We start from the raw sequence: 144,179 nt of genomic DNA, 5'->3' as shown, positions 1-144,179 counted from the left end.
ATATAATGTTTTTTATATGTTTTATATGTTTATATGAAAAATTTGTATGTTTTGGTGATGTTTTATGTCTTACAGCCCGAGGACGTGCTGTGATTTACCAGGGGGGAATGTAGCACCCTGAGGATCCGGCTGCTACAGGGGTATTGCACCTCACTCCAGAGGTGTGATATTCCACTCCCGGGTAAGGATGGAGTGTGGAACTGAGCTCGGTAGGCTGCATGCACTACACACATCCCATTTCCGAGGAGCAGACCGACGGTACTCCCACTTAGAAATGTGCAGGTACGACCGAGTCTGTTCCTGGCTGGAGTGGGAGGGGGGTGGTACATCCCAAGTAGTGTAGGGGCAGATAGGGGGAGCAGCCTGGGTAAAGTTAGGAGCTCATTGGGTGCTGGTCACCTGAGCTCACACATAGAGGGTGTATATAAGGTGGGCACCAACTAAGAACAGGGTCAGATGCAGAGAACAAGTCAGGAGCAGAGGAGAAGGAAAGACCCAGAGTGAGAGAGGAGGAGAGAGAGAGACCCAGAGGCACAGAAGAACAGGACTCTAAGATCCCAAATTAAAACCCCGGGTGAAGAGTCGGCACAGGGTACCGGAACCCAAGCTGGTGGGGGTAAAAACATTCCCCAGCCAGAGACCGGAGACCGTGGGCAGCGTTTGCCACGGTCACCCACCACATCCACCCCGAAGGCACACCACATGAAGGGTCAGGGAACCCAAGGCCAAGGGTGTCCCAACAGAAGGCCCGAGGGAGCTGGACCTAGGTGGATCACTGGTGGGGACGGCCAGAGAACGGGACAGAAGGAGAGCTCAGGGCCACGCTCCGGACTTGTTTGGGGGTTGGCTGGATCCAGGACCTGGTGGACGCAGCACGGCTCGGGTGGTCACTCGGAGCTGGAGTGACCAGTACAACATCTGCAGTAAGTAAACACCCTTAACTGCACAACCCGACTCTGTCTTCTCTGCCGTCTGCACTGCACCACCACAACCCCCATCCTCTGCACCTGTTCCCCCTGAGGCTATACCCCACCCGTTGGGGGTTATACCATCTCAAGCTGCACCTGCACCAACAGCCTCAGCGGACCCTGCTGCAGCGGCGGCCACAGTGACCGCATCACAACGGGTGGCGTAGTCGACACAAAAGAACTCTTAATAACATCTGTAGGACTGCCACATAACACTGAGCTTGACGCCCTGGGCACGGGGCCGGGTCACAGCCGCTCGGAGACTACAACCCCCCATCTGATCCGGTGCCGGGTATTCCCCTCAAAAAGGAATATGTCCCAGGGGGCGCGTCAGATATTATACACCAGGGGCGAGGGGATGGATATTATACACCAGGGGCGAGGGGACGGATATTATACACCAGGGGCGAGGGGACGGATATTATACACCAGGGGCGAGGGGACGGATATTATACACCGGGGCGAGGGGACGGATATTATACACCGGGGCGAGGGGACGGATATTATACACCAGGGGCGAGGGGACGGATATTATACACCGGGGCGAGGGGACGGATATTATACACCGGGGTGAGGGGACGGATATTATACACCAGGGGCGAGGGGACGGATATTATACACCAGGGGCGAGGGGACGGATATTATACACCGGGGCGAGGGGACGGATATTATACACCGGGGCGAGGGGACGGATATTATACACCGGGGCGAGGGGACGGATATTATACACCGGGGTGAGGGGACGGATATTATACACCAGGGGCGAGGGGACGGATATTATACACCGGGGTGAGGGGACGGATATTATACACCAGGGGCGAGGGGACGGATATTATACACCAGGGGCGAGGGGACGGATATTATACACCAGGGGCGAGGGGACGGATATTATACACCAGGGGCGAGGGGACGGATATTATACACCGGGGCGAGGGGACGGATATTATACACTGGGGCGAGGGGATGGATATTATACACCGGGGCGAGGGGACGGATATTATACACCAGGGGCGAGGGGACGGATATTATACACCGTGGGCGAGGGGATGGTTGTTATACACTGGAAGTGAGGGGACGGATATTATACACCGGGGGAGGCGAGAGGCCAGATGTTATACACCAGGGGGAGGGAGCCAGGGGACAGATGTTATACACCGGGGCTGGGGGCCAGATGTTATACCCTGGGGGCCGGATGTTATGCAATGGAGGGCTTGGGGTTGGATGTTATACAGTGGGGTTGAGGGGATGGATTTTATACACTGGCGGGGGGGGCGAGGGGACGGATGTTATACTAAACTAGGGGCGAGGGTCGGATGTTATACACCGGGGGAGGCGAGAGGCCGGATTTTATAAACTGGGGGCTGAGAGTCCGGATGTTATACACCGTGGGCAATGAGACTAAATGAAAAAAGCAGAATTCGGTGACTAGGAGTTTTGTCCTATAATGTATGTGCATTTGCCTTCCCTTTAGAAACTCTCCCTCGTGATTCTGCAGTGTCTTAGAGGTTGACTATCTTTTCCTACATTGCTCAGGAGTTTCTCATGAAACAGACTTCCAGTGGCTTGCCCAACTCCGCTATTACTGGGAGAATGAGAATGCGAGAGTGCGAATCATTAACTGCAATGTGAAGTCCGCCTATGAGTACCTGGGCAACTCCCCACGCCTGGTCATCACTCCGCTCACTGACAGATGCTAGCGGACTCTGCTATGATGTGATGGGTTATGCTCAGAAATCTTTTTGACTTTTGTATGATGCATGAAACTTATTAGAAAGTTTATTGATATTTCATACCAGTTCTTTCATGTTTCATTGGTAGATCGGTGCTTTTTATCTAAATCTTGGTGGAGCTCCAGAAGGTCCGGCCGGCACAGGAAAAACTGAGACCACCAAAGATTTGGCCAAGGCGCTGGCCGTGCAGTGTGTGGTCTTTAACTGCTCTGATGGTTTGGACTACATAGCAATGTCAAAGGTACATACAATGTTAAGCTGCTCCATTGCAGATAATAAACTGACTCCAACCGATGTTCTGCTGACATCTTTTGATTATATAGTACAGACCAAAAGTTTGGACACACCTTCTCATTTAAAGATTTTTCTGTATTTTCATGACAATGAAAATTGTACATTCACACTGAAGGCATCAAAACTATGAATTAACACATGTGGAATTATATACTTAACAAAAAAGTGTGAAACAACAGAAAATATGTCTTATATTCTTGGTTCTTAAAAGTCGCAGGTTAACAGCAGCTCAGATTAGAGACCAGGTCAATGCCACACAGAGTTCTAGCAGCAGACACATCTCTACAACAACTGTTAAGAGGAGACTTTGTGCAGCAGGCCTTCATGGTAAAATAGCTGCTAGGAAACCACTGCTAAGGACAGGCAACAAGCAGAAGAGACTTGTTTGGGCTAAAGAACACAAGGAATGGACATTCGACCAGTGGAAATCTGTGCTTTGGTCTGATGAGTCCAAATTTGAGATCTTTGGTTCCAACCACCGTGTCTTTGTGCGATGCAGAAAAGGTGAACGGATGGACTCTACATGCCTGGTTCCCACCGTGAAGCATGGAGGAGGAGGTGTAATGGTGTGGGGGTGCTTTGCTGGTGACACTGTTGGGGATTTATTCAAAATTGAACCAGCATGGCTACCACAGCATCTTGCAGCGGCATGCTATTCCATCCGGTTTGCGTTTAGTTGGACCATCATTTATTTTTCAAAAGGACAATGACCCCAACACACCTCCAGGCTGTGTAAGGGCTATTTGACCAAGAAGGAGAGTGATGGGGGGCTACGCCAGATGACCTGGCCTCCACAGTCACCAGACCTGAACCCAATCGAGATGGTTTGGGGTGAGCTGGACCGCAGAGTGAAGGCAAAAGGGCCAACAAGTGCTAAGCATCTGTGGGAACCCCTTCAAGATTGTTGGAAGACCATTTCCGGTGACTACCTCTTGAAGGTCATCAAGAGAATGCCAAGAGTGTGAAAAGCAGTCATCAAAGCAAAATGTGGCTACTTTGAAGAACCTAGAATATAAGACATATTTTCAGTTGTTTCACACTTTTTTGTTACGTATATATTTTTCCACATGTGTTAATTAATAATTTGATGCCCTCAGTGTGAATGTACAGTTCTCATAGTCATGAAAATACAGAAAATCTTTAAATGATAATGTAGCACCCTGAGGATTCGGCTGCTACAGGGGTATTGCACCTCAACCCAGAGGTGTGATATTCCACTCCCGGGTAAGGAAGGAGTGTGGAACTGAGCTCGGTAGGCTGCATGCACTACACACATCCCATTTCCGAGGAGCAGACCGACGGTACTCCCACTTAGAAATGTGCAGGTACGACCGAGTCTGTTCCTGGCTGGAGTGGGAGGGGGGTGGTACATCCCAAGTAGTGTAGGGGCAGATAGGGGGAGCAGCCTGGGTAAAGTTAGGAGCTCATTGGGTGCTGGTCACCTGAGCTCACACATAGAGGGTGTATATAAGGTGGGCACCAACTAAGAACAGGGTCAGATGCAGAGAACAAGTCAGGAGCAGAGGAGAAGAAAGACCCAGAGTGAGAGAGGAGAGAGAGAGAGACCCAGAGGCACAGAAGAACAGGACTCTAAGATCCCAAATTAAAACCCCGGGTGAAGAGTCGGCATCAGGGTACCGGAACCCAAGCTGGTGGGGGTAAAAACATTCCCCAGCCAGAGACCGGAGACCGTGGGCAGCGTTTGCCACGGTCACCCACCACATCCACCCCGAAGGCACACCACATGAAGGGTCAGGGAACCCAAGGCCAAGGGTGTCCCAACAGAAGGCCCGAGGGAGCTGGACCTAGGTGGATCACTGGTGGGGACGGCCAGTGAACGGGACAGAAGGAGAGCTCAGGGCCACGCTCCGGACTTGTTTGGGGGTTGGCTGGAGCCAGGACCTGGTGGACGCAGCACGGCTCGGGTGGTCACTCGGAGCTGGAGTGACCAGTACAACATCTGCAGTAAGTAAACACCCTTAACTGCACAACCCGACTCTGTCTTCACTGCCGTCTGCACTGCACCACCACAACCCCCATCCTCTGCACCTGTTCCCCCTGAGGCTATACCCCTCCCGTTGGGGGTTATCCCACCAAGCTGCGCACCCACCATCAGCCTCAGCGGACCCTGCTGCAGCGGCGGCCACAGTGACCGCATCACAACGGGTGGCGTAGTCGACACAAAAGAACTCTTAATAACATCTGTAGGACTGCCACATAACACTGAGCTTGACGCCCTGGGCACGGGCCGGGTCACAGCCGCTCGGAGACTACAACCCCCCATCTGATCCGGTGCCGGGTATTCCCCTCAAAAAGGAATATGTCCCAGGGGGCGCGTCAACTTTGGCGTAGTCGGCAGGATTACGTGCCCACAACAACCGGGTACTGCGTGCCTGAAGAAAAGTGCAAGTTTACCTCAGAAAGAAGTCTCCCGCCGGTTCCGGAGGGTCCACGCCATCGGACCCCATCACAGGTCGTTTCCCGCCGATTGTCCGCCATTTCCAGCTTGTTCCCGCCATCTGCAGAGTTTCCCGCCACTGGGCGACGCTTCCCGCCAAATCCGAAGATTTCCCGCCTTGGAAGAGCAGCGGACGCCATTATGGGCGTGCCAAAGGAGGGCAAGAGGCCGCCTCCCATCGTGGGCCGGGACAGAAAATGGCGCCAAAAGTGGAAACCGCCCCCACCAACAGAGACTGTGATGCTGGAGGTGTCTGTCAGCGTGAAAGAACTACCCCTGGAGCTGACAGTCACAGTCACCGAGTGGCCCCGGGACCGCCCTCGAAGTGGGAGGAGACGAAAGAAAAGAACGAAGATGGGTGCCGCCTGGAGCAGTCTGGAGCGAGCGCACCCGGAGGCAGGAAGCCTGGAGAGGAGCAGCAGAAAAGCTCACCCGGAGATGTCCAGAGAGCAGAGCAGCACCGGCCCGCTGGCCAGGAGCCCGCTGGAAGAAGAGCAGAGCAGCACCGACCCGTTGGTCAGGAGCCTGCTAGACACCACGACCCCACTAGGCCTAGTGGAGGTCCTTGCACAGCTCCCCCGAGACCGGGAGTGTGCACAGACTGCCCTGGAGGGCCTCGCACGGAGGATGGCTCGGGTACAGCGCGAGATATTGGCGGAATGGAGCCGGGAGATGGCCCAGCAAGCTGAAACCAAGACCCGGAGCACGCCAGCCAAGATGAGGAGACAGACCGCCTCTGAGGATGGCGCGGGAGGACCAAAGGCCGGAGACGGCGCCGAGAAGGGAGCCGAACGCATGGAGGCAGGTAAAGGGGACGTCTATACCCCAAGCCGGGACACCGCTTACCTGCCCCAGCTCCCCGTCGCAGAGCCCGAAAGTCCCCCTGCTGTGCCCGAAAACGCCATGTCACCGACGCAGACTAGGCCCCAACCGGAAGCCGCCGCCGCGACCCCTGTGACGTCACACGCCTCGACCCCGAGCGTGACCAAGCAGGAAGTACCACCAGCCTGGTCGCAAGGCCTAGTACCCCCGGGCGCCGCAATACCAACAGCGCCCCCTACCTCCGCGGAGCCTCCGGCCTGGCCGCAAGGCCAGGTAGCCCAGGGCGCCGCCGTCCTAACGGTGCCCTTCACCTTCCAGGTGCCCCAGGCCTGGCCGCAAGGCCTGGGCAACCCGGGCGCCACCACCACCGCGCCCGCACCCGTAAAACCAAGGGTGCCGCATCTGGGAGAGGACTTGTTTGCCCAGCACACGTGGCCGGACGGGCAGCCCTTCATCTGGCCCCAGAAGTATTACGAACTGGAGCACCAGAGGAGGGTTGGGGCCATGTGTGCACCCCTGATTCCGGCTCCGAAGCCCGTGAAAAGGATCTCGCCTCCTCTGGAAGAAGCCCAATTTGAGTGGGACCCCACCGGAGAAGACCTGATGGGGTTCACTCAGGAAACCAGGGCAGCTGCAGCAGAGCGTGCTGAGTGTTGCCGACAGCAGCTCGAAGAGTTTGCGAGGGAGCGGAGAGAGAGGCGGGTCCGGGAACAACAGGCCCAAGTACGGAGCGCCGAGCAGAAGAGCCGGACCAGGAGGGACCCCCGTGCAGCGCATTGTCCCCGCACCATCGGGACAGTGATCAAGTTCAACCAACAGCATGGGTGGGGCTTCATCAGAGACCACAACACCCCCGGCGACGTTTTTGTAACGCGCAGAGACGTTGAGTCCCATCTGCCGGAGGGGCATAGAGGTCGTGACCTCTACATCGGAGACGAGGTCACCTTCACCCGGCACAAGTGTGCCAAAGGACCTTACGCCCTCCACGTACACCGCCTGACGGAGGAGGAGTTGCGGTGCGAGGAGGAGGAGCAAGAGGACCCGGACGGGTCTGAAGTTACCACCAGCTATAAGCAAAGAGCAGGAGGAAGACGCCGTTGAGTGCGGCAGAGCAGGTGCTGTAAATAGTTACCCGATCGGGGTATAAAGAAACTGAAACTGTTGTTGCTAATATAGTCCCCGTTGGGACCAGCTGAGTGAACTGTTCACCCGTTAACCCCTTAATCCCACAGGCTGAGGACTGTGAGCAGCCACTCCCTTTCCCTCCTTACCTGGCCGAGGACTGAGAGCGGCCAACTTCCCCTGTATATAGTTGCGCGTCCTAAAGCGCCCCCTACCGGTTTTATAGAAAACCTGTTTTTCTAAGAGACTGTCGCACTTTTCCCGGACACACGTTGCACAGTGTCCGGAGGAGGAACCAGAAACAAGAGACGACGAGAAAGTTTTATCTGCTAAGATATGTTATTTATATAATGTTTTATATGTTTTATATGTTTATAAAAATTTGTATGTTTTGGTGATGTTTTATGTCTTACAGCCCGAGGACGTGCTGTGATTTACCAGGGGGGAATGTAGCACCCTGAGGATTCGGCTGCTACAGGGGTATTGCACCTCAACCCAGAGGTGTGATATTCCACTCCCGGGTAAGGAAGGAGTGTGGAACTGAGCTCGGTAGGCTGCATGCACTACACACATCCCATTTCCGAGGAGCAGACCGACGGTACTCCCACTTAGAAATGTGCAGGTACGACCGAGTCTGTTCCTGGCTGGAGTGGGAGGGGGGTGGTACATCCCAAGTAGTGTAGGGGCAGATAGGGGGAGCAGCCTGGGTAAAGTTAGGAGCTCATTGGGTGCTGGTCACCTGAGCTCACACATAGAGGGTGTATATAAGGTGGGCACCAACTAAGAACAGGGTCAGATGCAGAGAACAAGTCAGGAGCAGAGGAGAAGAAAGACCCAGAGTGAGAGAGGAGAGAGAGAGAGACCCAGAGGCACAGAAGAACAGGACTCTAAGATCCCAAATTAAAACCCCGGATGAAGAGTCGGCATCAGGGTACCGGAACCCAAGCTGGTGGGGGTAAAAACATTCCCCAGCCAGAGACCGGAGACCGTGGGCAGCGTTTGCCACGGTCACCCACCACATCCACCCCGAAGGCACACCACATGAAGGGTCAGGGAACCCAAGGCCAAGGGTGTCCCAACAGAAGGCCCGAGGGAGCTGGACCTAGGTGGATCACTGGTGGGGACGGCCAGTGAACGGGACAGAAGGAGAGCTCAGGGCCACGCTCCGGACTTGTTTGGGGGTTGGCTGGAGCCAGGACCTGGTGGACGCAGCACGGCTCGGGTGGTCACTCGGAGCTGGAGTGACCAGTACAACATCTGCAGTAAGTAAACACCCTTAACTGCACAACCCGACTCTGTCTTCACTGCCGTCTGCACTGCACCACCACAACCCCCATCCTCTGCACCTGTTCCCCCTGAGGCTATACCCCTCCCGTTGGGGGTTATCCCACCAAGCTGCGCACCCACCATCAGCCTCAGCGGACCCTGCTGCAGCGGCGGCCACAGTGACCGCATCACAACAGGTGGCGTAGTCGACACAAAAGAACTCTTAATAACATCTGTAGGACTGCCACATAACACTGAGCTTGACGCCCTGGGCACGGGCCGGGTCACAGCCGCTCGGAGACTACAACCCCCCATCTGATCCGGTGCCGGGTATTCCCCTCAAAAAGGAATATGTCCCAGGGGGCGCGTCAATAAGGTGTGTCCAAACTTTTGGTCTGTACTGTATATACTTTTTTTTAGTTTTTCCAAGGGCTGGCATCATCGGGAGCATGGGCGTGTTTTGATGAGTTTAACCGTATTGAGCTGGAGGTGTTGTCCGTGGTGGCCCAACAGATTCTCCGCATCCAGAGAGCCATCCAGACGAAGATGGACATGTTCAACTTCAAAGGAACAGAACTGAAGCTTAACCCAAATTACTTCGTAGCCATTACCATGAATCCTGGCTCCGCGGGACGTTCTGAGCTGCCGGATAACCTCAAGGTAAATAGTCCCAGTGCCTTGCATCGGGTCCTTCCACAACATTTCTATAGGATTAAGCTCAGGACTATGACTCGGCCATTCCAAAACTTTGTTTATTCAACCATTCTTTTGTAGAACGACTTGTGTCTTTGGGCCATTGTCTTGCTGCATGACCCACGTTTTCTTGAGATTCAGTACATGAACTTGTAGCGCCCTGAGGGCTCGGCCGCTACAGGGGTATTGCACCTCTGCCAGAGGTGTGGTATTCCACTCCCGGGTAAGGATGGAGTATGGACCAGGGCTCAGTTAGCTGCATACAGCACACTCACCCCTTTTCCGAGGGACAGCTCAACGGTACTCCCATTAGACAGAAATGCAGGTACGACAGACCATGTCCCTGGCTGGAGTGGGGAGGGGGGAGGAATACCCGGTGATGTAGGAGCAGATAGGGGACGGTTCCTGAGCGTAGATAGGAGCTCATAGGTTGCTGGTCACCTGGGCTCATGGCTAGAGGGAGGTATAAAAGGTGGGCACCATCTTAGGTCAGGGTTCAGTCAGTCTGTGCAAAGAGAGGAGACGACTGGGAGTAGAGGCTCTGTAGAAGCTCTGCTCCAGAGTGGGCCTAGGGAGAGGCCGAGGAAGAGAGTGGAGTGGAGAGAGAGAGGAGGTGAAGGGGAGCTGTGGTTTCCTCTCAGCCCAGCTCCACGAGAAAGGGGAAGAAGAAGGAACAGGAAAGAAGAAGAAGAGAGAGAGAGAAACAGAAGGGCTCAGGAACAAGAAGGTGGAAGGGACCCTAAGAACCCACGAGAATACAGGGTGAAGGGTCAGGCAGATTAAGGGTGCCGGATCCCAAGTTGGTGGAGGAGAAACAACCCTCAGCCAAAGACCGGAGGCTGTGACCATTTATTGGTGCAGCACCTCATCAAACCTGCTAGGAAAGCACCATAAAGGACAGCGGACAGCGGGATCCACGTTTAACCGCACAAGTCCGCGGCAGCTGGACAAAAGTGGGTCACTGGTGAGACAGGCCAGAGGAAGGATTGAAGGGGGTGCTGAGCCATGCTTCTGAGCTGCCTGGGAGTTGACTGAGTCCCACACCTGGTGGACGCAGCACAGCTTGGGTGGTCACTACCTGTACAGAAGTGACCCGGAACAAATGAACTGTGAGTAAAGACCCTGGACTGTAACTTGTTGTCTGTGTGCTCCTTTGCGCCTCCAGCACTATTGGTACCGGAACTCTCACCACCATCACTCCCACCATCCACTACACTGCCCTGTGGCCGCACTCTTCCCGTGGGGAGTCACACAATTCCAGCTGCATACATCATCAGCCCCAGCGGTCTGCCTTGCAGTGGCGGTCCCTAATAACCGCAATCCACGGGTGGCGTAGTCGGACATCACTTAAAACTTACAAAGAGACTACCACTGGCCTGACCGCCCTGAGCCACGGACCGAGTCGCCACTACTACCCCCATCGTTCCCCTATTGCCCGGCTCCGAGTGCCCCACGGCCCAGGAGGCGAGTCAAACTGATATCCTGATATTTTCCTTTAGCATTTGCTGATAGATTTTAGAATTCATTGTTCCATCAATGATGGCAGCCGTCCTTGGCCAAGTGCAGCAAAACAGGCCCAAAGCATGTTACGATTACCATCTTTGTGTTTCATAGATGATAGGAGGTTTCTTATGCTGTAATGCAGTATTTTCTTTCTGCAAACATATAGCTTCTCACTTAAAATCTCTATCTTGGCCTCATCCTTCCACAAAGCATTATTCCAGTTACCTATTGATGTGCCCAGGTGAGTTTTAGCAGTGACATTTTAAATCGCATTGCCGTTCTCATTGCAATCCTGCCATGCTCGCCATTGTTGTTCATTGTCCTTCTGATGGTGGACTCATGAACAATTACATTAGCTAATGTGAGGAGAGGCCTTTAGTTGCTTAGAGGTTACCTTGAGTTCCTTTGTGACCTCACAGACTGATGTAGCTTTAAGTCAAATTTAGCAGTAATACAGAAATTTTTGAGGGGTTCACAAACTTTCAAGTAAATACTAGGTTTACAAAAGAAACATAAGATTTCATCAAAGGGATTATTCTCCCCCAAACCTATATGAGATTGTACATTTCCTATGTATAATCACAACACCTGATGCCCTCATTTCTGCAAGCTCCTTAATATTAATGTTCCATTCTCCTATTTTCCAAAATGGACACAGCAGAGGTGTGGAGAGAGATTTGGAAAGTGTTAAAGGAGTATTCCCATCTCCAAGATTCTATCCCAATATGTAATAGATGTAATAATAATATTAATAGCAAATACCTCCAATTGGAAATGTAGTATAGTTCTTCTGATTAGCTATGTCGCTTAACCCATGTGCAGGGCATAGCAGTAGCTTAGGTATCCATGGTTACAACCACTAGCAAGTAACTAACTGTTACTATGAGTGGTCGTAACCATGGATACCTAAGCTACTGCAATGTCCTGCACATGGGGGTAAGCAACATAGCTAATCAGAAGAACTATACTACATTTCTAATTGGAGATATTTGCAAACATTATTATTATTATACCTATTACATATTTGGACAGGATCTTGGAGATGGGAATACCCCTTTAACCACACTTTGACTGACTTTCCTCTGATGTGGAATAGACACATTACTTTTAGGTCTGGGGTGGAGGATAGTGTAAATGGACATAATGGGTTCCCCGGCTCTATGCCTAGTTTACAGTAATTTAGTTTCATTTGTTGACTGACCCATCTGGTTTGCGCATTTCAGGTTCTTTTCCGGACTGTAGCAATGATGGTCCCCAACTATGCTCTGATTGCAGAGATCTGCCTTTATTCTTACGGTTTTCTGCACGCTAAACCTCTCTCGGTGAAGATGGTAATGACTTACCGGCTGTGCTCGGAGCCGCTCTCGTCCCAGTTCCATTATGATTATGGGATGCGTGCAGTAAAGGCTGTGCTGATCGCTGCTGGCAATCTGAAGCTGAAATTCCCCCATGAAAATGAAGATATTCTTGTAAGTTCTGAACTGTTGGTCGCTTTACATCTCGTATAGGACAGCATTACCATCTTACCGAGAAGCATTTGGATCACAAAAATTAGAGCTGTATGATTTTATAGTAGCAGACAGAGACTTGCAAATAATTTCTGTACATTGCTGTTCCTGGCTTGTTAGATCTCATCTGTGCAAAAATGTCAAATCTATAGTTGTTAAAAACGTAGCTTGTTCATCTTATAGGACAGTTTTGATTTTTAACTTAAACACATGTATTTTAGGCTAAAAATCATTTTAACAATTGGGTTTTATTAAAAATTTTGCATCGCTTGGCTTTCACCGGATTTTTGATTCCCTGCACATTCAATTTTGATAAGGTCTGTGGTCATAAATAAACTGAGAGGAGCTCAGAAAAAGACAGATAAAACATTTACAAACTCCCCGTCAGCCAGCAAAAACGAGTTCACTGACAGTATCTCACTTAACTCATTCTGCAGCCGGCAATTAACAGTAACACAGAGGCCACATGTATTCCCTATGGAAAAACAATTCTGCAGCATATTTTAGTGCAACTCAGCAGCGTTCCATTCCTCTTTTATCATTCCTGGAAATGTAGGAATTAATTGAAATCTGTCAATAACGAGTCCCCTACACAGTCTGACAATGTCACCACTGTTTGGGCACAGTCAGATTGTATAGGGTTGTCCCCTATATAGATTATATATACATTATATATGTTACTGTAAAAGTCAGAAGGCCGGTAAAACCTAGGATTTACCGGTCAATCTGGACATTTACTGAGGCTGTCGGTAAAAGCTCAAAATGAAAAGTAAAATTGGACTTTTACCGGTGAAGTCTTGGTAAATCTTAACATTTCTCAACAGCGTTGGTAAAAGTCAGATGTATTCCATATAAACGAACGATTTTGGACTTTTACCTGGGCGAATTGGTAAATCTTTACATTTACCAGCATGTGTTGGTAAAAGTAACTTTGAGTCACAGAATTCTGACTCTTACCAGCAATTTCCGACTCTGATGAAGGCCTTAATCGTTAGAAATATTTTTATTCTTCAAAATGCAAATGAACAAATACAAATAGGAAAATGCAAATAGAAAACATTTATGTAGGAAAATACTTCTCAAAAATGACAAATTACCGCAAATACAAGAATAACGCAACTTCAAAACTATGTAATTCTGTAATTGTGACTAGGGATAAGCGGATAGATCCGTCCAGACCCGTTATCCGAGTGGATAACGGGCTGTACGGATACGGATAATCCCGATATCTGTCGGATATATCCGCGCCTTCCGATAATGCATGTTTCATGCATCATCGGAAGGCATGGATGGTGCGAGTGTGCAGGGCAGACAGGTATAAAGCTAAATTGCTACTTACCGGAGGTTTCCCAGGTCTCGTCGTCCGCGTTCTCCTTCCGGGTCACATGACTGCATACGTCACCACGCAAGTGACGCATGTGTAAGTCATGTGACACTCGTGTCACATGACTTATGCACCTGTCACTTTCGTGGTGACATATGCAGTCATGTGACCCGGAAGAAGGAGGATGCGGCCGGCCGACGAGACCTGGGAAGCCTCTGGTAGCCTCCGGTAAGTAGTGATCTTTAAGTGGCGGAGAAGGGGGGTCCGGCCAGAGGGCGGGATGACCCTAGTGGGCGGGGAGTTCCTACTGCATTTAGGATCCTAGCGGTAGTCCCCACTTGGTAGAAGTCATCTTCTTTTTTTATAATAATCGCAATGATCGACTTAGGGTCCATTTTTGAACGGTCGACGTCTGGAATTCTGATTCTGATGTTCTGTCCAATGTTAGGTTCGGGTAATTTTTGACTGGAACATTTCAACATTTTCTTGGCCTGTGTTTCAAGTCCTTCTCTTGCAGCTTTTCGAACTCTACTGACCGCACCAATTCTTCTATTGATTGTATGCGAAATCAAAACGTCAGGTTGCTGATCATCATGAAGTTCTCCATCTTTCTTAGAAGGCTTTGACTCGACACTTTTTTCTTTTAGGTCTTCATTATTCTTGGATGGCAAAATTGGTGGAGTTTCATAGGCTGTTAAGGTGTGCGGACAGTTGGATAAGTCCAAAGCTTCTCCTTCCGTTGTGAACAGCTGATGACAGTTGGATTCATCCGAAGCTTCTGCTGCTGTTGGTGCTGACGTGTGATGAAAGTTAGATTCATCTGACCCTTCGGCTTCTGTTGGTGATGTCGGATCGCTAGGTTCCTCTTGCAAACCAACAAACATTTTTTCAAGATCTTCTTCTGAAGAGAGATTTCTGATCCCATCACTAGGAATTTTGGAGGTAGCTAGACCCATCTGCATTGGTACTCCGAACATAGCTTCATAGGGCGAGCATTTTATTCCCTCATGGTATGCTCTATTTTTCATTGCTTGTACAAAGCGAAGGCCCTCAGACCACTTGGGTGTCTTATTTGTTTCCATCCACGTTGACGGCATGTTTTCAATGTCTTGATTTGCTCTCTCCACGGAGCCTTGGGACTGGCTGTGTCTTGGGTTACCATGCACTATTTTCATATCAGGCCACATCGCGCACAAACTCTGTATGACCTTGTTACAAAATTCCCTCCCATTATCAGAATGCAGAATACACAGGACACCAAAAGTGGAAAAAATGTCAAGGAGGTGCATAAAGCACGTAGAAGAACAAATTTAGTGACGTGGTCTTGATAGACGAATATGAACTTGAAATCATTATCACAATTGGATTGCATGTCAATGACATCGACTTGAGCACGAGAATTCATTTCACTGTGTAGGATGGGTTTCACAACAAGGCCTTTTTTGGTAATCTTCTGTTTTTTCTGGCATGGCTGGCAGAGTCGCAGATAAATAACTATTGACTCCGTTGTGACATTTTTGAACTTACGGTTCACCTCCTTTAGGATCCTGGTCCGCCCTCCGTGGCCGGTACTGATGTGCGCATTATGAATGACACTAAAGAGTTCTGCACACAGAGCAGACAACCGTATTATCAGTCCTAGTGTGATCCAACAAAACATAGGATCGCACTTAGATCATTATTATTGTATAGGGCAGTGCAAATGTCGGATTTGTTTCTCAGACAGAGCTGGTCCAAGGAAAACAATTGCTGCATGTCCTAGTTTGATCCAAAATTCGGAGCGCACTTGGCAATGCAAATCTATGAGTCGAAAGAAAATATTGGACTGCACTCAGATTACATTTGAGTGCAGTCCGATTTTCATGGACTGACATAATGGAGAAGATGGAGAAATTTTGTTCTCCATCTTCTCATCCAACAGAATCGGAACACACTATGATCATGCTCTGATAAAACTCTAATTAGAGTTTTATCAGAGTGTGATTTGTATAATCGACCCAATTCTCTTGGATGAGACATATATGCTTGTTTGACCCTAGCCTTAGGAAAGGTTATCTGTTTTACTACAGTGTAATACATTTAGGGATATAATGGTTATGTTATATAAATTGTTTCATTATTATTATTATTATTATTTCATAAGTCATCTGTTGATGGAGGAAATAATCATCCTTTGTTCGCATCACTTGTCTGTGCCTTTACTACTCTATACTTTCTATACTGTACCCACAGTTCAGATTGCCATTGCATTATGATAGACACATTCATAAATTCCAATACATCACATAATATAAACAAATTTGGTTCTTCTCACAACTATACCTAAGTGTGCAATACATGTCTGCATTTCTGCTCATTTTGCAATGATTTTGCAATATTCCCCATCCTGGCCGCTTTCTTTAATATTGTCCCCCATCTTGACCACCATCCTGTAATAATGTCCCTCTGTGGCACCCTGCTGTGCACTGGTGCCACAGAAACCAGAAGGGTGCATGGATGGACTTCTCCACAAGAGGCCCTCACACATTCACACACCTCCACCCTACCACCTCAGACCACCAGAGGGAGCCCTTCAGGGATATATAAAGGGAGGGTGGAGCCAGGCAGCTCAGTCTAGTTAGTGAGTCTCTCAGACACAAAGAGGGACAGAGCTCAGAGTTGAGCAGAGAGCGTGCTGACGCTCAGAGAGCAGCGAAGAGGCAGCAAGCTGGCTGCTGTGCTTAGGCCAGCCAAGGCCTACAGCACGTGTGAAGGCCTAGTGAGGGCCCTGAGTGTGGTCGAAGGCAAGAGGAGAAGGAAGAAGTAGCCAAGGGGGCAGAGGAGCTTACCAGGCTCACCCCGAGATATATATCGGACACCGGGTCTGCGCCTACAGGGACCCTCAATACCCAGTAGAAACCACCGGAACCCCTGGAGGACTACAGGTCCCAGGTTCACCAAATGCTGATTGCAGTACCAGGGCTAGGAGTCACGGAGGCACCAGCATCCAGGGAGAGTGATCTCCAAGAGTAGGCCCTACCACCAGGTCAGCAGGTGCAAAAGAGAGACAGCAACCAAGCTAGGCCTAGCTCCAGGCAGGTCAGAAGCTTAGCGAGTAAAGCCACTCATCAGGAGGCCCCATACCCGCTCACTAGGGAGAGTCCAAAAGTGCGCCCTTCGTCCGGAGTACCCTGGACCGTGCCTGCAACATCACCAGTAAAGGTACAGAAGCTTACCCCCGTGTGAGTGTCCTTCTTTCCTCCGGCACCATCCTGCCGTCTCTCCCCTGCACCACCATCCATTACACCCCATGCTGCTCTACCTGTGGAGAGCCACACCATCCCTGCTGCCGTAACACCAGCTCCAGAGGACGGCTCCACAGCGGAGGCACCCCTTAGCCGCATTCCACAGGTGGCATCACGAACTTTCCATATCCCCTATACATATTCCCCCTTTTACTGACCACCCTTGGTCACGGACCGGCCCAGCCACCGTGATATCCTCCATACCGGCATCCATAGGCCCGGCACGTAGTACCCCACGGCCCAGGGGGCGCGTCACCTCCACCTACACCTCTTCCTGGTATAATTTCCTCCATCCTTTGCCTCTTCCTATTACAACCCCTGGAAAAAAATCAAAGATTAAAAATGTGGTACTCAGTAAGGGTAATTTTTTTCAGACCAAGCAGAGGGAAAAAATTATGGAATCGCTCAATTCTGAGGATAAAATTATGGAATCATCCTGTAAATTTTCATTTCCAAACTAATACCTGCATCAAATTAGATCTGCTTGTTAGTCTGCATCTAAAAAGGAGTGATCACACCTTGGAGAGCTGTTGCACTAAAGGAAATGGGATTTACATACAGAAAAACTAAACATAAGCCATCATTAACACCTAAACAGAAAAAAACAAGGTTACAATGGGCTAAGGAAAAGCAATCGTGGACTGTGGATGACTGGATGAAAGTCATATTCAGTGATGAATCGCGAATCTGCATTGGGCAAAGTGATGATGCTGGAACTTTTGTTTGGTGCCGTTCCAATGAGATTTATAAAGATGACTGCATGAAGAGAACATGCAAATTTCCACAGTCATTGATGATATGGGGCTGCATGTCAGGTAAAGGCACTGGGGAGATGGCTGTCATTACATCTTCAATAAATGCCCAAGTTTACATTGATATTTTGGACAGTTTTCTTATCCCATCAATTGAAAGGATGTTTGGGGATGATGACATCATTTTTCAAGATGATAATGCATCCTGCCATAGAGCAAAAACTGTGAAAACATTCCTTGAAAAAAGACACATAAGGTCAATGTCATGGCCTGCAAATAGTCCAGATCTCAATCCAATTGAAAATCTGATCTGGCAACAGCAATCAGAGAAAGTTGGAGCCAGATTGATGAAGAGTACTGTTTGTCACTCATTAAGTCCATGCCTCAGAGACTGCAAGCTGTTATTAACGCCAGAGGTGGTGCAAAAAAATACTAGTGATGTATTGGAGTGTTCTTTTGTGTGTTTGTTTTTCATCATTCCGTAACTTTTTCCTCAGAATTGAGTGATTCCATAATTTTTTCCCTCTGCTTGGTCTGAAAAAAATTACCCTTTCGGAGTTCCACATTTTTAATCTTGATTTCTTTTAGTGTTTCTTAAAGCTCTAAAGTTGCCATTTGAAATGACTTTAGTTTTGTGCCATGTCTGTGATCTGCTTTTTTTCAACAACATTAAACAACTGAATGAACATCCTCCGAGCCCGGTGATTCCATAATTTTTGCCAGGGGTTGTATAATGTCCCCTGTCCTGCACTCTTTCTGGTAAAATGTCCTCCATTCTGAGCCCTTTCCAGTAATAATGTCCCCCATCCTGAACCTCATCCTGGTATAATGTCCCCTGTACTTGACCCCTTATTGTAATAATGTTCCACATTCTGGTACCTTTGTGTAACAATGTCACCCATCCTGGTATAATGTCCCCCATCATGGGGGCTTCCTGGTGTAATGTCTCCTGTACTGGGCCCCTTACTGTAATAATGTACACCATCCTGACACCATCATGGACCCTTTCCTGTTATAATGTCCTCCATTGTATAACCATGTCCCAGAATTCCCAGCCCCTTGCTAGTATAATTTCCCCCATCCTGGTATACTGTGCCCCTTCCTGGTATAATGACCTCCATCTTGGTATAATAATCCCGATCCTTAACCCCTTCCTGGTATAATGTCCCCCATCCTGGGCCCCTTGCTGGTATAATAACCCCCATCCTAGGCCCCTTCCTTGTATAATGTCCCCCATCCTGGGGTCCACTGTTTAATTTTTTTTTACATAGCGTAAACTGACCAGCAGTGCGTGTTTGAAATCCTCAACATGTCAATTTTCTTGTGGACATTCAGAGTTTAAAGTCAGAATTGCATTGCATTGCATAAAATGCTGAAAATCCACAGGTAAATATTAGAGATGAGTGAGCACTAAAATGCTCAGATGCTCGTTACTCGACCTAAACAATTTCTAATGCTTGGATGCTCATTTCAAGTAACGAGTATAATGAGCGTCAATGAGAAATCAAAGCATTTTTCCAGAAGACCCTACAAGGAGGTCTGGGGGGGCACTGAAAATGATGAAATGGATGGTAAAAGTGCTGAATGGAAGGAGAACAGCATGGAGAAGACCCCTGGAAGCATCTCTGACTCCCAGATCGCTACTGAGAACAAATTTCCATGTCTCAATGTTATAAAATTCTGTGAGGCATCCATGAGTTCAAAATCTCACTACACCCCTAGATGAATTCCTTAGGTAGTGGAGTTTCCAATATGGGGTGACCTGGGGGTGGGGGTTCTGCTGTTTTGGCACCTCAGGGGCTCAGCTAATAGAGCCCATAATCTATTCATAAGGAATCTGCGTTCTAAAAGCCAAGTAGCGCTCCTTCCCATCTGATCCGTGCCGGGTGCTCAAACAGTAGTGTATATCCACATATAGAATGCTGCCACATGCGGGAGAAATTGCAGAACAAATTGTTGGGTCCAATTTCTCCCATCAACCCTTATGTAAATTATAAATTTGGTGCTAAAACAGTGTTTTTGTAAAAAAAAAAAAAAATTTTGTTCTCACATCTAAATATGTTATTCCTTGAGGGGGCTAGTTTCCAACATGCTGTCACTTGTGGGGGTTTCTGCTGTTTTTCATGTCAGGGGCTCTCCAAATGTGACATGGCATCCACTCTTGATTCAGTCTTTTTTGCGTTCAAAAAGTCAAAACGGTGCTCCTTCCCATCCAAGCCTTGTTGTGTGCCCAAACAATAGTTTTCCCCCACATATGGGGAATCAACGTGCTCAGTAGAAATTGCACAACAAATTTTGTGTTCCATTTTATCCTGTTACCCTTGTGAAAATAAAAAATTTGGGGCTATAGTAAAATTTTTGTGAAAAAAAGTAAAATGTTCATTTTTGCTTCCACATTGCTTTAGATCCTGTGAAGCACCTGAAGGGTTAATAAACTTCTTGAATGCGGTTTTGAGGACTTGGAGGGGTGCAGTTTTTAGAATGGTGTCACTTTTGGGTATTTTCTGTCATATCGGCCTCCCAAAGTCACTTCAAATGTGATATGGTCCCTATAAAAATAGTTTTGTAAATTTTGTTGCAAAAATTAGAAATCACTGGTCAACATTTAAACCTTCTAACTTCCTAACAAAAAAAAAATATGTTATAAAAATTGTGCTGTTGTAAAGTAAACATATGGGAAATGTTATTTATTAACTATTTTGTGTGACATAACTCTCTGGTTTAAAGGCATAGGAATTAAAAGTTTGAAAATTGCAAAATTTTCTAAATTTTCACCAAATTGTCGTATCAAAATTTTTTACCACTATCATGAAATACAATATGTCACTAAAAACAGTCTCAGAATCAGCGGGATCCATTGAAGCGTTCCAGAGTTATTACCACATGAAGTGACACTGGTCAGAATTCAAAAATTTGGCCTGGTCATTAATGTCCAAATTGTCTCAGTCACTAAGGGGTTAATAGACAATTTACACAGGAATACTGCGCTTCAGATACACTCTGAATGATCTGTATTAGACGATTGTTCATTGGCTGTCATTGTTCTCGGCAGCACAAGTCTTGTGCCAAGAATGATAATGTTGTGTGCATCCCAAAAGATCATTTCACCTGACGATTGAGCAGTTTGTTTATTCGGAGGATTTCTCGCAGCCGATTTAGGCCGGTTTCACATGTCCGTATATTTCGGTATAAACCCGTACCAGAGATATCCGTGTCTCGTGTTTCCCTGTGTGTCACATGTGGCAACCATGTGCCACCCAAGAGCAGCATCAAGATCACACGGAACGGTGCCTGGGAATCACTGTACAGTTAGCACTGTTCCCATGTGCGGGGTGCTGAACACTGCCCTCATCATGGTTCCTACCGGTGCTGAGTTCAGCACCAGCAGGGGACCATGATGAGGGTAGTAGTGTCTGCTCCCGCATTGTCCACCTGTAAAAATAAGAATAAAATAATAAAATCCTTATACTCACATGTCCTATGTGTGCCTAGCTTTAATTCTCTGACCGCTGACGCTGAGGAGCCAGGGATAATGAGCCGCACCAGCGAGCGGGCCCCGGAGCTGAGCTTAGGAGCGGTGTCCTGTCACCCAGTGAGCGCAGCTCCGGGGCCATGTGTCTATAAATTCTTAGTGGGGTTTTTCCTAAAATTGTCAGCCGTTGGACTCACTGCATGCCCTATAACTGTATAGCAGACTCTCTCCTTTCTAATGGGAACATGTCGTACCTTGTTACTGTGGCCCTGCTCTATGTGTCTTTAAATTCTTAATGGTGTTTTTCCCAAATTTTGTCAGCCCTTGCAGTCACAGCATGGGCATTACCACATATAGGAGACCCAATCCTTTATAATGGGAACATTTTTTTACTGAGACCCTCCTCTATGTCTCTTCAAAGGGGTATTGGGTTGCGTCCAAATTTCTGGCAGCCCTTGCAGTCACTGGATACGCTATAACAGTATAGGAGACCCACTTGTTAATAATGGGAACAACAAAGCATAGCCGGCTGATGGCTCTCTAACAATAGCTAGGGCCGACTGCTGGCCTTTTAAGAATAGTAAGGGCCGTCTGATGTCCCTATAAAAATGGGCTTTATGACTTTCAGAGTCCCTCCATCATAAATAAAACAGGAAGTGTCTGATGATGTGTCACACACCACATTGCCAGCTAAGGTTGTAAAATGTTAAAATGACATTTCCCGGTGAATGCATTTGTCTTAAAAAAATACATAAAAAAAACAAAACAATAGGATCTTTCTTTAGTATAAAAAACAGCGTCACCAATTTAACAACAATGTAATCACATTGTTCAGCTCATGCACCGCCTCCTCCATCTCCGAAATGACCACATCAGTCACAAGCTGACAGCACTGCAGCACTGTCTTGACCAAGCGGCAACAGGCTGTGCTGAAGATAACATGCTTAATGCTTAATTGACAAACCGCCCAGCGCTGCAGAGTTGTTGAAAGCTGTAACACAGCAGTCTGATCTGTGGCTCTCACCGCTGAACATACAGCCAGGCATGGTCGTGTGTGTCAATGTCCGGAACCTGGTGACGGAGAAATGACACCCAGAATAGATATGGTATCCCTCTATGCCAGACCTTTCACCGAGCTAAATACAACTCTCAGCAAAAAAAGCTGTGGACTGGCTCCATACCGTCCCTGGCCGCATTCTCCTGTCCACGTGTTTGTGGTTAGGCGGTCCTTCCCAGTAAGTGCACTGGGGAGGGAACTGGTAATGTTGTGGAAGGCGGAGACGACACCGGGAGAAACAGTGGCAGCTGGGGACCGAGTATGTACACCCGGTCGCCGCAGGCATGAGGTTATGAAAAGATTCCGCCTCAACGAGCCTAAAAGGCCACATTTCAAGTGCAAGCAGCTGTCAAAAATTTGGCAGTATAGTATTGCAGCCTGTGGGTGGGTGGGTGGCTGCCTGCATACTTGCGCTTGCATTCCTAGGAATGGGGTAGGGACAACTGAATGTTGCACTGGGACAAGGACGTGGACAGTGATTGTTGCAAGTCTGCAACGACAGGTGCATGGCGGGAGGCATCTTCGCATGCGCCAAGGATCACTTATGATGGGCACACTTTTAGGCAGTAACCTGGGAGTCAGAAATGGTTCCAGAGGTCTTCCCCATGCTGTTCCCATCTCTTTTCAGCACTGTATGCATGTGTCTGATGATGTGTCACACACCACATGGCCAGATAGGGTTGTAAAATGATAAAATGACATTTCCCAGTGAATGCATTTGTCTTTGTTGAAAGCAATGCAGAAGTGCAAAATCGCATCAAAAACTACGTGTGAACATAGCCCAAGATGTGGAGGAGTATTTTTGGTTTTGGTTATTTATTTTGCCATATACACAAGTCATTACCCTGGAAAGGATGTTCCTTAATATATTTCCCAGGAAAATCCATTTTGGTTTTGTTTTTGTATGTTTTATTGTGAGTCCGTAAAAGTGGCATAATACTCTGACAACGTTGTTGACAGCAGTGACCTGGGAGTCAGAAATGCTTCCAGGGGTCTTCCCCATGCTGTTCCCATGTCATTTGAGCACTGTTCTTATCGATTTGGGAAATTTTTAGGCCCTCTGCAGACCGCCGGGGGGAGCCGCCTGAAAAATACTCGAGTTTCCCATAGACTTACATTGGGCTCATTGCTCGGGTCGAGCACCCGAGTATTCCAATGTGCTCGACCCGAGCAATGAGTACCCAAGCATTTTAGTGCTCGCTCATCACTAATAATAATGCCTACACACTGTAGTTCACTCCCAGAAGATTTAGGTCTGAGCCGAAAATACAGCAAACAAGCGTTTTTAAATGAAAAAGAATCCTGTTGTTTCCCCGGGAAACACTCAGGTAATCCTACCTTAGGTTCTTCATAGCATTCTGCAGGGTATTTACTCATGTACTGCTGAAGATCGGCAACCTCCAGAGTCAATCCTTTCAAGCATTGAGCAAGCTCCTGGATGGTACACATACTGAAGAAAACCCAGGAAGAGGAGAGGAGGAAAAGAAAAACAACTTTTTTTTTTTAAAACGGGGCGGGACATACTGTTATGTACTGCAACTTAGAACTAAGGAATAGGAGGGAAAAGCTGTCCCTGCACTGAGACTCAGCTTAACCCTACGCTGGAGTGGGTGCCCTATTATGAATAGCCGCACCTAAACTCCTGCACTGAACTCAAACAAAGACATGAAGGAAGGGGAAAGGGGTCCCTAAAAGATCTAAAGACTGGGAGCAAAACAGGAGACCTCCTAACAGAAAAGTTAGTTGTAGAAACGAAGATAAAAGGGAACAAAACTGGTGGAACAAGAAGTCCCAAGAAATCAATTGTCCAAAGCACAAAGAACTTAGCAAGGCTACTTAACCAGAGCACAAGCGTAACAACACTGATGTCCAGCAGGGAATGGGAGACAGGTGCTAAGTAATAAAGAGTGAAGAGATCACGTGACCAAGACACCCAGCACCAGAGGAAAAGACTAGAAGCCAGCAAACCACAACAAGATGGCCGATAGTAAAACAACATAGATTCTAACAGCCAGACTGCCAACAGCCAAGACTTCCCTGTCCTGACAAAAAGGACGACTGTCCATGCTTTCCTCCTCCTCATCCTCCACCTTTCCACCTCTTCATTCTCCCTCTACTCACGCCATCCACGCTGACCAGGCGGTATGAATGTTGTGTGGGTAGTAACATCTGTAGCGCAGGAAACCAGCTCCTGTTCCTCCTCCTGTTCCTTCTTCTCCTCATTATCACCCAACCTGCATTGAGATGAGATGAGGCTAGGCTGTGTAGCATCAACCTGTATAGTTCCTTGCTCCATATCATGCTTCGCCTGCAATGCCTCCTCTTTAATTGTGAGCAGCAAGCGTTTCATTAGACAGAGAAGAAGGATGGTGACGTCATCGCCGCTCACCATCTTGATGGAGTCCTCAAAGTTTTGGAGGATGGCACAGATGTCAGACATTTATGCCTACTCATCAGCTCTTATGTGTGGAGGCTGACTTGATTACCGACAGGCGTATTGAAGCTGGTACTCAACGACTGCCCTCTGCTGCTCACAAATCCTCCCCAACATATGCAAGGTTGAGTTCTACTGTATGGTGACATCACACACCAGTTGATGAGCTGGAAGCTGCAAGCGCTGCTGAAGCACAGCGAGGGAGGCGGAAGCTGTAGCTGACTTTCCGAAATGGGCAGACTGACGGCGTACTTTGACAATCAGCTCCGGCAGATCCAGGTAAGTTTTGAGAAACCGCTGAATCACTAGGTTGAGCACATGGACCAGGCATGGTACTTGTGCGAGGTTGCTTCAGAGCCGCCACCAGGTTCTGGCCATTGTCACACACCACCATGCCTGGCTGTAGGTTCAGCGGTGACAGCCAGAGATTGGCCTGCTCTGTTACAGCTGTCAACAACGTCGTAGAGGTGTGCGGTTTGTCCCCTAAGCATATCAGCTTCAGCACACCCTGTTGCCACTTGGCCCAGGCAGTACTGCAGTGCTTCCAGCTTCCTATTGATGTGGTAATTTCGGAGATGGAGGCTGAAGAGGAGGAGGAGGTGCAGGAGCTGTAGAATGTAGGGGCAACCCTGATTGACCCAGGGCCCACAATCCTTGGCGTCAGGAGGATGTGTTCCGTCCGACTGGGTCCCGGCTTCCCCTATTAACCCATTGTGCCATCAGTGAGATGTATCGTCCCTGGCCACAAGCACTTGTCCATGTGTCCGTGGGTAGGTGGACCTTCCCTGTAACTGCATTGTTGAGGGCACGGCTAATGTTCTGGGACACGTGCTTGTGTAAGGCAGGGACACCACACAGGGAGAAATAGTGGCAGCTGGAAACCGAGTACTGAGGGATGGCCGCCACCATGAGGTTGAAGAAAGATTCCGTCTCCACGAGCCTAAAAGACAATATTTCAAGTGCAAGCATTTTAGAAATGTGGCAGTTTAGTGCTATGGCCTGTTGGTTGTTGGCTGCATATTTGCACTTGCGTTCAAAGGACTGGGACAGGGACAAATGAACGCAGTGCTGGGACAAGGATGTGGACGTGGTTGCTGATGGTGGTGGTTGTGAGTGTCAAACTACAGGTGCAGGGCGGGAGGCATCTTCGCCTGCACCATGGACAGAGGATTGGCTTGCACGCACAACAGCGGTACAGGCGGTATTGTCACCCTTAGACACTGTTTCTGGACTCTGGCATTCGGGCCAACTAGTCGAGTGCTTTGCTGTCATGTGCCTGAGCTTGCTGGTGGTGGTCAGGCTGGTAGATTTGCTGCTCCTGATGATGCTGGCATGGCAGATTTTGCAAATAGCCTTTTTTTGGGCTAACTGGACAGCCTTTGAAAAAGAGCCAGACTCTGGAAGACCTAACAGTTGGACTGGCAACTTTCCTCGTGTTCATGTTCCGGGGAACAATTTCCCGCCTTGTGTCTGTGGCCACCCCACTGTTTGTTCCTGCCTGTTGTGGTGTTACGCCTCCCTCCCGCTCTGTGCTGCTGTTCTTGCTATGCATGCAACTTGCCAGGCTGGGTCAGTGACTTCATCGTCTACCACCTCGTCTTCCCCGTATGCACCCTGGGCCTCCTTCTGACTCGCTGGCAATTGTGTCTCATCATCATCATCCACCTCTTGCGACAGTAATTGCACTTTTCGACCGTCGCCTTTATGTAACCATGGCTGCTCAAATATTTGGGCATAGCTACATGTGATCTCTTCTTGCCCCACTTGAAACGGGTCAGGAGAGAGGCCCAAATCTATAAATGGGAAAGTAAACAGCTCTTCTGAGCGTTCAAGTGTGGGATCAGTTGTCTCCGGGCACTCGGCATAGTGGGAGTAAGGAGGATCAGGGTGAGGAATATGTGGTACATACTCATGGCTACTGAGACTGGACAGTGTGAAAGACGGTGGTGGTGATGGCAAAGTGACTGGAATCATTATCTGCTATCCAACCAACAACCTTTTCACACTGCTCTGGCTTTAAGAGTGGGGTTCCGCTGCCCCCTACAAAGTGGGACAGGAAGATAGGGTGACCATGATGTGGGTGCTTGTTGTGCTCACTCAGCAGGCATAATTTCAGCTTGCCCACGGCATAGGCCTTTGCGTGCACCATCACCATTACGTCCACTTCACTGTCCCTTGCCAAGCGTTTTGCCCATTTTAAATGGAGTGTAATATTTGGCCCGCTCCAAAAAATGTCACGATTATAACTGCAGTAATATCGGATAACGTCTGATGACCAGGGTTTTAGGCAATGGCCTTATAGATGTGGTATTGGTCAGCGATCAAGTGTGAATAGGATGAACAACACACAACTGGCAGACTTTAAATGGAGGGTAATATGTAGCTTGCTCCAAAAAATGTCACGATTATCTCCTCAGAAATATCGGATAACGTCTGATGACCACGGTTTTAGGCAGTGGCCTTATAGATGTGGTATTGGTCAGCGATCAAGTGTGAATAGGATGAACAACACACAACTGGCAGACTTTAAATGGAGGGTAATATTTGGCACCCTCCAAAAAATGTCATGATTACCGCAGTAATATCAGATAACGTCTGATGACCACTGTTTTAGGCAGTGGCCTTATAGATGTGGTATTGGTCATAGACCAAGTGTGAATATGTTGAACAACACATAACTTGCAGACTTTAAATGGAGGGTAATATTTGGCATGCTCCAAAAAATGTCATGATTATTACCGAAGTAATATCGGATAATGTCTGATGACCATGGTTTTAGGCAGTGGCCTTATAGATGTGGCATTGGTCAGCGACCAAGTGTGAATATGTTGAACAACACATAACTTGCAGACTTTAAATGGAGGGTAATATTTGGCATGCTCCAAAAAATGTCACGATTATTACTGAAGTAATATCATATCACGTCTGACCACGGTTTTAAGCTGCGGCGTTATAGATATAAATAATCAGGATTAAGAGCAAAAAAAAATTTGGATGTGAATGTATTTTAATGCACATCTGAAACACACTTCTTTTTCGTGTAGCATCATGGGAAAGTGTAAAGAAATCAGCCAAGATATCAGGAAGAGAAATGTGGACTTTCACAAGTCGGGCTCATCCTTGGGTACAATTTCAAGATACCTGAAGGTGCCTCACTCATCTGTACAAACAATTATACATAAGTACAAACAAGATGGGAATGTCCAGTTCAGGAAGGTAATGGGTTCTGTGTCCCAGAGATGAACGTGCTTTGGTCCAACATGTGCATATAAATCCAAGGACAAAAGCAAAAGACCTTGTGAAGATGATGGCAGAAGCTGATAAGATTGTGTCAATATCCACAGTGAAACGAGTACTGTATCAACATAGGCTGAAAGTCGACGCTGCCAGGAAGAAGTCATTACTCCAAAAGAAACATAAAGAAACCAGATTAATGTTTGTAAATGTACACAGGAACAAAGTCCTTAATTTTTGGAAACATGTCCTGTGGTCTGAAGAAACTAAAATTGAACTTTTTGGGCATAATGACCATCGTTAAGTTTGGAGGAAAAAGGGAGAAGCTTGGAAGCCTAAGAATACCATCCCAACTGTGAAATACGGGGGTGGCATCATCATGCTGTGAGGTTGTTTTGCTGCAGGAGGGTCTGGTGCCCTTCACAAAATAGATGGCATCATGCGAAAAGAAGATCATGTGACAATACTGAAGCAACATCTCAAGACATCAGCCAGGAAGTTAAAGCTTGGTAAGAAATGGGTCTTCCAAATGGACAATGACCTGAAACATACTGCCAAAATGCTAACAAAGTGGCTTAAGGATAACAAAGTCAATGTTTTGAAGTGGCCATTACAGAGCCCTCATCTCAATCCTATTGAAAATTTATGGGCAAAGCTGAAAAGGGAGGTGTGAGCAAGGCGACCTACAAACCTGGATCAGTTACACCAGTTTTGTCAGGAGGAATGGGCCCGAATTCCGACCAACTATTGTGAGAAGCTTGTGGAAGTCAGACCCAAGTCATTCAGTTTAAGGGCAATGGTACCAAATACTAATGAAATGTATGTAAACTTTTGACTTTGTAGTAAGTAATAAAAATGCCTTAAAACATTCTCTCTCTCTCTCATTATTCTGGCATTATGGCAAATATTAAAAATTATGGTAATCCTAATTGACCTAAAATGGGAAAGGTTTATTCTGATTTCAAGTTATATATTGAGAAAAACATGCATATGTGTCTTTTTATATAGTGTATGTAAACTTCTGGTGTCAACTGTATATACAACTCCAATTTATAAGGAGGTTTTTCTCTAAAATTCTGCAGGAATCAGAGTGGAAAAGATTGCATTAATTCTAGGGGAGAAAATCAACTTAAATACAACACATAACATTCATAGTACAGCAGGTCCTATTTCACAACTTCAAACTTTTACAGTCAACTTTTTACAGACTGATGACGTCATAACAGTCATGACAAATCAAAGGCTGTCCTAGAGACTCCGAATGTAAGAGATCCGCAGGCCTCCCGTCTACCTGCCAGGTGCCACTGCCCTGGAACATGAACCGGAGTCTTGCAAATCGATCCGCTCATCTCAAATTGGGACTTGGACTTATTTTTGTCATTAATTTTTAGTTGTATCTGAAGCGCCCCCTGGGCAGTGGGGCTCTCAGTAGCCGGGTCGGTCGATGCTGGGGATGTCATGGTGGCGGTGGCCCGGTCCGCGACCCAGAGCGGTCAATTAAAGAAAAAGTAAAAGGGGAATAAAGTTTGTGGAGAATAATTTTCGTGACGCCACCTGTGGTATGCGGCTATATAGGGCCACCGCGGCGGTGCAGATCCACTGGAGCTGATGGTGATGCAGCAAAGTTGGTTCAGCTCTCCACAGGCAGAGCTTAGCTCCAGGGCAGTGTAGATGGTGATTTTATGAGGTAGATGTTGTCGGTGCAGTGTAGTGCAGGGCAGTTGATGGCGCAGTAATTATTCAAGGACACAGTGAGTCTTCAGGTTTTACTCACAGTTGTTCAAGACTCCAGGTTACAGTTACCGGTGTGTAACCGCCCACATCGTCCTGTGTCCTCCGGGGTAGGGGTCCAGCAAACCCTCAGGTATCTCAGGAGCACTTACACGGGACCCCATTCTATGTACCTTTCTCGGTCGTCTCACTGCGCTGGCTCTCACCCTCCTGCCCTGCACCTCACAATCAGTGTCCCAAGCTAGTGGCCTCGGGTCTTGTCGGGCGACGTGCTCTCAGTCCCCTGGACCCTATGCGGCCACCTTTTCGGCGATGTAATTGTGGATTTTGGCTGCAACACCTTGAAAATGCTGCTGCCTCCGGTTGGCTAGCTGAGAGTGGTTGTTCTCAACTAGTTTGGGGCCGGTCCCCTTCTGCAGCCTGATCCCTCCACGTCAGCGTGAATTCGGGGTCACGGGTTGCCTCTGCACTCGCCGTGCCTCTGGGATCCCTTCTGTCTTCCTGGAGCCCTCCTCACTGCTCCTCTCTTCTTTCCTCTCTCTCTCTCTCCTCCTTGCTCTCCTGAGCAGGGCTCCTCCTGAGCTCTCACAGACTCCTCTCCACTCAACTCCTTCTCCTGACTCCAAGTCTGTGCTCCACTGAACTTCTTCCTCCATCCACACAAACTACATGGTTCCCCCTCTCTTGGTTCCCCCCCTTCCAGCCAGGGACAGGGCTCCGCAGTGAACAAGTGCATATTGCACCGCCTGCTGGTCTGGCGTGGTGTAGTGTTGGATGTAGATGTGTGGGTCCTGGGTAGTACTCCATCCTTACCTAAGAGTGGGGTACCACACCTCTGGGTGAGATGCAGTACCTCTGTGGCAACTGGACCCGCAGGGACGCCACATTAGTCAGAACTCTTTCATTTTTACATAAGCATCACTATATGACATCTGGCTTTTTTGGTGTCTTTAAGGCCGAGTTCACACAGAGAGTAAATACTCATTATTGCATTTTCGCTGCCTTTTTTATGAATTTTCTCCCTTATTTGATGTGTTTTTGGTGCAGATGTTGAAGCTGTATTTTAAATGTGTTTTTATAATACAGGAAAGCTTTGATTCTGCACGTATTTGGCTGAGTGCAGGCGCCGGGCAGCATAATAACGCTGTTATCCTGCAGATTAACCCCATATGTGCAGGCTAATAGCGTTATTTCTGGTGACGGTTTCCCTTTAAGCTGTGTATCTAATCCTATCATGTGCAGTTCAATCAAATAATACAGTCTGCTGAGCTGTGTATCTCATCCTATCATGTGTAGTCCAATCAAATAATGGAGACTGCGTTCCCCTTCATCTGGTATTAACCAGAATGCCCTGGGCACATTGCCATTAGGGTGGAAAAGCTCCTTGAAAATAATAAAAAAATATGAAAAAGATGACAGCACCGGGGTCTTTGAAAAATTGATACAATGTGGATTTGTGACCACCACAAAGTGCCCATATACAGATATAAATATAGGTCAAGACTACATTGATTATAGTATTTATTAGGAAAAAAGTGAACGAAGAATGAATTAATAAAGATCACAAAAAAATTATCAAACATGATTTATAATAAGGGCTGGTTCGACAGGTAGGCAGGGTAGGCACTAGCCTAGGGCGCTACCCCTTGTCTCCCCGAGGGGGCTCAGTTTAAAAAAAAATAAAAATGACATTGTTTCGGCCCCTTCCTCCAGTCACAGGCGTTCAGTGAGTCACTAACACCGCTCACCGCCTGTCGCTCCCTCTCTGCACTGAATTGTATTTGCCTCTTTAAGACAATCTGAGCGCTGCCCAGGACAGGAGCAAAAGAGCTGTAATCAGCTCCCTCCCCTGCCGGTAACTCCAACAAGACGCAGGCTACTTCCGGTGTGTTCTCTGTTACAGGATGGCGCCACACAGGAATACGGCACTAGAAACGCCATCAGTTTTGTTACAAGTTGCATCTGTCACATGACCTTAATTGAAACCCACGGCCTCCATTATACTAACAGCTATATTAGTTTCCATCAGTATCCTTGGGTAGGACATTTAAAATATAGAATGTCAGGGATGAATAACGCTATTTGTCCCTTGTAATGTGTAAATGGTCCACAAACAATGAACGATTCTATATAGAACTTTGACATTGCGCTCCCTTTTAAGCCTCATCCCTAAAGTACGCCACATTTTTTTTACTTGTGCTGGTATTTTTTGGGTGAGAAAAGTAATAATTTGAGTGGAAGTGGTCGTCAGAGATTATTATCGGACTGATCGGAGGGGGGAGGTGCAGCGTTAGGGGTCCTGTTACCTCAGTTTCTTGCCTATTCCTTTGGTGGGGGTCACCATAGGCTTCATTTGCCTAAGGCACCAAAATACCTTGTCCTTATCATGATATTAATAAAAATAACAAAAAGCAGGTCTGTATATGAGAAGAATTTAACCAAACGCACAAAAGACACTTAGATGTTTTATATATACATATATATATATTTGTGCAATAAAGTTGTTACAAATTTGCAATGATGATAAAAGAAAGTGTGTAGATATAGTCACTTTCTGTGGAAAGGAGCAGATGATTCTGCTCCTCAGGCCTCGGCTTACACTTCTACCGCTTTTGGACATCCAGGTCTGGATCACACATGAGAGAGGAGAAGAGCAGGAATGTGTGACTTGTGATCTGTATAGTTGGAGTTTTCCTGGATTCCTTCAGCATCGCGATTAGCCATATGGCCTTCTGTCTGACCATGGTCAGGAAGGTGAAGGAGCAGCCGCTTCCTTCTGTCTGTACATGGCCAAGTAGGAGAAGGAGCAGCCGCTTCCTTCTTTATGTCCATATCTTGTAGTCGTCTCCTTACCACCACATTGTAGATGAGTCGTCCAGATGGTGACATAACAAGTATGGCTGAAAGAAATCCTTCAATTTCAGCCTTTAATTACTTGCTATGTTGATCCAGAGGAAGGCGAAAAATAACCCTGAGGACTCGTTGTTGGATCATCCTCATATCAAGGGAAAAAAATTCCTTCCTGACCCCAAATATGGCGATCGGAATAAATCCCTGGATGTTTGGTGCTCAAATCTACTTGGATGTTATGTGGTGGAAGCTCGGTAGGTTTGTCACAGTCCGGTAAATAAGAAAGTCCAGTGTAATTGTCTCATCCGATTAATGTAAATCTTCATTCCTGGATGTTGCTGGAATGGGGCTGATTTTTATCAGCCTAATACTCCTGCTGGAAGAAGAGAAATATACACGTCTGAGAATCAGCCCCTCACATACAGTATAAACAGTACTAGGGGGATATAGCGATAAGGTGTATAGTGGGTAAGTGCGTTACTGGGTAGTGATAACACTATGGATGTCTGTATGTGATGTACTTACATAGCAATATGGGAATGGTGGGTCGGCTCTGCCGGACTCCACATCGCTCCAGTCTATAGAATAGAAAAACGGATGCGATCTGATGGATGATGTAATGGCAGATCGGGCAGATGGAGATTTGCAGAGAAGCTAGAAAATGATAGAGACCATTTGTCATTATATTATGTATTATTACTGACAAGTTATTACACAATGTCTATGAACTATCCCCATCTTATCTTCTATCTCTTTTAGTAATCCGCGATCATACTTATCCATCTGATCTTACTCACCCCTTTTATGATGTCCATGGTATGACAGCAGATCCCAGGTGGAAAATAAGGGATGTCATCACGCAGAGACTGGTGGTATTCCTCCATTGTGCCTTTGCAATAGAATGGCTGGTCACCTACACTCATTATATATAAGATGACGCCGAAGGAAAAGGAGTCTGCCAGATGGTTGTAGCCTTTACTGTCCATTATCTGTGGAAACATGAGATTGGAGAGGAGCTTAATATACCGGGAAGGGGATTTACACACAGAGACTATGAGGACCGGTCTGTGATTAGATATCAGCAGAATACATTGGGATGAGATTATCCCTCAATCCTACTATTGGCATCAATCACACAGAGATGTTCCTTACCTCGGGCGCTATGTAACCCTTAGTGCCAACCTTGTTCTTCACTATGCCATCCTCAAATACATTCATGGCTGCTAAGCCAAAGTCGGAGATTTTGATGTGTCCGGTGTCTTGGAGGAGGATATTATCTGGCTTCAGGTCACTGCAGGGAGAAGGAGCAGACACTGATTGTGAGGACAATTTATGGAAAGAACTTTCTACAATAGATATGTAAGGAGACAACAGAGAGTCACAGGTGACAGATTTATGAAGGTGAAATGATTACCGATGTATGATGCCGCGTTCATGCAGGAACTGGAGTCCGCACACCATCTCTGCTGCAAAGAGTCTGTGGAGTAGAAAGGATGGATCAGTGGTTACATGCACAATCATACAGAGAACATGAGGAGATCACACACGTGTCCTTTTCATGTCATTATTTTCTCCTGTTGTCGTTGTCCATTGCTCTCGGACTACAGTGCGAGGGCAACGGATTATTGATATTCAGTATAAGACATTTACCTTGTTGTCCTTGTGTTAAACATCATTGAATCTGCCATGTGGTCAAACAGGTCTCCTCCGGCCATATAGTCCATGGCTATCACATACTCCAATGGTGATTCCATAAACGCCCGCATAGTCATTAGGTAGGGGCATCCGGCAGCCATTCTCAGGACTTCTAGCTCTGTAGAGAATATGTCCTCTCTACAATAACTTCTGTCCATGATTTTAATGGCCTGAAGTCCTTCATTAACCAGATCTAATGCCAAGATGACCTGGAGAAAAATCACAACAGATCAGACCAAACTCCCATCTATTAGTGTGTAGTAGTTCACTAGTTTATCTCATATATCATTACATATGAGAATCCTGTAATGAATATGTACAACCCTCCTGTGCATCTGGTGCAGGATACATTGATGAACATGGTGGAGGATAAATTCACACTTACATTTCCGAAGCCTCCCTTTCCAAGAACTTTCTGGAAGTCAAGGCTGTCAAAGTCAATAGTATTATTAGTGTTGACCACTTCTCTCAGGGGTGAAATACAGATTCTAGCATCACCGGGGTCTTCTTCTGGCATGTCTGCTATGTCAGGGGGTATCATAAGGCCTCCATCTGCTGAGAAAATACAAGATTTATTAAACCCTTTGCGAACACATAATGGAAATGTTTGTCATGTTGTGCATAAAATGTATGAAGCGGGCTCATTAGCTGAGCATGCACCACATCAGGCAGATGCTGGCTGTATTACATAGCTGACACTTGCCTATAACTGCAGCGACTGGAGCACACTCCAATTACTGTAGTTTAACCATTTCAATGCTGACAGTGATATTTAAATGAAGCTATTGCCGATTTGTGTGCACCAGCACCTATTAACCCCCCAGGACACTATTGCAGGGGGTCAATTGTTTAAAATGACTACCTGGGCCTACTGCTGAAAGCCCCAGTCTGTCACTTTTGGCCTAGTGTTAAGACCAGCCTGGCTTAATTTCATACGAGAATGTCAATTTATCTATATACAGTTCTACCACAGTATACAGTACAAGCGATCAGAAAATCACAGGTTTAAGTCCCCCAAGGAAACTAAAAAGTGAAGTAAATAAAAAAAATAGTTTAAAAAAGAGGGAAAATGTAAAAAATATTTGAATCACCAAATTGACATAATTATAATCATATTTATAAGCACATCTTGTATCACGACATCCGCATAAGTCCGATTTACAAAAATATAAAATTAAATATTGCAAACAGTGAACACTAACATGATAAAAAAAATGAAACATTAGAATTGCATTTTTGGGGGGCTCTGTATCCACCTAAAAAATTGCAATAAAAAGATATCACAATGTCCTGTCTACCCAGGAAAGGTATCAATAAAAGCTACAGTTCACCACGCAAAAAATCACCAAGCCCTCACACATCTCCATCCAGCGATCACAATCACACAGTTCCAATGTCTCAGAACATGGCCACACAAAGCATTTGTTTAAATAAAATTCTTAAGTATTTTTTAGAAACCCCTATGCAAGTTCAGCAGTATCATAGCTGTAACTGACATGGAGAATCATTTTGTCAGGTCATTTTTACCACTCAATGAACATGTAGAAAAAAAACAATGTTGGAATCACTTTTTTTCCACAATTTTCCCACAGATTAAATCTTTTTCCCCGTGTTCCAGAACATTGAATGGTAAAATAAATAATGTTCAAAACTACAGCTCGGCCACTAAAAAAACAAGTCCACATACAGCTACATTGCCAGAAAAATTAATAAATAAATAGTTATGGGTTTTCAAAGGAGGGAGAGAAAAAAAAAGGTTGCCTGGTCAATAAGGGGTTAACAAATGTAGCTCCAGAGAAAATATTATAATTTTAAATGGCATTATGTAAATGAGCAGGAAATGTCTAATATTTGGGCTCTCATTTATCAAAACTGTCCAATAGCAAAACTGTCCCTGTTGTCCATAGCAACGAATCACAACATAGATTCCATCTCTTAACATTCTATGGAACAATGAAAGCCGCATTGTGATTGGTTGCTATGGGCAACAAGGACAGTTTTTCTGCACTTTTGATAATTGATGCCAGTACATAATATTAGGAGTATAATCCTCCTCACCCCCAGTCTTATTATACTGAGCAGATCCCATCTTACCTGGTCCATCTGTATCCAGTGATGTGTTTGGTGGAGAAACACTCAGCTGTTTGTTCTCTGGGATGGAGATGTTTTCAGCTGATGACCTCGACCTCCGTAATGCACCATTCCCATTTATATTGGGGTTGGCATAGATGAGACGTCTTCTACATTGGACAACCCAGTCTCTGCTGTTCCTGATCCTCTTCTGGGCTGCCGCTCTTTGTAGTTTCGGTGCCTCCAGACTTTCAGATCTGGAGGATGTCACTTGTCTTGGTGTCTCTTGGAGAACCTCTTCCAGCTCTAACTCTGCGCTGATGTTTCTCCTCTTATTGAGGATGGCTTCTTTGTTCCTCCTCCGTATTTCAGGGACCAGATCTCCGAGTTTTTTCAAGGCGATAAGAATGGCCATCTGAAGCTCAGCGGAGGCTGCAGAGTGAGACTCCGTGAGGGTCTCCATTTTCCTTCTCTCTGTAAGGATCTCATGTCTTTTGGTCTTTCTCATTTTGTCCAGAGTTTGACGTTTGGACGCCATTTCTGAGGCGTCAGTGTCCACGTCCGGTAGTATAAAGTCTTTTCGCCCAATAGCGAACAATGGTACCTGCTCTTCATTTAATCCTCTCCTCTCACTGAGAACCCGATCTCTATGGGCTCTTCTTCTCTCTTTATCCATTTTATAATCAATTTTTGCTTCGTTCGTGACGAAAAACAAAAGGGGCTGCCTCACCCTTGGGAGTCTGTAAGGCAGTGATTTCCCTTAGGCCGGAACACTGGGATATAGAATGCGGTGATGTCATCACATCACTTGTGACATCATTTTTATTCTGATCTCACCTCACAATGAGATAGATAGATAGATAGATAGATAGATAGATAGATAGATAGATAAGATAGATAGATAAGAAATAAGATAAAAAACAGCACAAGCAAAAAGTTTAGGTGAAAAGCCCCCTGTTATATACCAGTCCTCTTATATAATCCAAAAATATGGAGGCAGCACACAGATGAAGTAGAAAAATTTATATTATGTAATAGCCCATGTAGCTTCAGAAAGGTGCACAATACTGGACCGAAACGTCGCCACATGGGCTATTAAATAATAAAAAAAAAAATTTCTTCAACTGTGTGCTGCCTCCATATTTTTGGATTAGATAGATAGATAGATAGATAGATAGATATCAAATTTGGAGGATGCTGAACCAAACTTTTGCTTATAAATAAATAAATATATATATATATGCACTGTGTGCTGAATTTGTATTTTTGATTATTCATTTTAATATTGAACAACTCCAGTGCAGTCGGTCAATTTAAAACGTTAATAAACCTGAACCCTGAATATTTAGGAAAATAAAAGTGAGGTTTTGTCTTTCTTATGAGAATATCTATGTGTGCAGAATTATTATTGTTTTTTTTAAACTCGTTTCTTGAAGAATTCTTTATAATAAATGTTACAAACATACAGCAATAAGATAGAAATCCGAATCCTGTTATAAACATCAGTAAATATCCATTTTAAAACAATGTTGCAGGTATTGTATCACACGTTTAACAATAGGTAACTGCAATACAGTAAAATATCTAATATATATAATCGTCTTATCCTGTCTGTCTCTCTGTCCAGGAAATCCCGCGTCGCTGATTGGTCCGGCCGCGGCCAATCAGCGACGCGGGATTTCAGAAAAAGATGGCGGCCGTTAGCGGCTCATCTGCCGGACGGAAGTCAGCGGCGATGCAGCCGGGAGATGAGCGGCGCTAGCTGCTCATCTCCCCGCTGCTGGCAGCACAAGTACCCCGACGGGCGGCGCCGCTGACCTCCATGCGGCTACTGTCGGGAGATCAGCGGCTTGGGCCGCTGATCTCCCGACGGCAAGTGTGAAGGGAGGGACGGCGCCGCTGCCCGGTCCTCAGTAATACGGTTCGCTGATTTAAACACCGCTCTGCTGATTGGTCGCGGCCGCTACCAATCAGCGAGATTGCCGCCAAATTTAAACAACGCTCTGCTGATTGGTCGCGGCCGCCAGCAGCGAACAATCAGGGAGATTGGCGCCAAATTTAAACACCGCTCTGCTGATTGGTCGCAGTCGCCACCAATCAGCATTATTGGCGCCAAATCTAAACCCCGCTCTGCTGATTGGTCGCGACCGCTGGCCGCGACCAGTCAGCGATATTGGCGCCAAATTTAAACACCGTTTTGCTGATTGGTCGCGGTCGCGACTAATCAGCGATTTTAGCGCCAAATTTAAACAAGCTCTCCGGTCCTCACTAACACAGTTCGCTGAATGGTCGCGGCCGCCACCCGCAACCAATCACCGATATTGCCGCCAAATTTAAACACCGTTTTGCTGATTGGTCGCGGTTGCCAGCCGCGACCAATCAGCGATTTTGGCGCCAAATTTAAACAACGCTCTGCTGAATGCGCCCGGTCGGCCGCGTACATATTGTAGAATACCCGATGCGTTAGAATCGGGCCACCATCTAGTATTAATATATAGGACATTGAAGTATCGGAATTATGTGAATATTACAGAGATCAAAGTATTTATTATTCAAGACAGGAGGACAGTCTTCTTGATCCATTTTATATCAGGAATCTCATCATCCCATGTATTTAGGAACCTGGAGCACATCGGGCTGCTACATATTTTTTAATTTCTTTGATTATTATTATTTATTCTTTCTGAATAAGCTATTATTTTTTATTCCTTATGGTTCATTTTTCATTATTTTTCTTTATTTTTCATCTTTTATCTTTATTTTTCCCCTTTTTTCATCTTTATTTTTTTATTTTATTTTATTTTTTATTAATTTTATTTTTTCCTTTATTTTTTTTCATCTTCATTTTTATTTTATTTTTCTTTCCTCTTATTCAGTCTTTTCCTATGTTTTTTTCCCTTCCTCTACACTTTTTATCTGCTCCTAGCATGGTTTCATTTTCCACCTCTTTCTCTCTTCTGTTTTTTTATGACAATAAAACTACCCCTCCTGCTTTCCCACCCATTCCTCATGTTCTGCTCCATCCGTTAGTGGCCTGACATACAGTACAGACCAAAAGTTTGGACACACCTTCTCATTTAAAGATTTTTCTGTATTTTCATGACTATGAAAATTGTACATTCACACTGAAGGCATCAAAACTTTGAATTAACACATGTGGAATTATATACTTAACAAAAAAGTGTGAAACAACTGAAAATATGTCTTATATTCTAGGTTCTTCAAAGTAGCCACCTTTTGCTTTGATGACTGCTTTGCACACTCTTGGCATTCTCTTGATGAGCTTCAAGAGGTAGTCACCGGAAATGGTTTTCACTTCACAGGTGTGCCCTGTCAGGTTTAATAAGTGGGATTTCTTGCCTTTTAAATGGCGTTGGGACCATCAGTTGTGTTGTGCAGAAGTCTGGTGGATACACAGCTGATAGTCCTACTGAATAGACTGTTAGAATTTGTATTATGGCAAGAAAAAAGCAGCTAAGCAAAGAAAAATGAGTGGCCATCATTGCTTTAAGAAATGAAGGTCAGTCAGTGCGAAAAATTGGGAAAACTTTGAAAGTGTCCCCAAGTGCAGTTGCAAAAACCATCAAACGCTACAAAGAAACTGGCTCACATGAGGACCGCCCCAGGAAAGGAAGACCAAGAGTCACCTCTGCTTCTGAGGATAAGTTTATCCGAGTCACCAGCCTCAGAAATCGCAGGTTAACAGCAGCTCAGATTAGAGACCAGGTCAATGCCACACAGAGTTCTAGCAGCAGACACATCTCTTCAACAACTGTTAAGAGGAGACTTTGTGCAGCAGGCCTTCATGGTAAAATAGCTGCTAGGAAACCACTGCTAAGGACAGGCAACAAGCAGAAGAGACTTGTTTGGGCTAAAGAACACAAGGAATGGACATTAGACCAGTGGAAATCTGTGCTTTGGTCTGATGAGTCCAAATTTGAGATCTTTGGTTCCAACCACCGTGTCTTTGTGCGACGCAGAAAAGGTGAACGGATGGACTCTACATGCCTGGTTCCCACCGTGAAGCATGGAGGAGGAGGTGTGATGGTGTGGGGGTGCTTTGCTGGTGACACTGTTGGGGATTTAATCAAAATTGAAGGCATACTGAACCAGCATGGCTACCACAGCATCTTGCAATGGCATGCTATTCTATCCGGTTTGCGCTTAGTTGGACAATCATTTATTTTTCAACAGGACAATGACCCCAAACACACCTCCAGGCTGTGTAAGGGCTATTTGACCAAGAGGGAGAGTGAAGGGGTGCTACGCCAGATGACCTGGCCTCCACAGTCACCAGACCTGAACCCAATCGAGATGGTTTGGGGTGAGCTGGACCGCAGAGTGAAGGCAAAAGGGCCAACAAGTGCTAAGCATCTCTGGGAACTCCTTCAAGATAGTTCTAAGACCATTTCCGGTGACTACCTCTTGAAGCTCATCAAGAGAATGCCAAGAATGTGCAAAGCAGTCATCAAAGCAAAAGGTGGCTACTTTGAAGAACCTAGAATATAAGACATATTTTCAGTGGTTTCACACTTTTTTGTTAAGTATATAATTCCACATGTGTTAATTCATAGTTTTGATGCCTGCAGTGTGAATGTAAAATTTTCATAGTCATGAAAATACAGAAAAATATTTCAATGAGAAGGTGTGTCCAAACTTTTGGTCTGTACTGTATATGATAAGGTTCCGCTTTGTATCTTATTTTACAGTTTGGGATAAATTAGTTCTAGATCAGGACTCTCCAGTGGACTTTGGACTTGGGGCTTCTTTGTGACCACCATTCAATCCCCCCACCTTCTATGTACCATCTGTTTCATTTTTTATAGTCCCATGTTAAGTATTGCTTATTTCTATTTTGCGTTGTACCCTGCATATTTATTTCCCCATGGAGACATAGTATCTTCTACACTATATATATTTTGGAGTTAGGGACCTGCCTACCTCCAACCCTGGTCTTCATGTATATTGTTTGGTGGCTCTTACAAACTGCAATACATATATATTTTTCACCATTGCTCATAGACTTGGTGTCTGTATCTGCCAGATCTTGTGGTCCTCACTTAAGCATTACGTCATATCTATCTTTATAGTTTCATGTTCTGTATTATATTTCTCATGTTAAGTCTTTTGTTTTTTTATTTGTTGTGTGGCGCCCCTGAGGGTTCAGTCGCCACAGGGGTACTGCACGTCAGATAGAGATGTGGTATCTCCTCTCCCAGGTAAGGATGGAGCATCACTCAGAACCCCACTTCGCACTCAACACTACACCACTCCTGTCCTGTAGGGGGCCTAAATGCACCAGGGTGCTGCCCTGGCCCGGGATAGAGGAGATGGGGGGTAACCAAAGATAGGGGGAACCAAGTAGTGGGTGAGGGTGGAGGAAACACTTACAGGAAGCACTTATAGAACCATATATAATAAATGGCCATCTTTAGTTCAAGGTCTTTTGATTGTGGTCTTCTGTCAGGGTCCAGCAAGAGTCTGCAGCTGGCTGAAGATTCACGGTCCTCGTTCTCTGGCCTTGAGACGAGGAGCGGGTCAGGGTTAACCAGTTTCTCTGCCCGGCCAGGGTCCTGTTCTAAGAAGGCCTTGGAGGGGAGCAGAGGAGATAGGCTCCACAGGCAAAAGGATCCCAGGGGAATACGGACGGAGCGGAGTCGCCACCTGTATTCTTCACTCTGGCTTAGCCAGAGGGATTCCTTCTGCAAGAGGGGTGACCGGCTCCCGATATCTGACTGTATACTTCACGTCACTGTTGGAAAAGCCCGGCGGCTTAGTGGATCCCAGGGAGGAACACAAGCGGGAGGAGAGAAAAAGGAGAGGAACACACCAGCGGGGTCTTGACAGGTGCTCTTGATCTACCTGGGAAGTGCTGAACCCCGTACCCGGTGGCCGCAGTACGCCGTGTGTAGCAGAGAGAAGCTTTGCGGCTGAAAGTACATCTAAAGTGAGTAAAGACCAGGATGACTTCATCCACCGCCTCCGCTTGTTTATTCCTGCGCGGCACTGCACCCACCATCCCTCCACACAGATCGTTCATTGATCACTGCCCTGAGGCCTACTCCGCCTGTGGGGAGTAGTACCAAACCGAGCTGCCATAACATCAGCCTCAGAGGACTGTTGCAGCGCTCGTGGCCTTCACCAGAAACCACAGGTGGCGAAGTCAAACAACCACTCATCCAATTGCCCATATTTTTCATGTTACAGCCCTGGGCACGGAACGGGCCAAGGCCACGACTGCATCCCCGCGACATCTGCAAGGCCCGGCTCCGAGTATCCCCCATAGCCCAGGGAGGGCGATTCAGTTACCTCTACAGTATATGTTTGACAAAGGTCTTTGATGATGGAAACGTTACATGTAATACACACTGTCCATATGGACCACTGCAATAAAAGATTCACGTTTTTCACTCTACTCACCTCAGAGTGACGGATTCTTTCTACTATTTGATTGATACGGATTGGGATCCTATCCGGGGACCTACAATTACCAGGAGTGCTGTATTTTATTTCTACTACTTAATAACATCACTGTTTTATCTGCGGCAGATCTAGCGGTTCTCTGAATGCTGAGCTCTGTATATCACCGCCCACACCACTGATTGGCAGCTTCCTGTGTACACTGTGCATAGGCAGAAAGCTGCCAATCAGTGGTGGGGGCTTTGTTGGATTACCTGGCAACAGGTTTACTAGTCATCTAATGATAATTTCCTGCTGATACTATTGTAAAAAACTGGCAAGTCCTTCGGTCGACAAAATGGACCAAGGAAATAGAGGTAGAAACCACTGTAGCACATTCTATTATTATGATGATGATGATTCAAACGTGAATAACTGCATTTATAATTCTGCTGGTAAGTTTTGGAAACAATCAGAAAGCTGGATGGATTGATGGCTCCCAATCAGATGAGCTCTTGTAACGCAGAAAGGTATTTTGTTATTCCTATATCAGATGAATGTACAGAGGCTGATGACATCTCATTAATGCAAATGATCAGAGTAAGCTCCGCACAGACACTGAAGTAGCAGGGAATGCTGGGGGATTTCAGCTTTACAGAAAGACTTCAGCTTTATCTACTGTCATGTAAAGCCCTTTCCTCATTAGCCTGAACACAAGAGTGAACAGAGTCACAGCCTCCAGTGTCCCTGAGTGCAGTTTTTCTAGTCTAATTTTCTAGTCTGTTTTGCTTCAATTTCCTATAAAATGAAGGGCCTCTATGATCCTAACCCTATAAAAACAACCCCAATAAGGTCATAGGATTAGACCACATCCATTTTGCTGGGATATCCCAGAGTGAATACTCATTGTTGGTCTGATGTATTGACCAAGCTCTCAATATGGCTAATTTCTCCTTCACCCCTGGTGAGCGGGTTCTTCAGACCTGGGTGGTGTCAAGGTGATTTGGAGATCTACGCAGGGTGATGTGGATCCAAGGAGGCGTTTCAACCTATGGGTTTATCCTCTGCTTAGCCAACGGGTCTCTAAAGGCCACTTCTTACTGGCTGTATGGGGAGCTACAGCGCAACCCTGACAAATTGTTCTCATTTTGCCGCATGCACCTTGTAACCAATGATCGCCTGTTGGAGGAGCTTCATCCTGGCCTTTAGTTCCTAAACACAACAATTAGGCGCTGTATTTCAGTAGAGGAACATCTTTTTATCGCCCTCAGGTGAGTTTAAACTGTGCCATTTGATTTGATTCTAGTGGTGCTTAATTTATAAGGAGGTGCTGCCGCCCTTCCTTTGCGGAGTGCTATGGCTCCTCACAAGCTTGCCTCTGTCTTTTGGTAAAACGTTCCTGTAAGCAAACCAAGAGATTTGTCCACAATCAGCTCTGCTAGGCCACATAAATGGAGCCAGTATGGTGGGCCTTCATCTCATTTTATATATGATGGGTTCTGGCGTCCATGTCACTTGTAGATACATAAATGTGTTTTTTACATTTTAATAGCTTGTGCAAATGCAGAATGATTTGACTCACATTATGAGATGTCCTTCCCCTCCTATTAATTATATACTGTGGTTACCAGGCTCCATATAATTGCCATCAGTCCACATAACAATTGTTCCACTAAACCACCCAAAAAGCAATATAATGTTCAAGCACCTTGTGATTTATAGTTGATGCCAGTGTGGCCCTAAACAGTGGTGTGATTGGAGGCAGTTGGGCCCCGGTGCAAGATTTGGATGGCCCACCATCCTGATTTTTAATATAGGTGTATATATATATACAGTATATACTGTACATATATATACAGTATAGTGAAAAGGCAACGTTTCGTTCCAAGTGTGGAACTTTCTCAAGCAGTGCAATGGTATATATTGATATATTAAATAGGTGCAGCAATGATATCAATAAATAAACATTCCAGCACATCATAAAAATTACATATATAAAGTGCTTACATAAGATCCTTCCATTTTTGTCCCAATTCCACAAAATGCTTTCACATAGGTAAATCTAATTTCTTTTTCCTAATTGTATATCGATGGTGGTTTATTCTAGTTTTAAAATCCCAAGTTGTTTTCCCCACATATAACAATTTACATGGGCATTGTAAAACATAGATAACATATTCTGTATCACATGCCATATAGAACTTAGTATTAAATATTGTTTGAGACATGGGATTGTTGGAAATTCTCACCCTTTAACATATACATGTTACACGCACGCCGCTAGGTTCAGGTAGGGGCGAAACAGGTTACATCCTGGGGGAACAGTTACTCAGGGAGACCATAGACCATGTGCTGCAGCTTCTCTCAGGCACACAGGGGTATTGACCCTCAGGCACAAACACGTAGGTTCTTTCACTTGGTGACCAGACACACTTGACAAGAGTCCTTATAAACGGTAGAACAGTAGCTTTTAATAAGAAACCGCACAGCCAGTGCAAGTTAAGTCTTATGAGCAACAGACTCCAGTAACAAACAATACAGTTTCCTTAGCAGCACAGCAGTGCACAGTCTTCCCAGTAGTGCAGAACAGCACAGTTCTAATGCAAAGGCACATTAATGAACACAGCATTCTTTACAGCAGAGGGAGATGGAGGAGGGGGGATGGGTTTGCTGAGGGAGATGATCCCTGTGACACCATTTCTTACAGTCCTTATCTGTCTGCCTGACAATACTCTGCACTGTTAGTTCAGGAACTCTCCCTGACCTGTGCTTAGCTTCACTCCTGACTTGAATCCTTTTTACTTGCAGTGGTGCTTCTGTGAAATACAGAACACACACACCACCTTTCTCTTTGGCTCCAGCCAGACAGTACACAACTTCCCCACAATCCCCCTGGGGCTCTGCTAAAACACTCCCCTTCTCCTGTGACTGTGTTAAACCCTCTAGTTGCTGGATGCTTCTGGAGCACAACACTTCCTGTCTCATGTACCTGTGTTACTTCTAATAGTTGCTGAATGCTTTTAAAGCAACAGCCCTACTTCTGCATGCCACACATTTCCCTCCTTTTTGAATGTCGTCCTCGACATTCGTCTTAATTGATCAATCTAACCAATTCTGAGACAGTGGTGAAAGTTGAATAACTTTATATGCAAATTGGCATTGTGAAATTAGTATAACGTTCATAAACATTGATAACAACCTAATCTTATAACCTTTTTCTTGTAGGATGCCTATAAGAAATAAACAATTAACACAATTAAAACACTCAGCATCTCTTCAGCTGGAGCTTTTCGTACGTCTTCAACCAGCTCTCTCTCTCTATGCTTTAACAGTTCTTTGTTTCTACAAAGTCTTTTAAGGAAAATCAAAGCATGAAAACCATTCTTTCCACCAGGCAACATCTTCAATACTGCCTCACGTTGGTGAATACCACTCAAGTGGGCTTACCTAGTCCACAGGCAGAGATACCTGTTTCCAGTCGACAGTCCTTGGCACTTGACTCGGTTCAGCAAGTGTCTCATACGTCAGCATCATGGGCTTCCTCACTTCTCGCGTCGACATCCTCCTGGTGGGTTGTTCCTCAGAGACCACGGGTTCTTCGGTCACAGAAGTTTCTTCCGCCGCACTCATTTCCCGTGCATCCTCAAATGCTCATGGAGCTGCCTCTGTAAGTTCCTGTACTTCTCCTGAGTCGCTTGTTTCCGCACAGTCTGGTAATTTTGCTCCTCCTGAGTCTCTATCGGTCTCTTCAGGAGCCAGTGTTCGATCATCAGATCTGAATTGGACTTCATCTATACTCTTTGGTACGAACTCTGGAGCCTCAGGGTTTAGTTAACTCTCCTGAGGATGGTACAGCCCTCTCCTTGCTGGTCCGAGAGATACAATGGTGTGTTCTTCTCCATCGGAACTTTCAAGGTCACTATTCACCTCCGGAGCTTCAGTCTGTGGTGGTCTTTTAGTCAATCTCGGACGATGTCAGTCTACTTCTGGGAAGTCTTGTTGTGGTGGGAGATAGTCACAGGGTAGTAGTAAATTCCGATGGACTATTCTGGTTTTCTTGTCTCCCATTTCCAATCGGATTTCATACACTGGGCTGTCATCAGCTTTTCTTCTTACGACCACATACACCTCGTCTTCCCAGTACGAACGTTTTCCTGGACCGCCTTTCTCACGTACTTTCTTGACTAGCACCTGGCTTCCTGGTGCCAATTCTGCTCCATAACATTTTCGATCATAGTACTCATTACTCTTGCTCAGTCCTTGCGTAACTACTTTGGGCGCTATATTGTATGCCCCTGCCATCCGTTCCTTCCATTTCCGAACGTACTCCTGATACAATCTGTAAGTCTCTGACACCGGAGTATGGAACATGATGTCGATTGGCAGTCTTGGCGACCGTCCATACAATAGGAAAAAGGGTGAGCAACCCGTTGGACTTTGCACAGTTATAGGCATGTACCACTTTTGACAGAGAACTCTTCCAGTCTTTCTTCTCATCAGCAGTTAAAGTGCGCAACATTGACAATAATGTTTGGTTAAAACATTCCACTTGTCCATTACCTTCTGAGTGATAGGGCGTTTTGTGGGATCTCTGAATTCTACAGTACTTTCCGAGCTTGGCAAAGAGCTGGTTCTCAAATTCTCTTTCTTGGCCGTGGCGTAACCTTGTAGTGAACCCAAACCTCACAGCAAAATCATTGAAGATCTTCTCTGCCACTGTTCGACCCGATGTATTGGTGGTGGCATATGCTTGAGCAAATCGTGTAAAATGGTCCATCACCACCAAGATGTATTAGTAACCACCCTTGCACGTCTCGAGATGTAGAAAGTCTATTGAGACCATCTCAAACAGATATGTAGTTTGGATATTTCCCATAGGTGCCCGGGTTGATGTGTTGATGTGTTTCAGACACGCACACTCCCTGGTCACGTACCTCTCAATACCTCTCTGTATGTACGGCCAGAAGAAACGTTCATGGATCAAGTTGGTTGTCCTTTCCACTCCCAGGTGTCCCATGTTTTCATGGAGTGCTTTGAAGACCAACCTATGGAATACTCTGGGTAGTACCAACTGCCGTTTTTGTCCTCCTTTACGATACAGGATACCGTCTTCAGTGAGGTAGAGCTTCATCCACTCTTTAATTAAAACAGATACTGCTGATGACTCATTGGCTCTCTCTCGTTTACTTGGAAACCGATTTTGGTCCACATAAAGTAGTATTCTACCAATTATCTAATCTTCCCGTTGTGCTGCCGTTTTGGTAATTGTTGAATAGACCGGGGGTGATCTTGTGCTCTCGTTTTTATGGTGTTTTCCACCATCAACGGATACCATAATTGTGTGTCTTCCTCCTGATAAGCTTGTACTGCTTGGGTACTGATCTCAATTGCTTCCAGACTGACTTCCTCCGAGCATTCTTGCATGAACTCCTCAGGCTCTAGTGGCATTCTTGACAATCCGTCAGCATCCACATTGCATTTTCTTGGCCTGTACTTGATGCTGAAATTGAAGTCAGCTAGTTCAGCAACCCATTTCTGACCCGTTGCAATCAGTTTGGCTGTAGTAAGGACATAGGTCAAAGGGTTTTTGTCAGTGCATACCTCAAACTCTTTCCTCTAGTAGAACTAATCTCTAAATCGTTCTCAGATAGCCCATTTCAATGCCAGGAACTCCAATTTTCTGGAATGTAGATGGTATTTCTTCTCGACATCTGTCAACGTTCTAGAACCGTAACCGATCACTCTCATTTTTCCATCTTGATGCTGATACAGGGCAGCTCCCAGTCCAACTTGAGAAGCGTTACAATGAAGAACAAATGGTAAATTGAAATCAGGATATCCCAAGGTTTTACCAGGTAGTCTACTAGTTTTTCCAATACCTCCTGGTGGTCGGCTGTCCAGAGAATGGGCTGATGGGATGAAACAGCGTTCTTTCTTTTAAGCCCGGTCCTACCCGCGTTCTTCTTTTTCTCCGTGAGTGTTGTTGTCTCTGTTATCCCCCCCAAGAGGAGGTATAGTACGGCGACAATCCTGGAGAAGTTCCGAACGTAAGTACGATAGTAGGAGAGGAATCCTAATATCTGCATCAACTCCCCGACGGTCGAGGGCTGCCTGTCTTTTAAGGTTAGTACAGGAGCAATTTCTGCTGGGTCCATGGTATATCCTTCTCTGGACACAATTTTCCCTAGAAAGCGGACTTGTCTTTTGAACAGTTCACACTTCTTTGGGGTCAACTTAACTCCATGTTGTTGATATCGTTGAAATACGGTCCTCACGTGTTCAACATGCTCCCGGAAGGTTTTGCTGTGTACCACATTGTCATCTAAGTACGGCTGGCAGATATCGTCCCTCAATCCTTCTAAACATGACTCCATGCTCATCTGAAATTATGCTGGAGCTGAACTGAGTCCAAACGGTATGCAGATCCACTCATATAATCTCCACGGTGTGATGAATGCTGTCAAAGGTCTACTGGACTCTTCGACAAACCTTTGGTGGTATGCCTTACTCTGATCGAGGACAGAGAACCAGGTGCTTCTTGATAGGCTATCCAGCATATCTTGGATCTTTGGTATCGGGTGTCGATCAGGTACTGACTTTCGGTTTAGCTCCCAGTAATCACAACAGAGTCTCAACGTACCATCCTTCTTCCTAACACAGAAAATTGGAGAGGAATAAGATGACTTCGACTTTTGGACCCAACCTCTCTTGATGAGATCTTGTGAATATTCTTTCACTTCACAATGTAATGGTTTTAGCACAGACATGTCACTTCTAGTTACTGGGGTCGTGTCTTTCAAATTGATTTTCAAATGCAATGACGGGATACTGCCTATATCAGAGTCATATCAGAGTCATCTTTGGAGAACACATGACACTATTCTCTCAGCATTTGTTTTGCTACCGCTAGATCTTCAGCACACAAGTGTTCCAGGGGTACTGGGGAACCCAGGACCCCGAGGTGGGTTGCACAATTTCCTCCCCTGGGCAATATATGGGGCCATTATACTGTATGGAGCAATATATGGGGCCCATTATATACTATATGAGGCCCTTATACTGTTTTGAGCAATTTATGGTGCCCAGTATATACAGTATGGAGCAAAATATGTGGCACATTATACACTATATGGGGCCATTTTACTGTGCAGCAATATATGGGACCATTATACTGTATGGAGCAATATATGGGGCCTATTATACTGTATGAAGCAATATATGGGACCATTATACTGTATGGAGCAATATATGGGGCCTATTATACTGTATGAAACAATATATGGGACCATTATACTGTATGGAGCAATATATGGGGGCCTATTATACTGTATGAAGTAATATATGGGACCATTATACTGTATGGAGCAATATATGGGGCCTATTATATACTATATGGGGCCATTATACTGTATGGAGCAATATATGGGGCCCAGTATATACTGTATTGAGCAATATATGAGGCCCAGTATATACAGTATTGAGCAAAAAAAATGGCCATTTATATATTATAAGGGGCCATTATACTGTGGAGCAATATCTGGGGCTCAGTATATACTGTATGGAGCAATATATGGGGCCCATAATATACTATATGGGGCCATTATACTGTATGGAGCAATATATGGGGTCCAGTATATACTGTATGGAGCACTATGTGGGGCCTATTATATACTATATGTGGTCCAGTATATACTGTATGGAGCAATATAGGGGGCCCAGTATATACTGTATGGAGCACTATATGGGACCTATTATATACTATATGTGGTCATTATACTGTTTGGAGCACTATATGGGTCCATTATGCTGTATGGAGCAATGTATGGGGCCCATTATATACTGTATGGAGCAATATATGGGGCCCATTATATACTATATGTGGTCATTATACTGTATGGAGCAATATATGGGGCCTATTATATACTATATGTGGTCATTATACCGTATGGAACACTATATGGGGCTATTATGCTGTAAGGAGCAATATATGGGGCCCATTATATAATATATGGGGCCATTATACTGTATTTTACAATTTATGGAGCCCATTAAATACTATATGGGGCCATTATACTGTGCAGCAATATATGGGGACCAGTAAGTACTGTATGGAACAATATATGGGGACCAGTATATACAGTATGGAGCAATATATGGGGCCAAGTATATACTGTATGGAGCAAAATATGGGACCCAGTATATACAGTATGGAGCCAAAAATGTGTCCCTTTATATATTATAAAGGGAAATTATACTGTGCAGCAATAAATGGGGCTCAGTATATACTGTATGGAGCAATATATGGGGCCCATTATATACTATGTGTAGCAATATATGGGGCCTATTATATGCTATATGGGACCATAATACTGTATGGAGCAATATATGTCGGCCATTATATACTATATGGGGCCATTGTACTGTATGAAGCAATATATGGGACACAGTATATACTGTATGGAGCATTATATGAGGCCCATTATATACTCTATGGGGCCATTATACTTTATGGAGCAATAATGTATATGGGGCCCAGTATATACTATATGGAGCCATTATACTGTATGGAGCAATATATGGGGCCCATTATATACTATATGGAGATAATATACTGTATGGAACAATTTATGGGGCCCAGTATATACTATATGGAGCCATTATACTGTATGGAGCAATATATGGGGCCCATTATATACTATATGGAGATAATATACTGTATGGAACAATTTATGGGGCCCAGTATATACTGTATGGACCAATATTTGGGGCCCATTATATACTATATGGGGCAATTATATTGTATGGAACAATTTATTGGGCCCAGTATATACTGTGAGGAGCAATACATTGGGCCCATTATATACTACATGGGGCCTTTATATTGTTTGGAGCTATTTAGAGGACTCAGTATATACTGTGTGGAACAATACATAGGGCCCATTATATACTATATGGGGCCATTATACTGTATGGAGCAATATATGGGGCCATTATACTGTATGGAGCAATACATGGGGCCCATTATATACTATATAGGGCCCATTATATACTATATGGGGCCAATATACTGTATGGACAAGATATAGGGCCAATTATATACTGTATGGAGCAATATAAGGGGCCAATTATATACTATATGGGGCCATTATAGTGTATGGAGCAATAAATGGGGCTCAGTATATACTGTATGGAGCAATATATGGGGCCCATTATATACTGTATGGAGCAATATATGGGGCCCATTATATACTGTATGTAGCAATATATGAGGCCATTATACTGTATGGAGCAATATGTGGGGCCTATTATGTACTATAAGGGGCTATTATACTGTATGGAGAGATATATGTGGCCATTATACTGTATGGAACAATATATGGGGATCATTATATACTATATGGGGCCATTATACTTTATGGAGCAATATATGGATCCAGTATATACTGTATGGAGCACTATATGGGGTCCATTATATACTATATGGCACCATTATACTTTATGGAGCAATATATGAGGTCCAGTGTATGCTGTATGGAGCAATATATGGGGCCCATTATACTGTATGGAGCATTATATGGGGCCTATTATATACTATATGTGGTCATTATACTGTATGGAGCACTATATTGGGCCATTATACTGTATTGAGTAATTTATGGTGCCCAGGATATACAGTATGGAGCAAAATATGTGGCACATTATACACTATATGGGGCCATTACACTGTATGGAGCAATATATGGGGCCATTATTTACTATATGGGGCATTATACTGTGCAGCAATATATAGGGCTCAGTATATAATGTATGGAGCAATATATGGGGTCCATTATATACTATATGGGGCCATTATACTGTATGGAGCAATAAATGGGGCCTATTATATACTATATGTGGCCATTTTACTGTATGGAGCAATATATCGGGCCCATTATATAATATATGGAGCCATTATACTGTATGCATCAATATATGGGGCCCATTATATTCTATATGGGGCCATTATACTGTGGATTAATATCTGGGCCCAGTATATACTGTATGGAGCAATATATGGGGCCCAGTATATACTGTTTGGAGCAATATATGGGGCCTATTATATACTATATGTGGTCATTATACTGTATGGAGCACTATATGTGGCCATTATGCTGTATGGAGCAATATATGGGGCCCATTATATACTGTATGGAGCAATATATGGGGCCCAATATATACTATATGTGGCCATTATACTGTATGGAGCAATATATGGGGCCTATTATATACTATATGTGGTCATTATACTATATGGAGCACTATATGGGGCCATTATGCTGTATGGAGCAATATATGGGGCCCATTATATATTATATGGGGCCATTTTACTGTATTTAGCAATTTATGGAGCCTATTATATACTATATGGGGCCACTATACTGTGCAGCAATATATGGGGCCCAGTATATACTATATGGAGCAATATATGGGGCCCATTATATACTATAAGTGGCCATTATACTATATGGAACAATATATCGGGCTTATTTTATACTATATGGGGCCATAATACTGTGCAGCAATATAAGGGGCACAGTAAGTACTGTATGGAGCAATATATTGGGCCCAGTATATACATTATGGAGCAATATATGGGGCCCAGTATATACTGTATGGAGCAATATATTGGGCCCATTGTATAATATATGGGTCCATTATACTGCATGGAGCAATTTATGGAGCCCATTATATACTATATGGGGCAATTATATTGTGCAGCAGTATATGGGGCCCAGTATATACTGTATTTAGCAATATATTGGGGCCCAGTATATACAGTATTGAGCAAAAAATGTGGCCCTTTATATATTACATGGGGCCATTATACTTTGCAGCAATATATGGGGCCCAGTATATACTGTATGGAGCAATATTTGGGGCCTATTATATACTATATGTGGTCATTACACTGTATGGAGCAATATATGGGGCCTATTATATACTATATATGGCCATTACACTGTATGGAGCAATATATGGGACCTATTATATACTATATGTGACCATTATACTGTATGGAACAGTATCTAGGGCCCAGTATATACTGTATGGAGCAATATATTGGGCCCATTATATAATATATGGGGCCATTATACTGTATGGAGCAATATATGGGCCTAGTATATACTCTATGGAGCAATATATTGGGCCCATTATATAATATATGGGGCCATTATACTGTATGGAGCAATATATGGGGCCCAGTATATACTCTATGGAGCAATATATGGAGCCTATCATATACTATATGAGGGGGTTATACTGTATGGAGAAATATATGTGGCCATTATACTGTATGGAACAATATATGGGGCTCATTATATACTATATGCGGCCTTTATACTTTATAGAGCAATATATGGGGTCCAGTATATACTGTATGGAGCACTATATGGGGCCATTATACTGTATGGAGCAATATGTGGGGCCCAATTATATACTATAAGGGGCTATTATACCGTATGGAGCAATATATGGGGTCCATTATATACTATATGGGGCCATTATGCTTTATGGAGCAATATATGGGGTCCAGTATATACTGTATGGAGCAATATATGGGGCCCATTATACTGTATGGAGCACTATATGGGGCCATTATACTGTATTGAGCAATTTATGGTACCCAGTATATACAGTTTGGAGCAAAATATGTGGCACAGTATACACTATATGGGGCCATTATACTATATGGAGCAATATATGGGGCCATTATACTGTGCAGCAATATATGGGGCCCAGTAAGTACTGTATGGAGCAATATATGGGGCCCAGTATATACAGTATAGAGCAATATATGGGGCCCAGTTTGTACTGTATGGAGCAATATATGGGGCCCAGTATATACTGTATGGAGCCATTATACTGTATGGAGCAATATATGGGGTCCAGTATGTACTGTATGGAGCCATTATACTGTATGGAGCAATATATGGGGCCCATTATATACAGTATGGAGCAAAAAATGTGGCCCTTATATATTATAAGGGGAAATTATACTGTGCAGCAATATATGGGGCTCAGTATATACTGTATGGAGCAATATATGGGGCCCTTTATATACTGTGTGGAGCAATATATGGGGCCTCTTATATGGTATATGGGGCCATGATACTGTATGGAGCAATATATGTAGGCCATTATCTACTATATGGGGCCATTATAATGTATGAAGCAATATATGGGGTCCATTATATACCGTGTGGAAGCAATATATGGGGCCTCTTATATGCTATATGGGGCCATGATACTGTATGGAGCAATATATGTAGGCCATTATATACTATATGAGGCTATTATACTGTATGGATCAATTTATGGGGCCCAGAATATTCCGCATAGAGCAAAACATGGAGCCCATTATATACTATATGGGGCAATTAAATTGTATGGAACAATTTATGGGGCCCAGTATATAATGTGTGGAGCAATACATTGGGCCCATTATATACTACATGGGGCCTTTATATTGTTTGGAGCAATTTAGAGGACCCAGTATATACTGTATAGAACAATATATAGGGCCCATTATATACTATATGGGGCCATTATACTGTATGGAGCAATATATGGGGCCCATTATATACTATATGAGGCCATTATACTGTATGGAGCAATACATGGGGCCAATTATATACTATATGGGGCCATTATACTGTATGGAGCAAGATATGGGGCCCATTATATACTGTATGGAGCAATATAAGGGGCCTATTATATACTATATGGGGCCATTATACTGTATAGAGCAATATATGGTGCGTATTATATACTATATGAGGCCATTATAGTGTATGGATCATTAAATGGGGCTCAGTATATACTTTATGGAGCAATATATGGGGCCCATTATATACTCTATGGAGAAATATATGGGGCCCATCATATACTGTATGTAGCAATATATGGGGCTATTATACTGTATGGAGCAATATGTGGGGCCTATTATATACTATAAGGGGCTATTATACTGTATGGAGAAATATATTTGGCCAGTATACTGTATGGAACAATATATGGGGCTCATTATATACTATATGGGGCCATTATACTTTATGTAGCAATATATGGGGTCCAGTATATACTGTATGGAGCACTATATTGGGCCATTATACTGTATGGAGCAATATGTGGGGCCCATTATATACTATATGGGGCCATTATACTTAATGGAGCATTATATGGGGTCCAGTATATACTGTGTGGAGCAATATATGGGGCCCATTCTACTGTTTGGAGCACTATATGGGGCCTATTATATACTATATGGGGCCATTATATTGTATTGAGCAATTTATGGTGCCTAGTATATACAGTATGGAGCAAAATATGTGGCAAATTATACACTATATGGGGCCATTATACTGTATGGAGCAATATATGGGGCCCATTATATGCTATATGGGGCCATTATACTGTGCAGCAATATATGGGGTTCAGTATATACTGTATGGGAGCAATATATGGGGCCCATTATATACTATATGGGGCCATTATACTGTATGGAGCAATATATGGGGCCTATTATATACTATACGTGGCCATTTTACTGTATGGAGCAATATATGGGGCTCAGTATATACTGTATGGAGCAATATATGGGGCCCATTATATAATATATGGAGCCATTATACTGTATGCATCAATATATGGGGCCCGTTATATTCTATATGGGGCCATTATACTGTGGATCAATATCTGGGGCCCAGTATATACTGTATGGAGCAATATATGGGGCCCAGTATATACTGTATGGAGCAATATATGGGGACCATTATACTGTATGGAACACTATATGGGGCCTATTAGATACTATATGTGGTCATTATACTGTATGGAGCACTATATGGGGCCATTATGCTGTATGGAGCAATATATGGGGCTCATTATATAATGTATGGAGCAATATATGGGGCCCATTATATACTATATGTGTCCATTATACTGTATGGAGCAATATATGGGGCCTATTATATACTATATGTGGTCATTATACTATATGGGGCCATTATGCTGTATGGAGCAATATATGGGGCCCCTTATATATTATATTGGGGCCATTATACTGTTTAGCAATTTATGGAGCCCATTATATACTATATGGGGCCATTATACTGTGCAGCAATATATGGGGCCCAGTATATACTGTATGGAGCAATATATAGGGCCCATTATATACTATATGTGGCCATTATACTATATGGAGCAATATATCGGGCCTATTTTATACTATATGGGGCCATTATACTGTGCAGCAATTTATGGGGCCCAGTAAGTACTGTATGGAGCAATATATGGGGCCCAGTATATACAGTATGGAGCAATATATGGGGCCAAGTGTATACTGTATGAAGCAATATATGGGGCCCAGTATATACAGTATGAAGCAAAAAATGTGGCCCTTTATATATTATAAGGGGAAATTATACTGTGCAGCAATATATGGGGCTCAGTATATACGGTATGGAGCAATATATGGGGTCCAGTATATACTGTATGGAGCAATATATGGGGCCTATTATATACTATATGGGGCCATTATACTGTGCAGCAATTTATGGGGCCCAGTAAGTACTGTATGGAGCAATATATGGGGCCCAGTATGTACTGTATGAAGCAATATATGGGGCCCAGTATATACAGTATGAAGCAAAAAATGTGGCCCTTTATATATTATAAGGGGAAATTATACTGTGCAGCAATATATGGGGCTCAGTATATACTGTGTGGAGCAATATATGGGGCCTATTATATACTGTATGGAGCAATATATGGGTCCCATTATATACTGTGTGGAGCAATATATGGGGCCTATTATACACTGTGTGGAGCAATATATGGGGCCTATTATATACTGTATGGAGCAATATATGGGTCCCATTATATACTGTGTGGAGCAATATATGGGGCCTATTATATACTGTATGGAGCAATATATGGGGCCTATTATATACTATGTGGAGCAATATATGGGGCCTATTATATACTGTATGGAGCAATATATGGGGCCTATTATATACTATATGGGGCCATGATACTGTATGGAGCAATATATGTCTGCCATTATATACTATATGGGGCCATTATACTGTATGAAGCAATATATAGGGCCCAGTATATACTGTATGGAGCTAACGGCCGTCATCTTGTTCTGAAATCCCGCTTCGCTGATTGGTCCGGCCGGCAATTCCTGGACGGACAGACAGACGGGATAAGCCAATTATATAGTAGATGGGGCCATGATACTATATTGAGCAATATATGTCGGCCATTATATACTACAGTGGTGGCCAGAAGTACTGGCACCCCTGTAATTCTGTCAGATAATACTCAGTTTCTTCCTGAAAATGATTGCAATCACAAATTCTTTGGTATTATTATCTTCATTTAATTTGTCTTCAATGAAAAAACACAAAAAGAATTGTCCTAAAGCCAAATTGGATATAATTCCACACCAAACCTAAAAAAGGGGGTGGACAAAAGTATTGGCACTGTTTGAAAAATCATGTGATGCTTCTCTAATTCGTGTAATTAACAGCACCTGTAACTTACCTGTGGCACCTAACAGGTGTTGGCAATAACTAAATCACACTTGCAGCCAGTTAACATGGATTAAAGTTGATTCAACCTCTGTCCTGTGTCCTTGTGTGTACCACATTGAGCATGGAGAAAAGAAAGAAGACCAAAGAACTGTCTGAGGACTTGAGAAACCAAATTGTGAGGAAGCATGAACATTCTCAAGGCTACAAGTCCATCTCCAAAGACCTGAATGTTCCTGTGTCTTCCGTGCGCAGTGTCATCAAGAAGTTTAAAGCCCATGGCACTGTGGCTAACCTCCCTAGATGTGGACGGAAAAGAAAAATTGACGAGAGATTTCAACGCAAGATTGTGCGAATGGTGAATAAAGAACCTCGACTAATATCCAAACAAGTTCAAGCTGCCCTGCAGTCCGAGGGTACAACAGTGTCAACACGTACTATCCGTCGGCGTCTGAATGAAAAGGGACTGTATGGTAGGATACCCAGGAAGACCCCACTTCTTACCCCGAGACATGAAAAAGCCAGGCTGGAGTTTGCCAAAACTTACCTGAGAAAGCCTAAAACGTTTTGGAAGAATGTTCTCTGGTCAGATGAGACAAAAGTAGAGCTTTTTGGCAAAAAGCATCAACATAGAGTGTACAGGAAAAAGAGGCATTCAAAGAAAAGAACACGGTCCCTACAGTCAAACATGGCGGAGGTTCCCTGATGTTTTGGGGTTGCTTTGCTGCCTCTGGCACTGGACTGCTTGACCGTGTGCATGTCATTATGAAGTCTGAAGACTACCAACAAATTTTGCAGCATAATGTAGCGCCCAGTGTGAGAAAGCTGGGTCTCCCTCACAGGTCATGGGTCTTCCAGCAGGACAATGACCCAAAACACACTTCCAAAAGCACTATAAAATGGTTTGAGAGAAAGCACTGGAGACTTCTAAGGTGGCCAGCAATGAGTCCAGACCTGAATCCCATAGAACACCTGTGGAGAGATCTCAAAATGGCAGTTTGGAGAAGGCACCCTTCAAATATCAGGGACCTGCAGCAGTTTGTTAAAGAAGAATGGTCTACAATTCCAGCAGAGCATTGTAAGAAACTCATTGATGGTTACCGGAAGCGGCTGTTCGCAGTTATTTTGGCTGAAGGTTGTGCAACCAAGTATTAGGCTGAGGGTGCCAATACTTTTGTCTGGCCCATTTTTGGAGTTTTGTGTGAAATGATCAATGATTTGATTTTTGCTTCATTCTCTTTTGTGTTTTTTCCTTGCAAGCAAATTAAATGAAGATAATAATACCAAAGAATTTGTGATTGCAATCATTTTCAGGAAGAAACTGAGTATTATCTGACAGAATTGCAGGGGTGCCAATACTTTTGGCCACCACTGTATAACCTGTAATATTATACTTTTCAAGAAAGGCATCCATGCCCTTCTTAAATTTTAATAGTGAATCACTCATTACAACATCATGCGGCAGAGAGTTCCATAGTCTCTCTGCTCTTACAGTAAAGAATCCGCGTCTGTGATTATTATTAAACCTTCTTTCCTCCAGACGTAGAAGATGCCCCCTTGTCCCCGTCTCTGGTCTCAGAGTAAAAAGATCAGTAGAAAGGTCTTTGTACTGTCCCCTCATATACTTGTACATAGTAATAAGATCACCCCTAAGCCTTAGTTTTTCCTCAGTAAATAACCCCAAGTGTAATAACCTGTCTTGGTATAGCAGACCCCCCAGTCCTCTAATAACCTTGGTCGCTCTTCTCTGCACCCGCTCTAGTTCAGCTATGTCTTTCTTATACACCGGAGACCAGAACTGTACACAGTATTCTAAGTGTGGTCGCACTAGTGACTTGTATAGAGGTAAAATTATGTTCTCCTCATGAGCATCTATGCCTCTTTTAATGCATCCCATTATTTTATTTGCCTTTGCAGCAGCTGCCTGACACTGGCCACTAAACGTGAGCTTGTCGTCCACCAATACACCCAGGTCTTTTTCAGTTCCAGTTTTGCACAGTGTTTTTCAATTAAGCATATAATTATACAATTTATTTCCTCTGTCCCAGTGCATTACCTTACATTTATCCCCATTAAAGCTCATTTGCCATTTATCAGCCCAAGGTTCTAGTTTACACAGATCCTCCTGTAATATAAAATTACCCTCCTCTGTATTGATTACCCTGCAGAGTTTAGTGTCATCTGCAAATATTGAAATATTACTCTGTATGCCCTCTAAAAAGTCATTAATAAATATGTTAAAAAGAAGGGGGCCCAATACTGACCCCTGTGGTACCCCACTGTTAACTGAGACCCAGTCTGAGTGCGTTCCATTAATAACCACCCTTTGTTTCCTATCACTGAGCCAATTCTTAACCCACTTACATATATTTTCCCCTATCCCCATTGTTCTCATTTTATGTATCAATCTTTTGTGTGGAACTGTATCAAAAGCTTTTGAAAAGTCCATATACACAACATTCACTTCATTTCCTTGGTCCAGTCCGGAACTTGCCTCCTCATAAAAACTGATCAAATTAGTTTGACAGGAACGGTCCCTCGTAAACCTATGTTGATATTGGGTCATGAAGTTATTCCTCCTCAGATACTCTAGTATAGCATCTCTTAGGAAACCCTCCAGGATTTTACACACAGTAGAGGTTAAGCTTACTGGCCTATAACTTCCAAGTTCAGTTTTTGTCCCCTTTTTGAATATTGGCACCACATTTGCTATACGCCAGTCCTGTGGTACAGACCCTGTTATTATGGAATCTTTAAAGATTAAAAATAATGGTCTATCTATGACGTTACTTAATTCCTGCAGTTCTCGTGGGTGTATCCCATCCGGGCCCGGGGATTTGTCAACTTTAGTGATTTTTAGACGCCGCCGTACTTCCTGCTGGGTTAAGCAAGTGACATTTAATGGAGAATTTTTGTTATCACTGACTTATCATGTTTTCTGTCATGCGATTTTCTTGTGTAAATACGGTTGAAAAAAATCATTTAGCATATTGGCTTTTTCCTCATCCTCATCCACCATTTCACCCAGACTATTTTTAAGGGGACCAACACTATCATTTTTTAGTTTTTTACTATTTGTGTAGTTAAAGAATATTTTGGGATTATTTTTACTTTATCTGGCAATGATTCTCTCTGTCTCAATCTTTGCTGCCTTGATTTGGTTTTTACAGAATTTATTTAATTTTCTATATTTATTTAATGCCTCATCACTACCTACTAGCTTTAGTTCTCTAAATGCTTTCTTTTTGTCACTTATTGCGCCCCTTACAGCTCTATTTAGCCATAGTGGTTTCCTCCTATTTCTAGCATGTTTATTCCCATAGGGTATACATTGTGCAACGGTCCTATTCAGGATGCTAATAAATGTCTCCCATTTGCTTTGTGTAGCTTTATGTCTCAGGATATTGCACTAAGATCATCTCTCAACCGTTGGAAATTTGCCTTCCTGAAGTTTAGTGTCCTTGTAACCCCTCTACTACCCATCTTATTAAAGGTTACATGAAAACTTATTATTTTGTAATCACTATTACCCAAGTGACCCCCAACTCGTATATTTGATATGCGGTCTGGCTTGTTGGTAAATATTAGGTCTAGCAGTGCCCCCCTTCTTGTTTGTTCCTTAACCAGTTGTGAAAGGTAATTGTCTCTCATAGTAGTCAAAAACCTATTACCTTTGCTTGAACTACAGGTTTCTGTCCCCCAATGTATTTCAGGGTAGTTGAAGTCCCCCATAATAATGAGTTCTCCTTGAGTCGCTACTTCATCTATTTGCTTTACAAGGATATTCTCCACTGCTTCCATTATTTTTGGAGATTATAAGAAACCCCTATCAGTAATTTATTATTTTTTCCCCTTCCCCTTATCTCCACCCACAGGGACTCTACATTTTCATTATATTCACATATATTCTCCCGCAAGATGGGTTTTAAGGATGATTTTACATATAAACACACACCCCCCTCGCTTGTTTGTACGGTCATTTCAGAACAGACTATAGCCCTGTAAGTTAACTGCCCAGTCATGGCTCTCGTCCAGCCATGTCTCAGATATCCCCACCATGCCATAATTATTTTCCAAGAAAATTAATTCTAATTCCTCCATTTTGTTGGTGAGGCTTCTGGCATTAGTGTACATGCATTTTATGTATCTCTCTGTACCTCTATTCCTTCTTACTTTATTGACTGTTCTAACCCCACCCCCAATTTCTTTATTTGTGCCCAGGTCATTCTCTGCACTATCTTCCCCAGCTATAAAATGAACACCCTCCCCCCAATCCCTAGTTTAATCACTCCTCCAACCTTCTAGCCATTTTCTCCCCAGCACAGCTGCACCCTCCCCATTGAGGTGCAGCCGTTCCCTAGCGTAGTCAGCCCAGTTCTCCAGGAACCCAAATCCCTCCTTCCTACACCAGTTCTTGAGCCACTTATTTTTCTCCCTAATCTCCCGTTGCCTCTCTGGCGTGGCACATGGTACAGGTAGTATTTCCGAGAATACCACCTTGGAGGTCCTTGCTCTAAGCTTGCAGCCTAATTCCCTGAAATCATCTTTAAGGACCTTCCACCTACCTCTAACTTTGTCATTTGTGCCAATGTGCACCATGACCGCTGGGTCCTCACCAGCCCCTCCCAGTAATCTGTCAACCCGATCAGCGATGTGCCGGACTCGAGCGCCAGGTAGGCAGCACACTGTTCGACGATCCCTGTCTTTGTGACAGATTGCCCTATCTGTTCCCCTAATAATTGAGTCCCCCACTACCAGCACCTGCCTGACTTGCCCTGCTCTCCTATTTGCCCCCTTACTGGAGCTGACACTCCTCCGGCTTTCAGGGGACATGCCTTGCTGCAGCAGTGCTACCCCTGTACCGACACCCCTCTCATCTGCCTTCAGTCTTCTCTTCAATCCTGTTTAGTTGCCTTCTGTCAGATACACACCACCTCTCTCTTCGGCTTGAGCCAGACTACAATAACAAGTTCACCACAGTCCCCCTGGGGCTCTGCTAAAACACTCCCTGTCTCCTGTGACCGTGTTAAGCCCTCTAGTTGCTGGATGCTTCTGAAGCACAACACTTCCTGTCTCCTGTGCTTGTGTTATTTGTAACAGTTGTTGGATGCTTTGGAAGCAACAGCACTGCTTCTGCATGTCACAATTATCTTTCCACCATCTCATTCAACCCCTTCAGCTGACCTATCCATCAAAGTCAATGGCTACCCACTCTCCCCAGTCCTACAAATTTGACTCTGATCTTACATAGTTACATAGTTACATAGTTTATAAGGCCGAAAAAAGACAAGCGTCCATCCAGTTCAGCCTATTTCTTGTGCACTGCAGCTATTCCGCAGCGTTGATCCAGGGGAAGGCAACAAAAAACCATGAGGTATAGGCCAATTTACATCACTGAGGAAAAATTCACTTCCCGACACCAATCTGGCAGTAAGATTAAATCCCTGGATTAATTAACTAAGCATAAGATGTAATTTTATTGTTCTCAAGAAAGGCGTCCAGGCCTCTCTTGAACTTTTTAAGTGAGTTGGACATCACCACTTCCTCTCCCAGAGAGTTCCAGAGTCTCACGGCTCTGACCGTAAAGAATGCCCTTCTATGCTGGTGCAGGAACCTCCTTTCCTCCAGACGCATAGTGTGCCCCCTCGTCTTTGTCACCATCCTTGGTATAAACAGGTCATGGGAGAGATCTCTGTACTGCCCCCTGATGTATTTATACATGTTTATGAGGTCTCCCCTAAGCCTTCTCTTTTCCAATGTAAATAGGCCTAATTTTGACAACCTCTCTGGGTATTCTAGTCCCTCCATTCCCTTTATTACCTTAGTCGCCCTCCTTTGTACCCTCTCTAGCTCCAATATGTCTTTCCTGAGCACCGGAGCCCAGAACTGTGCACAATATTCTAAGTGCGGCCTTACCAGCGCTTTATACAGAGGAAGAACAATGTTCTCATCATATGCCCCTATTCCTCTTCTGATGCATGCCATGACTCTATTTGCCTTCGCAGCTGCTGCCTGACACTGGGCACTCCAATTTAATTTGCTGTTAACCAAGACTCCATGTCAGATTTCCCCAACGGTTTCCCATTTAATATGTATGGGTGACTGCTGTTTTTCTTTCCCATGTGCATGACCTTACATTTATCGGCATTGAACCCCATTTGCCATTTTTTGGCCCAACTCCCCAATTTATCTAAATCCTCCTGTAGCTGTGCCCTGTCCTCATCTGTATTAACTACTTTACAAAGTTTAGTATCATCTGCAAATATTGCTATTTTACTATGCAACCCTTCCACTAGATCATTAATAAATATATTAAATAATATAGGGCCCAAGACAGACCCTTGAGGCACCCCGCTAGTAACCCTGACACACCCTGAGCTTACTCCATTGATAACCACCCTCTGCTTTCTATCACTCAGCCAGCTATTTACCCACTTGCACACATTATCCCCCAGACCAAGCATTCTCATTTTATATACCAACCTTTTGTGTGGCACGGTATCAAACGCTTTGGAGAAGTCAAGGTATACAACATCCACTGACTCTCCCCGGTCCAGCTGTGAGCTCACCTCCTCGTAGAAGGCAATCAGGTTTGTTTGGCAGGAGCGATCCCTCATGAATCCATGTTGATATGGAGTTAGACAGTTATTATCATTAAGATATTCTACAATAGCATCTCTAAGAAATCCTTCAAACAATTTACCCACAACAGACGTTAAGCTGACTGGTCTATAGTTCCCAGGGTCACTTTTAGACCCCTTTTTGAATATTGGTACCACATTTGCTTGGCGCCAGTCTAGTGGGACAGTCCCTGTCCATAAAGAGTGCTTGAATATAAGATACAGCGGTCTGTCTATCACATTACTTAATTCTTTTAGTACCCGGGGGTGTATGTCATCTGGGCCTGGTGACTTGTCTATTTTGATATTATTTAGGCGTTTCTGAACTTCCCCCTGGGTTAGGTGGGTGATATTTAGCGGAGGATTTACTTTATCACTCTGCATTTCCTCCGATAAATTGTTTTCTTTTGTGAAAACAGTGGAGAAGAAGCTATTGAGTAGGTTTGCTTTACCCTCATCGCCCTCTATGATTTTACCCAGGTTATTTTTCAATGGGCCAACGCCATCAGTTTTAATCCTTTTACTGTTTATATAGTTAAAGAACAGTTTGGGATTCGTTTTACTTTCCTTGGCAATTAGTCTCTCTGTCTCCTCTTTTGCTATTCTTATTTGTTTCTTACAGATTTTGTTTTTTTCCCTATAAGATATTAGCGCTTCCTCGCTGCCTTCTTGTTTAAGTTTACCGAAAGCCCTTTTTTTGTTTTTCATTGCCCTCTTGACTTCCTTATTTAGCCACATTGGCTTCCTCCTATTCCTAGCCCTTTTATTCCCATAAGGTATGTACCTTCTACAGTGACTATGTAGGACTGTTTTGAAAATGTCCCATTTTCTATCCGTGCTCCTATTACTAAAGATACTATCCCAGTCTATAAGGTGAAGGGCATCTCTTAGCTGATCAAACTTTGCCCTCCTGAAGTTCAGTGTTTTTGTGACTCCCTTGCTGGGCACCTACTGAAGCACATGTGGAATTGTATAATGTTGTGGTCACTATTTCCCAGGTGCCCCCCGACCTGCACCTCAGTTATTCTGTCTGGCCTGTTAGTTAATATTAAGTCTAAAAGGGCCGTCCCTCTAGTTGGTTCCTGCACAAGTTGTGACAAATAATTGTCTTTGATAATTGACAGAAACCTGTTTCCTTTCTGAGATCTACAGCTTTCGGTTTCCCAGTCTATATCGGGGTAGTTGAAGTCCCCCATAATAAGCACCTCATTATTTTTTGCTACTTCGTCTATTTGTCTCATTAATAGACTTTCCGTGGCTTCTGCTATATTTGGTGGTTTATAACAGACTCCTATGATAATTTTATTATTGTTTTTTGCCCCATGTATCTCCACCCATAAGGACTCGACCTCCTCATTTCCCTCCCATACATCCTCCCGTATTGTAGGCTTTAGACACGTCTTTACATATAGACAGACTCCACCCCCTTTCCGACTTCTTCGATCCCTTCTAAACAGACTGTAACCCTGTAAGTTAACTGCCCAGTCATAGCTTTCATCTAACCATGTCTCGGTTATTCCCACTATGTCATAGTTACCTGTAGATATTTCTGCTTCCAGTTCATCCATCTTGTTTGTCAGGCTCCTGGCATTTGCTAGCACGCAGTTTACACGATTTTGTTTTGTTCCAATCTTCTCCCTGTGGATTGTATTAGAAATTTTCTTACCTCCCTTCCAAGTATCTTGTCTTGGACCTTCTTTGTCGCACTTCATATCTTTCATTAGTATGTTCTCTGGTTGCATGATCGTGTCCGGCGTTTTTCTTCCCATCCCCTCTTCTTCTAGTTTAACCTGAGATCTAGTTTCAAACCTGAGATCCAAGCACTTTCCACTTCCTGCCGACTCCAACTCCAAAATATCTCTCTGATCTGCACATTTCTCAACCATGAATCTGCAAAAGCACTAGTGCACGCCCTCATTATCTCCCGCCTCGACTACTACAAGCTCCTGCTTTGTGGCCTCACTTCTAAAACTCTTGCACCCCTCCAATCTATCCTAAACTCTGCTGGCCGACTTATCCACCTGTCAATCCCTGTACTGGCTCCCTGTTGCCCAAAGACTCCAGTTCAAAACCCTAACTTTGGCTTACAAAGCCATCCAAAATCTGTCTCTTCCATACATCTCTGACCTAGTCTCCCAGTGCTTACCTGCACACAACCTCCGTTCCTCACAGGATCTCCTTCTCTGCTCCCCTCTTATCTCCTCTTCCCACAATCGCATACAAGATTTGTCCTGTGCATCTCCGCTACTCTGCAACTCTCAACCCCAACATACATGAGACTCTCGCCTACCGTGAACACCTTCAAAAGGAACCTGAAGACTTACCTCTTCGGACAAGCGTACAACTTGCAGTAATCCTCGCTCCACCATATCGCTGCACGACCATCTCTACCCTCACCTTCTGTATCCTCACCCATTCCTAGTAGATTGTTTGTGAGCCTTCGCTTGCATGGTCCGCTCTCCTCTTGTACCAGTCGGTGACTCTTTTTTTTGTTCAAGATTATTGTACTTGTTGTTTGCTATGTATAGCCCTTTTCACATGTAAAGCGCCATGGAATAAATGGCGCTGTAATAATAAATAATAATAATTATACTATTTGTACTGTGGGTCAATTGATGCCACTTTTCCTGGTGTCTGCAGCTAATTTGAGCTGTTTTGGCAGCTTTTGGGTCCCTTTGAAGGTGTTGTGTATGCTTTTGGTTTTACCTTTCATTGAATGCAATGGGATTCGGATTTGCTCGGCGAACCGTTCAGCGAACATCGGGAAGTTCGCCAAGCAGAACCGAACTTTGAAAGTTTCCTCATCTCTAGTGTCCATCTGGTGTGTTTCCTGTAGTGCAAGGGGAGTAGGTCCCCATTATACTATTTCTATTTTGGTGAAATTGATGTCACTTTGTTGGTGTCTGCCCCTATTTTTTCAAAACATGGAGACTCCAAGTTGGGTTTCCATCTGCTGGGTTTCCTGTAGTGGAAGAGGTGTCGGTCCCCATTATACTATTTTTACTCTGGTGAAATTGATGCCACTTTGGTGGTGTCTGCCTTTAATTTTTTTAAATCTGGAGACTCCTCTTTGGATCTCCTTCATGTGTGTTGCCTGTAGCGCTAGGGCTCTCAGATCGGAAGGCGTGCACTTACTTTCAGTCAACTACCTGTGTTACTATCCTTACATTTTTCTATCAATAGTAGTCTATGAAACTGATGTTTGTGCCACCTGAGTGTGGCTGACCAGAAAAGCAGGTTGAACTGTTGCATGTGGTATCAGGGCTCCCAGCACAGCAGGCCTACACCGATCCCTCACCCACCTCGTCTTAATTTGAAGTTAAATTCAAAGCTATAAATGCTGGCCCATACCCTGATACCTCATGCATGGCCCATGGCTGACTGCTGCTGTGCCATTATAAAATTTGTACTGTGGGTCAATTGATGCCACTTTTCCTGGTGTCTGCCCATAATTTGAGCTGTTTTGGCAGCTTTTCGGTCCCTTTGAACGTGTTGTGTATGCGTTTGGTTTTGCCTCCCATTGAATGCAATGGGATTCGGATATGTTCGTCGAACCGTTCGATGAACATCGGTAAGTTCGCCGAGCAGAACCAAACCAACCCTTGAAAGGTTCGCTCAATTATGATATTATTAAACATACCAACAAGCAGTTCTGTATATAAGAATAATCTAACCAGAAACACCATAGATGTTCAATATATATATTTGTGCATATAAGTTGTTAATAATATGCAAAGATGAAAAAAGAAAGTCTGTAGATACAGTCACTTTCTATAGAAAGGAGCAGATGATGATTCCGCTCTTCAGGCCTTTGGTTGCACTTGAGCTGTTTTTGGACATTCAGGTCTGGATCACACATGACGGAGAGGAGAAGAGCAGGAATGTGTGATCTATGCAGTTGGAGTTTTCCTGGATTCCTACAGCACTGCGATCAACCATACGGCCTTCTGTTTCACCATGGCTAGGTAGATGAAGGAGCAGCCGCTTCTTCTCTCTGTCCACAGCCAGGTAGTAGAAGAAGCAGCCGCTTCATTCTGTTGCTACATGGCCAAGTATGAGAAGGAGCAGCCGCTTCCATCTCTCTTTACTTGGCCAATTATAAGAAGGAGCAGCCGCTTTCTTCTGTCTGTCCATATCCGGTAGGTGAAGGAGCAGCCGCTACCTTCTTTTTTTCCTGTCTGGTAGGAGAAGGAGCAGCGGCTGCCTTCTGTCTGTCCATATCTGATAGTCGTCTCCTTACCACCACATTGTAGATGAGTCGTCCAGATGGTGACATAGCAAGTATGGCTGAAAGAAATCCTTCAATTTCAGCCTTTAATTACTTGCTATGTTGATCCAGAGGAAGGCGAAAAATAACCCTGAGGACTCGTTGTTGGATCATCCTCATATCAAGGGAAAAAAATTCCTTCCTGACCCCAAATATGGCGATCGGAATGAATCCCTGGATGTTTGGTGCTCGAATCTACGTTGATGTTATGTGGTGGAAGATCGGTAAGTTTGTCACAGTCCGGTAAATAAGAAAGTCCAGTGTAATTGTCTCATCCGATTAATGTAAATCTTCATTCCTAGATGTTACTGGAATGGGGCTGATTTATATCAGCCTAATCCTCCTGTAAGGAGAGAAATATATTCAAAATAAAGAAAGTCTGAGTACAATGTTGCGAGTTGCACAATTAAGAAAGGGTTCGTGGACCACAGTAGTGCTCAGCTAAACACACCCCAGACTGGGGAAACAATTGCTGTCCAAAAATAGAGAAAAGCGTCACTCACCGTATAAAATTACTTTTTCATTAATGTGCTTTAAAACATATTGTCGGGTCTGTCTGACCAGCCACACCTGCTCCTTCTCTCTCTCCCTGCTGATATGTTTTAAAGGACATTAATAAAGAAGTAATTTGATATGGTGTGCGCCGCTATTCTCCATTTTAAGACGAGAAATATACACATCTGAGAATCGTCTCCTCACATATATAATGTATACCGGGGGGATATAATGATAAGGTGTATAGTGGATATGTGTGTTACTGAGCATTGATAACACTATGGATGTCCCTATGTGCTATACTTACATCATCGCCCCATCGGAATGGTGGGTCGGCTTCGCCGGACTCCACGTCGAACCAGTATATAGGGTAGAAGAATGGGCGCTCTCGGATGAAGGATGATATAGCATACCGGGCAGATGGAGATTTGCAAAGAAGCTGGAAAATGAGAGAGACCATTAATCATTATATTACGGATTATTACTGATACGTTATTACACAATGTCCATGGACTCTCCACATCATATCTTATAGCTTTCCTTATAGTCCTTCATCTTCCTTCTTTCTCTGATCCTACTTACGCCTTCTAGGATGTCAAGGGCATCGTTGGGCATCCAGTCTGGAATATCTGGGACGTCCTCCTGCAGAGACCGGTGGTATTCCTCCAGTGTGCCGCTGCCATAGAACGGTTGGCTCCCCACAATCATCATGTACAGGATGACACCAAATGAAAAGGAATCTGCCAGATGATTGAAGGCTTCTCCATCCATTATCTGTGGGAACATAATATAGGAGATGAGGTGAATATACCGGGGAGGGGATTTACACACAGAGGCCATGAGGACCAGTCTGTGATTAGATATGAGCAGGATACTCAGATTAATACTCAGTCCTACTATCGCCATCAATCACACTGGGATGTTTTTTACCTCAGGTGCGATGTAACCCTGAGTGCCAACTTGTTCTTCTAATAGGTCATCCTCGCCCATATTCATGACTGATAAGCCAAAGTCAGAGATTTTTATATGTCCCATGTCATCGATGAGAATGTTCTGTGGCTTCAGGTCACTGAAGGGAGAAGGAGCAGATACTGATTGTGAGGATAATTCATGAAAATAACTTTATACAATAGATATGTAAGGAGACAACAGAGATTTATGAAGATGAACTGATTACCAATGTATCACGCCGTGTTCATGGAGGAACTGGAGTCCGCAAACCATTTCTGCCGCAAAGAGTCTGTGGAGTAGAAAGTAGAGGATGGATCAGTGGTTACATACACTCTAGGACTACAATGTACGGGCAGCAGATTATTAGGATTTGGCTGTTAGAAGTTTACCTTGATGTTTCCATATCAAATGAATTAGATGGAGCCAGGTGGTGAAACAGATCTCCTCCGGCCATATACTCCATGGCTAATATATATTCTAATGGTGTTTCCATAAACCCCCGCAGAGATGTTAGGAAGCGGCAGCCAGTGGCCATACAGAGGATGTCTAATTCTGTAGAGATTGTGTCCTCATCAATACGACTCTTGTCCATCATTTTAATAGCCAGCAGTTCTCCGCTGACCGGATCTGATGCCAAGAGGACCTGGAGAAAAATCAAAGGAGATCAGACCAAACTCCCATCTATTATAGGGATCTGTGTAATGGATCACTGGTTTATCCCAATCACCATTACATATGAACATCCTGTAATGAATATGTATATCCTCCTGTGTATCTGGTGCAGGATACATTGAGGAACACAGAGAAGGAGAAATTCACACTTACCTTTCCAAAGCCTCCCACTCCAAGATCTTTGTGGACTTCAAGGCTGCACAGGTCAACAGGATTTTCCATTTTAACCAGTTCTCTCTGGGGTAAAAGAAGGGATCTGGCATCAGCATGTGCTGGCATGTCTGCTATGTCAGAGGGCATCATAAGGCTTCCACCTGCTGAGATGATACAAGATTTGTTAGTCTCTTTGAGAAGACATAATGGAAATGTTTGTCATGTTGTGTGGTAAGTGTATGGAGCGGGCTCAGTCGCTGAGCCTGCATTTTACCAGGCTGATACCGGCTGTATTACATAGCTGCCACGTGCCAATAAATACAGCAACTGGAGCACACTCTGATTACTGCGGTTTAACCGTTTCAATGCTGACAGTGGTATTTAAATGAAGTGATTGCCAATTTGCTACCAGCACCCATTAGCCCCCACCAGGTCACAATTGCAAGAGGTTAATTAACTGTAATGACTATCTGGACCTACTGAAAACCCATATCTTTCACTTTTGTACTCCTGTTTAGACCAGCCTGGTTTAATTTCTTATGATAACATATAATATAGCCATATACAGCGATACAGTTCCATTACAGCACATACAGGTGCTTCTCACTAAATTAGAATATCATCAAAAAGTTAATTTATTTCAGTTCTTCAATACAAAAATAATACCTGGTTTAAAAACAACACTATCACTGTGCTTGATTGGCCAGCAAACTTGCCTGACCTTAACCCCATAGAGAATCTATAGGGTATTGTCAAGAGGAAGATAAGAGACACCAGACCCAACAATGCAGACGAGCTGAAGGCTGCTATCAAAGCAACCTGGGCTTCCATAACACCACAGCAGTGCCACAGGCTGATCGCCTCCATGCCACGCGGCATTGATGCAGTAATTGATGCAAAAGGCGCCCCGACCAAGTATTGAGTTCATTTACTGAACATACATTTCAGATTTTAAAATCATTTTTCAAACTGGTGTTATAAAATATTCTAATTTACTGAGATAATGACTTTTGTGTTTTCATTGGCTGTAAGCCATAATCATCAACATTAACAGAAATAAACACTTGAAATAGATCACTCTGTTTGTAATGACTCTATATAATATATGAGTTTCACTTTTTGTATTGAAGAACTAAAAATAAATTTACTTTTTGATGATATTCTAATTTAGTGAGAAGCACTTGTAGTACAAGCGATCAAAAAATTGCAGGTTCAAGTCTTCTAAGGAGACTAAAAAATTAAATAAATTAAAAAAAATTAATAAACCCAAAAAATTATTTAAAAATATAATTTGAATGAAACAACTTTCCTAATGAATAATAATAATAATAATAATAATAATAAAAAATGAAAAATAAGCATAACTGGGATCACGGCATTAGTATAAGTCCGTTATACAAAAATATAAAAATAATTTTCCCAAACAGTAAATACTAAAATGAGAAAAAAAAATATCTAACAATAGCAATAAAAAGATATCGTAATGTCCTGTCTACCCAAGAAAGGATCATTAAAAGCTACAGCTTCATACACAATAAAGAAGCCTTTACACTGCGCCATTGAGGTATCACAATCACAAAGTTACAATGTCTCAGAATATGGAGACACAAATCAATGTTTTTTATTACATTTTTAATTTTCTTCCACCACTTATGTAAAAAGGAAACCCATGCATGTTCAGCATTACCACAATTGTCACTGACATGGAGAATTACTTTATGAGGTCATTTTTACCACACAATGACCACAATAGAAAAGAACAATGTCGGAATCCCTCCCCCCGTCCCACAATTTTACCACTCTTTGATTTTTTCCCCTCTTTTCTAAATAAATGAAAGACAAAATAAATAGTGTTCTTCAAAACTGCAGCTCGGTCCACTAAAAAAGCAAGCTCACATGCAAATAAAAGAAAAGTTATGGCTTTTCGAAGAAGGAAGAAAAAAAGCGAAAGTTTTTCCGGTCAAAGGGGGGTTAATAGATATAGCTCCAGCGCATATATTATAATTTTAAACAAAACTATGTAAATGAGCAGGAAATGTCTAATATTTGGTCCTTCATTTTTCAAAACTCTCTAATAGCAAAACTGACCCTGTTGCCCATAGCAACGATTCACAGCACAGATTCTATTTCTCAACATTCTATAGAACACTGAAAGGTGACTGGTTGCTATGGGCAACAAGGACAGTTCTTCCATTAGTCAGCATTTATAATTGAGGCCTGTACATAATATTAGGAGTATAATCCCCCTCACCCCCAGTCTTATTATACTGAGTAAGTTTATTTCTTACCTGGTTCATCTTTATCCATTGATCTGTCTGGTGAAGAAACACTCAGATGGAACAGAAAATCCGGGATGGAGATGGTTTTGGTTGATGAGTGGGATCTCCATAGGGCACCATTCCCATTAATGATGGGTGTAGCATATCTCAGATGTCTCCTGCATTGGACAACCCAGTCTCTGCTGTTCCTCATTCTTTTCTTGGCTGCAGCTCTTTGCAGGTTCAGGGTGTCTTGGCTTTCAGCCTTGGATGAGACCTGTCTTGGAGTTTCTTGGAGAACTTCCTCCAGCTCTATCTCTGCACTGATGTTTCTCTGCTTATTGAGGATGGCTTCTTTATTCCTCCTCCTTATTTCAGGGACCAGATCTCCGATTTTTTTCAAGGAGATAATAAAGGCCCTCTGAAGCTCAGCGGAGGCAGCAGAGTCAGACGCCATGAGGTTCTCCATGTTCCTTCTCTGTGTAAGGATCTCTTGTCTTTTGGACTTTCTCATTTTCTCTAAATGTTGTCGTTTGGACGCCATTTCTGAGGCGTCAGGGTCCATGTCCGGTAGATTAATGTCTTTTCGCCCTAAAGCGAACAACAATACCTGCTCTTCATTTATTCCTCTCCTTTCTCTCAGAACCCGATCTCTTTGGGCTCGTCTTCTCTCCATTTTAGAATAAATTTTTGCTTCGTTCGTCACGAAAAACAAAAGGTACTCCCTCACCCTTGTAAGTCTGTGAGGCAGTGATTTCCCTTGGGCTGTAACACTGGGATATAGAATGTGATGATGTCATCACATCACTGTGACTTACTGTAGATTTTACCCTGATGTCATAATGAGAGAGTGATAGGTAGATAGACAGACAGACAGGTGTGAGCCTCTCAAGTATTAACAAAGTGAACATAGTGAACCTTATATAGTATAACAATTACAAATAGTGTTAACAGTAATTATACAAATAGGAGCATATCATATAATGGAGATACGATATACAAGGAGTGAATGGCAATTCAAGTATATACAATCAAGTTAAAGTTCATTATAGTGCCTGTGCTGTGAAGATAACATACAAAATACATGAAAAGAGTCATTATTATTATTTAAGAACAGCTTTATATGATTGATCACTTGATGACTCACCCCATACAATTTGTGAAAAAAGCGCCAACATCGGCGTCCTGCTGGGTACAATGCGCATGTCAAAACAGAAAGGTAGTGGAAAACAAACACTTTGCGCATGCGCGAGCATGCTATGAAGCTTCCCAGCGTTTTCTTCGTAAGGGAAACATCTTAGAATCATCGGCGCATGCGCAAAACAGCGGTATAGCGCTATTAAATCACCGTCAAAGATGCAGGGAAAGTAGCCTAATTGCATACAGCAATCCTTCAAACTTCACCAGCTTTTTTTTCACCAGGTTTTATTTTATTTTTGATGGACATTTATTCTATATGCATTCTAATAAAGGACAATTCTTATTTTCTTCCAATCCCCATATATAATGCTTAACCCCTTTACAACCTAAGGTGGTTTACACATTAATGACCGGGACAATTTTTACAAATCTGACCACTGTCACTTTATGCGGTAATTACTCTGGATCGCTTCAATGGATCCCCCTGATTCTGAGATTCTTTTTTCTTGACATATTGTACTTCATGATTGTGGTTAAACTTCTTCGATAACACTTGCGTTTATTTGTGAAAAAAAAGGAAATCTGCAAAAATTTTGAAACTTTAGCAATTTTCAAAATTTGAATTTTTATGCCCTTAAATCAGAGAGATGTCACACAAAATAGTTAATAAATAACATTTCCACATGTCTACTTTTTTTTTATTAGAGAGCTATAAGGGTTAAAATTTGACCAGCGATTTCTAATTTTTCCAACAAAATTTACAAAACCATTTTTTTAGGGACCGCATCACATTTTAAGTGACTTTAAAAGGCCTTTATGACAGAAAATACCCAAAAGTGACACCATTCTAAAAACTGCACCACTCAAGGTACTCAAACCACATTCAAGAAGTTTATTAACCCTTCAGGTGCTTCACAGGTAGTATATAGAGGATCTGCCCGCTCTCCTGTGTGGTGTAGTATATAGAGGATCTGTCAGCTCTCCTGTGTGGTGTAGTATATAGAGGATGTGTCAGCTCTCCTGTGTGGTGTAGTATATAGAGGATCTGTCAGCTCTCCTTTGTGGGGTAGTATATAGAGGATCTGTCAGCTCTCCTGTGTGGTGTAGTATATAGTGGATCTGTCAGCTCTCCTGTGTGGTGTAGTATATAGTGGATCTGTCAGCTCTCCTGTGTGGTGTAGTATATAGAGGCTCTGTCAGCTCTCCTGTGTGGTGTAGTATATAGAGGATCTGTCAGCTCTCCTGTGTGGTGTAGTATATAGAGGATCTGTCAGCTCTCCTGTGTGGTGTAGTATATAGTGGATCTGTCAGCTCTCCTGTGTGGTGTAGTATATAGAGGCTCTGTCAGCTCTCCTGTGTGGTGTAGTATATAGAGGATCTGTCAGCTCTCCTTTGTGGTGTAGTGTATAGAGGATCTGTCAGCCCTCCTGTGTGCTGTAGTATATAGAGGATCTGTCAGCTTTCCCGTGTGGTGTAGTATATAGAGGATCTGTCGGCTCTCCTGTGTGGTGTAGTATATAGAGGATCTGTCAGCTCTCCTGTGTGGTGTAGTATATAGAGGATCTGTCAGCTCTCCTGTGTGGTGTAGTATATAGTGGATCTGTCAGCTCTACTGTGTGGTGTAGTATATAGAGGATCTGTCAGCTCTCCTGTGTGGTGTAGTATATAGAGGATCTGTCAGCTCTCCTGTGTGGTGTAGTATATAGAGGATCTGTTGGCTCTCCTCTGTGGTGTAGTATATAGAGGATCTGTCAGCTCTCCTGTGTGGTGTAGTATATAGAGGATCTGTCAGCTCTCCTGTGTGGTGTAGTATATAGAGGTTCTGTCAGCTCTCCTGTGTGGTGTAGTATATAGAGGATCTGTCAGCTCTCCTTTGTGGTGTAGTGTATAGAGGATCTGTCAGCCCTCCTGTGTGCTGTAGTATATAGAGGATCTGTCAGCTCTCCTGTGTGGTGTAGTATATAGAGGATCTGTCAGCTCTCCTGTGTGGTGTAGTATATAGAGGATCTGTCAGCTCTCCTGTGTGGTGTAGTATATAGAGGATCTGTCAGCTCTCCTTTGTGGTGTAGTGTATAGAGGATCTGTCAGCCCTCCTCTCTGCTGTAGTATATAGAGGATCTGTCAGCTCTCCTGTGTGGTGTAGTATATAGAGGATCTGTCAGCTCTACTGTGTGGTGTAGTATATAGAGGATCTGTCAGCTCTCCTGTGTGGTGTAGTATATAGAGGATCTGTCGGCTCTCCTGTGTGGTGTAGTATATAGAGGATCTGTCAGCTCTCCTGTGTGGTGTAGTATATAGAGGATCTGTCAGCTCTCCTGTGTGGTGTAGTATATAGAGGATCTGTCAGCTCTCCAGTGTGGTGTAGTATATAGATGATCTGTCAGCTCTCCTGTGTGGTGTAGTATATAGTGGATCTGTCAGATCTACTGTGTGGTGTAGTATATAGAGGATCTGTCAGCTCTCCTGTGTGGTGTAGTATATAGAGGATCTGTCAGCTCTCCTGTGTGTTGTAGTATATAGAGGATCTGTCAGCTCTCCTGTGTGGTGTAATATATAGAGGATCTGCCAGCTCTCCTATGTGGTGTAGTGTATAGAGGATCTGTCGGCTCTCCTGTGTGGTGTAGCATATAAAGGATCTGTCAGCTCTCCTGTGTGGTGTAGTATATAGTGGATCTGTCAGCTCTCCTGTGTGCTGTAGTTTATAGAGTATCTGTCAGCTCTCCTGTGTGGTGTAGTATATAGAGGATCTGTCAGCTCTACTGTGTGGTGTAATATATAGAGGATCTGTCAGCTCTCCTGTGTGCTGTAGTTTATAGAGTATCTGTCAGCTCTCCTGTGTGGTGTAGTATATAGAGGATCTGTCAGCTCTACTGTGTGGTGTAATATATAGAGGATCTGTCGGCTCTCTTGTATGGTGTAGTATATAGAGTATCTGTCGGCTCTCCTGTGTGGTGTAGTATATAGAGGATCTGTCAGCTCTCCTGTGTGGTGTAGTATATAGTGGATCTGTCAGCTTTCCTGTATTGTGTAGTATATAGAGGATCTGTCGGCTCTCCTGTGTGGTGTAGTATATAGAGGATCTGTCGGCTCTCCTGTGAGGTGTAGTATATAGAGGATCTGTCAGCTCTCCTGTGTGGTGTAGTAAATAGTGGATCTGTCAGCTCTCCTGTGTGGTGTAGTATATAGAGGATCCGACGGCTCTCCTGTGTGGTGTAGTATATATAGGATCTGTCAGCTCTCCTGTGTGGTGAAGTATATAGAGGATCTGTCAGCTCTCCTGTGTTGTGTAGTATATAGAGGATCTGTCAGCTCTCCTGTGTGGTATAGTATATAGAGGACCTGTCAGCTCTCCTGTGTGGTGTAGTATATAGAGGATCTGTCAGCTCTCCTGTGTGGTGTAGTATATAGAGGATCTGTCGGCTCTCCTGTGTGGTGTAGTATATAGAGGATCTGTCATCTCTCTTGTATGGTGTAGTATATAGAGTATCTGTCGGCTCTCCTGTGTGATGTAATATATAGATGATCTATCAGCTCTCCTGTGTGGTGTAGTATATGGAGGATCTGTAAGCTCTCCTGTGTGGTGTAGTATATAGAGGATCTGTCAGCTCTCCTGTGTGGTGTAGTATATAGAGGATCTGTCAGCTCTCCTGTGTGGTGTAGTATATAGAGGATATGTCGGCTCTCCTGTGTGGTGTAGTATATAAAGGATGTGTCAGCTCTCCTGTGTGGTGTAGTATATAGAGGATCTGTCAGCTCTCCTGTGTGGTGTAGTATATAGAGTATCTGTCAGCTCTCCTGTGTGGTGTAGTATATAGAGTATCTGTCAGCTCTCCTGTGTGGTGTAGTATATAGAGGATCTGTCAGCTCTCCTGTGTGGTGTAGTTTATAGAGGATCTGTCGGCTCTCCTGTGTGGTGTAGCATATAGAGGATCTGTCAGCTCTCCTGTGTGGTGTAGTATATAGTGGATCTGTCAGCTCTCCCGTGTGGTGTAGTTTATAGAGTATCTGTCAGCTCTCCTGTGTGGTGTAGTATATAGAGGATCTGTCAGCTCTCCTGTATGGTGTAGTATATAGAGGATCTGTCAGCTCTCCTGTGTGGTGTAGTATATATTGGATCTGTCAGCTTTCCTGTGTGGTGTAGTATATAGAGGATCTGTCAGCTCTCCTGTGTGGTGTAGTATATAGAGGATGTGTCAGCTCTCCTGTGTAGTGTAGTATATAGAGGATCTGTCAGCTCTCCTGTGTGGTGTAGTATATAGAGGATCTGTCAGCTCTCCTGTGTGGTGTAGTATATAGTGGATCTGTCAGCTCTCCTGTGTGGTGTAGTATATAGAGGATCTGTCAGCTCTCCTGTGGGGTGTAGTATACAGATGATCTGTCAGCTCTCCTGTGTGGTGTAGTATATAGAGGATCTGTCAGCTCTCCTGTGTGGTGTAGTATATAGAGGATCTGTCAGCTCTCCTGTGTGGTGTAGTGTATAGAGGATCTGTCAGCTCTCCTGTGTGGTGTAGTATAGAGAGGATCTGTCAGCTCTCCTGTGTGGTGTAGCATATAGAGGATCTGTCCTGTGTGGTGTAATATATAGAGGATCTGTCAGCTCTCCTGTATGGTGTAGTATATAGAGGATCTGTCGGCTCTCCTGTGTGGTGTAGTATATTGAGGATCTGTCAGCTCTCCTGTGTGGTGTAGTATATAGAGGATCTGTCAGCTCTCCTGTGTGGTGTAGTATATAGAGGATCTGTCCTGTGTGGTGTAATATATAGAGTATCTGTCAGCTCTCCTGTGTGGTGTAGTATATAGAGGATCTCTCGGCTCTCCTGTGTGGTGTAGTATATAGAGTATCTGTCAGCTCTCCTGTGTGGTGTAGTATATAGAGGATCTGTCAGCTCTCCTGTGTGGTGTAGTATATAGAGGATGTGTCAGCTCTCCTGTGTGGTGTAGTATATAGAGGATCTGTCAGCTCTCCTGTGTGGTGTAGTATATAGAGGATCTGTCAGCTCTCCTGTGTGGTGTAGTATATAGAGTATCTGTCAGCTCTCCTGTGTGGTGTAATATATAGAGGATCTGTCAGCTCTCCTGTGTGGTGTAGTATATAGAGGATCTGACAGTTCTCCTTTGTGGTGTAGTATATAGTGGATCTGTCAGCTCTCCTGTGTGGTGTAGTATATAGAGGATCTGTCAGCTCTCCTGTGTGGTGTAGTATATAGAGTATCTGTTGGCTCTCCTGTGTGATGTAATATATAGATGATCTATTAGCTTTCCTGTGTGGTGTAGTGTATAGAGGATCTGTCAGCTCTCCTGTGTGGTTTAGTATATAGAGGATCTGTCATCTGTCCTGTGTGGTGTAGTATATAGTGGCTCTGTCGGCTCTCCTGTGTGGTGTAATATATAGAGGATCTGCCAGCTCTCTTATGTGGTGTAGTGTATAGAGGATCTGTCAGCTCTCCTGTGTGGTGTAGTATATAGAGGATCTGTCAGCTCTCCTGTGTGGTGTAGTGTATAGAGGATCTGTCAGCTCTCCTGTGTGGTGTAGTATATAGAGGATCTGTCAGCTCTACTGTGTGGTGTAATATATAGAGGATCTGTCAGCTCTCCTGTGTGGTGTAGTTTATAGAGTATCTGTCAGCTCTCCTGTGTGGTGTAGTATAGAGAGGATCTGTCAGCTCTCCTGTGTGGTGAAGTATATAGATTATCTGTCGGCTCTCCTGTGAGGTGTAGTATATAGAGGATCTGTCAGCTCTCCTGTGTGGTGTAGTAAATAGTGGATCTGTCAGCTCTCCTGTGTGGTGTAGTATATAGAGGATCTGTCAGCTCTCCTGTGTGGTGTAGTATATAGAGGATCTGACGGCTCTCCTGTGTGGTGTAGTATATAGAGGATCTGTCAGCTCTCCTGTGTGGTGAAGTATATAGAGGATCTGTCAGCTCTCCTGTGTGGTGTAGTATATAGTGGATCTGTCAGCTCTCCTGTGTGGTATAGTATATAGAGGATCTGTCAGCTCTCCTGTGTGGTGTAGTATATAGAGGATCTGTCACCTCTCCTGTGTGGTGTAGTATATAGAGGATCTGTCGGCTCTCCTGTGTGGTGTAGTATATAGAGGATCTGTCATCTCTCTTGTATGGTGTAGTATATAGTGGATCTGTCAGCTCTCCTGTATTGTGTAGTATACAGAGGATCTGTCGGCTCTCCTGTGTGGTGTAGTATATAGAGGATCTGTCGGCTCTCCTGTGAGGTGTAGTATATAGAGGATCTGTCAGCTCTCCTGTGTGGTGTAGTAAATAGTGGATCTGTCAGCTCTCCTGTGTGGTGTAGTATATAGAGGATCTGACAGCTCTCCTGTGTGGTGTAGTATATAGAGGATCTGTCATCTCTCCTGTGTGGTGAAGTATATAGAGGATCTGTCAGCTCTCCTGTGTGGTGTAGTATATAGAGGATCTGTCAGCTCTCCTGTGTGGTATAGTATATAGAGGATCTGTCAGCTCTCCTGTGTGGTGTAGTATATAGAGGATCTGTCAGCTCTCCTGTGTGGTGTAGTATATAGAGGATCTGTCGGCTCTCCTGTGTGGTGTAGTATATAGAGGATCTGTCATCTCTCTTGTATGGTGTAGTATATAGAGTATCTGTCGGCTCTCCTGTGTGATGTAATATATAGATGATCTATCAGCTCTCCTGTGTGGTGTAGTATATGGAGGATCTGTAAGATCTCCTGTGTGATGTAGTATATAGAGGATCTGTCAGCTCTCCTGTGTGGTGTAGTATATAGAGGATCTGTCAGCTCTCCTGGGTGGTGTAGTATATAGAGGATCTGTCAGCTCTCCTGTGTGGTGTAGTATATAGTGGATCTGTCAGCTCTCCTGTGTAGTGTAGTATATGGAGGATCTGTCAGCTCTCCTGTCTGGTGTAGTATATTGAGGATCTGTCAGCTCTACTGTGTGGTGTAGTATATAGAGGATCTGTCAGCTCTCCTGTGTGGTGTAGTATATAGAGGATGTGTCAGCTCTCCTGTGTGGTGTAGTATATAGAGGATGTGTCAGCTCTCCTGTGTGGTGTAGTATATAGAGGATCTGTCAGCTCTCCTGTGTGGTGTAGTATATAGAGGATGTGTCAGCTCTCCTGTGTGGTGTAGTATATAGAGGATCTGTCAGCTCTCCTGTGTGGTGTAGTATATAGAGGATCTGACAGTTCTCCTTTGTGGTGTAGTATATAGTGGATCTGTCAGCTCTCCTGTGTGGTGTAGTATATAGTGGATCTGTCAGCTCTCCTGTATTGTGTAGTATATAGAGGATGTGTCAGCTCTCCTGTGTGGTGTAGTATATAGAGGATCTGTCGGCTCTCCTGTGTGGTGTAGTATATAGAGGATCTGTCAGCTCTCCTGTATGGTGTAGTATATAGAGGATCTGTCATCTCTACTGTGTGGTGTAGTATATAGAGGATCTGTCATCTCTCCTGTGTGGTGTAGTATATAGAGGATCTGTCAGCTCTCCTGTGTGGTGTAGTATATAGAGGATCTGTCAGCTCTCCTGTGTGGTGTAGTATATAGAGGATCTGTCAGCTGTCCTGTGTGGTGTAGAATATAGTGGATCTGTCGGTTCTCCTGTGTGGTGTAATATATAGAGGATCTGCCAGCTCTCCTATGTGGTGTAGTGTGTAGAGGATCTGTCGGCTCTCCTGTGTGGTGTAGTATATAGAGGATCTGTCAGCTCTCCTGTGTGGTGTAGTATATAGAGGATCTGTCAGCTCTCCTGTGTGGTGTAGTATATACAGGATCTGTCGGCTCTCCTGTGTGGTGTAGTATATAGAGGTTCTGTCAGCTCTCCTGTGTGTTGTAGTATATAGTGGATCTGTCAGCTCTCCTGCGTGGTGTAGTATATAGAGGATCTGTCAGCTCTCCTGTGTGGTGTAGTATATAGTGGATCTGTCAGCTCTCCTGTGTGGTGTAATATATAGATGATCTGTCAGCTCTCCTGTGTGGTGTAGTATATAGAGTATCTGCCCGCTCTCCTGTGTGGTGTAGTATATAGAGGATCTGTCAGCTCTCCGTTGTGGTGTACTATATAGTGGATCTGTCAGCTCTCCTGTGTGGTGTAGTATATAGAGGATCTGTAAGCTCTCCTGTGTGGTGTAGTATATAGAGGATCTGTCAGCTCTCCTGTGTGGTGTATTATATAGAGGATCTGTCAGCTCTCCTGTGTGTTGTAGTATATAGAGGATCTGTCAGCTCTCCTGTGTGGTGTAGTATATAGAGGATCTGTCAGCTCTCCTCTGTGGTGTAATATATAGAGGATCTGTCAGCTCTCCTGTGTGGTGTAGTATATAGAGGATCTGACAGTTCTCCTTTGTGGTGTAGTATATAGAGGATCTGACATTTCTCCTTTGTGGTGTAGTATATAGTGGATCTGTCAGCTCTCCTGTGTGGTGGAGTATATAGAGGATCTGTCATCTCTACTGTGTTCTGTAGTATATAGAGTATCTGTTGGCTCTCCTGTGTGATGTAATATATAGATGATCTATTAGCTCTCCTGTGTGGTGTATTATATAGAGTATCTGCCTGCTCTCCTGTGTGGTGTAGTATATTGAGGATCTGTCAGCTCTCCTGTGTGGTGTAGTATATAGTGGATCTGTCGGCTCTCCCGTGTAATGTAGTGTATAGAGGATCTGTCAGCTCTCCTGTGTGGTGTAGTATATAGAGGATCTGTCAGCTCTCCTGTGTGGTGTAGTATATAGAGGATCTGTCAGCTCTCCTGTGTGGTGTAGTATATACAGGATCTATCAGCTCTCCTGTGTGGTGTAGTATATACAGGATTTATCAGCTCTCCTGTGTGGTTTAGTGTATAGAGGATCTGTCAGCTCTCCTGTGTGGTGTAGTATATAGAGGATCTGTCAGCTCTCTTGTGTGGTGTAGTATATACAGGATCTATCAGCTCTCCTGTGTGGTGTAGTATTTAGAGGATCTGTCAGCTTTCCTGTGTGGTGTAGTATATAGAGGATCTGTCAGCTCTGCTGTGTGGTGTAGTATATAGAGGATCTGTCAGATCTCCTGTGCGGTGTAATATATAGAGGATCTGTCAGCTCTCCTGTGTGGTGTAGTATATAGAGGATCTGTCAGCTCTCCTGTGTGGTGTAGTATATAGAGGATCTGTCAGCTCTCCTGTGTGGTGTAGTATATAGTGTATCTGTCGACTCTCCTGTGTGGTGCAATATATAGAGGATCTGCCAGCTCTCCTATGTGGTGTAGTGTGTAGAGGATCTGTCGGCTCTACTGTGTGGTGTAATATATAGATGATCTGTCAGCTCTCCTGTGTGGTGTAGTATATAGACGATCTGTCAGCTCTCCTGTGTGGTGTAATATATAGAGGATCTGTCAGCTCTCCTGTGTGGTGTAGTATATAGAGGATCTGTCAGCTTTCCTGTGTGGTGTAGTATATAGAGGATCTGTCAGCTCTCCTGTGTGGTGTAGTATATAGAGGATCTGTCAGCTCTCCTGTGTGGTGTAGTACATAGAGGATCTGTCAGCTCTCCTGTGTGATGTAGTATATAGAGGATCTGTCAGTTCTCCTGTGTGATGTAGTATATAGAGGATCTGTCAGCTCTCCTGTGTGGTGTAGTATATAGAGGTTCTGTCAGCTCTCCTGTGTGGTGTAGTGTATAGAGGATCTGTCAGCTCTCCTGTGTGGTGTAGTATATAGAGGATCTGTCAGCTCTCCTGTGTGGTGTAGTATATAGAGGATCTGTCACCTCTCCTGTCTGGTGTAGTATATAGAGGATCTGTCAGCTCTCCTGTGTGGTGTAGTATATAGAGGATCTGTCAGCTCTCCTGTGTGATGTAGTATATTGAGGATCTGTCAGCTCTCCTATGTGATGTAGCATATAGAGCATCTGTCAGCTTTCCTGTGTGGTGTAGTGTATAGAGGATCTGTCAGCTCTCCTGTGTGGTGTAGTATATAGAGGATCTGTCAGCTCTCCTGTGTGGTGTAGTATATAGAGGATCTGTCACCTCTCCTGTCTGGTGTAGTATATAGAGGATCTGTCAGCTCTCCTGTGTGGTGTAGTATATAGAGGATCTGTCAGCTCTCCTGTGTGGTGTAGTATATAGAGGATCTGTCAGCTCTCCTGTGTGATGTAGTATATAGAGGATCTGTCAGCTCTCCTATGTGATGTAGTATATATTGGATCTGTCAGCTTTCCTGTGTGGTGTAATATATAGTGGATCTCTCGGCTCTCCTGTGTGGTGTAGTATATGGATGATCTGTCAGCTCTCCTGTGTGGTGTAGTATATAGTGGATCTGTCAGCTCTCCTGTGTGGTGTAGTATATAGAGGATCTCTCAGCTCTCCTGTGTGGTGTAGTATATAGTGGATCTCTCAGCTCTCCTGTGTGGTGTAGTATATAGATGATCTGTCAGCTCTCCTGTGTGGTGTAGTATATAGTGGATCTGTCAGCTCTCCTGTGTTGTGTAATATATAGAGGATCTGTCAGCTCTCCTGTGTGGTGTAGTATATAGAGGATCTGTCAGCTCTCCTGTATGGTGTAGTATGTAGAGGATCTCTCGGCTCTCCTGTGTGGTGTAGTATATAGTGGATCTGTCAGCTCTCCTGTGTTGTGTAGTATATAGTGGATCTGTCAGCTCTCCTGTGTTGTGTAGTATATAGAGGATCTGTCAGCTCTCCTGTGTGGTGTAGTATATAGTGGATCTGTCAGCTTTCCTGTGTGGTGTAGTATATAGAGGATCTGTCAGCTCTCCTGTGTGGTGTAGTATATAGAGGATCTGTCAGCTCTCCTGTGTGGTGTAGTACATAGAGGATCTGTCTGCTCTCCTGTGTGGTGTAGTATATAGACTATCTGTCGGCTCTCCTGTGTGGTGTAGTATATAGAGGATGTGTCAGCTCTCCTGTGTGGTGTAGTATATAGTGGATCTGTCAGCTCTCCTGTATTGTGTAGTATATAGAGGATGTGTCAGCTCTCCTGTGTGGTGTAGTATATAGAGGATCTGTCGGCTCTCCTGTGTGGTGTAGTATATAGAGGATCTGTCAGCTCTCCTGTGTGGTGTAGTATATAGTGGATCTGTCGGCTCTCCCGTGTAATGTAGTGTATAGAGGATCTGTCAGCTCTCCTGTGTGGTGTAGTATATAGAGGATCTGTCAGCTCTCCTGTGTGGTGTAGTATATAGAGGATCTGTCAGCTCTCCTGTGTGGTGTAGTATATACAGGATCTATCAGCTCTCCTGTGTGCTGTAGTATATACAGGATTTATCAGCTCTCCTGTGTGGTTTAGTGTATAGAGGATCTGTCAGCTCTCCTGTGTGGTGTAGTATATAGAGGATCTGTCAGATCTCTTGTGTGGTGTAGTATATACAGGATCTATCAGCTCTCCTGTGTGTTGTAGTATTTAGAGGATCTGTCAGATCTCCTGTGCGGTGTAATATATAGAGGATCTGTCAGCTCTCCTGTGTGGTGTAGTATATAGAGGATCTGTCAGCTCTCCTGTGTGGTATAGTATGTAGAGGATCTGTCAGCTCTCCTGTGTGGTGTAGTGTATAGAGGATCTGTCGGCTCTACTGTGTGGTGTAATATATAGATGATCTGTCAGCTCTCCTGTGTGGTGTAGTATATAGAGGATCTGTCAGCTCTCCTGTGTGGTGTAATATATATAGGATCTGTCAGCTCTCCTGTGTGGTGTAGTATATAGAGGATCTGTCAGCTTTCCTGTGTGGTGTAGTATATAGAGGATCTGTCAGCTCTCCTGTGTGGTGTAGTATATAGAGGATCTGTCAGCTCTCCTGTGTGGTGTAGTACATAGAGGATCTGTCAGCTCTCCTGTGTGATGTAGTATATAGAGGATCTGTCAGTTCTCCTGTGTGATGTAGTATATAGAGGATCTGTCAGCTCTCCTGTGTGGTGTAGTATATAGAGGTTCTGTCAGCTCTCCTGTGTGGTGTAGTGTATAGAGGATCTGTCAGCTCTCCTGTGTGGTGTAGTATATAGAGGATCTGTCAGCTCTCCTGTGTGGTGTAGTACATAGAGGATCTGTCAGCTCTCCTGTGTGATGTAGTATATAGAGGATCTGTCAGTTCTCCTGTGTGATGTAGTATATAGAGGATCTGTCAGCTCTCCTGTGTGGTGTAGTATATAGAGGTTCTGTCAGCTCTCCTGTGTGGTGTAGTGTATAGAGGATCTGTCAGCTCTCCTGTGTGGTGTAGTATATAGAGGATCTGTCAGCTCTCCTGTGTGGTGTAGTATATAGAGGATCTGTCACCTCTCCTGTCTGGTGTAGTATATAGAGGATCTGTCAGCTCTCCTGTGTGGTGTAGTATATAGAGGATCTGTCAGCTCTCCTGTGTGGTGTAGTATATAGAGGATCTGTCAGCTCTCCTGTGTGATGTAGTATATAGAGGATCTGTCAGCTCTCCTATGTGATGTAGTATATAGTGGATCTGTCAGCTTTCCTGTGTGGTGTAGTATATAGTGGATCTCTCGGCTCTCCTGTGTGGTGTAGTATATGGATGATCTGTCAGCTCTCCTGTGTGGTGTAGTATATAGTGGATCTGTCAGCTCTCCTGTGTGGTGTAGTATATAGAGGATCTGCTAGCTCTCCTGTGTGGTGTAGTATATAGAGGATGTGTCAGCTCTCCTGTGTGGTGTAGTATATAGAGGATCTGTCAGCTGTCCTGTGTGGTGTAATATATAGATGATCTGTCAGCTCTCCTGTGTGGTGTAGTATATAGAGGATCTGTCAGCTCTCCTGTGTGGTGTAGTATATAGAGGATGTGTCAGCTCTCCTGTGTGGTGTAGTATATAGAGGATCTGTCAGCTCTCCTGTGTGGTGTAGTATATAGAGGATCTGTCGGCTCTCCTGTGTGGTGTAGTATATAGTGGATCTGTCAGCTCTCCTGTATTGTGTAGTATATAGAGGATCTGTCAGCTCTCCTGTGTGATGTAGTATATTGAGGATCTGTCAGCTCTCCTATGTGATGTAGCATATAGAGGATCTGTCAGCTCTCCTGTGTGGTGTAGTATATAGAGAATCTGTCAGCTCTCCTGTGTGGTGTAGTATATAGAGGATCTGTCAGCTCTCCTGTGTGGTGTAGTATATAGAGGATATGTCAGCTCTCCTGTGTGGTGTAGTATATAGAGGATCTGTCGGCTCTCCTGTGTGGTGTAGTATATAGTGGATCTGTCAGCTCTCCTGTATTGTGTAGTATATAGAGGATCTGTCAGCTCTCCTGTGTGATGTAGTATATTGAGGATCTGTCAGCTCTCCTATGTGATGTAGCATATAGAGGATCTGTCAGCTCTCCTGTGTGGTGTAGTATATAGAGAATCTGTCAGCTCTCCTGTGTGGTGTAGTATATAGAGGATGTGTCAGCTCTCCTGTGTGGTGTAGTATATAGAGGATCTGTCAGCTCTCCTGTGTGGTGTAGTATATAGAGGATCTGTCGGCTCTCCTGTGTGGTGTAGTATATAGTGGATCTGTCAGCTCTCCTGTATTGTGTAGTATATAGAGGATCTGTCAGCTCTCCTGTGTGATGTAGTATATTGAGGATCTGTCAGCTCTCCTATGTGATGTAGCATATAGAGGATCTGTCAGCTCTCCTGTGTGGTGTAGTATATAGAGAATCTGTCAGCTCTCCTGTGTGGTGTAGTATATAGAGGATCTGTCAGCTCTCCTGTGTGGTGTAGTATATAGAGGATATGTCAGCTCTCCTGTGTGGTGTAGTATATAGAGGATCTGTCGGCTCTCCTGTGTGGTGTAGTATATAGTGGATCTGTCAGCTCTCCTGTATTGTGTAGTATATAGAGGATCTGTCAGCTCTCCTGTGTGATGTAGTATATTGAGGATCTGTCAGCTCTCCTATGTGATGTAGCATATAGAGGATCTGTCAGCTCTCCTGTGTGGTGTAGTATATAGAGAATCTGTCAGCTCTCCTGTGTGGTGTAGTATATAGAGGATCTGTCAGCTCTCCTGTGTGGTGTAGTATATAGAGGATATGTCAGCTCTCCTGTGTGGTGTAGTATATAGAGGATCTGTCGGCTCTCCTGTGTGGTGTAGTATATAGAGGATCTGTCAGCTCTCCTGTGTGGTGTAGTATATAGTGGATCTGTCAGCTCTCCTGTGTGGTGTAGTATATAGAGGATCTGTCGGCTCTCCTGTGTGGTGTAGTATATAGAGGATCTGTCAGCTCTCCTGTGTGGTGTAGTATATAGTGGATCTTTCAGCTCTCCTGTATTGTGTAGTATATAGAGGATGTGTCAGCTCTCCTGTGTGGTGTAGTATATAGAGGATCTGTCGGCTCTCCTGTGTGGTGTAGTATATAGAGGATCTGTCCTGTGTGGTGTAGTATATAGAGGATCTGTCAGCTCTCCTGTGTGGTGTAGTATATAGAGGATCTGTCAGCTCTCCTGTGTGGTGTAGTATATAGAGGATGTGTCAGCTCTCCTGTGTGGTGTAGTATATAGTGGATCTGTCAGCTCTCCTGTATTGTGTAGTATATAGAGGATGTGTCAGCTTCCTGTGTGGTGTAGTATATAGAGGATCTGTCGGCTCTCCTGTGTGGTGTAGTATATAGAGGATCTGTCAGCTCTCCTGTGTGGTGTAGTATATAGTGGATCTGTCAGCTCTCCTGTGTGGTGTAGTATATAGAGGATCTGTCGGCTCTCCTGTGTGGTGTAGTATATAGAGGATGTGTCAGCTCTCCTGTGTGGTGTAGTATATAGAGGATGTGTCAGCTCTCCTGTGTGGTGTAGTGTATAGAGGATCTGTCCTGTGTGGTGTAGTATATAGAGGATCTGTCAGCTCTCCTGTGTGGTGTAGTATATAGAGGATCTGTCAGCTCTCCTGTATTGTGTAGTATATAGAGGATGTGTCAGCTCTCCTGTGTGGTGTAGTGTATAGAGGATCTGTCCTGTGTGGTGTAGTATATAGAGGATCTGTCAGCTCTCCTGTGTGGTGTAGTATATAGAGGATCTGTCAGCTCTCCTGTATTGTGTAGTATATAGAGGATCTGTCAGCTCTCCTGTGTGGTGTAGTATATAGAGGATCTGTCGGCTCTCCTGTGTGGTGTAGTATATAGAGGATCTGTCAGCTCTCCTGTGTGGTGTAGTATATAGAGGATGTGTCAGCTCTCCTGTGTGGTGTAGTATATAGAGGATGTGTCAGCTCTCCTGTGTGATGTAGTATATAGAGGATCTGTCAGCTCTCCTGTGTGGTGTAGTATATAGAGGATCTGTCGGCTCTCCTGTGTGGTGTAGTATATAGAGGATCTGTCGTCTCTCCTGTGTGGTGTAGTATATAGTGGATCTGTCAGCTCTCCTGTGTGGTGTAGTATATAGTGGATCTGTCAGCTCTCCTGTGTGGTGTAGTATATAGAGGATGTGTCAGCTCTCCTGTGTGGTGTAGTATATAGAGGATCTGTCAGCTCTCCTGTATTGTGTAGTATATAGAGGATCTGTCAGCTCTCCTGTATGGTGTAGTATATAGAGGATCTGTCCTGTGTGGTGTAGTATATAGAGGATCTGTCAGCTCTCCTGTGTGGTGTAGTATATAGAGGATCTGTCAGCTCTCCTGTGTGGTGTAGTATATAGAGGATCTGTCAGCTCTCCTGTGTGGTGTAGTATATAGAGGATCTGTCAGCTCTCCTGTGTGGTGTAGTATATAGTGGATCTGTCAGCTCTCCTGTGTGGTGTAGTATATAGAGGATGTGTCAGCTCTCCTGTGTGGTGTAGTATATAGAGGATCTGTCAGCTCTCCTGTATTGTGTAGTATATAGAGGATCTGTCAGCTCTCCTGTATGGTGTAGTATATAGAGGATCTGTCCTGTGTGGTGTAGTATATAGAGGATCTGTCAGCTCTCCTGTGTGGTGTAGTATATAGAGGATCTGTCAGCTCTCCTGTGTGGTGTAGTATATAGAGGATCTGTCAGCTCTCCTGTGTGGTGTAGTATATAGAGGATCTGTCAGCTCTCCTGTATTGTGTAGTATATAGAGGATCTGTCAGCTCTCCTGTATTGTGTAGTATATAGACGATCTGTCAGCTCTCCTGTGTGGTGTAGTATATAGAGGATCTGTCAGCTCTCCTGTGTGGTGTAGTATATAGAGGATCTGTCAGCTCTCCTGTGTGGTGTAGTATATAGAGGATCTGTCGGCTCTCCTGTGTGGTGTAGTATGACTCGCCCAGGGGGAATATGGGTGACTCGGTACCCGGGCCTTTACCTTCTTCGGATGTCACGGGCCCGTACCCTGGGGTCACTCTTTAAAAAAAAAGGGTTTGTTAACAGTTTTGTCTCGTGACGCCACCTGTGGTTCCCGGCAATGAGTACCGGCGCTGCTGCAGACCTCTGAAGCAGATGTTAGGGCAGCTGGGTTGGCATGGCTCTCCACAGGCAGAGCACAGCTCCAGGGCAGTGTAGATGCAGATGGTGATGCTGGGCGTTGTAGTGCAGGAGCGATAGCGTTGTAGAAATAACTGACAGAAACAGTGGGGTGCAGTCATCCGAGTTTACTCATAGTTCTTTAGCTTCCTCAGGTGCACTGTACAGGTGTCAGCCTCCCATGTCGCGCTGCGTTTACCAGGCAGGGGCTCAGCACTCTCCCACGTACTTCAAGAGCACTTAACGGGACCCCCTTTCTGTATGTTCCTTTCTTAGCTGACTTCCCGCGGTGGGTCTTCTCCCTCCTGCCATGCGCCCCGCCACACAAAGTGCCGATCTGTTACCTTGAGATCCCTCTGGGCAACTTGAAGTTCCCGGACCTTGCTTGGTGCCCTTCACGGCGGCTTAGGTGAGGTTGTGGCAACTGCACAATGAAAGTTTTCCAGCCGAGACCTGAAGTAACTCGGCTAGTCCAGGGACCGGTTCCCTTCTTGCAGCCTGATCCCTCTGACACCTGGCAGATTCGGGCGTACGGGTGCCGTCCTGCACTCACCGTACCCCCTGGGATCCCTTAAGTTACTGGAGCCTTCCTCCCTAGCTCCCACTCCTCTCTCCTTCTTGGGCATGACAGGCCGAGCCTGCCTGCCGAGCAGAGCTCCTGCAGAGCCCCTGCTCCTCTCACTTCTCCTCACTGAATCCACCCCTACACATGGTGATGTGACGCTCTCAGCCCTGCCCTGGGAAGATGGGGGTACTCGGAGTCGGGTCAGATGTTGAGAACAGGGGTGCAGTCGTGGCCTGGACCCGTTCCTTGCCCAGGGCCGTCACATTGAAAATGATGCTAGGGCTTTCCGGGTTGAGTGGTAATTGTCGACTACGCCACCTGTGGTGTCTGGTGATGCGCCACCAGCGCAACTACAGTCCGCTGAGGCCTGGAGTCATGACGGCTAAAGTTCTCGCCGCTCCCTACAGGCGGAGCGCGGCCTTAAGGCCGGTAAAGCAGGATAAAGGGGGGGTAGTAGTGCGGCAGTAGGGACGCGGCGTCGCACGGAATGGCGCGTAATGAACAGTCCGGAGGCCATAGGGATGAATTTCCAAGGCTTTACTCACATTAGAGATGGCAGAAGGAAGGCGACTCCCTGCTCCCCACGGAGTCCTGCGGTCACCAGGGACCGGGGTCCGACAACCTCCGAGCAAGTCCAGCATTCAATCGGGACCCCGCACCTGAGTGTTCCTGAACTACAGACCGTATCCTCTCCTGTCTGTGTGTGTGTAGATAGGCCGGATCTCCCTCTGAACTCCTCTCAGAACAAGGGCACGGGTGGCAGCTCTGCTCCTTCCGATACCCGATGGGATCCTCTGGGCCTACCGGGCTTTAACAACCAGGACATGGAGTAGCAAGGTCGGGTGTCGGGGGCCGGTACCCCTCTTGCAGCTGGACTCCCTCTGAATATATCAGGTGGTGAGGACAGGTGGCGTACACTGCTCCGTCTGCATCCTCCCCGGGATCCATTTGCTGTGGAGCTACACTCTTTAGCTCCGGGCCTTCTTGGTCGTGGTCCTTGACCGGGTTGAGACATTCCTCGTCTGCAACCTGCCCCTCGTTCCAAGGCTGGGGTATGAGGGCTGTGTCTCCATCCACTGTAGGTTCACACGGGATCCACGTTCAGGGTGGGAGATCACAATACCTCACAGTAATTAACAGCACAAAGACCAAAACCAAAGATGGCTTTTTATTAAATATGAAATTTAAAGTGTCACTAAATTGTAAGTCCTCCACCCTCACCCACTAACTGGTTCCCCTCACTCTTGGTTCCCCAGTCTCCCTGTAACCAGGAGGGCAGCACCTGGTGCATACTAGCCCCCTCTGGTGGAGAAATGTGGTGTTGGATGCAAAGGTTGGGTCCCGACCATCACGCTGTTCTTACCTCGGAGGAGGAACACTACACTCCATTACAGAAGTGCAGCATCCCTGTGTCGGTCGAATCTTCAGGGGCGCCACAGTTCTACAGTGGGATGTGCTACATAATGAAGTTTCTCTTAAGGGGCACTTGGAAGGGAAGATGTCCTTATCACCCCGGTCAGTAAAATCTTTATAGTGGTGGCAGGATGAGCCTAACCTATCTCGAGGGGTTCCCTGGGTACTTAGGGTCACTAGAACAATTACCACAGATGCGAGTCCGAGAGGGTGGGGAGCCCATCTGGGAGATATGGTAGCCCAGGGGACCTGGTCAGATATCGAAAAGGGTCTCTCCTCCAATGCAAAAGAACTTCTGGCGGTAGACAAGGCGGTGAATAATTTCTTACCTTTCCTTCAGGGCCAGAATGTAAAGATCCTCTTGGATAATCTAGTTGCGGTAGCATATGTGAACCACCAGGGGGATACATGGTCAAGATCGCTGATGAGAGTGACAGATCATCTCTTCCAGATTACAGAAAGTCACCTCCTTTCCCTGATGGCCCTCTATATAAGGGAAAAAGAAAACATGAGAGCAGATTTCCCAAGCTGCTATCCTCTGATGCAAGGGGAATGGGAACTAAATCAAGGAATTTTTACCCAAATAGCCGAAGATGGGGGGGCCTCCGGTCAGGTAGATCCGTTTGCCACAAAACTAAATCGGAAGACAAAGATCTTGTGTTCCCTAAATCCCCTAGCTGTGGACGCTTTCCTGATTCGTTGGTATTTCAGCCTGGCGTATGACTCCTCCCCCCCTGGTTGGCTGTTCTTCTCATGGTAATAAGAAAGATCAGGGAGGACAAGGCCAGGGTTCTGCTGATCGCACCCTTTTGGCCCAGGAGGGTGTCCATCTACGATCCTTGGGTTCTTCCAGAGATTCCATATCTCCTTCTCCGGGGTCCGATATTCCATCCTCAAGCAACTGGCCTCCACTTGACGGTGTGGAACTTGAAAGGACACTGCCAAATCAGAAAGGTTTTTCCAAAGGTCTAGTAACCATTCTGCACAGGAGAAAACCTGTTACAACCCAGATTTATGCCACAAGTTGGAGAAAGTTTTTGTCTTTCTCTGGTTCTGGGGTTCATGGGGAGGGGGTGCCAATAGGACAAATCTTTGGAGTTTTTACAAAAAAGTCTTGAACTAGGGTTATCCACCAGCACCCTTAAAGTACAGATTTCTGCCTTGGGTGCCCTATATAGCTGTGATGTAGCTTGTAACTACTGGGTTTCTCGGTTCATTAAGGCAGCTTTTAGATCTAGACTCATTATTAAAAGCAGCTTGGTTCCCTGGTATTTAAATTTGGTTCTAAAGGCCTTGACTATCTCGCTGTTTGAGCTAATAGTCAGCAACCCTTAAATCCCTCTCTCTTAAGACCGCTTTAATATCTTTAACCTCGGCCAGGAGCATTAGTGACATCCAGGCCCTGTCTATGGCCTCGCCGTTTACTCAAATTCTGGATGATAGGCAGGATCTGGTCTAAAAATCACTCTCTCTCCCTAAGGTAGCTACTCGTTTCAACAGACTTCAGGAAGTCCTCCTACCCTCCTTTTGTCCACATCCTAGTAACCAGAAAGAGGTGGAGTTACATACGTTAGAAGTGAGGAGATGTCTGGTTAGGTAACATTCAGTTACCAAAAGCTTTAGGAAAGATAACTCGTTGTTTATATCCTACCAAGGGACTAGGAACGGTCTAAGGTCACGAAGTCCACCATAGCTAGATGGAATTGGGAGGCCATTTCTCTATCATATACAGTATAGACCAAAAGTTTGGACACACCTTCGCATTTAAAGATTTTTCTGTATTTTCATGACTATGGAAATTGTACATTCACACTGAAGGCATCAAAACTATGAATTAACACATGTGGAATTATATACTTAATAAAAAAGTGTGAAACAACTGAAAATATGTCTTATATTCTAGGTTCTTCAAAGTAGCCACCTTTTGCTTTAATGATTGCTTTGCACACTCTTGGCATTCTCTTGATGAGCTTCAAGAGGTAGTCACCGGAAATGGTCTTCCAACAATCTTGAAGGAGTTCCCAGAGATGCTTAGCACTTGTTGGCCCTTTTGCCTTCACTCTGCGGTCCAGCTCACCCCAAACCATCTCGATTGGGTTCAGGTCTGGTGACTGTGGAGGCCAGGTTATCTGGCGTAGTCCCCCATCACTCTCCTTCTTGGTCAAATAGCCCTTACACAGCCTGGAGGTGTGTTTGGGGTCATTGTCCTGTTGAAAAATAAATGATGGTCCAACTAAACGCAAAGCGGATGGAATAGCATGCTGCTGCAAGATGCTGTGGTAGCCATGCTGGTTCAGTATGCCTTCAATTTTGAATAAATCCCCAACAGTGTCACCAGCAAAGCACCCCCACACCATCACACCTCCTCCTCCATGCTTCACGGTGGGAACCAGGCATGTAGAGTCCATCCGTTCACCTTTTCTGCGTCGCACAAAGACACGGTGGTTGGAACCAAAGATCTCAAATTTGGACTCATCAGACCAAAGCACAGATTTCCACTGGTCTAATGTCCATTCCTTGTGTTCTTTACCCCAAACAAGTCTCTTCTGCTTGTTGCCTGTCCTTAGCAGTGGTTTCCTAGCAGCTATTTTACCATGAAGGCCTGCTGTACAAAGTCTCCTCTTAACAGTTGTTGAAGAGATGTGTCTGCTGCTAGAACTCTGTGTGGCATTGACCTGGTCTCTAATCTGAGCTGCTGTTAAACTGCGATTTCTGAGGCTGGTGACGCGGATAAACTTATCCTCAGAAGCAGAGGTGACTCTTGGTCTTCCTTTCCTGGGGCGGTCCTGATGTGAGCCAGTTTCTTTGTAGCGCTTGATGGTTTTTGCAACTGCACTTGGGGACACTTTCAAAGTTTTCCCAATTTTTCGGACTGACTGACCTTCATTTCTTAAAGTAATGATGGACACTCATTTTTCTTTACTTAGCTGCTTTTTTCTTGCCATAATACACATTCTAACAGTCTGTTCAGTAGGACTATCAGCTGTGTATCCACCAGACTTCTGCACAACACAACTGATGGTCCCAACCCCATTTATAAGGCAAGAAATCCCACTTATTAAACCTGACAAGACATACCTGTGAAGTGAAAACCATTTCCAGTGACTATCTCTTGAAGCTCATCAAGAGAATGCCAAGAGTGTGCAAAGCAGTCATCAAAGCAAAAGGTGGCTATTTTGAAGAACCTAGAATATAAGACATATTTTCAGCTGTTTCACACTTTTTTGTTAAGTATATAATTCCACATGTGTTAATTCATAGTTTTGATGCCTTCAGTGTGAATGTACAATTTTCATAGTCATGAAAATACAGAAAAATCTTTAAATGAGAAGGTGTGTCCAAACTTTTGGTCTGTACATCTAGCGGCGAGGAAGGGCCAGAAGGGCTGAAGGCTCATTCCACCCGGGCTGTGGCGACCTCCTGGGCTGAGAAGACAGGTGTCTCGATAGAAGACATATTTAAGGCTGCTACCTGGTCCTGTCCCTCTACATTCCATAGACACAATAGGTTAGATATGGGTGTATCGGCTGACCTCACCTTTGGGAGAAGAGTGTTCCAGGCTGTGGTCCTTCAATAGATTACTTCATCTCTGTAATTCTCTCGTGGTGCTGTCATGGTCGACCGATAAAATATTAAATTACATACCGGTAATGGGATTTTTCGGAGACCATGACAGCACCCTTATATTCCCTCCTTTCACGTTTGTGGGAACACTCCCGTTTTATTAATTATAATCTCACACTCAGTAGGTTTCGTCTGGTATGGCAATTTTGTGATTGTTTGCTGTGTTTATTAACCTGGCGGTCCTCTCAATGCTCTGTAATCCAAACTGAGGCGGGAGAGAGGTGGCGCCCTTTTAAGCCTGTATGTTTCCTCTCCTTGGTGGGCGGATCCCCTCTCTCGTGGTGCTGTCATGGTCTCTGAAAAATCCCGTTACCGGTAAGTAACTTACGACTATTCATTTGATGGAGCAATCAAAAAGTTGTACCCCAAAATGGTATTAAAAACGGTCTTAGAAAATTGGAACACAAGCCAAACAATTTGTTTGCAAAGTTTAGAATTTTTTAAAAGCAGTAACATGTTTTTGTTTTCTTCTGCACCATTTCACTTTATTTGGAATTCATTGCCCTTTTTTTTCTATATGTTGCACAGTAAAGTGAATGGCGTCTTTCAAAAATGCTGTAATTTTGTCCCACAAAGTACACCTCAACCCTGCTGTATTGAATAGTGTCTGTGTTATTCACTATGTGATATGTGTTTTTTTATTGTATACTAATGTATAGTGACTAGTGATGATCGAGCGTGTTCTATGAACCCATTCAGCGAGCACGCTAACAGCCGTGATACTTGCAGGCACGGCGACCTTAAAAGAAATGCCGAGCATGCCAAAATACTCGGCGAGCACCCGAGCGTGCTTGCCGAAGGGGTTGATAGAACACGGTCGATCATCACTAATAGTGACCAGATGCCTCTAAGGAATCTTTTTTGGCCTCTGTTTTACTGGTGCTTGAAGTGCAATTTTTTGTAGCTCTAATGATTAAGTAATATGCAACTATGTGAACTGCAATTGCCAATTAACAATTTAAGGGAATCCATCAGATATACCCCTCCCTCCAATTCCCATTCATGACCATGCAGGATTTGGAAAGCTAAATCCATAGACACCTCTATATCTTTTATCTGTTGCTGCATTTCTGAGTGCTCTGGGTGTAACGGAGCACTAACCAAGCCTCAGCCTTCCAAGGTTGCTTCCCTGCCCAGCACCAGCCTCTGTATCTTGATTGATAGCTCACTGTCAGTTTTTTGGGACGTCAGGCACCAAGCAAGGAAAATCAGTGAGCTAGACACTAGCACTGGGAACTTTCCCTCCGTACACGCAAAACATAAACCAAAAAAAAAGCAATTTGGCACGTTACTTAATTTATGTAGATTTATAGAATGAAATGTTGGATTTCGCATGAGCTCGATCCTTGTTTTTCACAGAACTCATATCTATTATAGTCTAGGGCTGTTCACATATTTCTGCGGACCGCGTATTTTTCACTGAAACACGTTGACCTGTCGAATTTTGATCCAAATCAAAGTTTAGAGTTTCTCGGATGCAAAACAAAGCTGATGAAAGTCTGAATGAGGCCTTACTCTATTATTTATTTTTTAAGCAGCGTTTATTCCAGGCTGCTGTACACATGAAGAGGGTTTACACACCTAAAATACATATATAAAACACAGAAACAAGCTACCATTGACAGACTAGTATGGAGGGAGACACTGCCACTACGAGCTAACAGTGTGGATTCTGGTGTCTCGCTCCTTCCCTCAGGTTGTATGCCAAAAGACTCCTCCAATAAGCAAGTTCTGGACAAGCTGCAGGTGGAGAGGGAGCGCGGGATTACGGTGAAGGCCCTGACTGCGTCTCTGTTTTACACTTACGAGGGAAAGAAGTATCTCCTGAACCTGATCAACACTCCGGTGAGTGTGACGTTTCTTCTTGATTTGTTTCTCTGTGCTCTTGTTGCGGATGTTCAACTGGTCACGGCGGTCGCATGACCTGTCACATAACTAAATGATGTCATGGAAGGTCCTTTCACTCCACCGCGAGCCATACAAGAGACCAGACGCAGTGGAGAAAAGACCGGGGGCCATCAGAAGGTAAGTATAATGTTATTTTCTCCAATCCCCTCCATGACAGCACACCTGGAGGTAGCATCCCCATCCTAATTAGGGACAGGAAAACAAGAGGTTAAATAGCCCCTTCCCCCAACAATCCCCAGTGTTTTCCTGTCCCTATGGGATGAAGAGGTTACCTGGGGTGCCTGCGGCCGGCAAGCAGGGCCCTATTAAATTTACCTGCCGGGCTGCAGGGAGCGATCGCCTCCGACCTTCCTTCCTTTGCAGCTCCCGTGTCTCCTTGAGAGCGGGACCCCCCCCACACACACTCGCCTGCGTGTAAAGCCGAGTAGGGTTTTGGGGGCTGGGGGCCTCCTGTTGCTCCCCGGCCGGAGTCTCCTCTGTCCTCCATGGCGGCGTGCCGGAAGTCAGGCTTTTGGCCAGCGGGACGTCACTTCTGGTGCGTTCCACCGTGGAACGCATGGGGCTGCGGCGGGAAATTCAAAAGGAGAAGCCGCGGTTTGCCCTGAAAATGAGGATCCTTCACTAGATAGGTGAAAATTTGGCACTGGATCTCGGTCTCCCCTATAAAAGACCCAGATGAGAAGACTCCATTAAGGTAGGACAGAATATTCTGCTACTATGGAGGGTGCTGTTCCAAAGCCTGCGTCTGCAGAGCCCAGCGCTAACCCGGCCCCAGTAAGTACTAGGTCCTAGGTTATTCCCCACTCTCTTTTGAGCAGGATCCTAAATATATTTTAAATCTCCCCTTTTTTTATTTTTAATTTAGGGAGACAAGGATCCTGCACCGACAGTGGGAGAAAGCACTACAGTTCGCAAATGTGCCATCTGTATAAAAAAGCTAGCTTCAGGGCATAAGAAACCCCTCTGCTGGAAATGCACTGACAACATTGTGAAGGAAGAACAGCCTTCCCTTATGGAAGAAGTCAGGGGAATGGTTCGGCAGGAAATACAATCTTCCCTAGCCTCCTTCTCACAAGCCAGAGCTGAAGGTCCATCTCCCCCCAAAAGGAGAAAATATACGGTTAGGGAGACCTCTGATTCAGAATTAGGGTCTATGGAGGAACCGGAAGAAGGGGTCCTAAGTGAAGATCATGAGGAAGATAGGAAATATTACTTTTCGTCTGAGAATATGGAGGAATTGTTGTCGCAGGTGAGAGACACGATGCAGGTGGAAGAGGAGAAGGAAACCAGTACAGTTCAGGATGAAATGTTTGGCGGTCTGAAATCCAAGAAGAAGGTAGTGTTCCCTGTGCATGACAACATTTGGAGTCTTATTTTGGATGAATGGGAGTCACCTGAGAAAAGGCTTAGTATGGCAGGAGAAATGAAGGATAGATTCCCTCTAGATGAAAAGGCGGCTAAGCTATGGATGGAAGTCCCGAAGGTTGATGTACAGGTGGCAAGGGTTGCGAAGAAAACAACCCTTCCCTTTGAAGACTCGTCACAGCTCAAAGATCCTATGGATAGGAAGATGGAAAGCCTTCTAAGGAAAGCATGGGAAACATCGGCGGCTTCACTGAAGACTAATATCGCTTCAACTTGTGTAGCTCGTTCCATGTTCCTCTGGCTCCAACAACTAGAGGAACATCTCTGGAAAGGTACCACTCAAGAGGACCTCCTAGCATCTCTTCCTTTTCTGCAGAAGGCCACTGGATTCCTAGCGGATGCCTTGGCGGAGTCGGTCAAGATTGCGGCAAGATTGGCAGCATTATCAAATTCTACGAGAAGAGCTTTGTGGTTGAAGATGTGGAATGGGGACAACGCATCAAAATCTAAGCTTTGTTCCATTCCATTTAAAGGAGAGTATATGTTTGGGGCGGTCCTAGACGAGTTGTTGGAGAAAGCATCCGACAAGAAGAAGTCTCTGCCAGAGCCAAAGAATCCAAAAAGTTTCAGAAAGAGACCATTTCTTCTCCCTCAACAACAACAGCAGCAAGCATTTCAGTACAGAGGCAAGGGTAAAACTGGTCGCTGGAGTTACACAAAAGGGGGAAGAGGTAGGAATATCTTTCAAGGTTCTAGGCAGGACAGACAATGACGCCAAGAAGGTAGGAGGCAGAATTGCGAGCTTCCTTCCTCAATGGCAGCTTATTGATTGGAAAAGGATTTGTCGTGGCAACAGTAGACCAGCCAGAGGCTTACTACCACGTGCCAATTCATCCGGATTACAGAAAATTTCTCAGATTTGCTGTAACTCAGAACCGAGAGGTACTTCATTTTCAATTCAATGTACTCCCCTTCGGCATTTCGTCAGCACCCCGCCTGTTTACAAAGATCATGGCAGAGGTAGTAGGTTTATCTAAGGAAACTGAATATCTGCATCGTCCCATATTTAGACAATTTTTTGGTGATGGTTCCCTCGGTTTCAAGTTTGGAAAGAGACCTCCAGATGACCCTCCAGATCCTGGAATCCTTGGGATGGTTGATAAACTACCAAAAGTCAGATCTGATTCCCTCCACCAGGAAGACCTCCTTGGGAATTCTCCTGGATTCTCAGCAACAAGCCTCTTTTCTGCCAAAAGAGAAGCAGATTCAGTTGAGGTCGAAAGTTTATGCACTAAAGAACCAGAGCGGAGTGTCATTAAGATTCGCCATGTCCGTCCTCGGGTCCATGACCTCATCTATTCAGGCGGTACCTTGGGCTCAAGCGCATTCAAGGGTCCTTCAAAACTACATCCTTTCCTGTTGGGACAGATCTCCAAGTTCCCTCTCCAACAGAATTCATCTGCCAGAGAAGGTGAAAGCATCTTTAAATTGGTGGCTCTGTCCAGGAAATCTGGAGAAAAGTTCAGCATGGATTCAACTTCCCTTGTTATCCGTCAAAACAGACGCAAGCAAAAGGGGATGGGAGCAGTAGTCTCCCACGTGGCCTTCCAAGGGGTCTGGTCGCAAGAAATAGCAGAGCAGTACTCAAACTTAAGAGAAATGAAAGTGGTGGAAGAAACCCTATGGGCAGCCACTACTGTGCTTCAGGGGTCGCATGTCAGAGTCTACTCGGACAATATGACAACTGTAGCCCACTTGAGACATCAGGAAAGTACAAGAAACAGGAGGTTACAGATGATCTCCGAAAGGATCTTCCACTGGGCGGAGCATAATCTACTATCCTTATCGGCTCTGCATCTGAGGGGCTCCGACAACTATCATGCAGATCTTCTGAGCAGAAAAGACATTCATCCAGGGGAGTGGAGCATGAACTCGAAGATATTTCAGATGATTGTTCAAAAGTGGGAATACCCAGATGTGGACCTGTTTGCGAACCAGGAAAACGCAAAAGTAAGAGCCTTTTTCTCTTTGAAACCCGAGGATTCAGCAACAGGGATAGATGCATTCGCTCACCCTTGGAAAGTTGGGCTCGCTAATGCTTTTCCGCTGATTCTGTTAATACCAAGGACTTTACAAAAAATCAGGTCGGAAGGGGTCAAGACTATCCTAATAGCTCCAATGTGGCCAAAAAGAGCATGGTTCGGAACATTGAGCAGTCTAAGAATGGATGATCCATTGATGCTTCCTCGAATCCACGATCTGCTGCATTAGGGCCAGATTTTCCATCCGGCCCCTCAGAATTTGGCTCTAGCTGCTTGGCTTCTGAGACCGCCCTCTGAAAAGCCAGAGGCTTCTCAGTACAGGTGATCCAAATGTGGCGCCCTGCTGTGCATTGGTGCCACAGAACCCAGAAGGGTGCATGGATGGATTTCTCCACAAGAGGCCCTCACTACATACAAACACCTCTACCTTCCAACTCATACCAGCAGAGGGAGCCCAGATAGAGAGAGAGCCTGAGAACGTGCCGATGCTCAGATAGCGGTGAAGACGCAGCACGTCAGCTGCCTAGTAGTGAGGGCCCCGAGTGTGGCCGACGGCAAGGAGAAAAAGGGGAGTGAAACCAAGGGGGCAGAGGAGCACAATAAGCTCACCCCGTTATATCTACCGGACACCGGGTCCGCACCTACAGGGACCCTTTACACCCAGTGGGGATAACCGGAATCCCAGGAGGACTACAAGTCCCTGGCAAACCTGAAGGCTAGACACACACAGGATCAGGAACCACGAAGGCCCCGACGTCCAGGAAAAGTGGTTACCAACCAGAGGTCCTGTTTCTGAGCATCTGGTGAAGTAAAAGCAGGACACATAAGCTATGCCCAGTTGCAGGCTGGCCAGGAGCATACATAGGGACAGACACGGATCAGGAGGCCCTATACCCGCTCCCTGGGGAGAAGTCCAAAAGTGCGCCCTTCATCTGGAGTACCCTGGACCGTACCTAACAGCTGTACCAGTAAAGGTAATGAAGCAAATCCCCTGTCTCTGTCCGTTACTCCTGCTGTGCCATCGCTTTCCCTGCACCACAACGCTCAGCGCAACCTGCATCATTTATACTGCCCTGAGGCCTGCTGCACCTGTGGGGAGCCGTTCCATCTCAAGCTGTCCTGACATCTGCCTCGGAGGACTGTTGCAGCGCTGGTGATCCTCACCAGACACCACAGGTGGCGTCACGACAAATTCCCTACAAATAATTCCTTTTGGCACTGACCGCCCTGGGCCAGCCACCGCGATAATCCCCGCAGGCAGTCTTAGGCCCGGCTGCCGGGTGCCCCGCGACACCCCTGGGGGCGAGTCACATACACTGCAGAAAAGCAGAAAACCAGTCACAAATTCCATCTATGGAAAAATCTAGAAAGCTTTCAAGCTATGGTATGAGCCTCGTCCATTAGATCCCTTTCGGCCTGACGTGGCCAGAATCTTGGATTTCCTACAGAACGGTCTGTCTAAAGGATTAAGACCAAGCACGCTGAAGGTCCAAGTCTCGCCTTTATGTTCCTATTTTGATGCTGATTTGGCCCAAAACAGATGGATTAAGAGGTTCATGATAGCTGCTTCTCGGATTAATCCAACAAGAGCTAAAATAGTTCCACCTTGGGATCTCAACGTAGTTCTTAGAGGTCTAACTATGCATCCTTTCGAGCCAATAGCCGAGGCACACATAGACAAATTGTCTTGGAAAGCGGCATTGCTTGTAGCTCTGACTACAGCCAGAAGAGTGAGTAAAATCCAAGCCCTGTCTATCAGAGAGACTTATTGTCGTATTTTGGAGGACAGGATCATCCTCCAGTTGGATCCTTCTTTTCTACCTAAAGTGTCGTCTAATTTTCATATGTCTCAGCCCATAATTCTTCCGTCATTCTGTCAAAATCCATCAAATAGCAAGGAAGAAGAATTCCACGCGTTGGATGTAAGAAGGACTATAATCCGCTATTTGAGGCAGACTGAAACCTGGAGGAAGGATCAGAACCTATTTGTCCAATATGGAGGCCCCAATAAAGGAAAGCAAATTGCAAAAATACGCTAGCAAATTGGATTAAGAAAGCAATTTGTGAAACATACATAGTTCAAGATTTGCCTCCTCTGGAATCCTTGAAAGCTCTTTCTACTAGAGCTATGTCGGTCTCCTGGGCGGAAAAAGCTAGTGCATCCATTGAGCAGATTTGCCGGGCAGCTACATGGTCGTCTGTCCATACCTTTGCTAAGCATTATAGACTAGATGTAATATCTAATAGAGACTTAGCATTTGGAAGGAAAGTCCTTCAGGCTGTTGTCGCTCCCTAAAATTCATTCTTTGGTATTACTCCAGGTGTGCTGTCATGGAGGGGATTGGAGAAAATAGAATTAGACTTACCAGTAATTCGGTTTCTAAGACCCTCCACAACAGCATGGGTAGTTCCCTCCATCTCTTTATTGATTGGAAAAATCCTTAGTGTTAATAAATATTTAGAGCATTCATACTGTGTGGTCCTTTGAAAACACTGGGGATTGTAGCAGGGAGGGGCTATTTAACATCTTGTTTTCCTGTCCCTAATTAGGATGGGGAGGCTACCTCCAGGTGTGCTGTCGTGGAGGGTCTTAGAAACAGAATTACCGGTAAGTCTAATTCTATTTTTCTTTTTTTACCATTTTTATTCTTTTTTTCAACTATTAACTTGGTCACACTATATAAATACATGCCGGTTGCAAGGATTTATATAGCGTGACCAAGTTGTCAAGCACTTTCCAAGTGATGCTAAAATCGCTTGGAAAGCAGTTGACAACCCGCATGCGGACATGCATGTGAAAAATGCTTCACTTACGTTTGTCCCTGGCAGGAAAAACGCATGTAAAATCTGCATGCGTTTTTTCTGCCAGGGAGATGCAGAAACACTCAGGAAAAATCCGGAGCATTTCTGCATCGTGGGCATGTGGCGCCCCTGAGGGTTCAGTCGCCACAGAGGTACTGCACCTCACCCAGAGGTGTGGTGTCTCCCTTCACTCAGGTAAGATGGGAGTGCTGCAGAGAACCCCCCAAAACACCTGCATCCAACATTACACTGCTTCAGACCGGCTGGAAGGGCAACATGCAGAGCGCAGCTGCTGAGCCCTGTCCCTGGCTGGAGTGGGGGAAACCCAAAGGTAGGGGGAACCAGTAGTGGGTGTGGGTGGAGGAAGCAGTTAGAAGGAGCACACAGTAGGTATATAATGGGAAGCAATCTTAGGGTGGCAGTTCAGAACAGAATGGTCAGTCAGTACAGTACAGACGGTCAGTGAGGACTGTCTGGGAGCAGAGGCTCAGCAGGAGCTCTGCTCCACAAGAAGGGCCCGGGATAGAGGCCCCGGAGGGGAGCAGGGAGTAGACTCCATTCTAAGAAGGGATCCCAGGGGTACGGCGCGTGGAGGACAGCACCCGTACACCCCGCATCTGTCAGAAGACAGGGATCGGTTGCTGCATTCTAATCTCCAGGGGGTGAGGTTGGTCCCGGATCCGACGTATAGGAAGGACTTCAGCATACCCGAGCGGGATTGAGAGTGGGCAGCGCAGGGCAGCAGGGAGAAGGACCTAGTGTGAAGACGGTCAAAGTAGGAACACGAGAAAGTGGGGTTCTGCCAAGCATTCCTAAACTTCCTGAGGAAGGATTGAACCCCTGCCAGGGTGACCACGGCGCAACGTGGGAGGTCTTCACCTGTAACGTGCACTTGTGTGTTTCCTGAAGAACTGTGAATAAAAATCTTGGACGACTGCACTGAGTTGCCTCCGTCTATTCCTTCACTGGTGTCATTTCCCTCCCTGCACTATAACGCCCAGCGCACCCTCCATCAATTTACACTGCCCTGAGGCCCGCTCCACCTGTGGGGAGCCGTTCCATCTCTAGCTGCCCTAACATCTGCCTCAGAGGACTGTTGCAGCACTGGTGATCCTCACCAGACACCACAGGTGGCTTCACGACAAATCCTATAAATAATCCCTTTTGAACTGACCGCCCCAGGCCAGCCACCGTGATATTCCCCAAAGCAGCCATAAGGCCCGGCTGCCGTGTGCCCCGCGGCCCAGGGGGCAGCGAGTCACCACTTGGCGTCACGAACAGGATATGTGACCAGCCCGCCATCTGCGGGTAATGTGCGCCTAAAGAAGTGTTTTCTGCCTTGAATGTGGCGCCCGCCCCAGAAGAACGGGCACCATTATGTGCGTGCTAAAGAACAACAGAATGGAACCTCCCGCCGTGGGCCGAGTCCCAGAATGGCGCCAAAAGCAGGCCCTGCCCCTTGCAACAGTGACTGTCCGCATAGATGTGTCCGTCAAAGCGGGGAGGCCGACACAGGGAGTGACCGACAGCAAAGTGCCATGGGACCGCCCCCGAAAGAGGAGAGGAGGTGGAGAGAAGCTGCGTAAAGACCGGGAGGTGTCAGGCCGAGCTGACGCAGTCGCGGGAGCAGGTAGGAGTGATGTCCCTTTCCCAAATGTGGCTGGCGCTGCTTCATCCCTGGTCCCCCTGCAGCCTGAGGCTGATGACCAGGCTGGGTCAGCCTGCAGAAACCAGGGGTTCCCCCGGAGGGGGCCCCACTGTTAAACTGTTTTAGTTAACTGGACTGTACATAAGTTGCCCGGAAGGGTGCAGTTGACTTCATGTTTGCTACCCAGTTACCCGTCAGGGTACAGAGACTGACAGGCTGAGGACTGTGAGAAGCCGGACGTTGACATTGTACATAGTTTAGCACTTCTTAAAGTGCATCCTATTGGTTTTATAATTACAAATATACCTCAGAACAAAAACCCGTTTGGCGTGGCGGAAGACGAGGTCCAGGATTGGATCGTCTATGCCCTGCAGCCATGCCCAGGGCCTACGTTGAGGGTTTGTGGACGGGTCCCTCATGCTGCTACTGTTGCACCCTGGTGCTGGAACTGTCTTGAAAATTGTTTTATATGACAATGCTCTTATGATGTTTTATAATGTAACCAGTAACATTAAAAGAAATGTGCCTCCCATAAAGGGAAGAAATGTTGTTTTATGGTCTTATATGCGGATGCATCTTAAAAATTTTGCATGTCAGTTATGCCTGGTTTTGCTCTGTTCCAGCCCGCGGACGTGCTGTGTTTTACCGGGGGGGGGAATGTGGCGCCCCTGAGTGTTCAGTCGCCACAGCGGTACTGCACCTCTCCCAGAGGTGTGGTGTCTCCCTTCACTCAGGTAAGATGGGAGTGCTGCACGGAACCCCCCAAAACACCTGCATCCAACATGCAGAGTGCAGCTGCTGAGCCCTGTCCCTGGCTGGAGTGGGGGGAACCCAAAGGTAGGGGGAACCAGTAGTGGGTGTGGGTGGAGGAAGCCGTTAGAGGGAGCACTTATACAGTAGGTATATAATGGGAAGCCATCTTAGGGTGGCAGTTCAGAACAGCATGGTCAGTCAGTCTACCATTGGGCCATATAAGACGTTCTTCATCTCCCGTTGCAGTGGGGTTTTTATTTGTCAAAAAAAAAGACTGGGGGTTGCGCCCCCGCCTTGATTTTCGCGAGTTTAATCGGATCACGGTCTGGGATGCATATCCTCTCCCTCTCATCCCCGACCTCTTTAGAAAAAAATTTGGCTCCTACGATTTGATTAAACTAGACCTCAGGGGGGCTTATAATCTCATTCACATTGAGGAGATGAGTGGAAGATGGCCTTCAATACTCCTGAGGGGCACTATGAAAAGCTTGTGATGACATTTGGGATGACTAATGCTCCCGCTTTCTTTCAACACTGTTAGTGACATTTTTAGTCATCTGGCAGGTAGATCACAACAAACCAATCTTGATTACATATTAATTTATTTACCTCCAGTCACATCAGGTACATGTCAGGCAGGTCTTACAGATACTCAAAGATAATAAATTATTTGTCAAACCAGAGAAATGTATGTTCTCCATTCAGGGTTAGTTCTTATCATTCACCGTTTTTGCATGGATCTGGCCAAAGTCCGGACGATACTGGATTGGTATTATATTCAAGACTTAAAGGCGTTACAAAGTTTTTTGGGTTTCGCCAGCTACTACTGTAAGTTCATCAAAAACTTTTCGGTAGTGGCCAAACCTCTGATGGACGATTTTGCCAAATAGAAAAAAAAAATAAAGATTTTATTATTTTACTTTCCATTCTTGTAGCTAAACACAATCCAGCTAAGTTTAAAATTGAAATGAAGCCCCTATACCCCCCTGTCTAGGTGCTTCTGTACCAACTCCTCCCTGGTCCAGGATGGTCTCTATATCACGGCCTCCAGCAATAACCTATTGACACATGATTGTGGCAGCCCTCACGTGCTGATATATCACACTGCCAATAGAAGTGGGAAGCGGCACAGAAATCACAAAATAAAGGCAGTGTTTGTGGTAATGCAAGAATCCAGCAAGCAGAGTAATCCACACGTCATACAACAGCCCAACATGGGTGATGAAAAGCTGCGTCTTCAGGCGTCTGTGTAAGAACATCACATTTTTGTTTTCCTTCCAGAATAAGCACCAAATGGAATAGCTGAATGCCAGGATACAGAGACCGGCGGGGGGCAGGGAAGCGCAGTCCGCTGGATTTTGTGCTGGTTTCACAAGCGGTCACCCTGCAGTTTTCTCCGGATAATGCTGTGGAGACTATTCACAACACATCTAATAATTGTGAACCTTCCACTCACATGTTTATTATCTTGTCCGCTGGTCAGACTGGGGGGGATGAAAGCTGTACAAGGGATGAAGAATGATCCTTATTACATATAATGGGTGCACTGAGCGATTGTGAAAAGTCGCAGAGGACTGAGAGCAGAAGGGCAGAGGGTTTCCTCTTCCTCACAGGGACCAGCACAGAAGCCGGAGCAGAAGGGCAGAGGGTTTCCTCTTCCTCACAGGGACCAGCACAGAAGCCGGAGCAGAAGGGCAGAGGGTTTCCTCTTCCTCACAAGGACCAGCACAGAAGCCGGAGCAGAAGGGGAGACAAGGGCTGAGCCACTTACACAGACAGAAAGCTGAGGAGAGGAGGACATGTTATTACTCCAGGATCCGCTCCATTCATTCCCTATGTGGCATTCAAGCGCTGAGCTCGGCTTTTCCGGAGCCCCATAGAGAATGAATGGAGCTGCAGTTGATCCCTGACTTTCCACTCCTTCCCGATCAGACGATGGCTCGCAGCGGTCAGACCCCACGATCAGTAAGTGATCACCGAGCCTGTGGATAAGTGATAACTTGTTTTCTTCAGACATCCCCTTTAAGTAATGGAGCATGCCAGCAGAGAAGGTGGGAGGAGGCGCTGGTTACAGGGGAGACTTTACCTCTGGAGGCCGCATATAGGGCATGTGAGGGGCGGACACTTCCCATATTCATCATTACTGAACCCCTGCTCTGTGCGGCTCTTATCTGAGCTGCAGGAGATGCAGCAGTTACTAATCAGCCGCTCTCCGTTCACTTGCAGCCGTCCGAGCTCTGCTGTGCCTGTTAGGGGTGAAGTTAGGGTCCTTCGAGGCATCTACTATGCAGCCTGCACAGCAGATCACAGCCCGAGCACAGCGTCTCCGGGTAAATCTCCACCTTGTGAGTTGCTTCTTGTGCAGCAGCCCCATGCAAGTTGCTCTGCTCTCCTCGGCCAGCTCCTGCTTAATACTGAGCTCCTCTGCCCAATCTAGGAGCTCAACAGCCCTGATCACGTCAGTGGTAGCCCAGCGCTGCTGGATCAGATTTACAAATGGCAAACTAATCAGCCCTAGGTATTTCTAATATGTGCAGAGCAGGCGACATAAGTCTGACCGGTGTCCTCATAGACCTTTCCTCAGCCGGGGTCTAATAGGAGCAGTAAGATGGCCGTCATGGGGTCCATTGTTAGATCTCAGCTGCCATAGAAACTCATTGGCACCATGATCATGCCTCCCTCTCCTGTCTAAAGTGCCTAAATGCTGTGGAAGCCCCCTACTGTGTCATACAATGGATTAAGCTGCCAGGATCAAGGTTGGCTCCACTGTGGGCAGCTGAGGCAGGAGCAGGACTGTGTTACACAGCCACACTTCTGCCGCAGATCTTGTAAGGACCTGCCTGATGATAATGTGTCCTATAGAGCAGGTCTTGGTACCGGACTGCCCTGTACATATTTACCACTAGCTGGGAACCAGTTACTTACAAGGTCTAGTTTCGGATGTGTTTCCAGGATCTGTAGTTATCAGCATTTTATCCTTAAGGCCGAGTTATAATATCACTGTAACACTCTCGCCCTGTACCTGTATGCCTGCCCTGTGTGCTGCACAAAAGTATATAACAAAATGTGTGTACACAGATATCTATCTCCTGAATGGTATTACTGCTAGATCTCCTGTACATAGAAATATGAGGTTCTTAGCGCACATTTTGAGCAAATTGTGCGAGCCCATCTGCCAACGTCAAGGCGACCTCTTCAGATGGGTCCCTACACTAACATTACACTAACTTACTAACTGGGACTAGTTTTTTGTATTATTATTATTACCACCATTTTTACTATTTATTATTATTGCATTAATGCAATTAATTGTAACTGTTATAAAACTAATTAAAAAAAATGTAATTCTAATTTTTTTTTATTAATCTTGTGATTCTAATAATGGTATTACTAAAATCCCTATGCCTAAAGCTGTTGATCCAGAAGAAGGCAAAAACCCCAGGACACCTTCAGCCAATTTGTGTCATAGGGGAAAAATTCCTTCTTGACCCCGGCAAAAGGCGATCAGTCCTAGGACCCTGGATCAAACCTAATAATGTTATTACAAGTTATATAATATTACACTAATTATTGTACTACTGGAGTTATTTTAATTTGTTTTTATAAATCTATTTGATATGGTTATTATTACATTGTGCTATCTTATTACAGTATTATTCTTCTTTCCTTTCACTACTAATACTGCCCTAAACCTACAGTGTTGATCCAGAAGAAGGCAAAAACCCCAGGACACCTTCAGCCAATTTGTGTCACAGGGGAAAAATTCCTTCTTGACCCCGGCAAAAGGCGATCAGTCCTAGGACCCTGGATCAAACCTAATAATGTTATTAGAAGTTATATAATATTACACTAATTATTGTACTACTGGAGTTATTTTAATTTGTTTTTATAAATCTATTTGATATGGTTATTATTACATTGTGCTATCTTATTACAGTATTATTCTTCTTTCCTATCACTACTAATACTGCCCTATACCTACAGTGTTGATCCAGAAGAAGGCAAAAACCCCAGGACACCTTCAGCCAATTTGTGTCACAGGGGAAAAATTCCTTCTTGACCCCGAGAAAAGGCGATCAGTCCTAGGACCCTGGATCACACTGCTATTCTACCTACTACTATTACTACTGTTATTTTATTACTTTCTTACTATTATCACTAGTATTATTACTCATATTACACTAATATGGATATACTACCACTATATTACTACCATCCCTTTCCCCCTAGGGATCTTAAGGTGCAGTTCTGTCCTCCTCCTCCTATTCTGTCCTCCTCCTCTTCCATCCTCCTCCACTTCCGTCCTCCTCCTCTTCCGTCCTCTTCCTCTTACGTCCTCCTCCTCTTCCGTCCTCCTCCTCTTCCATCCTCCTCCTCTTCCGTCCTCCTTCTCTTCCGTCCTCCTCCTCTTCTGTCCTCCGCCTCTTCCGTCCTCCGCCTCTTCTGTCCTCCGCCTCTTCCTTCCTCCGCCTTTTCTGTCCTCCGCCTCTTCCGTCCTCCTCCTCTTCCGTCCTCTTCCTCTTACGTCCTCCTCCTCTTCCGTCCTCCTCATCTTCCGTCCTCCTCCTCTTCGGTCCTCCTTCTCTTCCGTCCTCCCCCTCTTCCGTCCTCCGCCTCTTTTGTCCTCCGCCTCTTCCATCCTCCGCCTCTTCCATCCTCCGCCTCTTCCGTCCTCCTTCTCTTCCATCCTCCTCCTCTTCCGTCCTCCTCCTTTTCCGTCCTCCTCCTCTTCTGTCCTCCTCCTCTTCCATCCTCCGCCTCTTCCGTCCTCCATCTCTTCCGTCCTCCGCCTCTTCCGTCCTCTTCCTCTTCCGTCCTCCTCCTGAGACGTAATAAATAGCATTAAAGCTGCAGTAATTGTTTATATTATATATACACACTGCTCAAAAAATAAAGGGAACACTCAAATAACACATCCTAGATCTGAATGAATGAAATATTCTCATTGAATACTTTGTTCTGTACAAAGTTGAATGTGCTGACAGCAAAATCACACAAAAATCATCAATAGAAATCAAATGTATTAACCAATGGAGGCCTGGATTTGGAGTCACCCCCAAAATTAAAGTGGAAAAACACACTACAGGCTGATCCAATTTTGATGTAATGTCCTTAAAACAAGTCAAAATGAGGCTCAGTATTGTGTGTGGCCTCCACGTGCCTGTATAACCTCCCTACAATGCCTGGACATGCTTCTGATGAGGTTGCGGATGGTCTCCTGTGGGATCTCCTCCCAGACCTGGACTAAAGCATCCACCAACTCCTGGACAGTCTGTGGTGCAATGTGACGTTGGTGGATGGAGTGAGACATGATGTCCCAGATGTGCTCAATGGGATTCAGGTCTGAGGAACGGGCGGGCCAGTCCATAGCTTCAATGCGTTCATCTTGCAGGAACTGCTGACACTCTCCAGCCACATGAGGTCTGGCATTGGGCACAACCCCCATCTGTGGACGTCTGGCCCTCATCCCACTCTCATGGAGTCGGTTTCTAACAGTTTATGCAGACACATGCACATTTGTGGCCTGCTGTAGGTCATTTTGCATGGCTCTGGAAGTGCTCCTCCTGTTCCTCCTTGCACAAAGGCGGAGGTAGGGGTCCTGCTGCTGGGTTGTTGCCCTCCTATGGCTCCCTCCACGTCTCCTGGTGTACTGGCCTGTCTCCTGGTAGCGCCTCCAGCCTCTGGAACTACGCTGACAGACGCAGCAAACCTTCTTGCCACAGCTCGCATTGATGTGCCATCCTGGATGAGCTGCACTACCTGAGCAACTTCTGTGGGTTGTAGAGTCCGTTTCATGCTACCACGAGTGTGAAAGCACAACCAACATTCAAAAGTGACCAAAACATCAGCCAGAAAGCATTGGTACTGAGATATGGTCTGTGGTCTCCACCTGCAGAACCACTCCTTTATTGAGTGTGTCTTGATAATTGCCAATAATTTCCCTCTATTGTCTTCCATTTGCACAACAGCATGTGAAATTGATTGTCAATCTGTGTTGCTTCCTAAGTGGACAGTTTGATTTCACAGCAGTTTGATTTACTTGGAGTTATATTCTGTTGTTTAAGTGCTCCCTTTATTTTTTTGAGCAGTGTATATTTTCTCATGTCCATGTATTTACTACTAAAAGTAATTTTTTACATTTAGGTTTCATTAAGTGTTTTTCACCGGCTATTACAGACTTATTGTTTCCCTGCACATTCAAGTTTTGTGTTTTCTTTGGGCATAGATCAGCTAATAGGCACTCAGGAAAAAAAAACAGATTAAAGATCTACAAACTCTCCCTTAAGACTAAGGAGCTCACTGATAGATTCTCAGTTAGCTAATTTTGCAGCCAGCAATAGACAGTGCAGCACAGATGCTACAGAAGGCAACATTTTTAATGAAACTCAATTACAGAAATCAATTTTAGCCCCAAATACTTGCATTAAAGTAAAAAAAAATGGCCCCAAAGCTGGACAACCGCTTTAACTCCTTACCAACATCTGCCGTACATGTATGGTATAAGTCAGTAGCGGGTGTATGGAGCAGGGTCAGCTCGCCGCGTACATGGCAGATAATGGCTGTGACAAACAACCAGGACCTGCCTCTAACAGCTGCGAGTGGAGCGAAGATCTGCCCACCACTGTTAACCTGTTCAGTGCTGCTGTCAATCTCTAACAGCAGCATTAACAGCGCGCCAGCATTGGGACGCGTCGTTCCATATGCCCACCGGCGCTCCTGTGACGTGATCATAGGGCGCCGATGGACTGCTATGACATCCGGGGGTCTGCTGAAGCCTCCGTGCCTGTCATCATAAAGCTTCATTTTGGCTGTAAAGAAGACCGTGGTTTTGCTATATGGAGCATTACTGTGGTATCGCTGTATATAGCACAAGCAATCAGATGATGTATACAAATACAGTGAAAAAAAGTATATATATATTTATTAAAACCCCACACGTTCAACTCACCTCCCACTAAAAATAAAGATAATAAAAATATACACATTTTGTGGTTTGGTCTCTTTCAGAGAAATACAATCTATCAAAATATAAAAAAAAAAAACGATCAGTGAACACAGAAAAAAATTCAAAAAGACAAAATTGCATTTTTTCGTTCGCCTCAATACTGCAGAAAATCCTGTAAGAAGCGATGACCATGACATATGTGTCCCAAAATGTTATCAATAAAGTCCTCTTGCCCTTCAAAAAATAAGTCCCCACACAGCTCCATCAACCCGAAAACTGAAAATGTTTCGGGTCTCAGAAAAAATGGTGACAGCATCAAAAAAAAGTTTTTTTCTTTTGCCAAAACTATTGGAGAAGTTTGGTCTTGCTGTAATCACACTGAGGAGTAGGATCCTATTACCAGGTCATTTTTACCACACAATGTGCGCCGTTAAAACCGTTCCCAGAAAAACAATGTCAGGCTTTTTTTTTCGCACTTTTACTGCACTTGAAATGTTTTTCCCGTTTTCTAGGACTATGTGGTAAATGAATGGTGTCATTTATAAGGACAGCTCATCCTACAAAATAACAAGACCTCACACTATGTGGACAGATATCAAAAAGTTATAGCCCTTGGAAAAAGCGGAGGAAAAAACAGAAAAAAAACATAAATTGGTTATGTCGGGAAGGGGTAAAGCTGAAGAAACGCATGTAAGAGCAGAATATGGAGGAAGGTCAGATATCACAGACTGGTGGATACTACCTGCTCCATCGCTGGCAGAATACTCCACCCCCATGGTGTCCGCTGATATCTTCTCTTGTAGAAACGTCTCCAAACTCTATAAAACATCGGGAACAGTCAGCAGAGGGTTTGATGATTGGCTCATATTGGCGATATACTCAGGGGCATTACTGGGGCCAGGGAAGATTGGGAATGAATAGCGTATTGACTGTTAGAGATGTGATCTCTTCCATTAAAGGGGATGTCTAGTTGGAACAAGTTATCACTGATCTCTGGATAGGTGATGACCTGTCCCAGTGGGAGCACCCCTTTATTATGTGGTATATATGGAGGATGTGATATCATGCAGAGTTCTAGCAGTATTACACTTCGGTCCGTTCTGCGTGCATCTGGGCCATTCCCTATGGAGGAGCGGAGCTGGGGGGAAATATCAGGATCTCGTCGCTGGATCCATCCAGATGGGAGATGTAACGAGTGCGGCGCCCCCCACTGGTGTCTCAGCGTATCATGTATTGGGGAATAATAACTTATTGTCTGGTAAATGTGCTGATTCCTGTGAGTTGTGGTCGCTGAGTGCGTGTGATGGGATGTGGCTCCGTCCGTTATATTATATCACGTCTTATACCTATAATCTCTCGCTGATCGCAGGTGTCTGTCTTCACACTCAGATGAGAAGGAACAAACTGACGATATAGGACTTTTTTTTTTTCCCAAATTCAAACCGAGCAATCCTATTGGCTGAGCATGAATGCAGTTACCATGGTGACAGAAGTAGCAGCAGATTTAAAGGGACAAAACACTAATATTGTACTAAAGTGTATTTTATTATATATTTCACATAACTGACTGGGTACACCTTGGTGCGGGTGGGATGGCTTTTTTTAAATCAAAAACCATGTTTACTAAGTACCCTATATTATATATATTCACTATTGCTTTTTACTTACTTATAGCAGGGTATATGCTCATATTGTTTCTATCCTAAGTTTATCTATTTTCTAATAGAGACATGACCAGTCCTCTTTAGAATTTTATAGTGACCCCATTGAGGTCATGGACTGATATTGGGAATTGCAGAGTTGGGGCAAGGTGACAGGTGACAGTAAGTGGTATTCCCCTCAAAAAGGAATATGTCCCAGGGGGCGCGTCAACTTTGGCGTAGTCGGCAGGAAAGAACTCTTAATAACATCCGTAGGACTGCCACATAACACTGAGCTTGACGCCCTGGGCACGGGGCCGGGTCACAGCCGCTCGGAGACTACAACCCCCCATCTGATCCGGTGCCGGGTATTCCCCTCAAAAAGGAATATGTCCCAGGGGGCGCGTCACATACACAGTAAATCAGTCGTGTTATTCCACAGAAATGCTGTTCTATAAAACACAAAATATCTTCATATGGTGAGGAGTTGTGTTGTGTTTTCATCATTTACATTCTAGCGTGGTGATCACATAAAATGTAAAATTCCTATGAAATAATTACTGAATGACAGTAGCCTGTATCCCTGGAGGACAAGTCATTTACCGCTTCACCAGGTTTGATGTTCTAATGCATTTAGATGTTTCAGTATTTGTATATATGTATATATATTTTTTTTCCCCCCTTAAGGGTATTCAAGCGCAGACGGTGACCAACTTCTTCCTCGCCTTTGAAGCACAGCTTTCAATTATTCCTGTCGTAAACAAGGTAAAAAGCTTAGAGCCGAACACTATCAGACTCCTTCAGTCCCGCAGCAGGTAAATCTGTGAACATCGCCGGCTCTCCTGCTGTTCCTAGTACCGATCCCTCTATGAGCGGCTGTGCAGTAATGAAGGCAGGATTCACCCCAAACTTGCTCGTCTTTTTTTTCGATTTCCAGTTCTGGTAATTAGTTATACACATGTGTATATCCAGTGGTCAACTCAAAACCTGTGTATGGAAAATGAATTGTTTGCTGTATGCATCGCATTTGTAGGATGCACACTGTTCATTTCATTATGGAGCGGAGTAGGAGGAGACTTTCATTACTGTTCCCTTTACTTCCTCCCTGCTGATAGGAAATGCCATGCTGTTTGCTTGTGTCCTGTGATTACAGCAGCCTGCAACAGTTTTCAAGCGTGCACTTCCCGGCTCAGGCATCAAGCAGTAAATGATAACATTAAAACGCTGCTATCCCTTTGTTAGTCACTTTTTTATCTTCTTCCCCCTTCTACGAATGCTGTAGTCCGTTATTCTAGAACTGCTCTAAAATGGTTCCCTCTGGAGTGTTGGGATTTGGGTTTAGGGTGGGTTAGGGAATTGAAGTTCAGATACTTTGTTCATGTTTTATACTATGGAATTACTATGTCATGTATGTTATTTGAAAGATGGAAAATTTGTATTTGGAGTTTTTCAATAAAAATTATTTGATTAAAAAAAAATCATGAACTTAAAATTCCTCCCGTTCTTGAGAAAGAATAGGATTTTTACTAAGAGGTAAATTGCACGTTCCTTGTTTTACAGGCACTTTACATTTTTGCTAGTTTTGTGCGATTACACAATCCCTTTTAAAGGCCAGTGCCAGTTGTACATCTCTCCCTAAACTCTTGTTCAGCACTATATTTTATGCCAGTTTTATTATATGGTTTCTAGATTTTGTCCAGCTTTGATAAATAATTAGTATTTATACTTTTGCTTTTAGATAGACTTGAAGAATGCAGATCCGGAGAGGGTGGAGAAACAAATTGAGAAGATGGTTGACATTCCCGCTAGTGACTGTATCCGGGTACAATGCGCTCCAGATCAAAATCATTCCTGTAGGCAAATTTAACTTCGCTGTCTGCACCTTGTCTTTTTTTTTTTTTTTCTACAAAATTTGGCTGGAAAAGGGGCAATGTAGCGAGGAATTTAAATCAATTTTTGGTGTTAAAAAAACACGAAACTATTTTGTGACGCATCATTTTTGCGCAAAAATGTGCAGCTTCCTATTTTACAGCACTCTTGCAACTTTTAGAAATTGGGCTTGGAAAGCTACACAGGTCTAAGAACGACGGGTGACGTTAAAAGTGGATAAAGATACACGGTGGCTCAGTGGATAAAGATACACGGTGGCTCAGTGGTTAGCATTGGTGCTTTGCAGCACTGGGATCCTGGTTTCAAATCCCACCAAGGATGACATCTGCAAGAAGTTTGTATGTTCTCCCCATGTTTGCGTCGGTTTCCTCCCACACTCCAAAGACATACTGATAGGGAATGTAGATTGTGAGCCCCAATGGGGACAGCAATGATAATGTCTGTAAAGCGCATCGGAATAGGTTGATGCTATATAAGTGAGTAAAATGAATAAATAAAGATGGAAGTGCTACATAAACATTTATCAAACATCATGCAACTCTTTGATACATTTGGCACAAATAATGGTAACACAACCACAAGCAAAACTGACCTGAGGAAGTCCCTTTATGATACATTTTTCGGAAAGAATTTGAAAGATTTAAAGCGTTAGAAATGAAGAAGATTATCCAATATCACAGAAAAAGGAAAAGTCTCCAGATGTTTTTATGCCGGATGCCGGTATGTGTCCATACCTAAAGAAGAGCTGTCAGAAGAATGGGTAAGGAATCCTTTAGTAAACATAAATATCCATAGGGGATTTGAGTGTTAAAAAAAAAAGATCATCTGAAAGATTTTGTGATCTGCGTTTACATGTGTAGCGTCGGCGTCCCTGCCTCCTGCTAGGCAGGGACGCTGTTCCCCTCACCTCTCCGCTCCGTGCCCGGCGTCTTCCTCCCGCTCTGCTGGCAGCGCACGCTGCTTCCCGGCCACGGTGCTTAGGGCGCGCGCGGGTGCGCTCCCCCTCTCTTAAAGGGGCCGCGTGCGTCGTCCTAAGGAGTCCCCGGCCAATGGCCGGAGGACTTCACCATATATAAGGTACCTCCTCCAAAATGGAGGTGCCCGAGCAATGTTGTTGCAAAGCCTTCACTCTGCTTCAGCCCTCAGGTCCCGTTACCAGTTACCTGCCAGATTCCTGCTTGTTACCTGCCAGATTCCTGCTTGATACCTGCCTGATATCCGCTTACCTGCTTGCAAGACTGCGGTCCGACGGTCTGCCTTCCGACACCTGTCAGTCTGTCTATGGACCAGCCTGCCCGCTCACCTGGGAGCGCTCACCTGCTACCTGCCTGCTAGCCTACCTGGAGGCTCTGCCGTCACTTGCCGTGACCACCTGCCTGTCCAGAGACTCTTGCCCGCTCACCTGGGAGCGCTCACCTGCTACCTGCCTGCTAGCCTACCTGGAGGCTCTGCCGTCACTTGCCGTGACCACCTGCCGGTCCAGAGACTCTTGCCCGCTCAACTGGGAGCGTCCACCTGCTACCTGTCTGCTAGTCTACCTGGAGGCTCTGCCGTCACTTGCCGTGACCACCTGCCTGTCCAGAGACTCTTGCCCGCTCAACTGGGAGCGTCCACCTGCTACCTGTCTGCTAGTCTACCTGGAGGCTCTGCCGTCACTTGCCGTGACCACCTGCCTGTCCAGAGACTCTTGCCCGCTCACCTGGGAGCATCCACCTGCTACCTGTCTGCTAGTCTACCTGGAGGTTCTGCCGTCACTTGCCGTGACCACCTGCCTGTCCAGAGACTCTCGCCTGCTCACCTGGGAGCGCTCACCAGCCACCTGCCTGCTGTCCTTCTACCCAGAGACTGTCCCTGTCACTTGCCGTGACTACCTGCCCTTCTACCCAGAGACTGTCCCTGTCACTTGCCGTGACTACCTGCCCTTCTACCCAGAGACTGTCCCTGTCACTTGCCGTGACTACCTGCCCTTCTACCCAGAGACTGTCCCTGTCACTTGCTGTGACTACCTGCCCGTCTTCCCTGGGAGCCACCCGCTTCCTTACAAGGACCGCCCCATTGTATAGTTGCTCAGAGGTTCCACCTCCCAGACCCGTTACAGTTTGCTCGGGCCATGGAACCCGGTGGCACCCAAGCTCCCTCGCTCTCGGACCTATGTCATGAACTTTCCCGTCAGAGGTCCCAACAGGAGTCCATCCTGAGTCACCTGCGTGGTGTTAACTCCCGCCTGGACACATTGACTACCTCTTCGGGAGCTGCCTCCACTCGCACACTTACTACCCCAGCACCGCCGCAGCCCATCAACACCAAGGCATCTCTTCCCGGTCCCCGCCTCTCCGCCCCTCCTCGTTTTGGCAGAGATCCCAGCCAGGCACAGGGCTTCATTAACCAGTGCACTCTGCACTTCGAACTGTTGACACACCAGTTTTCCAGCGACCGAGCCAGAGTAGCCTTCATCATGTCCCATCTCACGGGAGAGGCACTGGCTTGGCTAAATCCTCTATGGGAGAGAGGAGACCCCCTGGTGTCCAACCTGCCAGCCTTTCTCATGGCCTTCCGGAAAGTCTTCGACGAACCAGAACGGAAGACCTCATCCGCATCATCTCTGCTACGCCTCCGTCAAGGAAATCTCTCCGTGGGCCAATACGCCATACGGTTCCGTACCCTTGCTTCGGAGCTGGCCTGGGATAACGACGCCCTGGTGTCTGTCTTTTGGGAGGGTCTGTCCGGCCGTATTAAAGATGAACTCACCGGTCGGGACATTCCTACCACTCTCGACGACTTAATAACACTTGCCACCCGGATTGACATCCGGTTCCAGGAGCGCGCCAAAGAGGTCACCCGTGAGAGGAGGTTTCCACGTCTAGCCCCTACCTTCCAGAAACCTGTCACTTCTCCCGTTACTACCCAGGCGCACTCACCTGAGCCTATGCAGGTCGACCAGACCAAGATGGTCAAAACCCGTCAAGAGTTACGCCGAGCCGAGGGGAGCTGCTTCTACTGTGGCAGTAAGTTGCACCGGATCCGTTCCTGCCCGGAGAGGTCGGGAAACGCCTGTGTCTAGGATCGCTCAGAGAGGTCGTCCTAGACAAGAGTAAACCCTCTCCATCTCTGTTGCTGTCGGTCTCTATCATCTGCGGGGAGAACCGTTATTTTGAACTAGCCCAACTTGACTCTTGAGCTGCCGGAAATCTCATTTCTCAGTCTCTGGTAGAGAAATACCGTATTCCCACCAAACCTCTAGCTGTACCCTTCTCTGTCGCTGCCGTGGATGGGGGCCTCTTACCACATCCCATCCAACTCATCACCGAATCCATAACCCTGCAGGTGGGAATGCTGCACTCTGAGAGCATCTTCTTTCATGTTCTGCCTGGACTCTCTCACGCCCTCTTATTAGGCCTACCTTGGCTTCAGAGACATGCACCCATGCTTGATTGGCAGACCGGAGAAGTCCTTCGCTGGGGACAGGACTGCCATAAGACTTGCTTAGTTCCCGTCCATCCTGTCCGTCCTTCTCCTACTCCAGCCAATCTACCTGGTCTTCCGGCTCCTTATTGGTCGTATGCGGACGTCTTTAATAAAAAGCAGGCAGAGACATTACCCCCTCATAGACCATACGACTGTCGAATCGACCTGATGCCCGGCGCTACTCCTCCCCGTGGGCGCATTTACCCTTTGTCCGCTGCTGAGACCCGATCCATGTCAGAATATATTGAGGAGAATCTGGCCCGGGGATTCATCCGGAAATCTAATTCCCCGGCGGGAGCAGGCTTCTTCTTCATCAAAAAGGACAGCTCACTCCGTCCCTGTATAGACTATAGAGGCCTTAACCAGATCACGGTGAAGAATAAATACCCCCTTACGCTCATTCCGGAATTATTTGACCGTCTGAGGGGGGCTAGAATCTTCACCAAGCTGGACCTCCATGGGACGTATAACCTGGTCCGTATCTGTCAGGGGGATGAATGGAAGACGGCATTCAACACCCGGGACGGCCACTATGAATACCTGGTAATGCCCTTCGGTCTCTGTAACGCTCCCGCCGTCTTTCAAGAGTTGGTCAATGACATCTTCTGGGACCTTCTCTACTCCTGCGTAGTGGTGTACCTGGACGACATCTTGGTCTTCTCTCCGGATCTCCCCACACACCGGGGGGATGTTCGTCAGGTTCTGCTCAGGCTCAGGCAGAACCACCTCTACGCTAAATATGAGAAGTGCCTCTTTGAGCAGACCTCGCTTCCGTTTCTGGGCTACATAATCTCTCAGACCGGCCTACAAATGGATCCTGAGAAACTGTCTGCCATCCAGAAGTGGCCCGACCAGAGGGGTTGAAAGCTATTCAGCGGTTCCTGGGTTTCGCCAACTACTACCGCCTCTTCATACCGCACTTCTCTTCCCGGACTGCCCCAATCTCTGCGCTCACCAGTAAGGGCACTAATTACAGAAAATGGCCGCCCGAAGCAGAGGAAGCCTTTCTTTCCTTAAAACAGGCTTTCTCTTCCGCCCCGGTGCTGCATCGTCCGGACGGCAACAAACAATTCTTCCTGGAAGTTGACGCCTCCTCCTCTGGAGCCGGAGCGATACTTACCCAAAAGTCGCCTTCCGGAAGAATGGTAACTTGCGGCTTCTTCTCCAAACTCTTCTCCTCTTCTGAGCGCAATTATTCTATAGGAGATCGAGAGTTATTGGCCATTAAGCTGGCACTGGAGTAGTGGCATTACCTGCTCGAGGGGGCTCTTCACCCGGTAATTATTTACACGGACCACAAGAACTTGGCTTACCTCCAGAGCGCCCAGAGACTTAACCCGCGCTAAGCCCGGTGGTCCTTGTTTTTTGCCCGCTTTGATTTCGTTCTTCATTTTCGCCCGGCAGACAAAAACATCAAAGCTGACGCCTTGTCCCGATCCTTCCTGGTGTCTGACCTAGAGGAGGAACCGAAGCACATCATTGATCCCGCCAGAGTAATGCAGGTGGCTCCCGTGAATCTAAATCGTCTCCGTCCCGGTAAGACGTTCGTAACAGTACCTGATCGGAAGAAGGTCCTACTCTGGGGTCACTCATCTAAGCTAGCTGGCCACGCCGGTCAGAAAAAGACCCTCCAGCTTATTACCCGGCATTACTGGTGGCCTACCCTGCACAAGGATGTAATAGACTTTGTTTCAGCCTGTGTGTCCTGCGCCCGCAACAAAGTTTCGAGACACCTGCCAGCCGGTCGCCTCCTTCCTCTTCCAGTACCTGCTGCCTGGTGGCAGCATATAGCTATGGACTTTATAACGGATCTCCCTGTCTCTGCCGGTTGTACGGTCATTTGGGTGGTCGCTGACCGCTTTTCCAAGATGGCGCACTTCATTCCCCTGCCGGGTCTCCCGTCTGCACCCGAACTGGCTAAAGACTTTATCCGCCACATCTTCCGTCTCCATGGCCTGCCCCTCCACATCGTGTCGGATCGTGGGGTTCAGTTCACCTCACGCTTCTGGAGAGCCACATGTAAGCTGCTTGACGTTACCCTGGACTTCTCCTCCACTTACCACCCACAGTCCAATGGCCAAGTGGAGCGGATCAATCAGATCCTGACCAGTTACCTCCGGCACTTCGTTAATGCCCACCATTCGGACTGGGTGGATCTCCTACCATGGGCTGAATTCTCTTACAATAATCACGAGAGTGAATCTTCCTCCAAATCCCCGTTTTTTGTAGTCTTCGGTCAGCATCCTTGGATCCCATTTCCCGTCTCCACCTCGGTGGACAATCCGGCTGCAGAATCTCTCATTAGCAAATTCTCCTCCATTTGGGAGAGTACCCGATCCGCACTCCTTCAGTCGTCCGAGCGGATGAAAAAACACGCTGACAAAAAACGACTGGATCCTCCACAATTCCGTCCTGGAGATAAAGTCTGGCTCTCGTCCAAGTATGTCCGGCTCAAGATTCCCTCCGACAAGTTAGGGCCTCGGTTCATCGGCCCACTGGAAGTTATCAAACAAATCAATCCGGTGGCCTATAAATTGAAACTCCCGGCCAACTTACGGATCCCTAACTCCTTCCATGTATCTCTCCTCAAACCCGTGGTACTTAACTCTTTTTCCAAGTCTACAGGTACGCCCCCTGCTCCGGTTTCCGCTGAGAACGAGTTTGAGGTAGAGAACATTCTGGCCACCAAATGGGTAAGAGGAAAAACCTTTTTTCTGGTAGATTGGAAGGGGTTTGGTCCCGAGGAGAGAACGTGGGAGCCCCGGGAGAACATCCATGCCCCTCTCATCCTTGATAAATTTCTCTCTGGCTTAAAAAAGGGGGGGCCTAAAGGGGGGGGTACTGTAGCGTCGGCGTCCCTGCCTCCTGCTAGGCAGGGATGCTGTTCCCCTCACCTCTCCGCTCCGTGCCCAGCGTCTTCCTCCCGCTCTGCTGGCAGCGCGCGCTGCTTCCCGGCCACGGTGCTTAGTGCGCGCGCGGGCGCGCTCCCCCTCTCTTAAAGGGGCCGCGTGCGTCGTCCTAAGGAGTCCCCGGCCAATGGCCGGAGGACTTCACCATATATAAGGCACCTCCTCCAAAATGGAGGTGCCCGAGCAATGTTGTTGCAAAGCCTTCACTCTGCTTCAGCCCTCAGGTCCCGTTACCAGTTACCTGCCAGTCACCTGCCAGATTCCTGCTTGTTACCTGCCAGTCACCTGCCAGATTCCTGCTTGTTACCTGCCAGTCACCTGCCAGATTCCTGCTGGATACCTGCCTGATATCCGCTTACCTGCTTGCAAGCCTGCGGTCCGACGGTCTGCCTTCCGACACCTGTCAGTCTGTCTATGGACCAGCCTGCCCGCTCACCTGGGAGCGCTCACCTGCTACCTGCCTGCTAGCCTACCTGGAGGCTCTGCCGTCACTTGCCGTGACCACCTGCCTGTCCAGAGACTCTTGCCCGCTCACCTGGGAGCGCTCACCTGCTACCTGCCTGCTAGCCTACCTGGAGGCTCTGCCGTCACTTGCCGTGACCACCTGCCTGTCCAGAGACTCTTGCCCGCTCAACTGGGAGCGTCCACCTGCTACCTGTCTGCTAGTCTACCTGGAGGCTCTGCCGTCACTTGCCGTGACCACCTGCCTGTCCAGAGACTCTCGCCTGCTCACCTGGGAGCGCTCACCAGCCACCTGCCTGCTGTCCTTCTACCCAGAGACTGTCTCTGTCACTTGTCGTGACTACCTGCCCTTCTACCCAGAGACTGTCCCTGTCACTTGCCGTGACTACCTGCCCTTCTACCCAGAGACTGTCCCTGTCACTTGCTGTGACTACCTGCCCGTCTTCCCTGGGAGCCACCCGCTTCCTTACAAGGACCGCCCCCTTGTATAGTTGCTCAGAGGTTCCACCTCCCAAACCCCATTACAACATGATTGTAATAACATTACAGCCCCATTCAGACTTACAGGTTTTACCCATGAGAAACTGAGCAGAACAATATATAGGTTTGTGGGAGAAGATTCAGTATAAATTGTAATTCATTCATTAGATTTGAGAGTCCTCAGTGGTTGATACCTTTAATGGCTAACTGAAAAGATGGTAACAAATTGCAAGCTTTCCAAACTGCTCAGGCCTCTTCATCAGGCAGACCTGAGACCTGAGTAGTCTGGAAAGCTTGCAATTTGTTACCATCTTTTCCGTTAGCCATTAAAAGGTATCAACCACTGAGGACTCTCAAATCTAAATACTCTTCTATCTACTGGCTAACACAGTACAAAGATAAATATTTTTCCTGTATCAATTTATTCAGTGGAATCCTGCTGTTTGTATAGATGAGTCCAGTGGGCGGTCATGCTAGTGATTGACAGCTATCTTTGCCTGCATGGTCATACAGGGAACTGTCAATCACTTAGGACCGCCCACTGGACTAGTGTACATACTGCAGGACTTTCTCTGCATAAAATGCAAGTCTTACTGACTCTCTTCCCACAGATATGTCTATCAGTCTGATCAACTTCTCTGCTCTACAACATCCCCCTACAGATCTTATACCATTTCAACATGACAGGTTCCTTTAATCACCTGCAGATGACATAAGTAGCCATGTTCTGTGTGGCTTACGGAGGGGCTTGATTGCTTGTCAGCTTCAAACAGGTTTAATTTCTTGTGATTCATTGGAGCCGAGGTCTAAACTGTATTAAGAAATTAATTTCTCTGTTTATTTCTATTAGATCTCGGCGAAGCTTGGAACAAATGTGGAAAGTGTTCTTCAAGAAGTTGTCAGGAGGCTTCCACCGTGAGTATGGACTAATGCGGCTCTATCCATCTTCTCTTTATTAAAGGGAACCTGTCACCTTGAAAAATGCTATGTACCTGCAGGTATAGGGTTAATCTGCAGATAAATATTGTTACAATGTTGCCCGGCCGCCTTATTGATAATGCAGGTACCGGGAGAAAATTAACTTCTTTCCTCCCTGCAGCTGCCGGCCTTCACTCATCGTTGTGCACGGAGCGGCTACAGTCTTGGATCACAGCACCGCTCACTATATCGGAGGTGACGGCTGTAAACCTGGCCCGGATTTTGATTGACAGCTTGCTCTGCACAGATGCGCTGCAGAACCACTTACAATCTGAGTGAAGGAGAGTAGTATGTTCACAGATAGAGAATATGGCTCATTCACGTGCGGATCTTCTCCACGTCCGATTACATATTTGTGGGAGAAACCCTAGTGGCAGCCTCATATTTCTGACATGGATCCTCTAGCACTATTTGTGAAACTGCGACTCCCAGCATAACTTGATGAGAGACCGTCAGCCTGCTGGGATTTGTAGTTTCACTACAGCAGGATTGTCACAAGCTGCGGACCTCCGCTCACTCCAGCACTGGTCGGCATTTTCAGCACGTGAACGTACGCCATGCTTTCCGGAGACACAAGGGTGTAGATAACTTTATCAAACCCTTGACTGTAAGTTTGCTGAACCCTAAGTGGATTCGATTGTTCCCACAGTTTCAGTTTTGGACCATTTAAGGGGAATTTACAGGGTTCTGGCCACTGACCAGGGGGATCAGTATCCCTGTATGTCTTTGTATATGCTTGATAAAGACCTATAACAGGTCGAAACGTTATGTGATGGCAGAATAAACTTTGTCTTTTGGAATTCATCACCCCGGACTGAACGCGGTTTACTTACCTTTATACCCCTTAACAGGATGTCTTATTTTTGTGTTTTAGTCCCAAGATTGAAAAGGGCAGCCCTCTTAAAGCCCTGCTGTTTGACTCAACGTTTGATCACTACAGAGGCGTGGTAGCCAGCATCGCCCTGTGTGGAGGTGACGCGTGTAAAGGCAATAAATCGTGTCTGCCCACTCTGGCAAGTGCTATGAAGTCAATGAGGTTGGCATACTGACCCCAGAGGAAGTACCAGCTGAAAAACTAAGTTTTTTTTAATAATCTTATTAGCCTTTCCCTCTGCCTTCACCAATCAGCCCTCTGTATTGATGATCAGATCAAAGATCTAGACAGGGATTGTCTCACGCTGCATCTCCTTCCTGATTGTATCACTGAGAAGACAGAAGCTGCCCCATCCCATTCTCCAAGAAATGCAGAACCCAATGCATCTGCTGTCCGTGATCCGCTTATTGTCAGAGGACATCATTAGGGACTGCATTTTCTCATTGCTTAAGAAATTGTTGGGGGATCCTGCTAATCGCTGAATAATAAAACTGCAGCACCGCTCCATTTAAGGCAGTGTTTCCCAAACTCCAGTCCTCATGGCCCCCAACAGGTCAGGTTTTCAGGATTTCCTCAGTATTACACATGTGATGAAAGTATCATCAAGGAATCAGGAATTCTCTCACCTGTGCAATACTATAGAAATCCTGAAGACATGACCTGTGGGGGGCCGTGGGGACTGGAGTTTGGGAAACATTGATTTTAAAGGGACTGTCAGCACAGAATGACTGTTGAAACCAAGTACAAGCGCTCCATGGATCACGGCGTGGGCCAATCATTTATATACACCTTCCCACCTGCTTGTTTTACCTCTGTCTCCTTCCTTCTCTGGTTCTATGAAGCCAGAGCTGTCAATCAAAGAAGAGGAGGGTGTGGATAGAGGGAAAACAAGCAGGTGGGAAGGTGTATATAAATGATTGGCCCCGAAGCACCGAGAGTTGGGCTTAGTTTGAACAGTCATTCTGTGCTGACAGTCCCTTTAGGTGGACGAGATCCAGATGCAGCTCATTTCACCGCGTAAGGTTGTTTACCCACTATGCGCTCTCCACGGCGTCTCCAGACTCTGTCTCGTCTGTCGCATGAGCTCAGTGTGAACCTGCTTTCATCTATGAAGAGCACAGGGCGCCAGTGGCGACTTTGCCAATCCTGGTGTTCTGTGGAAAATGCCAAGTGTCCTTCACGGTGTTGGGCTGTGAGCACCACCCCCATCTGTGGACGTCGGGCCCTCATACCACCCTCATGGAGTCTGTTTCAAACCGTTGGTGCAGACACATGCACATTTGTGGCCTGCTGGAGGTCATTTTGAAGGACTCTGGCAGTGCTCCTCCTTGCACAAAGGCGGAGGTAGCGGTCCTGCTGCTGGGTTGTTGCCCTCCTACGGCCCCCTCCACATCTCCTGGTGTACTGGCCTGTCTCCTGGCAGCGCCTCCAGGCTCTGGACACTACGCTGACAGATGCAGCAAACCTTCTTGCCACAGCTTGCATTGATGTGCCATGTTGGATGAGTTGCACTACCTGAGCAACTTCTGTGGGTTGTAGAGTCCGTCTCATGCTACCACGCGTGTGAAAGCACAACCAACATTCAAAAGTGACCAAAACATCAGCCAGAAAGCATTGGTACTGAGATGTGATCTGTGGTCCCCACCTGCAGAACCACTCCTTTATTGAGGGTGTCTTAATAATTGCCAATAATTTCCATCTATTGTGTATTCCATTTGCACAACAGCATGTGAAATTGATTGTCAATCAGTGTTGCTTCCTAAGTGGACAGTTTGATTTCACAGAAGTTTGATTTACTTGGAGTTATATTCTGTTGTTTAAGTGCTCCCTTTATTTTTTTGAGCAGTTTACTTTTTCCCCACTGTATATAGAGAAGATGCACAGCCCAAAAAGGGTGTTCTGTGTACCTATGTTCCCTGGAACTTGTAGGGTCTTATTTGTGGACCTAGGAAGGGAAAATATTAAAAAATCCCCAAATCACCTCCCAAACCAGTGCCCTCTTATACTCATTGTTGTGTATCCCGCCATTATTCTGACATCCACATCTGGCAGGGGTGTCATGTGAGCACTACTTCTTCTGGCTTAGATGAAATATGAATGCTGCAACCAATCAGAAGCTGCAACACTCATGCGTTGCCCCCACCGGTTGTTAACCTCATGTAACCAGTGGGGTATGCAGCGCTGGTCTGGAGATATCAATTTCTTTTAGTTTTCTCACCTCCCTTGGCCCATCAATAGTTGGTGTCTAGTAGTGGATAACCCAATTAAAGGGTTATTTCCCTCTCAGATATATCCACCAAATAAGCCATAAATGGCTAATAGATGTTGGCTCCACCTCTGTAGCCCCCCGCAGCTATCGAGATAAGGCTGTATCTCTAGTTAATATGAACATAGAAGTGGCTGTGCATGATAGGCTTTCTCCATTCACTTCTATGGAGGTTCAGAATAATACAAAGGGTTGTAGATGTGTTAATAAAGACTACAATGGAAGTCTACTAACAATACACGGGCACTGATTCCCTGTGGGCACCGGAGATCAGCCACTGAAGCTGTAGGGGGCAGTGTTAGCTTATATATGCACATTTATATGGAGGGTGTTTGTACATATCCCTATGGACCTGTCCCACATCTATGGATTATTTTACATAAATGAACACTGTCCCATTGTGCAGCAAAGGTCTATACAATAAACTGTACACCGCTGTCTAATGAGGATAATAGAACTGTACTGGTTATTGTATCATTATGGGATCTAATTGATGGCTGTCGTAGCGCAGTGTTTTAATAATTAATTTACTACATCTTTTTACAGAAAACCACATTGGCAGCACGGCATATACAGTAAAATGTTACATGCATATCACATCAAGTGAAAAATCCCCATGGAAATGCCTCTACTAAAGCACGCTGCTATAAGAAACACTCTGTAAAGTAAGTCCACGCTGCAGCATGAATATAACGGGCCAACTAGAAAACAGGTTTGGCAAAAAAATGTATCCATCAGATAGATGTCAACTGTATACTTTTATAATATAGATCTGGACAGGGGTATATATAGCATAGACAGGATTGGGTTTATTAAGGATTGCATTCATACGACAACCCTACAAGGGAACCAGTCACGTGAAAGAAAGGCTATTAACCTGCAGATATGCAGTTAATCTGCAGGTTAATGGTCAAATGTATATAGAGGTCTCAAAAAGTCAGAAATCATAAAGGGATCTAATAATAAAATGTAACCTTTATTTATACAATGCTAAAAAGACATAAATATGATCTAGGACATAAACAAAAACTGCACCCAAAACGTGAAAATATATGAAAGAAAAATATTATTTTTAAAACCAATTCAAATAGCTGTATGTGAACCTCTCTGATGACCCTCAAATGCTCCCATGAAGGGAGGAAAAAAAGCCCCATGTTTACGAAGTTGGTGAAATGACGTTGAAGGGAAAGGATCTAGGCAGAGGTCCTGGACCCATGGATGAATGGCCTATGGAGTTTGAAGATCGGTTGATCACTAGGCTGGATAAATATGCTACAGTTGTGGAATCTGTCGTATGGATTTGATGAACTTTCTTAAGGACTGTTGCTACTGGATACCTGTGTCTCTATTGTTTTATCTTGTCGTCTGGAGGAGCGAGGAATGTGAATACAAACTATACTGGTTGGCGATACGAAATCTGTGAGCCAACCAAAAGTGGTGAAATAGTGAGTATCGCCTGGTACAAAGGCAGTTGAACTAGCGCCCCAGGAAGGGTATCTTGTGCACTGGGGGCAATGTATTTTGGCCATTTACCTAGAGTTGTAGTAAAACCTTGGATGTAAGAGATAAACTATTGTTGCATCATTAACTTGTCTAGGTGATTATTGCAACCCACAACCTCAGATCTTCACATACAGGATTAGAAAAACATTATTGTTTTCTTTCAAAAGCAATATCACATCTGTCTATAGATTGTGACTGGCACTGGACTTCAGCTCTACTGAAATAAATGGAGCTGAGCTGCAATACCACACTGAACCTGTAGACAGGTTGTGGTGCTGTTTTTAGACAAAAAAACACAAGTTTCTAATCATGGACAACACCTTTGAAGACTTAGGCTGCGTGCTCACCAGGGCTGTGGAGTCGGTAAGCCACAGTTGCGACTCCGACTCCTGGATTTTATCAGGTTCCGACTCCTACTCCGGCTCCGACTCCTTCATAAATGGCCAATTCGTAACAATAAATTTACTGTTGTAAAATATTAACATCGTGCTTATTCAGTTTCTCACCATCATATAAGTAATCAGACCACTTAGAGCAAAAACTATATTTATTAGAATACAATTAGAATATAGCAAATAACTTTTATAAACTTTTCTAAACTTTTGTAAGTAAATACGCAATAAACACTGTTATGCAGATAATAAGAAGAAATCTATAAATTTGTCCTCAGAAAAAGTATTACCTCTGTCAGATCCTCCTTCATGGATGCCCTCAAATCTGATCTAATTATTTTGAGAGCTGAGAACAACCTCTCTACACTAACTTGGGCTGGTGGCAAAGCAGTAACCACTCGGGCAACATCTCTGACAATGTCAGGATACAGAGGAATCGCTTGTTTCACTGTTATTTTTGATGAACGGTCAAATTTCTCAATTTCTTTTAGTGCACATGAAAAATTCTGCTGAAATGCACTGGCTGTGTTCTTTGATGGGGATGACTCTTCTTCTATGCGGGAACGCTTTGCACGGTCCTTGTGATCCAAATATTTTTCGAAATTAAATTCTTCATCAGTTGATGATGAGGGTGAAGATGTGGCAGGACGACCAAATTCTTCTTGTTCCTCCTGACTGTTCTGCAACCCTTTCATCCTTACTGCTATTTCAAACAGAGCTTCTTTTCCTTTAGTTAGCTGTTGATCATCTAGAAGAATCCGATGCATTGGGTCTACATAAACAGCTGCCAAAAGAATGGTATTTTGTAATAGTAGCTCCTCTCTCCGTTTCATTGATGTAGCAATGCCACTTGCAATTAACCCTCCTCTTTGGGACAGGCGAAACATCAGGTTCTTCCACTCCTTTAAGAAAATACCTGGAGTTAAGTCCTCTGCTTGTCATTTTTTAGTCACTGTAAATGGGTGCTCTAGCAATTTTTCCAGCTCAGTCACCTGATTCCACTGACTTTCATTTAGCGTCAGTTGAGGGTTAGCCATGTCTACAAGAAAGGTTTTCAGTTCAACCAAGCGCTGAATCATTAAGTAAGTACTGCCCCATCGTGTGGCTTGATCAATAATTGCCCCTTTTCCAGCACGTCTCTTCAAAATTGAGTCAACTTTAGGGGTTCTGGCAACAGTAGCCAATTTTCTCTCCTTGCCAATCAGTGCAGCAGCATGTCCTTCTTGCAGACTGTCTCTTATAGCCAGCTGTAGCGTATGCACAACACAGCGCATGTGATGAATGAAAGAACGGATTGTCACAGTTTCAACAAGATCATCTAAACTATCATGTTGCTGTTCATCTGAAGCAACTTCAGTTTGCTCCTCAGTTACAATACGGTGTTCCTCTATTTCAAACATTTCTGTGTCTGTGGACCCAGAATGTTCTTCTAGCTGCTGGTCACCATCATTACTCTCATTCATTAGCTTAATAGTACTTATCATATTTGAAGCATTGAACTTGCTCTTTTTTAAGTTCATAGTCTTGCAGAACCTTTTCCACCAAGACCTGGAGAAACTCACTGGTGTGATGCGCTTTGGTGTCTTTTACTGCCAATGTCTTGGTAACTATTTCATTTTTGTCACAAACAAATCGGACATTGATGGCAAAATAGTTCACTCTGTGACGTGTGCAGGCATCCATTTTAAGAAGCAGAAAGCGTCCCTTGAGAGTTTTTTTAAGTTCTTCCTTTTGTTTAAAAGCTTCTTCGATTACTAATTTTCTAATACTCTCTCTCTCCAGAGAAACACCAAGCTTGCGGGCCATTTCCCCTTTCAGACACATAAAAGCTGGTCGTGAAAATAATGAAATAGGCACACTATCCTTTACAACTAGCTTTATGATCTGTTTTTTATATGTATCTACTGTCATTGTCACAGTAACTTTGTCACTGACAAAATATCTTGCAACTGATGGCTGCAAAGTTCTCTGCTCCTTTGTTTGGCTGGAAGAGCTGGGCACTGGTTCATTGGTTTGGATGCAGTCTTTCTCATCCACTGCTTTCAGTACTTCTGGATGAAAGCACTGTAAATGTCTCTTTAAATTAGAAGCTCTGGTAGGAGCATTTTTATCTTTGTCTGAATATGCACTGATCTTGGCTTCACAGCATTTGTTTTCGTCAGGATCATTTGTCATACACTGACAGACATAATGTTTTCTATCTTGAGTGATGGTGAAATGTTCAAATACAGCTGATTTAATGTGACGCTTCTTTGACATTCTCAGGTTTTTAATTCTGCGTTTCACAATCCAAATGACAATTGTTTTTCCTAAAAACAATTGTACAAAATTATTGCCAGGTCGTACAACTGATATAGTGGTCAGTAATACTGTTATTCCTCATGTACTCACAGTTAACTGATGCAAAGTTTGTTGAAAGGATTATACTTCTTACAGTCTTCCTCTTCTGAGTAGCAGCTGTGAGATGCTTGGAAGACGCACACCTAGTAAACATCTAGTCTAGAGGAGGAGCTTTACTACTAAGAATTTGCAACACATTTTCACTTTCAGTTTCATACATTGTAAGTAGGGGGCTTGGGGCAGCATGAGGTTAACCAAGTATAAGATTAGATAAGGGCAGTGGAGAACAGTGACACACAAGAAGTAAGAAATGTCTCTATCTCCAGCAGAACTGCTTATCACTGTTGTTCATAGTTTGATAGAACATATATATTTAAGTAACATTTATAAAATTCATATGAAAGTTCAATTATGAAATATTAATACATTTTTTTAAAGCTGGAGTCGGTACATTTCTACCGACTCCGACTCCAACCAAAACTAACTCTGACTCCACGACTCCGACTCCACAGCCCTGGATGTAACAGCAGAATAGTGAGTGCAGCTCTGGAGGTGACTGGTAGATAGGACATGATGTAACAGCAGAATAGTGAGTGCAGCTCTGGAGGTGACTGGAGGATAAGACATGATGTAACAGCAGAATAGTGACTGCAGCTCTGGAGGTGACTGGAGGATAAGACAGGATGTAACAGTAGATAAAAGACTGCAGCTCTGGAGGTGACTGGAGGATAAGACACGATGTAACGGCAGAATAGTGACAGCAGCTCTGGAGGTGACTGGAGGATAAGACACGATGAAACAGCAGAATAGTGAGTGCAGCTCTGGAGGTGACTGGAGGATAAGACACCATGTAACAGTAGAATAGTGACTGCAGCTCTGGAGGTGACTGGAGGATAAGACACGATGTAAAGGCAGAATAGTGACAGCAGCTCTGGAGGTGACTGGAGGATAAGACACGATGTAACAGCAGAAGAGTGACTGCCGCTCTGGAGGTGACTGGAGGATAAGACATGAAGTAACAGCAGAATAGTGAGTGCAGCTCTGGAGGTGGCTGGAGGATAAGACATGAAGTAATAGCAGAATAGTGACTGCAGCTCTGGAGGTGACTGAAAGATAAGACATGAAGTAAAAGTAGAATAGTGAGTGCAGCTCTGGAGGTGACTGGAGGATAAGACACGATGTAACAGCAGAATAGTGAGTGCAGCTCTGGAGGTGACTGGAGGATAATAGATAATGTAACAGCAGAATAGTGACTGCAGCTCTGGAGGTGACTGGAGGATAAGACATAATGTAACAGTAGAATAGTGATTGCAGCTCTGGAGGTGACAGGAGGATAAGACACGATGTAACAGCAAATAATGATTGCAGCTCTGGAGGTGACTGGAGGATAAGACCTGATGTAACATCAGAATAGTGAGTGCAGCTCTGGAGGTGACTGGTAGATAGGACATGATGTAACAACAGAATAGTGAGTGCAGCGCTGGAGGTGACTGGAGGATAAGACATGATGTAACAGCAGAATAGTGACTGCAGCTCTGGAGGTAACTGGAGAATAAGACACGATGTAACAGCAGAATAGTGACTGCAGCTCTGGAGGTGACTGGAGGATAAGACACGATGTAACAGCAGAATAGTCAGTGCAGCTCTGGAGGTGACTGGAGGATAAGACATGATGTAACAGCAGAATAGTGACTGCAGCTCTGGAGGTAACTGGAGGATAAGACACGATGAAACAGCAGAATAGTGAGTGCAGCTCTGGAGGTGACTGGAGGATAAGACACGATGTAACAGCAGAATAGTCAGTGCAGCTCTGGAGGTGACTGGTAGATAGGACATGAGGTAACAGCAGAATAGTGAGTGCAGCTCTGGAGGTGACTGGAGGATAAGACATGATGTAACAGCAGAATAGTGAGTGCAGCTCTGGAGGTGACTGGAGGACAAAACACGATGTAACTGCAGAATAGTGACTGCAGCTCTGGAGGTGACTGGAGGATAAGACACCATGTAACAGCAGAACAGTGATTGCATCTCTGGAGGTGAATGGAGGATAAGACACGATGTAACAGCAGAATAGTGACTGCAGCTCTGGAGGTGACTGGAGGATAAGACACGATGTAACGGCAGAATAGTGACTGCAGCTCTGGAGGTGACTGGAGGATAAGACATGATGTAACAGCAGAACAGTGACTGCAGCTCTGGAGGTGACTGAAGGATAAGACATGAAGTAACAGCAGAATAGTGAGTGCAGCTCTGGAGTTGACTGGACGATAAGATACGATGTAACAGCAGAATAGAGAGTGCAGCTCTTGAGGTGATTGGAGGAATATAGATGATGTAACAACAGAATAGTGACTGCAACTCTGGAGGTGACTGGAGGATAAGACAGGATGTAACAGCAGAATAATGATTGCAGCTCTGGAGGTGACTGGAGGATAAGACCTGATGTAACAGCAGAATAGTGACTGCAGCTCTGGAGGTGACAGGAAGATAAGACATGATGTAACAGCAGAATGGTGAATTCAGCTCTGGAGGTAACTGGAGGATAATACACGATGTAACAGTAGAATAGTGACTGCAGCTCTGGAGGTGGCTGGAGGATAATAGATGATGTAACAGCAGAATATTGACTGCAGCTCTGGAAGTGAGTGGAGGATAAGACACGATGTAACAGCAGAATAGTGACTGCAGCTCTGGAGGTGGCTGGAGGATAAGACACGATGAAACAGCAGAATAGTGACTGCAGCTCTGGAGGTAACTGGAGGATAAGACACGATGTAACAGCAGAAAAGTGAGTGCAGCTCTTGAGGTGACTAGAGGATAAGACATGAAGTAACACCATAATAGTGAGTGCAGCTCAGGAGGTGACTGGAGGACAAAACAAGATGTAACAGCAGAATAGTGACTGCAGCTCTGGAGGTGACTGGAGGATAAGACACCATGTAACAGCAGAATAATGATTGCAGCTCTGGAGGTGACTGGAGGATAAGACCTGATGTAACAGCAGAATAGTGACTGCAACTCTGGAGGTGACAGGAAGATAAGACATGATGTAACAGCAGAATGGTGAATTCAGCTCTGGAGGTAACTGGAGGATAATACACGATGTAACAGTAGAATAGTGACTGTAGCTCTGGAGGTGACTGGAGGATAATAGATGATGTAACAGCAGAATAGTGACTGCAGCTCTGGAGGTGACTGGAGGATAAGACATGATGTAACAGCAGAATAGTGAGTGCAGCTCTGGAGGTGACTGGAGGATAAGACATGATGTAACAGCAGAATAGTGACAGCAGCTCTGGAGGTAACTGGAGTATAAGACACGATGTAACAGCAGAATAGTGAGTGCAGCTCTGGAGGTGACTGGAGGATAAGACACGATGTAACAGCAGAATAGTCAGTGCAGCTCTGGAGGTGACTGGTAGATAGGACATGAGGTAACAGCAGAATAGTGAGTGCAGCTCTGGAGGTGACTGGAGGATAAGACATGATGTAACAGCAGAATAGTGAGTGCAGTTCTTGAGGTGACTGGAGGATAAGACACAATGTAACAGCAGAAAAGTGAGTGCAGCTCTTGAGGTGACTGGAGGATAAGACACGATGTAACAGCAGAATAGTGACTGCAGCTCTGGAGGTGACTGGAGGACAAAACACCATGTAACAGCAGAACAGTGATTGCATCTCTGGAGGTGAATGGAGGATAAGAAACGATGTAACAACAGAATAGTGACAGCAGCTCTGGAGGTGACTGGAGGATAAGACATGATGTAACAGCAGAATAGTGACTGCAGCTCTGGAGGTGACAGGAGGATAGGACACGATGTAACAGCAGAATAGTGACTGCAGCTCTGGAGGTGAGTGGAGGATAAGACCTGATGTAACAGCAGAATAGTGACTGGAGCTCTGGAGGTGGCTGGAGGATAAGACACGATGTAACAGCAGAATAGTGACTGGAGCTCTGGAGGTGGCTGGAGGATAAGACACGATGTAACAGCAGAATAGTGACTGCAGCTCTGGAGGTGACTGGAGGATAAGACACAATGTAACGGCAGAATAGTGACTGCAGCTCTGGAGGTGACTGGAGGATAAGACACAATGTAACGGCAGAATAGTGACTGCAGCTCTGGAGGAGACTGGAGGATAAGACATGATGTAACAGCAGAATAGTGAGTGCAGCTCTGGAGGTAACTGGAGTATAAAACACGATGTAACAGCCGAATAGTGAGTGCAGCTCTGGAGGTGACTGGAGGATAAGACACGATGTAACACCCGAATAGTGACTGCAGCTCTGGAGGTGACTGGAGGATAAGACACGATGTAACAGCAGAATAGTGACTGGAGCTCTGGAGGTGACTGGAGGATAAGACATAATGTAACAGTAGAATAGTGATTGCAGCTCTGGAGGTGACAGGAGGATAAGACATGATGTAACAGCAGAATAATGATTGCAGTTCTGGAGGTGACTGGAGGATGAGACCTGATGTAACAGCAGAATAGTGACAGCAGGTCTGGAGGTAACTGGAGAATAAGACACGATGTAACAGCCGAATAGTGAGTGCAGCTCTGGAGGTGACTGGAGGATAAGACACGATGTAACAGCAGAATAGTCAGTGCAGCTCTGGAGGTGACTGGTAGATAGAACATGAGGTAACAGCAGAATAGTGAGTGCAGCTCTGGAGGTGACTGGAGGATAAGACACAATGTAACAGCAGAAAAGTGAGTGCAGCTCTTGAGGTGACTGGAGGATAAGACATGAAGTAACAGCATAATAGTGAGTGCAGCTCTGGAGGTGACTGGAGGATAAGAAACGATGTAACAACAGAATAGTGACAGCAGCTCTGGAGGTGACTGGAGGATAAGACATGATGTAACAGCAGAATAGTGACTGCAGCTCTGGAAGTGACTGGAGGATAGGACACGATGTAACAGCAGAATAGTGAGTGCAGCTCTGGAGGTGACTGGAGGATAAGACAGGATGTAACAGCAGAATAGTGACTGCAGCTCTGGAGATGAGTGGAGGATAAGACATGAAGTAACAGCATAATAGTGAGTGCAGCTCTGGAGGTGACTGGAGGACAAGACACGATGTAACAGGAGAATAGTGACTGCAGCTCATGAGGTGACTGGAGGATAAGACATGATGTAACAGCAGAATAGTGACTGCATCTCTTGAGGTGACTGGAGGATAAGACGTGATGTAACAGCAGAATAGTGAGTGCATCTCTGGAGGTGAACGGAGGATAAGACCTGATGTAACAACAGAATAGTGACAGCAGCTCTGGAGGTGAGTGGAGGATAAGACCTGATGTAACAGCAGAATCGTGACTGGAGCTCTGGAGGTGGCTGGAGGATAAGACACGATGTAACAGCAGAATAGTGACTGGAGCTCTGGAGGTGGCTGGAGGATAAGACACGATGTAACAGCAGAATAGTGACTGCAGCTCTGGAGGTGACTGGAGGATAAGACACAATGTAACGGCAGAATAGTGACTGCAGCTCTGGAGGAGACTGGAGGATAAGACATGATGTAACAGCAGAATAGTGAGTGCAGCTCTGGAGGTAACTGGAGTATAAGACACGATGTAACAGCCGAATAGTGAGTGCAGCTCTGGAGGTGACTGGAGGATAAGACACGATGTAACACCCGAATAGTGACTGCAGCTCTGGAGGTGACTGGAGGATAAGACACGATGTAACAGCAGAATAGTGACTGGAGCTCTGGAGGTGACTGGAGGATAAGACATAATGTAACAGTAGAATAGTGACTGCAGCTCTGGAGGTGACTGAAGGATAAGACATGAAGTAACAGCAGAATAGTGAGTGCAGCTCTGGAGTTGACTGGACGATAAGATACGATGTAACAGCAGAATAGAGAGTGCAGCTCTTGAGGTGATTGGAGGAATATAGATGATGTAACAACAGAATAGTGACTGCAACTCTGGAGGTGACTGGAGGATAAGACAGGATGTAACAGTAGAATAGTGATTGCAGCTCTGGAGGTGACTGGTAGATAGAACATGAGGTAACAGCAGAATAGTGAGTGCAGCTCTGGAGGTGACTGGATGATAAGACATTATGTAACAGCAGAATAGTGAGTGCAGCTCTGGAGGTGACTGGAGGATAAGACACAATGTAACAGCAGAAAAGTGAGTGCAGCTCTTGAGGTGACTGGAGGATAAGACATGAAGTAACAGCATAATAGTGAGTGCAGCTCTGGAGGTGACTGGAGGATAAGAAACGATGTAACAACAGAATAGTGACAGCAGCTCTGGAGGTGACTGGAGGATAAGACATGATGTAACAGCAGAATAGTGACTGCAGCTCTGGAAGTGACTGGAGGATAGGACACGATGTAACAGCAGAATAGTGAGTGCAGCTCTGGAGGTGACTGGAGGATAAGACAGGATGTAACAGCAGAATAGTGACTGCAGCTCTGGAGATGAGTGGAGGATAAGACATGAAGTAACAGCATAATAGTGAGTGCAGCTCTGGAGGTGACTGGAGGACAAGACACGATGTAACAGGAGAATAGTGACTGCAGCTCATGAGGTGACTGGAGGATAAGACATGATGTAACAGCAGAATAGTGACTGCATCTCTTGAGGTGACTGGAGGATAAGACACGATGTAACAGCAGAATAGTGAGTGCATCTCTGGAGGTGAACGGAGGATAAGACCTGATGTAACAACAGAATAGTGACAGCAGCTCTGGAGGTGACTGGAGGATAAGACCTGATGTAACATCAGAATAGTGACTGCAGCTCTGGAGGTGAGTGGAGGATAAGACCTGATGTAACAGCAGAATAGAGACTGCAGCTCTGGAGGTGGCTGGAGGATAAGACACGATGTAACAGCAGAATAGTGACTGCAGCTCTGGAGGTGACTGGAGGATAAGACTCGATGTAACGGCAGAATAGTGACTGCAGCTCTGGAGGAGATTGGAGGATAAGACATGACGTAACAGCAGAATAGTGACTGCAGCTCTGGAGGTGGCTGGAGGATAAGATATGATGTAACAGCAGAACAGTGACTGCAGCTCTGGAGGTGACTGAAGGATAAGACATGATTTAACAGCAGAATGGTGAGTGCAGCTCTGGAGGTGACTGGAGGATAAGACATGATGTAACAGCAGAATAGTGAGTGCAGCTCTGGAGGTGGCTGGAGGATAAGACATGATGTAACAGCAGAACAGTGACTGCAGCTCTGGAGGTGACTGAAGGATAAGAGATGAAGTAACAGCAGAATAGTGAGTGCAGCTCTGGAGTTGACTGGACGATAAGATACGATGTAACAGCAGAATAGAGAGTGCAGCTCTTGAGGTGATTGGAGGAATATAGATGATGTAACAACAGAATAGTGACTGCAACTCTGGAGGTGACTGGAGGATAAGACAGGATGTAACAGTAGAATAGTGATTGCCGCTCTGGAGGTGACAGGAGGATAAGACACGATGTAACAGCAGAATAATGATTGCAGCTCTGGAGGTGACTGGAGGATAAGAAACGATGTAACAACAGAATAGTGACAGCAGCTCTGGAGGTGACTGGAGGATAAGACATGATGTAACAGCAGAATAGTGACTGCAGCTCTGGAGGTGACAGGAGGATAGGACACGATGTAACAGCAGAATAGTGACTGCAGCTCTGGAGGTGAGTGGAGGATAAGACCTGATGTAACAGCAGAATAGTGACTGGAGCTCTGGAGGTGGCTGGAGGATAAGACACGATGTAACAGCAGAATAGTGACTGCAGCTCTGGAGGTGACTGGAGGATAAGACACGATGTAACGGCAGAATAGTGACTGCAGCTCTGGAGGAGACTGGAGGATAAGACATGATGTAACAGCAGAATAGTGAGTGCAGCTCTGGAGGTAACTGGAGTATAAGACACGATGTAACAGCCGAATAGTGAGTGCAGCTCTGGAGGTGACTGGAGGATAAGACACGATGTAACACCCGAATAGTGACTGCAGCTCTGGAGGTGACTGGAGGATAAGACACGATGTAACAGCAGAATAGTGACTGGAGCTCTGGAGGTGACTGGAGGATAAGACATAATGTAACAGTAGAATAGTGATTGCAGCTCTGGAGGTGACAGGAGGATAAGACATGATGTAACAGCAGAATAATGATTGCAGTTCTGGAGGTGACTGAAGGATGAGACCTGATGTAACAGCAGAATAGTGACAGCAGGTCTGGAGGTAGCTGGAGAATAAGACACGATGTAACAGCCGAATAGTGAGTGCAGCTCTGGAGGTGACTGGAGGATAAGACACGATGTAACAGCAGAATAGTCAGTGCAGCTCTGGAGGTGACTGGTAGATAGAACATGAGGTAACAGCAGAATAGTGAGTGCAGCTCTGGAGGTGACTGGAGGATAAGACATGATGTAACAGCAGAATAGTGAGTGCAGCTCTGGAGGTGACTGGAGGATAAGACACAATGTAACAGCAGAAAAGTGAGTGCAGCTCTTGAGGTGACTGGAGGATAAGACATGAAGTAACAGCATAATAGTGAGTGCAGCTCTGGAGGTGACTGGAGGATAAGAAACGATGTAACAACAGAATAGTGACAGCAGCTCTGGAGGTGACTGGAGGATAAGACATGATGTAACAGCAGAATAGTGACTGCAGCTCTGGAAGTGACTGGAGGATAGGACACGATGTAACAGCAGAATAGTGAGTGCAGCTCTGGAGGTGACTGGAGGATAAGACAGGATGTAACAGCAGAATAGTGACTGCAGCTCTGGAGATGAGTGGAGGATAAGACATGAAGTAACAGCATAATAGTGAGTGCAGCTCTGGAGGTGACTGGAGGACAAGACACGATGTAACAGGAGAATAGTGACTGCAGCTCATGAGGTGACTGGAGGATAAGACATGATGTAACAGCAGAATAGTGACTGGAGCTCTGGAGGTGACTGGAGGATAAGACATAATGTAACAGTAGAATAGTGACTGCAGCTCTGGAGGTGACTGAAGGATAAGACATGAAGTAACAGCAGAATAGTGAGTGCAGCTCTGGAGTTGACTGGACGATAAGATACGATGTAACAGCAGAATAGAGAGTGCAGCTCTTGAGGTGATTGGAGGAATATAGATGATGTAACAACAGAATAGTGACTGCAACTCTGGAGGTGACTGGAGGATAAGACAGGATGTAACAGTAGAATAGTGATTGCAGCTCTGGAGGTGACTGGTAGATAGAACATGAGGTAACAGCAGAATAGTGAGTGCAGCTCTGGAGGTGACTGGATGATAAGACATTATGTAACAGCAGAATAGTGAGTGCAGCTCTGGAGGTGACTGGAGGATAAGACACAATGTAACAGCAGAAAAGTGAGTGCAGCTCTTGAGGTGACTGGAGGATAAGACATGAAGTAACAGCATAATAGTGAGTGCAGCTCTGGAGGTGACTGGAGGATAAGAAACGATGTAACAACAGAATAGTGACAGCAGCTCTGGAGGTGACTGGAGGATAAGACATGATGTAACAGCAGAATAGTGACTGCAGCTCTGGAAGTGACTGGAGGATAGGACACGATGTAACAGCAGAATAGTGAGTGCAGCTCTGGAGGTGACTGGAGGATAAGACAGGATGTAACAGCAGAATAGTGACTGCAGCTCTGGAGATGAGTGGAGGATAAGACATGAAGTAACAGCATAATAGTGAGTGCAGCTCTGGAGGTGACTGGAGGACAAGACACGATGTAACAGGAGAATAGTGACTGCAGCTCATGAGGTGACTGGAGGATAAGACATGATGTAACAGCAGAATAGTGACTGCATCTCTTGAGGTGACTGGAGGATAAGACACGATGTAACAGCAGAATAGTGAGTGCATCTCTGGAGGTGAACGGAGGATAAGACCTGATGTAACAACAGAATAGTGACAGCAGCTCTGGAGGTGACTGGAGGATAAGACCTGATGTAACATCAGAATAGTGACTGCAGCTCTGGAGGTGAGTGGAGGATAAGACCTGATGTAACAGCAGAATAGAGACTGCAGCTCTGGAGGTGGCTGGAGGATAAGACACGATGTAACAGCAGAATAGTGACTGCAGCTCTGGAGGTGACTGGAGGATAAGACTCGATGTAACGGCAGAATAGTGACTGCAGCTCTGGAGGAGATTGGAGGATAAGACATGACGTAACAGCAGAATAGTGACTGCAGCTCTGGAGGTGGCTGGAGGATAAGATATGATGTAACAGCAGAACAGTGACTGCAGCTCTGGAGGTGACTGAAGGATAAGACATGATTTAACAGCAGAATGGTGAGTGCAGCTCTGGAGGTGACTGGAGGATAAGACATGATGTAACAGCAGAATAGTGAGTGCAGCTCTGGAGGTGGCTGGAGGATAAGACATGATGTAACAGCAGAACAGTGACTGCAGCTCTGGAGGTGACTGAAGGATAAGAGATGAAGTAACAGCAGAATAGTGAGTGCAGCTCTGGAGTTGACTGGACGATAAGATACGATGTAACAGCAGAATAGAGAGTGCAGCTCTTGAGGTGATTGGAGGAATATAGATGATGTAACAACAGAATAGTGACTGCAACTCTGGAGGTGACTGGAGGATAAGACAGGATGTAACAGTAGAATAGTGATTGCCGCTCTGGAGGTGACAGGAGGATAAGACACGATGTAACAGCAGAATAATGATTGCAGCTCTGGAGGTGACTGGAGGATAAGAAACGATGTAACAACAGAATAGTGACAGCAGCTCTGGAGGTGACTGGAGGATAAGACATGATGTAAC

This window comes from Phyllobates terribilis, unplaced genomic scaffold (genome assembly GCF_046119375.1).
Source record: "Phyllobates terribilis strain yellow unplaced genomic scaffold, ASM4611937v1 Scaffold_342__1_contigs__length_2020279, whole genome shotgun sequence".
NCBI lineage: Eukaryota > Metazoa > Chordata > Amphibia > Anura > Dendrobatidae > Phyllobates > Phyllobates terribilis.
This window is presented reverse-complemented; position numbering follows the sequence as displayed.